The following is a 144,179-nucleotide window of genomic DNA, read 5'->3' as shown; positions in this document are numbered from 1 at the left end:
TTCAGGATTGAGGAAGAAATCCCTGCTACTTCTTAAGGAGAGCTCTGAAATGCCCCGGTCACTGGTGCATTTTTAGTAATAAAATGTAAATAAAAATGGGAATAAGAAATGGGTATTTTGAACATAGGCTTTAATCTATTAGATGTTGTCTAGAGCAGTGGTTCTCAATGAGGGGTACATGTACCGGGGTACGCAGAGGCCTTCCAAGGGATACATCAACTCATCTAGATATTTGCCTAGTTTTAGAACAGGCTACCTAAAAAGCACTAGGGAAGTCAGTACAAACTAAAATTCCATACAGACAATGACTTGTTTATACTGCTCTGTATACTATACACTGAAATGTAAGCACAATATTTATATTCCAATTGATTTATTTTATAATTATCTGGTAAAATCAAGAAAGTCAGAAATTTCTCAGTAATAATGTGCTGTGACACTTTTTTGTATTTTTATATCTGATTTTGTAAGTAAGTCTTTTTTAAGTGAGGTGAAACTTGGGGGTAAACAAGACAAATCATACGCTTGAAAGGGGTACAGTAGTCTGGGAAGGTTGAGAGCCACTGGTCTAGAGTAGGAAAAACGAATTTAGCTTTGGATTAACTAGCTAAGCCTGATCTAAACTCTACTACTTCTCCTAATGTAAATGTTCAGGGTTTTCAGAATTCAAGCTCTATTTTAGCAGGTTGTTATAACCTAGGCAGGTGCCTAGCCTAGGCTAAAAGAGCTAACGACGTTTCATCTTCATAATTTCCTAACTTTGAGTGCTTCACTTTGCAGTTTTATCGTTATTTTACGGAAGTATTTTTTAACGAATTAGTAGTTAGATGAACCAGAAGCGAGTATATTTAACCTTTCAAGTGGCACTTTATGCATTGCTTGGCAGGGCCTGTCTACACTACAAAATTAAGTCGACTTAAGTTATGTCGACGTACAGCCACCGGAGTAGTTAAATCGGTTTTGTATGTCCACGCTAGCTCCTTCTGTCAGCCGTGCACATTCTCAGCAGGGGCGCTTGCACCAGCTGTCAGTGTTGGGCATTGGGGGCCACTGACAGCTGGAGGCCCGCCCAGGGCATGTTAGCCACCCTGTGTGGTGGGGCTCCAGCTGTCTGCTGCCCGGGGTGGTTGGACTCTGGCTGTCAGCCGGAACAGTCAACACGCTGTCTACACTGACACTGTGTCAACCTAACTACACTGACCTAAGCGCTACACCTCTCGTGGAGGGGTAGTTATTAAGTTGGTGTAGTGGGTGACTTACATTGGCAGGAGCAACATCGTAGTGTAGATGCTTACAGAGTTAAGTCAATGTAAGCTGCCTTATGTCAACCTAACTCAGTAGGTTAGACCAGGGCACAGAGCTGAGCAACTGAGGCCATCATCCTGCAAGGTGACCATAAAGGGGGACCCTTATGCCCAAATGGGGCTCTGTTGAAGTCAGTGGGCACCATGTGGGAACAGTGCTGCATCTGCATGAGCCAGCTTGCAGGATTGGACCTAGGTTTCCCAAACCCCAAAGAATCAAATGCTTATAGGCAGAAGGGAGGTGAAAATTGTGGGGTGGGGAGCTGGTGCTAGTGTCAGTTTAAATGTGCTATTTAGTGATGATATACACCACTTCGTTCCAGATCATAAGAATGGCCACACTGGGTCAGACCAAAGGTCCTCTGACAGTGGCCAGCACCAGGTGCCCCAAAGGGAATGAACAGAGAGGTTATCATCAAGTGATCCATGCCCTGTCACCCAATCCCAGCTTCTGGTAAACAGAGGCAAGGGACACCATTCTGCCCATCTACATCGCATTTCAGAAATGCAGCGGCTTTCAAAAAATGTCAATGTGTCAACCAAAAGGACAGTCTGGATACTCATTCCATCAGCTTTTTGTGAATGTTGCCTCATTTAATACCTGTCATTTCAGATTATGTGGATTGGTCTCAGTCTAATGCACTCTGTAAACTAGGGACTGTTTCTGCTGGGCGTATAGCAATGCCAGGGCCGCCCAGAGGATTCAGGGGGCCTGGGGTAAAGCAATTTCAGGGGCCTCTTCCATAAAAAAAAAGTTGCAATACTATATTCTCGTGGGGGCCCCTGCGGGGCCCGGGGCAAATTGCCCCACTTGCCTCCCCCTCCCCCGCTGGGCGGCCCTGAGCAATGCTGGGAAAGAGCTGCCATGCCTTAGGAGCTCCCTCTTGTTTTGTTTAGCAAGCTAGAGCTAGATACTGCACTGAAGACTCATGTGAGCAGGGGCTGCAGGATTTTATCTGAAATATCAGGGATATTTAACACGCTGGAATAACTGCAACATGAGCTTCCTCTTCAGTACATAATCAATATCTTTGACTGTAGTTTTGTGTGTGCGATTTTACTTGGCAGGAAATTCCCTGAATAGTTTATGCATGGAACATCTCTAGACCCTTTTGGTGGATGAAGCTATTGCCTGTTCAGAGATTGGTGAGATTTCTTCTGTGACTATAAACAAAAAGTTTTTTATTTTATAAAAAGGATGAAAAGCTCAAGGGCCTGATCTAGCCTCCATTCATCTTAATGAGACTTTTCCCATTACCTTTAGTGAGTACACTACAAAGAACACTCCTAGCCAGAGTAACCACTGCCTCTTTCTAGTCAGGGTGGGATTCTACACAAAGCAAGTCATGCCTAAAAAAAGAAATTAGCCCTTCCTGAGACCCACCTTAGTCTCATAAGACCTTGGAAATGAGGAAAGAACTAAAAGTGGGTGAAGAGACCCTTATTAAACTGCGTGTTAACCAAGGGGATCTCTTGTACCTCTTGGTGTCATTGACATAGCTAAACAAATTACGGATTTGTTTTCAGTGGAGATAGTATTAATAGCATTGTACCAAATTCAAGTATAGAGCTATGCAGTCAAGGGATTGTATTTCACATGCGTGCCTTACATGAGGCAACATGCTGTGAGCCAATAGGTGTTGAAGGTACTCAGTACCTTGTAGGATGAGGTCATTAGTGCGTGCAAGTGTCTAGATTTGCCACACAAGGCAAATTGAGTCATTATAAAAAAAAAGCACATAAATCTGCATGTGATGCACAGCCCAACTTGTTCAGCAACTGCCCAAAATACAGTCTGTCTTTTGAAGAAAAAATTGAAGAAAACATCCATTCTGGTTGGGGATGGGTAGTGGACTGGAACCTGCAATTATTAAATCAGAATTCAGAAGGTTATATAAGTGAGTTGAGAATACCTCTAGGCAGCCCTATTGGCAAAATGTCTGATAAATTGTCTGTAGGGTGTCCAAAGAGAACCCATATTAGGCTCAGAGGTTGGAGAAGACAAAAGAACTGGAAATATTGGACTTAATTCTGCTGCCACTTATACCAGTTTGACATTGTTGTAATGCTGGGTTACCCCTGATTTAAATGAGTGTAAGTGAAGAGAATTAAGCCCATTTGGTTCTAACAGGTGAAATATTGTTTGCTCAGGTCTGTACAAGTGAAAATAAAATATAGTATGGTAGCTCTTTTGCCAGATAGATTAACCTGGCCTATTCTCAACACGTGGAATTGGCCTTGTAAATTTCTTGGCCAGCAGTTTCTCACAGCATGACACTTGCATACTATGCTATGCTATTGCTATCTGACTGCCAGCAGTTGGTGTTAATTTTTTTTCTGTTCAGTGCTGCATATAGGGTGACCAGATGTCCCGATTTTATAGGGACAGTCCTGATTTTGGGGGCTTTTTCTTATATAGGCACCTTTACCCCTCACCCCCTTTCCTGATTTTTCCACTTGCTTTCTGGTCACCCTAGCTGCATACGATGGAGTGAAAAGAGACATTGTAGGGATACATGGAATAAGGAGAACAAATTTATCCACACAGTAAATTCTGTAATGCTATGCCTATAAATTTACATCCTAGAAACTACATAACACTGAGTGTGTGAACTGATCTCTGTAACTAGATCAGTGCTGTTTACTGCTATTTGTGCAGTAGTTCACAGAATGAATTCTCCAACTACCAGACTTCAGGTTTTGGCTCTGATGCAGTCTGGGATATAGTGCACATCCAGCACTTTTCAGCGCCTCCCATTAATGTTAATGGGAGCTCTGCAATTAAATTCTACAGGCAACACCACTGAACTTACTTCTATATATCCCGTGAATAGCTTAACCTGAATATATTTTCTATTTCTCTGGTACCTATCCTGAGCCTCAGGCATCTCCCAAAAGTGCAAGACACAGTTAGAAAATCTAAAACATGTTCAGTACAATACTTTGGGTCATAAATATTTTAGTCATGTTTTTCCCCAATCAGTAGGCTCTCTCACTAAAATCTAAAATGCTCTGCCTAAACCATATCATAGTATAACATGAGACTTCTTCCAAATCATCCTTCAGTCCCTCCAACGACTAATCCCCAACCTCTTTATAGGAACGTGAGAGGATTGGGTTGACAGCATCCCTGGAAGACTAACAAACCCAGGCTCCAGAGGATCACAAATGGAAATGTCTAGAAGACCTGTAATGGACAATGCCCTGACATCACTTTCTTTGCCCACTTGATGGTGTCTGTGCCTCCATCAGACCTGCAGAAATCTCTTTGAAGCTAAAGATGGAGCTTTGAGAGAGAACCACACAGAATCACCTCTGCTACCTCAAGTAGGGCTGGAATAGCCACCCCGTAAAAATTCACCCTTATATCCCAAGTACCATAGCAGAAACCACTACCTGTTTTCTATATACATGCTGATGTCATTACTGAATACATATATTAGCTTTCCAGGGCCAAATCCTGAGCTGGTGTTAGCTGGCATACTCTATTAGCTTCAGTGGAGCTTTGCCATTTTACATTAGCTTAGGATCTGATGCATAAAACATAGTTTCTCAATAAATGGGCACCCTATAATAGGATGACCACCATTGAGAAGAGTCATGTTTTTGTTTTGTGGTGGTCCATTTTAGCATATAACTATTGCAAAGCTTAACTATTCTAGCAATCACCAGAGGTGCCTCCGCATATGTAAAGTGAAGGAGGAAGGAAATTCAACTGTTAACATATTGATATCAAAATGTAAAAGCCTTTGTAAATAATGATTTCCCTTCCTCATTAACTACATCAATCATAGTTGTAATCTAGTCAAGAAATGTTATCATTCAGGTTCAGGTGTCTGCTCTATTAAAGATCCCATGTACCCTACATGATTTAGAACCGTACAAGTGTTTCTAGCCTTATGTTTCACAACATACCTGAAAGACTGAATGAGAAAGACATGTAAGAAGGTGGGATATGTGGGTTGGAGAAGTCCTTCTAAAAGGGGTTTACTGCCCAGATAAGTAGTTGTTTGCCAGGCCAGAGGTACCACATTTTATGTTGGGGGAAGGGGAAGTGAATAACTGGCTCCTCTCTCTCATACGGTTAAAAATGCCCTCCAGCTTACCATGAGCTAATATAAAGAGATTCAAAATATTGCAAAGTAAACACAAGTGGTTAAAAACTCTCTTTGTTTGTCCATAACCATGTGTGCTGCTACACTGCCCCACAGTGAAAATGTTTGCTTTTAAATGGCTTTCTGCAGGGAAAGATTCTGACTATTGTATCTGTTAAAGGAAGACCTCACACTTAGATACTTTGTTTCTATTGATCCTCAACAGCTCTAGCCTTGAGCTGCAGGATTTCCAGAACATGCTGCATCTCATCTATGATTTACCTTATTACATGACCAACTTAAAACTAAATAATTTAAATAGCATGTACAGAAATATAAAATTTCCTTTAAATGGACTTAGGTAAGCAGCTCTTATTTGTGGCTTTGAACATCTTTCGCTAAACTGGAAAAAAAAGCTTGGTTAATTGGTAGTATTACTCCAAATTAATATCTGATGGGTTCAGTTTTCCAGACAGTGACAATGAACATATAGGACAAACATTTCAAAATGTTCAAAATTTAAGTTCATAAAACCCATTTTCAAAAGTAATTTAGGAGTTGAAGCCCCTAAATCCCATAAACTCCCAATGAGACTTAGGGGCCATTAAAAATGTTATCTGCAATTCTGAAGTGAGTGATTATGTTATGTCTAGAATGTTAATTTGCATGTTTGTTTAAAAGCTATTAAGGCCAAATGGGACCCTTATGATTACCTAGTCTGATCTGGATAACTTAGGTCATACAATTTCTTCCAATGGTTCATGCATCTGGCCAGCAACTTGTGGTTGAACTAGAGCCTGTCTTTAAGAAAGACATTTAATCTTGATTTAAAGACTCCTAGTAATTTACTGCGTCTCTTGGTAATCTTTTTCATTTGTTAATTACCCTCACTTATCTTACAGGATGAGATACATTTGTGTGTATTTTACTATAATTATCTCAGGAATTCACTCCTACATGTAAACAATCCTTGGAAGTTGTCTGCAAAGCTCCTGTTAATTCCTGCTACCCTGGCACCCATTCTTCACAATCCCTTCTTAAAACTCAGTTCTTTTGGGAAGCCATTTCTGCTTTGAGGAGGTCAGTTTTCTGGAACCTGAACTCCTTAAACAGAAATTGTCGTTACATTAGAGAACTTGGATATAAGAGCTTGAATTTGGAGATAAGAAGAACCTTTTATCTCTAAAGGGATGCTCAATTCAATGCATGGTGACAGGTATTTTCCATTCCATGCATCTGATGAAGTGGGTTAGATCCCACGAAAGCTTATGCCCAAATAAATTTGTTAGTTTCTAAGGTGCCACAAGGATTCCTCGTTGTTTTGCCAATTCAAGTTGAGCTCAAAATGCAGGGTTTTTTATAAAGCCTTTAAAAATAGAACTTAAAATTCTGATGGAAATAGAGCTTCTTAAGCTAATAAATGTCCCCCTTTCAGTATTTGGAACTCAAATGTGTTGGCAACAAGAACCTCAAGGCGAAGTTAATAAACAGAAACCTTCTGTTTACCCTCCTCAAACCCTCTTGTGTTCTGAGATGCCAACAAGTAGCTGTACTAAAACACAGATTTCCTTTTTAAATTAACTTTCTTCATTTCTAATTTTTTAGTCCAAAAACTAAATGAACCATTAAAGGAAACCACATTAATGAGATGAGCTACAAAGCAAAGCATGCCTCGGGCAACAAACAGGCTTTTTAATTTGTTAAACTTCTTCCATATCTATAACATCTGGCTGTGATGGATGATGTGACTAAATAAATAAATTAAGAATATCAAATGTTTTTCGGCAAGTATTGCCTCTGCTGTTTGCCTTTGCCCAGTTGCTCACATTTTTTGGCACAACAGAGCACTAGAATGGACTTTAAAGAGGTGTAAAAGGAGAGAGAGTCCATGGGATGGAATAAACACTAATTTGGGCTATGAAGCCGATGGACCTGATCCTTAACCCCTTGTAAGACTAGTTTGTATAAATAGTGGCACAGAGTGACCTTAAATCTGTCCAAAAGGCAATGTTGTGGGCTTTGTTACCTGCTTCCACCTCCCCTTGTGCACAGGAGGCACCTCAGCGTCACCAGAAAGAGAGAGGAGGAGGGGAGGAGCCGGAATACAATGTGCTCTGCTGATTTGTGGGCAGTAGTCTCTGCCGGTCTGTTTAAGTTAGAGCATCCTGTGGATACTCTAAATTGCTCCAGGGGCTGCTTTGGTCCCTGTCTGGCCCAGGATTGAGAGAAGTGAAGTGTTTTACAATCACCTCTGCCTTTCTCTGTGCTGAGTGTTTGCTTGGTGTACTCAGGGTCTGAGCCCTATAAATGTCAAGTGGGAGGAACCCTTGAAGCCCATTTCATCTGCAGTGTCAATGGGTAAACTAGGTCAATGAAAATAGGAACTGGCCCAAACTGATGCCCTAGAACTAGAGACAAAAGTTTTTTAGTTCAAAAGTGTAACATCTTTCACTGGTATGTTCCTCTGCACTGTCTCCTACCAGCTGAAAGCAGAAGCATCAAAATGTAGCAAAAACGCTGTTCTCATTGCATGACCAGCTCAGCCAGAAGCAAGAAATATCACACAGGGAATTCTCAGGAGATTTACAGCCCCATTGCCAATACATGGGCTTGGATGGTTGGATGAGCATCCAGCTTTTGGGCGATTTATCTGAACCAGATCTTGAGGTTTGCCCTTCACTAATGAGGTATTTGAGGTATCCCCAGTATTCGCACATACAGTACTTGAGGAGGCTGTTTTCTGTTTAACCCACAGGGAAAGATCTGGGAAGTGTGGCCCTGCATGAGGTAAACGGTGCACTCTAAGCTTCTATGTCACTTCATGAGAGTGTCATTGAACGTGGCAGTGAGTGAGCGGCTGGATTGCTTTTGAGTGAATGAGCTGTGTGCAAGAGAGTGCTTGGAATAGTTTGAGACTAGTGCCTGCACTTGGCTGGAGTTCCTGGAAAGGAGGGAGGGCAGAATGCTGGTTCACCTACCCTCTAACCCATCGGTAAGGTTAGTCTCATTTGGACAGGAGCCATATGCTGCATTCTTATAACAGGGATAACAGCAGCTGAACTCATGCTCTGAGGCATAGCGCCTGCCATTTAGGGTTTTATGGGCCTGAGCAGAGGCCTACTGAAATCAATGGAAAGTCTAACATTGACTTAAGAGGGCATTGGACCTCTCTCTCTCTAGAGCCAGTCGCTAATGGGAAGAAGTGATAGACTGATAGCCAGTTGGTATAGATATGTATAGGGTTCACTGACTTCAGTTTCCAGGTTTTCTTGAAAAGGGGCAGTAAGCCTAATTATAAAAGGATAATTGTCCTCTAGGCACAAAAATGTGTATTGCATTTTCTTTTCTTTGAGACTGGGATTGTTAAAAGGAACCTAAAGGATTTAGGTGCCTAGCTGGATTTCATTGGGATTTAGGTGTCTGTCCTATTGAAGATCCCAGCCTTAATTTTCCAGTCCCATGGCATCCACTTGTGTAAGCTGTAAAGGACAGTAGGACATACATCCAGTCTAAGCAAAGCCAAACCTGGTATATTGTATGCAATTTTATACAGAACTGTAGGGTAGTATTGACACTGTGAAGCTGGGTGGGAGAAGGAAATGATCCAGCAAATCTCTGTGGGACAAGGATAATGCTATCTGTTGTCAGGGCTCCAGAGGGCCCATTCCTCCTCTACACTCTGGCATACTGTATGGGGACAGAAAGTAGAGTGCACACTCTGTTCACTGAACTCCACTGAAAAGCAGTGACGACTTCTGCCTCTATTCTAGCACTCAGCAGCTTTGAGACTTGCCAGACAAATAGCTGTTTTAACTTTTGTTTTGCAAGTTTTTCAATATTATTCCATCATGCTTTGAAGTCTTTCCATGCATGTGATCTACCTGGCCGTGCCTGTGTGTGCTCTGCATGTACGTCAGATGGTATCCAGAGGACCCCAGCATTTTTTCTTTTTTGCCAGTTTTAGCAAATAAACATCATTCTGGTTTGATAATGGATTGTTGCCCTTTTAATCAATAGAGATTCTTATAGAAAACTGCCCTGTTCATCCGTAGAACAAATTTTACCAGGCTGAAACCAGAGGACCACTATTGTTATCCAAGTGGTAAAATATATCTACCAATTAACCAGCTGGATTCAAGGCCCTGCACTGTTCATGATGACTGACTGAGTGAACTGCTGTCCTGTAATTTCAAGGAACTCTGCGTATGTGTAGCATTCCACCTGCATGTATCACTATGCAGGGTCAGGGGCAGAGCCACACTTGCCCCTTCTCTTTTGTTCCTATCCCCCTGCATTGACTTAATTTAGCCCTAGCCTTAGGCCCAGCTCCTCAAAGATACTTGGGTATCTAACGCCCATTGAAATCAATTGGAGTTATGTACCTAAATACCCTGAGGCTCTGGACCTTTGTGCCTAAACCTGTGTTTAGATATTCAGTTTTTCATCTATTCTCATTACAAGCAACAAGCTGCCCTCTCTGAGGAAGCTGTGAGTTGTAAAATGAACCAAAAGTTGAAAAAGACCATAGAAAAAAATTAAAATTGAAGTGGGGAAAAAAAAGCAGCCAAATAACCCCCCTGCCACAGGCAGGTACACTTCCTCATCCCCCCACAAAAAAGGGTAAGGAAAAGGTTCACCTATGGCAAGCAGAAACATAGGCAGAAATTAGCATATTCATCTGGGGAGGGGGTGTGGGAATGCAAATTAATCTGAAACATACATTCAGTAGCAAGGGGAAAGGATGCTTGGAAAGCAGTTGTGTTAAAAGAGAGCTAGAGACGATAGTGGATAGAAAATTAGACATACGTTTGCCATGCAGTTAAGCAGCCCGATGCAGTTTTGATTTGCATATAGAGAGGCATCGTCTCTTAGAACAGGGAGGCATAGTCCTCTCTACAGCTCTGGTGTAACATTCAGAAAAGCAACCAATCTTACAAGGAAGCTGAAGGAATTGCATTGTTTTGAGGAAAGATGTAAGCCACTGTGCAAAGATGCAAACCTTGTCTAGATGATGAGTAATGGGGGGATATGGTAACAGGCTACAAATATATCAAACCCAGAAACTTGTTGAATTGACATATGGTAGGTGCAGGTGATGAAAACTATATTCTGAGACCCAGGAAATGAATATCTGAATCTGAAAAACAGATGTGCCTTCGTGTATCTAAGACTGCTGGGTCAGGATTTGTTTGCTGGCCCCCAGGGACTTCTGCAAAAGTTTAACAACCTGCTTATAGTGAAAGTATTTTTTTTCATTAGCTTATTGCCAAAGGGAAGAAAAAGCTCACTCCTGTCCACATGTGAAGTGCTGAATCCACAGGCCACGTACATTCAGTGCCCAAGTCACTTTTTTCGATAGATGTAATCATACCTAAAAGCCATCAGAGGCCCACATGCTGCAAATCTCATATTCTGATGCTCCCCAGGCTTCTCTGGGATCACTCCACAACAACACAATAGAAAACAAATTTGCCCTGATGCAGAAATGCTAAAAATAGAACACCCCCTCCACAGCCACACACCCAAGCTCAGTAAATAGATGGCCAAGCTCCATATACATATAATGGAAATCAAGCCAGAGCCCCATCATTTCAAGCCTTTGGTTTGTGGGATACCAAAGAAAGCTTAGGAAGAATGTATTTGTAAAGAACTTTTTACTATAGCCAGGATGTCAAGAATGTTTGCTTTCCAAATCTGCCTCTTCTGGCAGACATATATGCTTTGAGCCTCCATAAAGATGTTTTCAGAGCCATCCAGATTTATCCAGCCTCATTACTGAGCCATCAGGCAGCAATAGATTTTAAGGAAACCTGCTAACAAGTGTGTTTTAGATAACTTTGCTTTGTTGAGAACCTGACAAGGGAACATGATAGTCAAGCTTATGTTCAGGATCATATGGTTTGATCTAATGCTCACTGAAGTCAGTGGGAATCTTGCTGTTGACTTCAATGGGCTTTGGATCAGGCCCATTATGAGAAAGTTCAAATACCAAGTTTCTATCAAGCAGCATTTTGCTGAGGAAGCTGAACAGGGGCTCTGCTGACCAGGGCTGGCTCCAGGGGTTTTGCCGCCCCAAGCAGCCAAAAAAAAAAAAGCTGCAATCGCGATCTGCGGCAATTCAGAGGGAGGTCTTTCGCTCCAAGCGGGAGTGAAGGACCCTCCACCAAATTGCCACCGAATACTTGAAAGTGCCACCCCGCCCTCTGGAGTTGCCACCCCAAGCACCTGCTTGATAAGCTGGTGCCTGGAGCCGGCCCTGCTGCTGACAGACTGAAAAATATGAAACCGAAGTTCCTTTAAGTGACGAGCTTCAAAGGAATGTAGCAATGTTGTTAAACGCTTCGGACAGAGCACAATTGATTCCCCCCCATGTCCCTTTGCATGGTCAGTGCCACGCAAGACCAGCCACTTGCTGAAAGTAAGACCCCAAAGAAATGTATTCGAGCTTCCTATATTGCTTTTGTATATTGTGTATCCAACTGTCAGTTCAGCTGTTTACTGAGCTCCATGAGATTGATGCTTCCTAGCTGCTCTGGGTGAAGGAGCCCAACTTGCCCTCTTTGCCTAGTGTAGAAATGAATGAGGGTCACAGAGACCTTTGAATGATGCAGCAACAAAAACAAGCTGAATGTTAAAGGTTTCTTCCAGGAAAATCAGAGACAACTGGGATATGTGCCCTCTTGGGTTTACACTGACTTTTTTTTTTGGTCTTTCTGTTGAAACAAACAAAATGAAGTGTAATTAGTGATGTTATGCAAGCTTATGTTAGCTAATGTTTATGGGTAATTAATGATGGACTGGAGTAAGAAATACCCCAGATATATGGGAAACAACTTTCCAGGTCGTCCTCCCCCCGCAAAAAAAGACCTTGAAGTGTATAGGGCCATTCATTTAGTATTTTATAGTGCACACTCGCCTGACCTTGATGTTCTACAGTGTTTAAATAGTATTAAATCAGGGACAGCTAGATCTAGATATATCCGCAATGGTGAACGAGGTAAGGATATTTTAAGAAAATTAGATCTCTGGTTAAGCAAAGCCAAACCGATATATCGTATGCAATTTTGTACAGAACTGCAGGGTAGTATTAACACTGAGGTTGGGTGGGAAAAGAAAGTGATCCAACAAATCTCTCTATGGAATTAGAAGAATGAGGCTATCCACTGTGGTTGGTACAAGTTTAATCATGTATTTTGACACTTTAGTTTTGCAAAAACAAACTACACAGCAAAATGCTGGAGGGTACACCAGGGTATAGGGAATCATTTCCCCATCTCCTGGGACTGAACGGCTTCTGGTATGATGCAAGAAAATCAATGCAAAAGTTGTTTCAAGGCTAGCTTCCCAAATCCCACTAGTTGGGTGGTAGGAAAGTGTCCCAACAAGAGAGATGCCAAGTTAGAATTTTTGTGACTGCAGCCAATATTTCATCACTTTGGTTGTAAAAAAACAAGTATCATATAGAAGTGAGGCTGACCAACATACAAGAATTGAAATGTGAAATCATTTTTTGCCTGTATTAGATTACTAGCCAAATTGGGAAAAAATTGGCTAAATGAGAGGAAGTGATTAAAAGTCAATAGGACTTTAATTTAAAGGCATTGTCATAGGGCAAGCCTGCCTGTAGCACCCCTTGCTGGCCAAACAGGGCACTGCTGACACTCTCTTCCTCAGATTTTCTCCCCCTGAGGTAGGTTTCCTCAGCTCTCCATACACAGGTCAGTGCTGGAGATGTGGCTTGGCCCTCCAGGCAAGTCAAAAACAAACTTAACCCTTTCTGGGATAGCAAGAGTCCAACTAAAAGCCCCAACAAACCAAAAGGTGGTTCTACCTTTTGTGGACTTCTCTTCATCCCACCTCTGGTCCCTGATCTCAGACTCAAAGATAGCCCAGAAAGGGGCTTTCTCCTTCTCCAGTAGAAAACATTTGCCTCCCCCAGACTGATTCCTCTGGATTATTTGCTAGTCTCACCCCCTGCTTGGCTCTGTCCCTTGCATCCTTCTCTGCTCTGCCATACAGCCCTGGCCCCAGGGATTTGGAGCAATCAAATTTTTGAATTGCTCCACTTCGGCTCCGTTCCAGCTCTGGGCAAAAACCTACTGGTCCATGCTCCAGCTCCGGGCTCTGCTCCAAAGCCCTGCCTGGCCCCCTGGCTGTTTCCCCTGGAGCTCTCAGCCTCCTGCAGACTCTGGCTTAGGGCCTTCCACAGGAATCTGCTCTGCTCCCTCTGGTTTCACACTCTAGACTGATCTTTCTGCCCTTTTAGGAGGCCCAGGTGCCCATTGAACTATCACTTGGCCACCTTAGTCCCACCCCCCTCAGACTGGGAAGCAGCTATTACTTATGCCACAGGTGGGTCAGGCCCCATCTTCCCTTAAAGGAGCCAGTCACCCTGTCATGTGTATATTGTTTGCTTCTATATGTTATTACGCTTGCCAAAATTTGATATTTTTATAACTTCAACGGATATCAACATTTAAACATTTTTTAATTTTTATTCATTTAAACATTCAAAGTTGAGCAAAATTGTGGGTTTTAAGCATTTAAAAATGTATTGAAGTTCTCACATTGTAGGAAATTGGGGGATCTCAGACAATTACTTAATGACAGAAGATGTTAAGATTAAAAAAAATGGCTTTATAACTGTTAAAACACAAATTGTCAACATCAATGTCAAAATATACAAAGTAACTATCCTTAAATCAAACTCTAAATTCTTAAGCAACATTTGTCTGACTTTGCCTATCTGTAAATTTTGATTAGCCTCAATGAAAAATTATTTTTTGTCAGTTTGTGTTTGTATGGTGCAATTGATGGTTACTGACATTTGCCGATAAAAATCTAATCCTTCCAAGCCCAATTATTTCTTATTTGGATTATGGTAATCCCTAGAGGTTTAAGGGCTCCATTATGCTATACATCTTACAAACACAGTGAAGAATAACAGACAGTACATAACTTAAACAGTTTACAAAGTAAATGGACAGGACAAAGGGAATTCATTCTACCGATGGGTAGTGGAATCACAGGAAGAAAAAGCCTAGATTTGAACCCAGGTTTTCTAAATCATAGGCCAGTGTTCTAACTACCAGACCATGCTTCCTATCAAGAAACCTAATGTTTCTTGCTCACATGACAGATAGGGATACTTACTATTATCCTACAAACTAGCTTATTACTTCTGAAAGACACAAATAGCTGCAATATAGGGATAACACAGAATACTCAAAGCAGCCCTTCTCCTGGAGTTTTTTGCTCTGTGTAGCTACCCTACCCCTACTAACTCACCATTGGGCGAGCTATGACAGCTACAGAAGCAGCAGTGGCAGGGAGCCAAAGAATGGAAGAGACAATGAAGATGATTGGATGGGGAAGCTGCGGGTTGTATATTATTCTGGAGAGGGCACCTGAAAGGTGCTTCATTTTTAAGAAGTGCCACCTGATGGAAGAGAAGATCTGAGGTTTGCAGATGCAGGTAGATGAGTTTCAAAGGGGATTTGAACAGATGGTGGAGGGAAGAGAGAGGAGGCTGAAGAGAGAACTCAAGACATACAGGTGCAAGCTAGAGCAGAGAACTGTGAAGGTAGACTGCTGGGTGAAGAAAGATTCCAGTGGAAGCCTGTGACTACAAGAACCAGGCAGAGGAAGAGACTGGCAAGCAAATAAGAAATAGAGCTGAGGAACAGAATTGCTGAGTTGGAAAATGAAGGGGCGTGGCAAGGAAGAAGACAAGACAGTCCTACAAGAAAAGAGGAGGAGTCAGTGGTGGTAGCCAGAGTTTGTAGTCCCAGGAGAATAGAAGATAACTTGCAGAAGATTGCAAGTGAGAACAGAAGACAAGACAACTTGCAGCCAGAAAGAACAGAATGGGGAATGGGGAATGCCTGTGAAGTGTACCAACCCTAGGAAGATACGGGTCTACATGACTGGTGACTCCCTACTAAGAATGGACAGGCCTGTCACCAGAGAACAGAAGGCTGTGCTGTTTGCTGAGAACCAATATACAGGATGTCGACCAGAGGCTCAAGAGGATCCTAATGGGAGTAGGAAAGAATCCATTGCTAATGGTAGGGCCCAGATATCTGGGGTGTGATATCTGACAAATTTCTTCACCAAACAGTTACCCAATCAACACCACGTAATGCAACGGAGGCGCTCTATAACAGCACGTTAGTTTAGTTTGATTCCTTGTTTTTAAAACTTGCTTCCATTGCTCCTCAGAATGGTACTATGTACTATCTTAGTACATACTCAGAGCTTGCATGCATGTTTCTAGAATACAGCTGTGCTCAATGCATTTTACAGTATATACACGTAAAGTCTGTAGCTGTTTAATTGTACACATTTATATATATATTTTAATCTATTAAATATCTTTGAAATGTAATAGAAATGATAGCTTGATCTGAAATAAGTCAATTGTTTGCACTCCAAGCTACTCTCAATCAAATATTGGTCGAATGTTGGTTCTGATACACACAACTCGATGTAATACTCAATATGTGGAAATGGACTTTCATTAGTTTATCCAAACATGATGATGATGTTTGTGTATCAAATGATAGGATCATGGCTTACAGTTGTTCATAAACTGGCCACGAGAGCATGCATTATTCTCTACAAAAATACTATTTGCGTCACTTTTCCTCTATGTAAAAATAACAAGTGAGAGCTATGCATGAGCACTTAGTTTTTTACTAGTTCCTGCGGTGATTTTTGTATTATTTTCTGAACTAAACTCTCATTACAAAGACTATAATGATGGAAAACGCAGGTTAAAAAATCAGCTGGTTTTCTGGAGGTTCTGATTGGGCTTGTACTACAGGATATTTATTCCTCCAAGATTTTCAAAAAGGATCCAGTTCACTCTGTAAAGGACTAGGTTACCTGATGCTGCACTTCCTGAAGTAACTGTCAAAACTGCAGTGGGAGTGAGTTCCAAATAGTTTTACTGTGCTCTGTGTCCTGCAAACAATTAGGCTAGTCATGTGTGTAAGTGTTTGCAGGATCAGGGCTGCTATGCTTGAGCACTTGGAAAGCTTTGGACACGTACCACAGAAGCTTACATTTCTTATACTGATATTGTTTTTGAATTAAGAAGAGTGGTCAGAGCAGAGAGTTTTTCCAAGAAGAGTGTCAGGATAGAATATTAAACCAACACATAACAGATGTGTAGTCGTGTTGCTTAATACACTACTGGAAGGCACTCAGATACTATGGTGATGAACACAGTATAAAAACCTATATAGAATAGCATAGAAACCAAATAGTGCCCACTCCTTTAATCATAAGGGAAACCTTATTATACTTCCCAAAACAAGACATTGTAATTATGGTTTAAAATGCCTACTCAGTTTACATTTTTGTCCCATATTCTATATAGTTTTGGTATGGCATTTATTATTTTAAAAAATCCTAAAATGAAGACAAACTAGCAAAAAGTAGGGGGGAGTTCCATTTACAAAAAATGAAAGTTGTCATTTTGTGAGCAAGAATTTGATAAATTTTTATTTAAGATTTTTTGCTACTGGTTTATTTCAGAAAACCTTTGTGCTTCATGCAGCAACCTGACTCCCCACTCACCATCTGTTAAAACTCAAGGCCGTTTAAATTAGAAAAGTAAATAAATATGCAGCTTTATGGGTGTCACCTTTTAGATGTTTGTGGGTGCTCTAGTAGTGGTGTGATAGGAGTAGGAGATTGGGGAGGAATAGGACAAAAATGCAGTCCCAAATTTGCCTGTGGCTACTGTCAAAGTGTTCATTATGAAAGTCATTCTGAATCTGTTCCAGAAAGGGAAAACACTCCCTCGGTCCCCTTGTTCATTTGGACTCCGAATGAAAATATTTCACTTGTGAGTCCCAGGCTGCGATACTCAGGGTATGTCTACACTACAAGAGTAGTTCGATTCAACTTAAGTCGAATTTGTGGAATCGACCTTACAAAGTCGAATTTGTGTATCCACACTAAGGACACTAATTCGACTTTGTGAGTCCACACTAATGGGGCAAGCATCGACTTTGGAAGCGGTGCACTGTGGGCAGCTATCCCACAGTTCTTCTTCGAGTGATTGCTCGCGTGCATGTTCGTCGGAAGATTTTTACCCTAGCAACCCCAGTGGGTCGGCTGAGCGCCCCCTGGAGTGGCGCCATAACGGCACCGCATATATACCTCAGCCGACCCACCCACTCCTCAGTTCCTTCTTACCGCCCGTGTTGGTCGTTGGAACAGTGGAGTGCAGCTTGTCTGATCTCTGCTTCCCTAGCTTCCTCATACATTTTTCTGTTAAAAATTGTATATAGTTGTTTATCTTAGTTGTAGGTTTTCTTGTTTTAATAGTTAATCAGTTACTGTTAGATAGTTAGCGGGTTCGGGGATTAACCCCCTCCCGCACCCGGGACCGGAGCGTATGCCCGGCTCCCTGGGTTTCAAGCCATGTTCGGCCTGCCGCAGGCCTATGCCTACAGGAGATCCTCATAGCTCCTGCTTAAAGTGCCTGGGAGAGTCGCACTTATCTTCTAAGTGCTCAATTTGCAAGGCTTTCAAGCCTCGCACAAAGAGGGAAAGAGACATTCGGCTAAGACAAGTCCTCATGGAGGCAGCCTTAACCCCTCTGGCCGCAGCACCGCCTGCTGTCCCTCTGGACTCTCGCAGTGCCGGCACGGCGCCGGGCTGCTCGGCCGTGCAGCCAAAAGTAACATCGGCACCGAAACCCGCCCAGAGGCGCTCTCTCTCGCCGAAGGCAAAGAAAGGGAAGGCCACTGCTTCTTCGGCACCGACACCTGCGCCGAAGCAAAAGAGCGCGCCCTGCCCGGACCACCCGGCACCGAAACCTGCCGCGGCACCAGTCCCTCCGCCGCAGATGCTTCTGCCGGCACCGGCGACTCCGGCCCCTCAGAGGCCGTCGAGCCCGGCACCTGTGGCCTCCCCGGCTCCGGCTGCGGTAGAGATGCCACTGCCGTCCATTCAGGAGACCTTCGAGGCGGTGCGGGACCTCATTGCTCTCACAGACCCGGCTGTGCCACCGCCTCCGGCACCGCCGGTGCGGGCGCCCCGTTCCATGGGCAAGCCATCTATGCTCAAGTCTCCTGTCGGCACCGAGCCTGACCGGCACCGATCCCATTCCCGCTCTCACCATCGCTCTCGCTCTCCATCTAGGCGCCGATCGCAATGCCGCTCGCAGTCCCGGCACCGCTCCACTACGTGGCACCGGTCAGACTCGCGGCACCAGTCATACTCCCGCTCTCTGACTCGTCATTCCCGGCACCGCTCAACATCTCGGCACCGATACGGCCGCTGCTATTCGCGAAGCTGCTCCCGGCACCGAACATGGAGATCCTGGTCGACCTCCCGGCACCGGGCCGGTCGCAGGTCCCGGTCTTGCTCCCGTTCTCGCTATCGAGATGCTTCACGGCACCGGTCACCGCAAAGGCGGGAACTACGATCCGTCGGCACTTCGGCGCAAGGGTTATCCGCTACACCCTGGCCCTCCCGACATGCCTCGGCCTCTTCACACGCCAAGAGTTATTACGTCGACGAGTATGACCCTCAGGTCCTGGCGGGCGTTTTTCACCAGTCCCATCAAGCGGACCAGGACCCTCATCACTGGGGTTACTGGAACCCCTTGGGCCTACCACCAAGCCCAAGGCGCTCCTCTGCCTACCGTGCGCACCGTGACAAATGAGGCACGCGCGCCGGAGGCTACAATAACCCGTCCACCGGATGACACGGAGATGCCATTGTGTGCGGAGGAAGGCAATCAGCCAGCCCAAGAACCCCTGGAGCAGGAGCCTTCCCAGGCCCCAGACGCAGACCGGGACACCATCCTGCCCGGGATTTCTTCTTCCTCCTCCTCTTCTCCGGACGAGGCGGTGGCGGGGTCGTCGTCCGCAGGTCCCCCACCTATTGATTTATGGGCACACCAAGAGCTCCTTCGCAGGGTAGCTCTGCGAATGGACTTACAGGCGGAGGAGGTATCGGAAGTGGACGATCCGATAGTAATCATCTTATCAGCGGACGCCCCTACCCGCATAGCCTTGCCCTTCATTAAGACTATCCAAGCCACTGCAGATACCCTATGGCAGACGCCATCCTCTATTGCGCCCACAGCGAGGGGCGTGGAGCGCAAGTACATGGTCCCTTCCAAGGGATATGAATATTTGTATGTACATCCGACCCCATCGTCATTGGTGGTGCAGTCGGTGAACGATAAGGAGCGTCACGGCCAGCAAGGCCCCGCTCCTAAATCAAAGGACGCTAGGCGAATGGACTTGCTTGGCCGCAAGGTCTACTCCGCTGGTGCCCTGCAGATCCAAGTGGCTAACCAACAGGCCTTGCTAAGCCGCTACGCACATGACACTTGGGCTGAGGTGGAAAAGTACAAAGAGCTCCTACCTCAAGATTCCCGTCAGGAGTTCGCGGCCTTCGTAGAGGAGGGTAAAAAGGTTGCGCGCACCTCATTGCAAGCCTCCTTGGACGCAGCTGACTCGGGGGCGCGTACTATAGCCTCGGGCCTTACCATGCGCCGGATATCTTGGCTGCAGAGTTCAATGCTCCCACCTGAAGTACAGTACACCATTCAGGACCTTCCCTTTGATTCCAAGGCCCTCTTCTCCGAAAAGACGGACTCCCGACTTCAAAACCTCAAAGACAACAGGGTCATCATCCGTACTCTGGGGATGCATACCCCTGCTATGCAGAGGCGTCCATTCCGCCCCCAGTTTAACCGGCCCTACTATATGCCTCGCTACAGGCAGGACTCTGGTCAGCGACGAGGTCGCGGTGGACGTAGGCGGCAGCCTGGCAACCAATCGTCCCAGGGCAGAACCCCATCTAAACCGCCAGGGCCTAAGCCATCCTTTTGAAGATGCGCCCGGGGACGGCATACCAGAGCTCTCTTCAGCTCCCTCCCTGCCCTTTTCCAACCGCCTTTCCTATTTCCTCCTGGCGTGGGCCCGGCTGTCCACCGATGCCTGGGTCCTACACAACGTGGAACACGGTTACCAACTGCAGTTCGTTTCACCCCCTCCTTCCCACCCTCCTTCCCAGTCCCTCTTCAGGGACCCCTCTCACGAGCAACTCCTCTTACAAGAGGTGCATTCGCTCCTAGCCATCGGAGCGGTTGAGAACGTTCCGGAGAGGGAGAGGGGCAAGGGGTTTTATTCCCGTTATTTTTTGATCCCCAAGTCCAAAGGGGGCCTCCGTCCCATCCTCGACCTGCGAGACCTCAACTCATTCATGCTGAAGTTGAAGTTCTGCATGGTGTCCCTCGGGACCATTATCCCCACTCTGGAACAGGGAGACTGGTATGCCGCCCTCGATATGAAGGACGCTTATTTTCATATCGCCATCTTTCCACCGCACAGACGCTTCCTCCGATTTACAATCGCACACCTTCACTTCCAGATTGCGGTCCTCCCCTTCGGCCTCTCTATGGCCCCAAGGGTGTTCACGAAGTGCATGGCCGTTGTCGCAGCCTACCTCCGTCGGCGCGGCATCTGCGTTTTTCCATACCTGGACGACTGGCTCATCAGAGGGGACTCGCAGGTCACAGTAATCAAAGACTTATTCACGTGCCTGGGCCTAGTTCTCAACATAGAGAAATCCACCCTAGTACCAGCTCAGAGGTTGGACTTTATTGGCGCGACCCTGGACTCATCTCTAGCCAGAGCCTACCTTCCTCAGCTACGGTTCCAGGCCCTTACACAACTAGTCCGCACCTTTCAGGCCTCTCGTATGGCCTCGGCCCGCGCTTGTCTCTGCCTCCTCGGTCACATGGCAGCTTGCACGCATGTAACTCCATTCGCCAGGCTCCGCCTCCACCTACTCCAGCTGTGGCTCCACTCCAGGTACCATCCGCACAGGGACCCTCTGGATACCCTACTCACCATTCCATCGGGTGTCCTTCTATCCCTGGATTGGTGGCTGACCCCTTCCCACGTATGCGCGGGGGTCCCATTCCATGCTCTTCAACCGTCCCTTTCCCTGACGATGGATGCTTCGTCCCTCGGATGGGGAGCCCATCTCGGCGATCTTCGTACTCAAGGCCTTTGGTCGGTACAGGAATTGAATATGCACATAAACGTCAGGGAGCTACGTGCAGTCTGCCTGGCATGCCAGATGTTCCAACCTCGCCTCCGCGGCCGTTGTGTCTCAGTCTTAACGGACAACACAACGGCCATGTACTATATCAACAAGCAAAGCGGGACCCGCTCTCCCCCCCTCTGCCACGAGGCAATGCTACTGTGGGAATTCTGCATAGCCCACTCGATACATCTAGTGGCGTCATTCCTTCCCGGCGTGAAGAACACCATCGCGGATCGCCTGAGCAGGTCTTTTCTCTGCCACAAGTGGTTGCTGAGAGCAGACATCGCTCATGCCATTTTCCAACAGTGGGGGTTTCCCCATGTAGACCTCTTTGCGTCCCACTCGAACCGCAAATGCCAGGAGTTTTGCTCCTTCCAAGGCCTGTCACCGGGCTCTCTGTCGGATGTGTTTCTCCTTCCATGGACGTGTCATCTGTACTACGCCTTTCCCTCGTTTCCCCTCATACACAGAGTACTGCTGAAGCTCTGTCAGGACAAGGCATGGCTCATCTTAATTGCGCCAGCGTGGCCCAGGCAACACTGGTTCACCACGCTGCTCCATCTGTCGGTAGTCAACCCAATTCCTCTGCCGCTTCACCCGGATCTCATCACTCAAGATCACGGCACTCTCCGTCACCCAGACCTGACGTCCCTCCACCTCACGGCGTGGCTCCTGAGTGGCTAGACCAGTCGGAAGTGCGCTGTTCTGCTCCCGTGCAACATGTTTTATTGAGCAGCAGAAAGCCTTCCACTCGATCTACCTACTTGGCCAAGTGGAAGCGTTTCGCTTGCTGGGCCGAAGCGCGAGGCGCTATTCTGGCAGAGCTTCCACTTCCAATGGTCCTTGACTACCTCTGGTCGCTGAAACAGCAAGGCCTGGCACTGTCCTCTATAAAAGTGCACTTAGCGGCTATCTCCGCTTTCCACCCGGGTGAGGGCAGGTATACACTGTTCTCTCACCCAATGTCTACTCGTTTCAGGAAGGGCCTTGATCGTCTTTTCCCCCAGGTGCGCCACCCAATTCCCACCTGGGACCTTAACCTCGTCCTCAACAGGCTCATGTCCCCACCCTTTGAGCCACTGGCCACCTGCTCCTTACTGTACCTGTCATGGAAAATGGTTTTTCTAGTGGCTATCACATCAGCCAGACGGGTCTCTGAGCTCAAGGCGCTCATGGTAGACCCACCTTACACCGTTTTTCATAAGGACAAGGTGCAACTACGTCCTCATCCGGCATTTCTCCCGAAGGTGGTGTCCACATTCCACAATAACCAGGACATCTTCCTTCCAGTTTTCTTTCCGAAACCTCACGCTTCCTCGAGAGAGCAACGACTTCATTCCCTTGACATCCGCAGGGCGTTGGCTTTCTATGTTGATCGGACAAGGCCGTTCCGCAAATCCCCGCAACTGTTTGTGGCAATTGCTGACCGGATGCGAGGTCTTCCTGTCTTATCGCAGCGAATCTCCTCGTGGCTCACAGAGTGCATTCGCACCTGTTATAACTTGGCTAATGTCCCTTTGGGCCATCTCACCACCCACTCTACCAGAGCCCAGGTGTCCTCCGCTGCCTTTCTGGCACAAGTACCAATCCAAGAGATATGCCGAGCGTCGACCTGGTTGTCAATTCATGCTTTCGCCTCTCACTATGCTCTGGTCCAACAGTTGAGAGATGACGCAGCCTTTGGCTCGGCGGTCCTGCATTCCGCCACGTCTCACTCCGACCCCACCGCCTAGGTAAGGCTTGGGAATCACCTAACTGGAATGGATATGAGCAATCACTCGAAGAAGAAAAAACGGTTACTTACCTTTGTAACTGTTGTTCTTCGAAATGTGTTGCTCATATCCATTCCATACCCACCCTCCTTCCCCACTGTCGGAGTAGCCGGCAAGAAGGAACTGAGGAGTGGGTGGGTCGGTTGAGGTATATATGCGGTGCCGTTATGGCGCCACTCCAGGGGGTGCTCAGCCGACCCACTGGGGTTGCTAGGGTAAAAATCTTCCGACGAACGTGCACGCGGCGCGCACACACCTAACTGGAATGGATATGAGCAACACATCTCGAAGAACAACAGTTACAAAGGTAAGTAACTGTTTTTTCCCGCAGTCCCCGCTGCCCATTGGAATGCTGGGTAGAGCCCCCAATGCCTGCTGGGGGGAAAAATGTGTCAAGGGCGGTTTTGGGTAACTGTCATCATTGAACCGTCACTCCCGCCCTCCCTCCCTGAAAGCGCCTGCGGGCAATCTGTTCGTGCACTTTTCTGGTCAGTGACAGCGCGGACGCCACAGCACTGCGAGCATAGAGCCCGCTGCAGTTATGGCCATTGTCAACTCCTCGCACCTTATCGTCCACCTCTTCCACAGTCAGCTGCTGAGAAATCAGGCTACTTTTCAATGGTGCTGCAAGCACTGGTGGACCATAGGGGACGTTTTACCAACATCAACGTTGGGTGGCCGGGCAAGGTTCATGACACGCGTGTTTTCAGGAACTCTGGTCTGTTTAGACGCCTGCTGGAAGGTAGTTTCTTCCCAGACCACAAAATAACTGTTGGGGATGTGCAGATGCCTATAGTGATCCTTGGGGACCCAGCCTACCCGCTAATGCCCTGGCTCATGAAGCCCTATACAGGCGCCTTGGACAGTGACAAGGAACTCTTCAACTACCGGCTGAGGAAGTGCAGAATGGTGGTGGAGTGTGCTTTCGGATGTCTCAAGGGGAGATGGCGAAGCTTACTGACTCGCTTGGAACTCAGCCAAACCAATATCCCCATTGTTATTGCAGCTTGCTGTGTGCTCCACAATCTCTGTGAGAGCAAGGGGGAGACCTTTATGGCGGGATGGGAGGTTGAGGCAAATCGCCTGGCTGCTGATTACGCTCAGCCTGACACCCGTGCGATTAGAAGAGCCCAGCGGGAAGCGCTGTGCATCCAGGAGGCTTTGAAACCTAGGTTCCTCAGCGAGCAGCGTGACCTGTGACTGTTCAGTTTCTTTACAGAGAAGCTGAACCTGCCCCTGTTTCTTTACCCAGTTACTATTGACTATCCTCTGCAGTTACATACCCCGTTCACCCCGTTTCCCCCTTTCAACACATGTGTAAAAATAAAATACATGTTCCATTGTTACTTAACAAAGGTTTCTTTATTAATGACTTTGCGTTAAAGGGTTGAAACTGGGATGCAGACTGTGCTGGGTAGGGTATGCAGTGATGTAAAGACCGCCTCTAAACTCGAGGAATGACAGGCTCCTGCTCCTAGAGCGGTCTGCAGTGCCGGACTGGTTGTTTCAATGGAGCCTGCCATCCCTCCTTCTTGGGACTCTGTGTGCGGGGGCTATGTGACCTTGTTGCGGAGGAGGACAGATACAGATTCCCCTGCTGCGTGGCTCTGTGGTCCAGGACAAGGACCGCTGCATAAGATCTGTAACCGCCCTCCCCCGCTACAAAGTCACGTCCCTCCCCCACCCACACAGAACCTGGAAACCACCTCCCATACTGACCAGGGTGCCTACTGACTGCAGTGTGTGTGTGACCTGCTGCTGATCCTGCCCCCGTGTCTGTACCCTGGTAAAGGTGACTGTCCTATGCAATTACCAACCTCCTTCCCCCCCCCTTCAAACACAGTCTTCTGTAAAAAAACATGATGGAAACAGTAATTAACAGCAAAGTATTTTTAATAATTAACTACACAGTTAGGGGATGAAACTGGGATTGGGGCTTGGGTGAGTCAGGAAGGGAAGGAATCCTCAAAAATTAGGGAATGAGAGCTTTTGGGTACTTGAGCACTCTGCTGGGGTGCAGTGACAGTTTTCACGGCCCCTGGCACCCCTCCTTCTGGTTATTTTGGGTGAGGGGGGTATGGGACTTTGTGGTGGGGGAGGGTGGTTGCAGATACACTGCAGGGGGGTTCTGTCCTCCTGCCTGTGGTCCTGCAGAACATCCACAAGGCGCCGGAGCGTGTCCGTTTGCTCCCTCATTAGTCCAAGCAGCGTTTGAGTCGCCTGCTTGTCTTCCTCACGCCACCTCTCCTCCCGTTCGCTGTGTGAGCGCTGGTACAGAGAGAGGGTCTCCCTCCACTGGCTCTGCTGGTCCGCCTCGGCTCGGGAGCAGCCCATAAGTTCAGCGAACATCTCGTCCCGTGTCTTTTTCTTTCGCCGCCTAATCTTTGCCAGCCTCTGTGAGGGGGATGCTGGGGCAGGTCTGGAGACAGTCGAAGCTGTGTGTTGGGAAAAAGGGAGTGAATTCCTTGCAAAGATACATTTCTGCGAACAATGAACACAGTCTAGTCTGTGTCTGTGAACAAGACCATGCACAGAACCTATCTCGTGCGCACTCCTGCTGCAGGCAATCTGGAAAGCATAAGCTCTGCCCCTGTTCCACCCCATCACAGTCTCCCCCGACCCTTGGAAATCTGGGTTGAGATCCCAGTGCCTGATGGGGCAAAAATCATTTTCGCGGGTGGTTCTGGGTAAATGTCATCAGTCATTCCTTCCTCCGGGAAAGCAACGGCAGACAATCATTTCAAGCCCTTTTTCCCTGGATTACCCTGGCAGACGCCATAGCGTGGCAACCATGGAGCCTGTTTTGCCTTTTGTCACTGTCACCGTATGTGTACTAGATGCCGCGGACAGAGGCGATTCAGCAGCGCTACACAGCAGCATTCATTTGCTTTTGCATGACAGCAGAGATGGTTAGCAGCCGTTCTGTACCATCTACCATGCCATTGTAAATTGGCAATGTGATGATGGTTACCAGTCCTACTGCACTATACCTTCTGCTGCTGTCATAGATGCCCCTGGCCGAGATCAGCCAGGGGCGCAAAAGACAAAACTGGGAATGACTCCCCGAGTCAATCCTTCCTTTATGGTATCTAAAAATAGAATCAGTCCTGCCTAGAATATGGGGCAAGTGTATTAGGGTTCCAGTGTATCAGAGAACTAGAGAGCACAGCCGCTCCGTGTCAGATCATGCAGGAATGATGAGCCGCATGCCATTCACAGGGGGTGCCCCTGCAACAACCCCACCTGTTGCTTCCCTCCTCCCCCAGCCTTCCTGGGCTACTGTTGCAGTGTCCCCACATTTGTGTGCTGAAGTAATAAAGAATGCAGGAATAAGAAACAGTGACTTGTTAGTGAAATGAAATGAGGGGAAGGCAGCCTCCAGCTGCTATGATAGTCCAGACAGGACATTAAGCAGTGTTGGGGAGAGGAGACCAGCATCCTGCTGCTATGATAGTCCAGGCAGTACAGAATCTTTTCTTTACACATGAAGGGCAGGGGCTGATGGAGCTCAGCCCCCTGTTGCTATGATGAAGACGGTTAGCAGGCCGTCTACTTATGGGCTGATGACGAGGACAGATAGCAGTCCTACTGCACTACAGCATCTGCCACAAGGCTGATGATGACGACAGATACCAGTCGTATTGTACCATCAGCCACCCATGAGGCGGGGGGTGGGGGGAGGATGCTACAGTACAGTGCCGCAGCATCACGTCTACCAGCAGCATTCAGTACACATAGGGTGACATTTAAAAGAGTCAAGAGACGATTTTTTTCCCTTTTCCTTCTGGGGGTGGGAGATGGGGGTACATTGATGAGCTATGCCCTGAACCACCGCGGACAATGTGTTTGACCATACAGGTATTGGGAGCTCAGGCAAGAATGCAAATGCTTTTCGGAGACTGCAGGAACTGTGGGATAGCTTGTGTCCTCAGTCCCCCATCCCTCCCTCCATGAGCGTCCATTTGATTCTTTGGCTTTCCATTACACTTGTCACACAGCAGCGTGCTGAGTCTCTGCTACGCCGTCTGTCTGGAGATTTTTTAAAAATACTTTGGACCAGGCGTAACATTACAGTAATTCCCCTAATTAGATGCAGGAGTTGCCGAGCGAGATCACCCTGAGGAGGGTCACTGAAGGAGACAGAGAGCGCATGCTGCGTGAAAGCCAGCACAAACCAGGGGCCTATGCTGCCATGCTCGGGGAGGCAATGCTCCCAGAATACGTCATGAAAGCCTGGCACGGAAAAGTGTGCTACCACGGAGCACCCAATAAGGCAGCTCTCCCCAGGAACCTTCTGTGGAGGCTTTTTGATTACCTCCAGGAGAGATTTGTGGAGATCTCCCAGGAGGATTTCTGTTCTATCCCCATATATATAGACCTCCTTTTCACATAGTTCAGATTCCTGTTACATTAATAATAAAAATTTACATGTTTAAAGCATGTACCGACTGATCCTTCCCCTGATTCAGGGTCCGGGTTAACGGCCGGGGAGGGTTGGTAGGGGATCTCCGTGAGGGTGATGAAGAGATCCTGGCTGTTGGGGAAACCAGCGTTGTAAGCGCTGTCGACTGCCTCCTCCTCCTCATCTCCTTCCTCATCTTCCCCGTCTGCGAACATCGCCGAGGAACTGGTCGTCAACACTATCCCATCGTTGGAGTCCACGGTCACTGGTGGGGCAGTTGTGGCAGACCCACCGAGAATGGCATGCAGTGCCTCGTAGAAGCGGCATGTCTGGGGCTGGGCTCCGGAGCGTCCGTTTGCCACTTTGGTCTTCTGGTAGACTTGTCTCAGGTCCTTGATTTTCACGCGGCACTGCATTGCATCCCGGCTGTATCCTCTGTCTCTCATGGCTTTGGAGACCTTCTCGTAGGTCTTTGCATTCCGTTTTTTTGAACGCAGCTGCGAAAGCACAGAGTCGTCGCCCCACACACTGATCAGATCCAAGACTTCCCGGTCAGTCCATGCTGGGGCCCTCTTTCTATTCAGAGATTGCATGGACTCCTCTGCTGGAGAGCTCTGCATCGTTGCTGGTGCTGCTGAGCTCGCTCCGATGTCCAACCAGGAAATGAGATTCAAACTGGCCAGACAGGAAAAGGAATTCAAATTTTCCCGGGGCTTTTCCTGTGTGGCTGGTCAGAACATCCAAGCTCAGACTGCTGTCCAGAACGTCAACAGAGTGGTGCAGTGTGGGATAGTTCCCGGAGCTACTAAGGTCGATTTCCGTCCACACCTAGCCTAATTCGACATAGCGGTGTCGAATTTGGCGCTACTCCCCTCTTCGGGGAGGAGTACAGAATTCGAACTAAAGAGCCCTCTAGGTCGAACTAATTAGCTTCCTGGTGTGGACGGATGCATGGTTAAGTCGAATTAAGGCTGCTAAATTCGACATAAACTCCTAGTGTAGACCAGGCCTCAGATATATCCCAGACTGGAGTTTCCTACCTATGCTAAATGGATTCTAATCATTAATCACATGGTAAGATTAAACTCACTTGTCACCATATGCACTCTTGGTCCCTGTAGCTCTGCAGATGCTACATTAAGGTCTAGTAACTCTTCAATGCAAGGCTGTTTTCTTTATTATTATTTGTACTTCACTGGATCAAGGCCCATTTGTGCTAAGCACTCGACAGAAGTACAGTAAAACGTAACTGCGCCAAAGAGTTTATAGTCTCCCATGGCCCAGCCTTGTGTTCTGTGATTGCAGATAAAATTGTATGTACCAGAGGTAAGAGAGAGCATTTGAGGGAGTTAAAAAAATAAAAGCAAACCTATTTGGGGAAAAATTGGGGGGATCATGGGGGGAGAGATACAAATTCCATGGGAAATAATGGGTGATGCAGGGCTAAAACTCATCACATTTTGCATAGAAAATGTATCACTAAAATTCTCTGCAGCCTTTCCCAGTTTCTCCACTGTAGTGTCTAACATACCCAAGGCTTAAAAATGTATTCCTCTTTTTGTCTCCTTGTTTATGGTGTTAAAATATCTTGTGCTCCAAAATAATCCATTCACATTATCTTAACATGATGAGATGGTACTAGTAGTAATGTGAAAAGATGGAATTCAGTTGGGCAGCCCCACTCCCACTCCAACCCTGGGTAACATAGAGGTGTGCTAGGATTGTGCTCTCTGATGTTGTTGTAGATTCTGGGGAGGACCTTGCATAGAGATGTCTGAAGTTTCAGCAAGAAAGTGTCGAGTGTGGTGCTGGGGGGAATGTGCTAAGTACTGTAACTCCTGCTCTTGAGTTATTAAAGTCTGGGTGTGCTTGAATTTGGTGGTCAGGGTTAATCTCTGTTATAAGGTGTTACAAATATTTCAGTAACACTTAAGATTAGTATTTGGCCAAATGCTAAAGTGCATTATGTTTTGCTGGAAGGACAGAACACAGCAGGAATCCTTTTCAGGGGTACTTCCCCACCTGTTAGCTCTGTGCAGGTGCAGGGGTCTGCCTGCATGGAGGTTCTTCTGTTCTGTTTTATCCTCATTCTTCCATATATTTCATGTTATAGGAGTCTCAGAAGATGACTCCGCAAATGGTTGTTTTAAGAAAATTTTAACAGCAGATTTGACAAAACCCAAAGAAGGTACCAATGTGAGATTTCTAAAAATAGCTACAGCACTCAACCAAGGTTTAAGAATCTGAAGTGCTGTCCAAAATCTGAGAGGAATGAGGTGTGGAGCATGCTTTCAGAAGTGTTGAAAGAGCAATATCTGATGCAGAAACTACAGAACCCAAACCACCAAAAAAGAAAACCAACCTTCTGCTGATGGCATCGACTCAGATGATGAAAATGAACATGCATCAGTCCGCACTGCTTTGGATTGTTATCAAGTAGAACCCATCATCAGCGTGGACACATCTAGAATGGTGATTGAAGCTTGAAGGGACATATGAATCTTTAGTGCATCTGGCACAAAAATATCTTGCGATACCACCTACAACAGTGCCATGCGAACACCTGTTCTTACTTTCAGGTGACACTGTAAACAAGAAGCAGGCAGCATCATCTCCTGAAAATTGTACCAAACTTGTTTGTCTGAGCCATTGGCTGAAGTAGGAGTGAGTGGACTTGAGAGCCTACAAGTTTTACACTGTTTTATTTTTGAATGCAGTTATTTTTTTTGGACATGAACTTATAAATGTAGAATTAACATTCATGATAAAGAGATTGCACTAAGTACTTGTATTAGGAGAATTGAAAAATACTATTTCTTTTGTTTTTTGCAGTGCGAATATTTGTAATAAAAATAAAGTGAGCACTGTACACTTTGTATTCTGTGTTGTAATTGAAACCAATATATTTTTAAATATAGATAACATCCAAAAATATTTAAATACATGGTATTCTATTATTAACAGCACAATTAATCACGATTAATTTTTTTAATCACTTGACAGCCCTAATTCTGTTCCTAGGATCACCAGTGTAAAACTGGAGTAATTCCATTCAAGTCACTGGAGTTAAAGAAGTGGAGATCGGGAGTGAGAGAAGTGTCTGGCCAAATGTCTACAAAAGTCAGAGTAACAATATTTTAATATTACAGCACACCTGCCATGGTCTCTAATGTATCTGTGTTTGTTGTTTAGGTTCTTGTTCATTAACCTGTTCTAGGTGATTGTGTAAAAGTGAAGGCAGAAAAAGTAGTCAAATGCAATCAGCTCTCCATTGTTAAATTGACACTAATGTAGCCAAGTAAGGAGGAAAAACTTAAAAAGTTTAAAATTTATGGAGATTACACAATAAGACGCTGTCATTTCTTTCTTTCTTCCTAGTGTACTTCACCTAATTTACTCAGCTCTGATCTTTAGTTGTGGGGTTGGAAAATTATAGACTTAATGTTTTATTACATTAGATTATTGTGGGTAATCATTGATGACAGGTATAAAGCGCAATAGGATTACTGGATAATCACTAGGATTTAGTGTCCTCTTGTTTTGTTTTGTGATTATAAAAGAGAATGTCAAATTATTTCATGAGACAATGCATAGCTGTAAATCTTGGAGATTAACACAGAGATGTACTGAACGACCTAAAAATACTACAATGGTTAAAGAACAGAGACATATCCTATGGGAAAAAGAGAGACAATCCTGAGCTTGTTATAATACAATGTAAATGTAAAGTATCAAGAATACAGATTCCATCACTGGAGAGGAAAAATGGGCTGTCCAGTAATTAAAGCATAGGATGGAGAGATGGCCAAGTGGTATCCATTTTTGAGATCTGACATAGATTTTTCTATGGGATCACAGCCAAATCACTTATAATCAAGTTTTTAGACAGGTCCATTGATATTGGATCTCTTAGTCTTTTGAGATGCCCAACTTTTGAGATGCTTTGTCTGATTTTTCAGAGCATCTAAGTGCTTACATTTCCTTCCCATTGACTTCAGCTGGAGTTGCGCACAGTCAGCACTTCTGAAAATCTGGCTTGGGCTGTCACAAAATGGACACACACATTAAGGCACTGAAAGTCACTGGCCACTTTCGTGAAAACTTGCTGAAATTCTTGATGTCTCAGCTTCGCTCTCTGTAAGAGGAATGTAAGGCTTAATCTAATTAAGATCCTCAGCTGGAAGGTGCTGCAGAAGTACAGAGTGTTGTTGGATGATAACTTGAGGCTTGATTCTGCAATATTGCAGTCAGTGGCTAAGCTCCCATTGATTTTGATCATGCAAGCCTTGGAGGTGTATATAGTCAGAGTATTGTCAGAGTTCTGTTTGTGCAGGAAGAGCAGAATATCAGTCAGGGGCCATCTTGTGAGTCTGAATAGAATTTTCCATTGGACACAGTTGTAATAAATTTGGCCACAAATCTACTGCTTTTTTGACTGGTTATTAGAATGGAAGGGTGCATCGAAACACAATTGCTTTGGCAGTAGCAGGGTAAATTTTGATTTATAGGCTACAGAAATAGCCTCAAGTCTGTGTTTAAAAATAAGCAGGGTAATGTAGAGAGATTGGCCCAATTTATTTCCTTTACAATAAAACACGGACAACCAATTCTGATGATCATTGTTGGAAGTTGTATTTTATTGGGCACTGCTACCATCTGTTCTGGTAAGTAATATCAAATTTTAGTTTTGGGTTTCTTGTCTCTGATATATTTTGGTATCACAAATTAAAATTAACTCAATAAGATGAGCAGGGCTGGCTGAATACTAAAAATATATTTGTCAATTTCATAAATATTACCATTATTCACTGAATTCATGATTTGGTGGATATTTGACCAGCCTTCAAGCTTGCTGAATTATTTATCTAATAAAAAACTACAAAATTCACTGAGTAATATTTTTATTACTACAATTCAATGTTCTATAATGATCTCAGTTCTTTAAAGCAGAGTCCAAAATGTACTGTCAGTGGCTCCATGATATACAATGAAAAGGTCAAATTATTGATGGCTGTGTATATTGTTATAGCAAATGTCACCATGTGGTCCTGCTACACATAGTCTTGCTAGTCCTTTGTCGTATTGTTTGAGCATTGTTTCATTTTTGGAGAAATGCTCATGATCTGAGATGAACTTTCTGTCTGGAGGAGCTGTGGCAAGCAGCAAGGGTGTTTGCTGTCTCTTGAGACCGTTGCTCTTGGGAGTTACACATTGGGGTGTGGGCTGAGAGTTCTGACAGGGGATTGACTGCAGGGTGTTTGTGGCCACCTTGTCTCTATGGCTATATCCAGACTCCATGTCATATATTTCTCCTCCAATAGGAAGCTGACCTACTAGGGGATGTCTGCACTGCAGCTGGGAGGGACAGACTTGTGCTAGTGGGGCTCAAGCTAGCGCACTAAAAATAGCAGGGTGTGTGTTGCGGCTGGGGTGGCAGCTAGAGCCCTCAGCCCACCCGCCCCCCTGACAATGAACTTGACTTGAGTGGCTAACCTGAGTCTCTGCCAGAGCCACAATGTCACACTGCTATTTTTAGCACACTAGCTCAAGCCCTGCTAATGTAAGTCTGTTCACCTGGGCTGGGACACTCACTCCCAGCTGCAGTGTACACATACCACTAGATCACAGCCTTCTGGTGGCAGAGGAGCAGCAACAATATGTAACCCATGCTAGGAGATTGGGACTTTGTTCCCCTCTAGTTGCTCGTCCACGTAAAAGATTAATAGGTCTATGTGAAGGGGAGTCCATCCCACACAAGGCAGGCCAGGTTGTTAGGATAATTAACCTGATAGGCTGCAGCTGGGGGAGAACCAGGCCCTGAAAAGCTAACTGATGATGAATCCCAGCTGGGCAGGGGCAGGCTGAGCTTGTAGAAAGCCAGCAAGCTGAGCAGAGAAAAGGGCTGCAAGCTCTGCAAATTGCATGTGGTGCGAGTATGATGACTCTGTTGTGTGTGCTGCAGGTGGCAACCGGAGAAATGCCTATAAATTGGAGGATGAAATTGTTAGATTTAACTTTCTGAGCTAAGGTTAATGGACATAGGGAAGATAAGAGCACTATATGAATATACGAGGACCGCTGGGAATTAAGTAACTGAGTGCCACAAACTCCCACATACTCATGGGGACAAAAGATGGGTAAAAGACGTGGGTGGAAAGGAAGGTTTAGAAGAAATTAAAATCTTTAGTTGTGAGAAATCAAACTATAGCTGGATGGTTGTCTCTCCAGTTGTGGATTTAGAATTATATAATAAAACAAAAGAAGAACAGGACCATCATCAGTCATTGTGGATAGTTCTCTGAAAACATACACTCAATGTACAGCAGCAGTCAAAAAAGTGAACAGAATGTTGGGAATCATCCAGAAGGGGATAGTTAATAAGACGGAGAATATCATATTGCCTCTATATAACTCCATGGAATACCCCCATCTTGAACACTGCGTGCAGATGTGGTCACCCCATCTCAAAAAAGATGTATTGGAACTGGAAAAGGTTCAGAAAAGGGCAACAAAAATGATTAGGAGTATGGAACAATTGCCGTATGAGGAGAGATTAATAAGACTGGGACTTTTCAGGTTGGAAAAAAGAGATGTCTGAGGGGGGATAGATTGAGGTCTATAAAATCATGATTGGTTTGGAGAAAGTAAATAAGGAAGTGTTATTTACGCCTTCTCATAACACAAGAACTAGGGATCACCAAATGAAATTAATATGTAGCAGGTTTAAGACAAATGAAGTATTTTTTACACAATGCACAGTCAGCCTGTGGTACTCCATGACAGAGGATCTTCTGAAGGCCAAGACTATATCAGGGTTAAAAAAAATGACTAAAAAAATCCAACTAGATAAATGACTAAAAAAAATGACTAAAAAAAGAACTAGATAAATTCATGGAGGATAAGTCCATCAATGGCGATTAGGCAGGACAGGCAGGGATTTTGTCCCTAGCCTTGCCAGGTCTACGCTACTGTGATAAATCGATCTGAGCTACGCTACTCCAGTTACGTGAATATTGTAACTGAAGTTGATGTAACTAGATCCACTTACCATGGTGTCTACGCCATGCTGTGTCAATGGACATTGTTCTCCTGCTGATTTACGTTACACTTCTTAGGGAGGTGGAGTACGGAAATTGACAGGAGAGCGCTCTCCCATTGATTTAGCATGTCTTCACCAGACCTGTTAAATTGATGCCACTACATTGATTGCAGCAGCACCGATTTAGCTCCGTAGCTGGGAATGGGCAACGGGATGGATCACTTGATGATTACCTGTTCTGTTCATTCCCTCTGGAGCACCAGGCATTGGCCACTGTCAGAAGACAGGATACTGAACTAGAAGAGTATAATGTAAGGGCCGGATCAGATGATAAACAGTCACATAAAAAAGAATCTGGCACATCAGAAAAGGGCAGACAAATAAACAGGGACAAGTTTTTAAAGTGCTTGTATACAAATGCTAGAAGTCTAAATAATAAGATGGGTGAACTAGAGTGCCTTGTGATAAAGGAGGATATTGATATAATAGGCATCACAGAAACCTGGTGGACTGAGAGTAATCAATGGGACACAATCATTTTGGGGTACAAAATATATCGGAAGGACAGAACAGGTCGTGCAGGGGGAGGAGTGGCACTATATGTGAAAGAAAATGTAGATTCAAATGAAGTAAAAATCTTAAGCGAATCCACATGTTCCATAGAATCTCTATGGATAGAAATTTCGTGCTCTAATAAAAATATAACATTAAGGATCTATTATCGACCACCTGACCAGGACAGTAATAATGATGATGAAATGCTAAGAGAAATTAAAGAGGCTGTCAAAATTAAGAACCCAATAATAGTGGGGGATTTCAATTATCCTCATATTGACTGGGAACATTTCACTTCAGGACGAAATGCAGAGATAAAATGTCTCGATACTTTAAATGACTGCTTCATGGAGCAGCTGGTATGGGAACCCACAAGGGGAGAGGCAACTCTAGATTTAATCCTGAGTGGAGCGCAGGAGCTGGTCCAAGAGGTAACTATAGCAGGACCGCTTGGAAATAGTGACCATAATACAATAGCATTCAACATCCCTGTGGTGGGAAGAACACCTCAACAGCCCAACACTGTGGCATTTAATTTCAAAAGGGGGAACTATACAAAAATGAGGGGGTTAGTTAAACAAAAGTTAAAAGGTACAGTGACTAAAGTGAAATCCCTGCAAGTTGTGTGGGCCCTTTTTAAAGACACCATAATAGAGGCCCAACTTCAATGTATACCCCAAATTAAGAAACACAGTAAAAGAACTAAAAAAGAGCCACCGTGGCTTAACAACCATGTAAAAGAAGCAGTGAGAGATAAAGACTTCCTTTAAAAAGTGGAAGTCAAATCCTAGTGAGGCAAATAAAAAGGAGCACAAACACTGCCAGCTTAAGTGCAAGAGTGTAATAAGAAAAGCCAAAGAGGAGTTTGAAGAACGGCTAGCCAAAAACTCCAAAGGTAATAACAAAATGTTTTTTTAAGTATATCAGAAGCAGGAAGCCTGCTAAACAACCAGTGGGGCCCCTTGACGATCAAAATACAAAAGGAGCGCTTAAAGACGATAAAGTCATTGCAGAGAAACTAAATGGATTCTTTGCTTCAGTCTTCACGGCTGAGGATGTTAGGGAGATTCCCAAATCTGAGCTGGCTTTTGTAGGTGACAAATCTGAGGAACTGTCACAGATTGAAGTGTCACTAGAGGAGGTTTTGGAATTAATTGATAAACTCAACATTAACAAGTCACCGGGACCAGATGGCATTCACCCAAGAGTTCTGAAAGAACTCAAATGTGAAGTTGCGAAACTATTAACTAAGGTTTGTAACCTGTCCTTTAAATCGGCTTCGGTACCCAATGACTGGAAGTTAGCTAATGTAATGCCAATATTTAAAAAGGGCTCTAGAGGTGATTCCGGCAATTACAGACCAGTAAGTCTAACGTTGGTACTGGGCAAATTAGTTGAAACAATAGTTAAGAATAAAATTGTCAGACACGTAGAAAAACATAAACTGTTGAGCAGTAGTCAACGTGGTTTCTGTAAAGGGAAATCGTGTCTTACTAATCTATTACAGTTCTTTGAAGGGGTCAACAAACATGTGGACAAGGGGGATCCGATGGACATAGTGTACTTAGATTTTCAGAAAGCCTTTGACAAGGTCCCTCACCAAAGGCTCTTACGTAAATTAAAGCTGTCATGGGATAAAAGGGAAGGTCCTTTCATGGATTGAGAACTGGTTAAAAGACAGGGAACAAAGGGTAGGAATTAATGGTAAATTCTCAGAATGGAGAGGGGTAACTAGTGGTGTTCCCCAAGGGTCAGTCCTCGGACCAATCCTATTCAATTTATTCATAAATGATCTGGAGAAAGAGGTAAACAGTGAGGTGGCAAAGTTTGCAGATGATACTAAACTGCTCAAGATAGTTAAGACCAAAGCAGATTGTGAAGAACTTCAAAAAGATCTCACAAAACTAAGTGATTGGGCAACAAAATGGCAAATGAAATTTAATGTGGATAAATGTAAAGTAATGCACATTGAAAAAAATAACCCCAACTATACATACAATATGATGGGGGCTAATTTAGCTACAATGAGTCAGGAAAAAGATCTTGGAGTCATCGTGGATAGTTCTCTGAAGATGTCCACACAGTGTGCAGAGGAGGTCAAAAAAGCAAACAGAATGTTAGGCATAATTAAAAAGGGATAGAGAATAAGACTGAGAATATAGTATTGCCCTTATATAAATCCATGGTACGCCCACATCTCTAATACTGTGTACAGATGTGGTCTCCTCACCTCAAAAAAGATATTCTAGCACTAGAAAAGGTTCAGAAAAGGGCAACAAAAATGATTAGGGGTTTTGAGAGGGTCCCATACGAGGAAAAGAGAAGACTAAGGGTGGATATGATAGAGGTATATAAAATCATGAGTGATGTTGAGAAAGTGGATAAGGAAAAGTTATTTACTTATTCCCATAATATAAGAACTAGGGGTCACCAAATGAAATTAATAGGCAGCAGGTTTAAAACAAATAAAAGGAAGTTCTTCTTCACGCAGCGCACAGTCAACTTGTGGAACTCCTTACCTGAGGAGGTTGTGAAGGCTAGGACTATAACAATGTTTAAAAGGGAACTGGATAAATTCATGGTGGCTAAGTCCATAAATGGCTATTAGCCAGGATGGGTAAGAATGGTGTCCCTAGCCTCTGTTCATCAGAGGATGGAGATGGATGGCAGGAGAGAGATCACTTGATCATTGCCTGTTAGGTTCACTCCCTCTGGGGCACCTGGCATTGGCCACTGTCGGTAGACAGATACTGGGCTAGATGGACCTTTGGTCTGACCCGGTATGGCCGTTCTTATGTTCTTATGTTATGTTCTTCCAAGGGGAGTAGTGGGGGCAAAAGACATATCTGACTTTAAGACTAAGCTTGATAAGTTTATGGAAGGGATGGTATGATGGGATAGCCTAATTTTGGCAATTAATTTTGGTAATTGATCTTTGATTATGTGAAAGTAGAATAAATTATATTGTAAAAATAAGAATAAGAAATTAAAAATGAGATGTATAAAAGAAATAAGAAAAAATAAAGAAAGAAAAACATTAGCCAGGAAAAAAGAACATTAAACAAAAAAAAATATTAACAGATGAACATTAGAAGATGGGTAGTAAGTAGTAGGAAATAAAAAATGCATGCAAAAACCCAGTAAAACTTCTTATCTCTGCTCCCTTTGTTATCTTGTTAAGTCCTCATCCTTTTATAATAAATAATAGATATTGTGTCTTTTGTGGGGGCTCATGGTATCTGGGGCTTGGCTACTGCCAAAAATCATGCTGCGCAGCAGTGTGCAACACAACAAAACCTGCTGGCAGCAAAATGCGCGCCACAAGCCCCCCCCCAGTGTAATCCCCAGCCCAGCGCCAGCGGCCGCCCAGCGCTCTGTATTATTCCCCCAGCAGGAGGAGTGGGGGACAGAGGGGAGAGTTTTTTTTGGCCGCTGCGCTTTGACTACACTTATAGCAAGAGCGCTGCTGCTATAAAACAGAGTGGTCTGACAAACTGTGAGTCTTGAGTCTAACTTTGACAATTATCAGCAGGTAAGTATGCCCAGTGGTCTGTGATGGGATGTTAGATGGGACGGGATCTGAGTTACTGCAGAGAATTCTTTTCTGGGTGCTGGCAGGTGAGTCTTGCCCACATGCTCAGGGTTTAACTGATCGCCATATTTGGGGTCGGGAAGGAATTTTCCTCCGGGGCAGATTGGCAGAGGCCCTGGAGGTTTTTCGCCTTCCTCTGCAGCATGGGGCATGGGTCACTTGCTGGAGGATTCTCTGCAGCTTGAGGTCTTCAAACCACAATTTGAAGACTTCAGTAACTCAGACATAGGTTAGGGGTTTGTTATAGAAGTGGATGGGTAAGATTCTGTGGCCTGCTTTGTGCAGGAGGTCAGACTAGATGATCATAATGGTCCCTTCTGACCTTAAAGTCTATGAGTCTATGAGATGGACCTTTGTTCTGACCCGATATGGCCATTCTTATGTTAATCAAATATGACTAAGATTTATGAGTCCATACATGGCAAATGGGGTCAGCATTGTCAAGTCAATTCTGACAGCTCAAGAGATGACAACTCAGGTACAGTGGGAAGAGCCTTTTGTATCCCTGATACTATCCAAATTTGTGGTCACTATGATGGCCCAATTGATGGGCATAGTGTTAGCCCTGACTTGGGTAAGGGATGTCTGCCCATCTGTGACTGCGACCCTCTCTGACTCTTTATTGGGTATAACTGCGATTAGAAAGGGGGCTTCAGAAAGCAGGAATGACTTAACCAATGGAATCCTGTTCTGAATTATAGAGCTAATACAATTGGGTTTACATATAGTTATAATGTGGATTCCAGTGCACGTGGGGATACCGGGCAATGAAATGGCCCATAAAGCAGCGAAAAGTGACTTAAAAATGAGTCTGTTGACATAAAGATTCTTTTGAGTGAAGAGGATTTCAAAAGTTTGGTCAAGTGAGAAGTTAAGAAGGAATCTCAAGAACCATGGACCAAAGAGAAAAAAGGACGAAGGTTCTATGAAATATGTCCTAAACTGCAGGATAATGATATACTCAATAGCTATGAAAGAAGAAGTGAAGTAACTAGATTACGAATGCTAACAGGTCACTGTCACCTGAATGGTAATTTATATGTACTAAACAAACACAAAGATTGTGTGACACATGCAAAGTGCAAGAAACAGTTGAGCATCTGCTGTGGCAATTCAGGGAGAATTACACAGAAATAAAGATTCTTTATAAAGAACTGAGATGCCCTAAGGTGAAAGAATATAGTCTGAAAGGATTGGAGAGAGTACCAGGAAAGTGGAGTTGCATTAAAAAAGCATTACTTTGCTTTTTAAGGAGAGAGGACTGGGTGAGAGGATATAGATTGTTGCTTATGTGAAAACTGTGGTAGGTGGTGGTGAGAGCCTCACATGCTGAGGCTGCTGCACCATTAAATGACAGAAAAAGAAAAAAAAACAAAAAGAAAAAGGAAGTAATCTGCAGTCACTCCCAAAGAGGAGGGAGGTGTGTTTGGTGCTGCAAGAAGCCAAAGAATGGAGTAGTATACAGTCACTTCCTGGGAGCAGGGAGTTTGGTGTGGTAAACCCAGAGGACAGGGGGGCCAGAAGCAGAGAAGGGAAGCGGGAAGGAGTCCAGAGAAATAGCAACAGAGTCTGGGAGCAAGAAGATTGGAGTTGCTAGACATAAGGTCCCTGAACTGGAATAGTGGTGGGCCCGGGTTCCCCTACCAGCCACTAGGGAAGTGGCACAGAGCTTGGCCTTGGATCAGAAGACTGTGTGGAATGGGAGCTGGACTGAGGATCTAATGGGACTTTGATACCTTGGAATGGGAGGATTACATAGTGACCTGGCCGAAGGGGTGAGTCACAAAGAAGGAGCACCCCTGAGTTCCAGAGAGAAAGAAGAGCCATGGTGTGAGGAAGGGGGCATCAGATCAAAGTGAAGCTAATCCCCAGATGTGGCCACAAGGAGACATCCAATGATGAGTGAACCCTGTGGCCTTCTCCTACTACGTCCAGCTAGGAGACTTAGTCATTTAGCTCAAGCAGTAAATACTCATGGCCCAAGTGGGGTAAGTTATTCAAATATTCACACCCCAGCTAAACAGGATGTGTACCCATGCTGTTGCTGCTCGGCATGAAGGAAAGTGTCTGCTACAACCCTAGCTCCTGTGAGGGTACGTCCATACTTACGGCCGGGTCGACGGGTAGCGTTCAACTTCTCGGAGTTCGAACTATCGTGTCTAATCTAGACACGATAGTTCGAACTCCGAACGCACTCCCGTCGACTCCGGAACTCCACCACCGCGAACGGTGGTGGCGGAGTCGACGGGGGAGCCGCGGACTTTAATCCTGCGGCGTCTGGACAGGTAAGAAGTTTGAACTAAGGTAGTTCGACTTCAGCTACGCTATTCGCGTAGCTGAAGTCACGTACCTTAGTTCGACCCCCCACCCTAGTGTAGACCAGGCCTGAGAGTCCTCAAGTCCCCAAGCTCGCCTCCATATGCATGAATGTAGGGAGCCTACAGCCATGGGTCCTATGTCTGCTGAGGATTTCTCCACATCCAGGGGTCTCAGGGCTCATTTCCTGCCTGAGCATTGTACAGAGGCGAGCATTGGTCAGGACTGAGCTCTAGTCCTGATGTTCAGAGTAAATTCTCCCCCTTTTCTTTTCTTCCTATACTCCTAGTAATACTTTATAGCTCCACCTTAAATAGTTCATTTCTCTGGAGTTTTCACACCCTTCAGATATTTGAAGACTGTTACAATGTTCCCAGTTTAGTCCTCTCTTAGCCAAAGTATAGATCTTTAGCTCCGTCTTTCCTCATATATCAATGTGTCTAACTTGTCCAAAAGATGCAGGCTCCTAGCATCCTTCTAGCTGAAGAATTTAGACTGGAAACAATCTGTAACCATTTTGTTAAGCTGGAAGTTAGGTATCCAGGCACATAGAGTAATGCAAAAATGTTTAATTAGTACAATATCCCAAGAAGAGTAGACTGAAGATTTCCCTCCAATGCTCTGGCCACAAAGTATCAACTTTAATAGGAATTGCATGGCACTATGCACTGAGGTAGCATTTTTTTAAAATCACAAAATTATGGAATAACTTTGGTTATTTGATGAAATATGTAGCACCTATGGTGTGAATATACAACTATAGTTCATTTAATTGAAACTAGTAAATCTGCCAAACCGTAGCAACAATGTGACGTTACTGCAATAGAATGTGAAACGTTGCAGTAGGGCTTGATGTTCATGTCTATAAACTTAGCAGCTACCTCTCAATACAATCTCTGAATGAAAAAGCCTTAATGGGCATAAATATAATTTATCGACCCAGGAAAAATCAGCTCATACACAGCATCAGGTTTATACTGAAGTGTCTGCTGGTCATGAATCTTTCAAGCTGGGTTGATTCAGGCACAAGGAAGTCAAATGACTTGCCCAATTTCTGCAGGATGTAAAGTGGGATTAGGGTCTAATGTACCTCTGGCTCCCGGCAGTCCTTTGCTCTAACCTCTAGACCAGCAAAACCTCTCATCAAAGTTTCTAGGACTACTTTTGTGTACTCCTATTTCATAATTTAAGGGTTGCTGTGGAAAATATTTAGGGATTAATTTATATCCCTCAACCCTGCATAAAATCCATTCCTTTCAAGATGCTGAAGAGAAATTTCATGCTCTTAAAAACAATCTGCATAAAATGCTAATTAAATAATAGATATTTGTAGAAAAACTGTTAATTGCTTAGTTGCATTTTTTATTACCTAATGAAAATTTTTAATTATAAAGCACAGTTGTTATATGAAGCCTGTAATGACAGGAGGGAAATGAGTATGAATTTACTGTTGCTCAGCTGTATCGCTTTTATTGCCTTTCCAATAAAGTAGCCCATCTCCTCATGTTATGACATGCTGCTTACTCCCTCTTGAAGTGAAGGCTAGGGCCAGGCAGGCTCTTATGTGGATGATGATAGCATAGATGAATTAAAGAACAATTAGGTGTAATTCTCTGGACGTCAACTGAGTTGCTCCTGATTTACTCAGGTGTTGGATCAGAATCAAACATTTCTGCAATGGAATTCATCTTACTGACTTTCAGGGGGAGTTGGGTGTTGAACTACGCTTTGTGCGCCTGGATGGCTAGCATTCGGGAGCTGACAGAACCACTTTTCTCTCTAACTTCTGCTTTCAATGCACGACTGCGACAAGAAAGGTTCCATTTACTCTCCCTCTTAAAGACCCATAATGGTCCTTTTGAAAATTGGACCTTTAGGCTCCTAAGTGTCTAAATAACTTTTGAGGCTGGAACTTGGATTCCCAAGTCGCTTAGGTGCTTTTGGAAATTGTACCCCTGCTCTGATTCAATTAAAGGGCAAAAGTTCAGGCCATTTACTGTCTCTGAAACAACTATGCATTCCCTATTTGTCCTCACCTTTAAGTAAATTACACAAAGTTGGACTGTGACCCCTTTACTCGTACTGAATAGAGTTGGTGGAGATTTTTGCACACCAAAATTTTTCTGGTGAATAATGGTCTTTTTTGGAACACAGATCTTATTGTATAACATTTAAAAATTCAAAGAAAGTTGACATTTTTTTGCAAAAGTTTCTGGACACATCAGTATCTCAGTAATTTTTGTAATCAAATTCTAATTTGAAATTACTTATTGAACATTTTTACTGGGAGCAAGTTTGGTAAACCATGTTTATTAATGTCAGACATGATCTCAATGAAAATCACTGAAACGTTAGTGAAAAATAGAAAATGGGTCAATTTTCAGCCCTATGAAATGGAAACAGCTTCAAAATGTTGACATTCCCAGTGAAACTGTTTTTGTGGTGTACCAGCTCTAAAACAGAATCCTTTACTCCAGGAATGGTCCCTTTTGAAATAAATGGGACTGCATGTGTTATACAGTGCAAACTAACCTAAGGAAGGATAGCTCAACCTGGACCATGATGGCTACCAACAAGACATAGTTATCCTTGAATTAATGTCACAATGACCTTCTCAAACTTGTTGCTAAGATCTTGTCTACACTACAAATGCATTGCTAGTATATCTCTATCAGTATAGCCACAGCTGTAATGGCAGAGCCCTCTACTATAGAGACAGTGTGTGCTAACAGAAGGAGTTTTTCTGCTGGCATAGTAACATGCCTAACTAAACTGTTAGCTGTGCCAGCAGAAGCACTTTTCTCTTGGTGTAGTTGTGTCCACAGTGGGGGTTTTGCCAGCATCGCTACGCTGGCTTGAGGGTGTGTTTGTTTTTTGTTTTTTTTCCCCACATCCCAGACCGGCATAGCTACAATGACAAAATTTTATTGTGTAGTCCAGGCCTAAGACTCTTGTAACATGTAATGTGATGTACAATGATAAGTGGCATCTGAAACAGCAGAAATCTCATTGTATGGATTCTCCTCTTACCAGTGTCACAGAAAAGGGTGAAAATGGATGTGTCTCATTTCAGTGTTTCATATTGTCTCAATGAATACTGATACACTTTTAATACCAGAGCAAATCTCCAGGGTGCTTATTCATTATAAAAATAATTGTATATCGAATCTCATTATTTGACTTAATTATTAAAAAGTTTTTTTCTCTCTGAGGCACAGTATTGACATATTGAAACTGACTGTGACGGGTTCGGTCACAGAGACCCCCTTGGGACTGTCACTTGACGTGTTGAGATTACCTCTGAGCCAGTTTTGCCTGCCAGTTTGGGATTCCAGAACCCTGCCGTGTCGAGCCAGACATGCTAGCCTGCTGCAACACAGACCCAGGTCTGGTCCACGCCCCTACAGTTGCAGACTTTAATCAAAAACTGCTCAGCAGATCACCTATCTCCAGCACCCAGAAACCCAGCTCCCAGTGGATCCAAACCCCAAATAAATCTGTTTTAATCTGTATAAAGCTTATATAGGGTAAACTCATAAATTGTCCACCCTCTATAACACTGATAGAGAGATATGCATAGCTATTTGCTCCCCCAGATATTAATCACTTACTCTGGGTTGAATAATAAAAAAAGTGATTTTATTAAGAATAAAAAGTAGGATTTAAGTGGTTTCAAGTAATAAAACAGACAAAACAAAGTAAGTCACAAAGCAAAATAAAGCAAAAACATACAAGTCTAAGCCTAATACATTAAGAATCTGATTACAGGTCAAATCTCACCCTCAGAGATGTTCCAATAAGCTTCTTTCACAGACTAGACTCCTTCCTACTCTGGGACCAATCCTTTCCCCTGGCACAGTCCTTGTTAGTTCCAGCAGACATCTTAGGTGGAAAGTAGGAGTGTTCTCATGACTGGCAGCCCCCTTTGTTCTGTTCCACCCCCTTTAACAGCTTTGACACAAGGTGGGAATCTTTTGTCTCTCTGGGTCCCCACCCCTCCTTCTAAATGGAAAAGCACCAGGTTTAAGATTGATTCCAGTATCAGGTGACATATTCACATGTCCTGTGAGACCCAGCCTCCATTCTTCCAGGGCTGGCCCACCCGTACACAGGAAGGTTTGCAAGTAAACAGAGCCATTTACAGGTCATTGATTCTGAAGCACACTTAATGGGTTTACATCAGTAATACAAGTTAATATCTTCTTTTCCTAACTTCAGACATAGAAATAATACATGCAAACAAATAGGATGAACACACTCAGTAGATCATAAGCTTTGTAATGATACTTTACAAGAGACCTTTTGCATGAAGCATTTTCCAGTTACATTATATTCACACTCATAAGCATATTTCCATAGAACATTATGGAGTGCAACATCACAGTGTGCTCAGGGCATGCAAGCATCTGTTGAGTAGCAAAGTGATATCTTTCATGCAGTCACTTCTTTACATCAGGTATTGGCAAGGAAAAAACTCCCTCCACAATATGAACATTTCTCTTACCCTGCCAGGTTCATCTAATTATATCTCACTTAATCGATTCCTCGACATTGCAAGATCCTCTGGCACTGGTGCACCTTGGTCCCTCCTATTCTCTGTCTGTGGCACATAATACTTTAGTCACCTGTGGGCTTTAATACTTGTGGTTGTTGAGTTTAGTGTGTTGGTGCCGGGTAGTGCTTGTGGCCTGTGATACAGGAGGTCAGACTAGATGATCTCTTCTGGCCTTAAACTCTATGTTTCTGACTTTTGGGAAGCCAAATCATACACTCTAATTACATCCAAAAAACTACTTTAAAAGAACACTAGGGTTGCAAAGTCAAGCACTCAGAAGTTAAGAAATGCCAGACTGAAGGTTGTGTTGCAAAGGCAATCTGAATTTGGGCTCCAGGTGAAAATGTGTTATGATACAGTCTTTAATGACATGTTCACATGCTATTTTTCCCACAGGACCCCTGTCTCCTTCAGCGAATGGGTGTTCAGTGTTTTTATACTCATCATTCAATGTGTGGCCCATGACCTATTTAACATGTATCATCCAAACCCTGCTCTGAACACAAAATTATTAATTTTCTCATGGGAATTTCTGTGGTGCTGTCACCATAGTATTGGAGTGCTTCACCAACATACATTCATTAATGTTCACAACACCCCTGTTATATTAGGTGGTGTCATAGGTGGTGCATAATGGAGGCTGGGGGCTAATCCATCCCAAACCGTGTGCCAGTGGGAAGGGGCAGTGGTGGATTTGGGGCCCCTGGAAAAATTTCTCCCCACCTCAGCCCTGTGGCCGCAGTGGGAAGACGCAGCTTTTCCAGTCTCAAGGCTGCAGCGGGGGTGGTGGTGGTGGTGGTGGATGGAGATGGGGGTGTAGGTGGAACAGGGGCAGGGCTGCAGGGGAAGGGGTGGAATGGGGTAGGGTCATGGGTGGGGCCACAGGCAGGACCGAATGGGGGAGGTGCTCAAGGCTCGGAGCTCAAGTGAAGTTTCCCCTGGGGGAGGCTAGCTCCCTGCCCTGCCTCTTCCAGCCAAGGTCCCACACCCACTGCTGCTCCCAGCACCCCCCTTCCATGGCCCTGACCTAGCTCTCAGCCCCCCTCTCCACCTTGGCTGGGGCCATGTGGGGGGCTGAGAGCAGCAAGTGGGTGTGGGACCTGGGCTGGAAGAGGCAGGGCAGGGGGCTAGCCTCCCCCAGGGGAAACTTCACTCGCTGCCCAGGTGGTGTTACCCTTTCCATTTTACAGCTGGGCAGCTGAAGCACAGAGATTAAGCCCAGAATTTTCACATGTCCATGAATTTTGGGTGCTCATCATGAAACACCTAGGCCCTGATTTTTCAGAGTAATTTGCATTTATGTCACACTTTAGATATTCAAAGCCTGGCTCCAATTGCCTTCAGTTGTTGTAAGCATTTAGCATGTCTGCAAATCTGGCCCCAGCTGCTTCAAGCTAGGTACTAAGTAGGACTGATATGAGAGCTGATCAAGGACTTTGTTTATTCGGTCAGATATCCCATAAGATGTCTGAGCAATACCCAAAACATTTACAGTATTCTTCCTGAATGTCTGTTTACAGTGTAAGAGCTGTCACTCTCCATAGCTGGGTTTCAGATTGGGTACACTTTCATGGACGGCTGTATGGTAGCAGTTCAGTCTGCCATAGGGAAAGGAATTGGTATGTGTGCAAGAAACCATTCCTAGAGTAAAGGAACAAGAACAGGTAAGAGCACAGGTCAATGAACCTCTTAATCAGGTAATCTGTAAGGCTCAAGCAGTGGCAAGTCAGAGAGGAGGAAAACAACATGTGACAGATGCTAGTGACATTGCTTGATATCTGAGGTATTTGAACTCGTCTCACCCGAAACCACTTGTGACAATCTCCAGTGAAAGATTTTATGGGAAAGGAGTAGAAGATGCTTGAGCCAACTTCATCTTATCTCTAGGGTCTCTTTCTGTGTATAGCTTTTTGCTGTTATCCCAATTTGCAGAGTTACATTGTGCAGAAGCATGTGCATGAACAGTAGTTGAGCAGGGGAAGTTGGATGCAACGTTGCCAATATTCAGATTTCTAGAGAAGACCTATTTTTTTTTTTTAGAAAGGCAGCAGGATCTGTTTGTTGTGGTGCTCTGAAGATTCTATCCCAGTTTTCTTCTCTTCAAACACCACCTCCATATTTTCAAGTCCACATATAATGGTCTTTGACTTACTAGGTAAGGAAACCTGCTTAAGATAAGATTCCTTTCAGAGACGGTCAGTGACATTTCTTAATCAGCCAAAGGGATCATTGTTATTTAATTTGAGACACTGTATTCCCAAGACCTCAGGCATAGAAAAATGTATAAATATGGCAGATGTCATCTTGTATCACATGTTACTTCAGATGGAGACTTCTAACATGTTTTAAGTATCAGAGGGGTAGCCGTGTTAGTCTGGATCTGTAAAAGCAGCAAAGAGTCCTGCATCCGACGAAGTGGGTATTCACCCACGCAAGCTGATGCTCCAATAAGTCTGTTAGTCTATAAGGTGCCACAGGACTCTTTGCTGATTTAACATGTTTTAATAAGTTATGAAGACAGCAAAGTGAAGATTCTCAGACCTCACTAATCTGGAATGAAAAATGTAATAGTTTTACCCCATCAGCAGCCAGTTCTTTAAGATTTTTTATAAAGGTCCTAGCGGTGTTGTATTCTTTAAGTGCCAGAGACTAACACTCTAAGTAAGTACTTGTTGGGTACGTCTCCACTACGGGATTATTCCGAATTTACATAAACCGGTTTAACAAAACAGATTGTATAAAATCGAGTGTGCGCGGCCACACTAAACACATTAAATCGGTGGTGTGCGTCCACGGTCCGAGGCTAGCGTCGATTTCTGGAGCATTGCACTGTGGGTAGCTATTCCGTAGCTATCCCATAGTTCCCGCAGCCTCCCCCCCCCTTTGAATTTCCGGGTTGAGATCCCAGTGCCTGATGCGGCAAAAATCATTGTCGTGGGTGGTTCTGGGTAAATGTCGTCAGTCACTCCTTCCGCTGGGAAAGCAACGGCAGACAAGCATTTCATGCCTTTTTTTCCCTGGATTGCCCTGGAAGATGCCATAGCATGGCAATCATGGAGCCTGTTTCGCCTTTTGTGACTGTCACCGTATGTGTACTAGATGCCGCTCACAGAGGCGATTCAGCAGTGCTACACAGCTGCATGCTTTTGCTTTTGCATGATAGCAGAGATGGTTATCAGCCATATTGTACCATCTACCATACCATAAATTGGTAATAAGATGATCGTGGCTACCAGTCCTTTTGCACTGTTCCATTTGCTGCTGTCATAAGTGCCCTGGCTGCTCTTAGTCAGGGCACAAAGCTAAAATTGGGAATGACTCCCTGAGTCAATCCCTCCTTTTTGGTATCTAAAAATAGAATCAGTCCTGCCTAGAATATGGGCAAGTGTACTAGAGAACCACTGTATCAGAGAACCAGAGAGCCCAGCTGCTCTGTGTCAGATCCTGCATAGATTATGAGCTGTATGCTATTCACAGGGGGTGCTCCTGCAACAACCCCACCTGTTCATTCCATTCTTCCCCAGCCTTCCTGGGCTACCATACCATTGTCCCCCCACTTGTGTGATGAAGTAATAAAGAATGCAGGAATACTTGTTAGTGAGAAATGAGTGGAAGGCAGCCTCCAGTTGCTATGATAGTCCACATAGGACATTAAGGAGTGTGGAGGAGAGGAGCCCAGCATCCTGCTGCTAGTCCAGGGGCAATTGAATCTTTTCTTTACACATGAAGGGTGGGGGCTGATGAAGCCCAGCCCCCTGTTGCTATGATGATGGTTATCAGCCATATTGTACCATCTACCAGGAAAAATTAGGGCCAGGTGCCCTTGATCGACCTGACGGATGCTAGTATGCATGGTTACCAGTCCTTTTGCACTGCCCCATGTGCCAATAGGCTGATGATGATGATGGGTATCAGTCTTCCATCAGCCACCCATGGCGGGGGGGGGAGCAAGGATGTTGGTGTTGAGTGCTGCACCATCACGTCTATCTGCAGCATTCAGTAAAGATAGGGTGACATGTAAAAGAGTCAAGACAGGATTGTTTTCCCTTTCACTTCTGGGGGTGGGTGCGGGGGTGCGTAAATTGCCTAGCTATGCCCCGACCCACCGTGGACACTGTTTTTGACCCTAGAAGCATTTGGAGCTCAGCCAAGAATGCAAATGCTTTTCAGAGACTGCAGGAACTGTGGGATAGCTTGAGTCCTCCAGTCCATGAGCGTCCATTTGATTCTTTGGCTTTCCGTTACGCTTGTCACGCAGCAGTGCGCTGAGTCCCTGCTATGGCATCTGTCTGGAGATATTTAAAAAATGATTTTGAATTTCGTCTTCTGTAACGGAGCGCTGATAGAACAGATTTGCCTGCCCTTACAGCGATCATGTCCGCATCGTCCATGCTGGAGCTCTTTCTTTATTTTGATTTTTAACTGCATCACCACCCGTGCTGATCGGAGCTCCACGCTGGGCAAACAGGAAATATTCAAAAGTTCGCGGGGCTTTTCCTGTCTACCTGGCCACAGCATCCGAGTTCAGATTGCTGTCCAGAGCGGTCAGTGGTGCACTGTGGGATACCGCCCGGAGGCCAATACTGTCGATCTGCGGCCACACTAACCCCAATCTGATATGTTAATACCGATATTAGCGCTACTCCTCTCGTTAGGGAGGAGTACAGAAACCGGTTTAAAGAGCCCTTTATACCGATATAAAGGGCCTCTTAGTGTGGACGGGTGTGGTGTTAAATCGGTTTTACGCTCCTAAAACCGGTTTAAACGCCTAGTGTAGACCAGGCCTTAGAGATGCAGAACTCTAATTTCCCTGAGTATTCTCCTTTGTTCTGTGAAACAAATTTGAGGTCTCTCTTTTTATCTGAGGAAATAAAAAAGTAAATTATCCATTTCCTCCTCATCTATCTTTAGAGCTGCCTGTGCTGCATGCATTAAATAAACATGCTGTGACAATACAATGTTAAAATTACAAACACTATGCTGTTGCTTCTTTGAGATAGCCTACTGTATGTTAAGGCAAAATTCTGCTCTCTGATGCACAGACAGGTTGGCATCAAATGGGCAAAAATTGGTCATTTCTGTTTAGTTCTAATACTAGCAACATCAAATTGTTGACCTTGAGCTAGCTGAGTGCTTTGAGTACAATAAAGTTCTTATTGGACGTGCTGTGATGATATTTTGTGATTTAGCGTAACACAACCCTGAAACTTACAAACTCTGATTCCCACCAGCAGACTATAAAGCTCAACTCTTTACCAAACAAGCACCGAACCTTTCCATTTTTGCATGATATCAACAACAACTATTGCATTTATTCATACTTAATCTGTAGCATTAATGGGCTGTTCAATATTTGGTAAGCATCAGAGTAAACAAATATGTTTTCTAATTAATTTAGCTCACATTTCTCAATCATTTACTAAGCAATTCTGTTTTCACAAATATATTTGTAATTTGGAAAGATTTACCTGATACAAATATTTTAGAAAGTCTTTGTTTTGAAAGACAGGAAATATTCAGGATTTATGAGCATTTTCACAAATAAACTGGTGGTTGTCAGAAGATTCACAAATAATATGACACCCCCTCCCCAGTGACCGTGGATGTTTTGCAGAACATGCATCTCTACTTGTCTGTTTGATCAAATCTAGTGAATATTATAATTCATCCTTATTGCAAGATAACCATGTGAAATGCTATAGTAGCCGATGTGCTTGCTGAATATAGCACACTACTTATTTTAGGTCAAGATTTTTAAAAATGGGACACCGTGATTTTTAAAAAGTGCTGATAACACAGCAGCCCCCATTGAGTTTTGGTCTTAGCCTACTTAGAAGAATGGTGCATTTTTATGGCTATGTTTATATATTTTTATAACTTCGTAGCTTATTTTAACCTCTTCATTGCCTTACTTTGAGTTAATATATTAATCCTTGATATACTCAGTAGCAGTGGAGAGAATTTCATAAGAAGCATTTTATACTGTTTATTCTTTAGTTTTAAATGTAAATTGCTCTTTGTAATTATTTTAAAAGTGTTGGTTCAGAATAGATCATTCACTAAGGGCTAGTGTAACTGCACATGAATATTGTGCACAATTATGGACACTGTTAAACAAAGAATATAGAAGAAATGAAGCTACAGCACAAGGCAATTACAAAGATCAAGAGCCTCAGAGATTACACTGTAGGTATAAAGGTGAGGCTAGGAAAATTCATTGGTTTTTTTTGTTTTGTTTTATGGAAAAGACAGTTAGAAAGGGGCCTGACTGAGATGCATATCATTCTGATCTATAAATAAGGCACATTCACTTATTCAAGCAACCGGCTCAAAACCAAGAGCAAAGACTGGAACTAAGAAAGGGCTGGGAACTAAGGCAGTTCAAAAAAAATCTTTATGCAGAGGGTAATTCATATGTGGAATGGAAAAGCAATTACAGATATTAGTGCTTAAATACCACAATGGTAGGTGCCATTCCTTAGCTAGCAAAGTGATACAAAGTTTGCATGTTTGTCATTTATATACCATGGTAAGTGCTTTAGACATGTCCTTTTATAGATGGTTAATGATCCAGCATTATGGGTGCTTCATTTGGCTACCTCACAAAATCCTCTCGCTCAGAAAGTGTAGGGAAAAATACTTAACTTATTCTAAGACTTCACTTGACATGTTTATGGAGGGGATATTATGATGAGATTACCTACAATGGTATATGGCCCATCCACGATTGCTATAAGCCAATATCTCCAATGGCCGGAGATGGGACACTAGATGGGGAGGGCTCTGAGTTGTGAGAGAGAATTCTTTTGTGTATGTCTAGCTGGTGGGTCTTGCCCAAGTGCTCAGGACTGATCATCATAATTGAGGTTGGGTAGGAATTTCCCCCCAGGTCAGACTGGCAGAGACTGGGGGCGTGGGGGGGAGATTTTTGCCTTCTGCATTGTGGGGTGTAGGTCACTAGCTGTTTTGAACTAGAGTAGATGGGAAAATAAGGAATACATTTTAGAAATGTCTAAACATTACATAAAATAGCTTTTCTATACAGAACAATGCCCTAACATTAAGGCCCAATATCTCGGGACTTGCAGAAGCAAGTGTTGTGTTGCTGGAAATCAGAAACTTCTCTTTCCCATGGGATAGGGCACACGTATTCTCAATTTGTTAGGTGAGTCTTTAGCATTGCAGTAGAAGCAGTTTAGCATTGGGGATAAAATTTGGGAAACTGAGTCACAAGCTCACCCAATTTAGGCTTAATCAATTTTCACCTTTATTTATACAATTTCAGACAGAATTATTGTCACTTATAGTGTCTGGACATGCATTTATGCCAGGCAAATAATAGACAGATGGAATTGGTAAATGGGGCCCATTTAACCATATTCTGGGACACCATGAAGTCCTTCCATGATAGCCATTGTCTTCTCAGATCTCCTGGTTGCTGCTCCAGTGTTTCACCAGTTTCGGTCCATATTCATGTATGTTTGTTTTTTTAAATAAATTTATACATTACAGATGACCTGATCTTTATCCAATTGGCTTTTAACACATCAACCCTTTGGGTTTTAGGTAATGCATACATTACGCATTCACAAGCTTTAGTTACCCAACTGCTGCATTTTTTTTTTCTGCTGGGTTTGCATTTTTCTGGGTCACACTGTTTCTGAGCCTTCCCGGAAAAGGGCTTCTTGTTATAGGTTTGTCCTCTTTTCACCCCAAAACTTCTAGCACATGTTACCTTGTTCCATCAGCAAGGATCCCATTTTAAGCAAATTAGCATTTCTATGTAAAAGGTGAATTGTCAACATCACACTTGGCCTTAGCCTAAGTGTCACCTCTTCTGTACTGATTCAGTATACATAATTACAAATATTAAAAAAAAAAGCTATCAAAGCTTTTAATCTTACCATTAACAATTCTTCTTTGTATATATCAATGTTATAAGTCACTATGTGTTATCCGGTGGTACGCTTTTAATCTATAAGAAAGGGGTTGGGGTTATGGAAATCATGATGATTCTTTAATGTCAACAGTTCTTATCTTCTTCAAACACGGGTTTTTCATTCTAAGTCCAGTTTTGGTAGTGAATCATTACAAAGAAATTTTATTAGAAATTTTCCTGTGAATGCATTTTGAGGAGTGTCTCGGTTTTAGGATCTAGATACTTAATTGCATTTAATGGTACCCCCATGTATAGCCTCCCTATAAACTCACTTTCCCCACCTTCTGTTTTTCATCCACATAAACTGGGGAAAGGAGTCACCCTAAAGGACAGGATCTAGAGGACTCAGCTGTGCCATTTTCCTCTCTTTAAAATAAATAAATAAATAAATAAAATCAAGCTAACCATCATTCTCTGTGTCTTTTACATCATTAACACTGAAGCAGCTCAAACTAAAGGCAAAACAATATTTGGGACTACTGAATCAACAGGGACCTTCTTAATTATTCCATGAATCTACCAGAGGGTTGCTGTTTCTCTCAAACTCTCCTGCCACATCCCCACCCCTTTTCTATCTTTGATGAGCATGGCATTTAGGTCCCATTCTTTGAAACAATCGCTTGTTGTAGCTGGTTGGGGTGAAATGGAGCTATCTATCAATTTGAAAAGGTCACCGGCTGTGTCAGAATGACAGTGGTTCCAAATTATCCATTAATCTCCCAATTTAAAATTGCTATCCCTCTTATTACAACTGGCCGGCCACGCAAACTAAAATAGACCTCTCCTCTTACACCCATGACCAAGCAGCTTTTTATTAGCTGGCAGATAAAATTGGCAATGCACTCGAACATTAAATATTCATTGACTGCTCTCTCAAAAGAAATGGGTTGCTAACAGGTTGAGAATATATGAGAAAAAAGCCAAAAGAATTACAATTGATTTTCTTGTCTTATCTGCCAAGGCTTGTACTGTATTATTAGTGTAACATACTTGGCATGCTCCTATATCAGTTTGAGAGTCACAAGTAAATGCAAAATTTTTCCCTGCCCCCTTTACATCTTCATGTTATCCCGATTTTATCGACTCACAATATGTTAAACGAAAGATAAATTAACATTTAGAAAGTGCACTTCTCCAAGGAAAACAAATGTTAATAATTACTTTTCCATCCTCTGTAACTAGGACAGTATGTAGAAGGTCACAGCCAAGGAGCATGATCATAAGAAATTCAGGCCTGGAGGATGTCTAATTTCCCTATGAAGAGTAATGAGGGGACACCTACAGGGATTAAAGTAGAAAGAGTAGGGGAAAGCTGTGCACCTTCCCTTTGTTAGGGCCATTCTTTCACTTGCTTGGGAGAGCAATAGTCCCACACAGCTACTCCTCCTCTTTGGCTGTATGATGAGAGCTCCCACTCCTGTTTGACTATAACAGCTGTATAACTACAGTCCCATAACAACATTTCTTTCTGTGGCAAGCTGTGCATACTTGCCCCTGTTGAATGTCACAGGCATTTGGAGCAGGGATATGTGCCAGAGGGTAGCATGTGAGGCAGTGCCTAGTTTAGTTGGCCATCCCAAATGAGGTAGGATGGTGTAGTGGTTAAAGCACAGGACCTGTAATCAGGAGATATGTGTTTTACCTGCAACTCTGTCACAGATTTGGACATGGAAAAGTGCACCACCTTTCCCCAGCAGGTGAGGAAGTGACATGAGTAGTGCCTCACCCCTAGGATATAAATTCTTCACAATGTCAACTGCTATCCCAGATTCTAAATTCCAGACAATGTCCCTGATTTAGAGGTTCCTGGGCCTACTTATACATAATTTGTAGTGAAAATTGTGACATTTTAGGAATACAGAAATTGCCAAACTGGATCAGACCCATGGTCTGTCTTGTCCAGTGTGCTGTCTCTGACTATGGACGGCACCAGATCCCCTTTCAGAGGAAGATACAAGAAACCCACAGTAGGCAGTTAAGGGGTAACCTGATCTGCATTCTTCCCACCCTTCAGTAGTTGCAGTTGGCTTGTGCCCCAGAGCTTGGGAGTTTATCATTTCCAAAGCTCTTGTTTTATTTTTTTTATTACTACCACTCTGCAGAGTCTTGTTATCCATCTATATCAGCAAACCAGCTATCAAGATCAATTGTGACACACAAGATCCTCTTAACTCTAAAAATGCCTATAACTCAAACCCTTTTTATTCACTTCAATGGCTGTTACAGTTTTCTTGAGTTATTTTATCAAGACTGTCAAGATACTTTAATTTATGAAGCGTGAAAAATATGCAAAAGAAGCAATTAAAGATCTTCCTTCCTTTTCTTGATGTGCATTTGACTGAATCACCATCATGACTACATGCAAGATCAATTGTTTGAAAAATGTTTTTGCTGTTCATGCATTCAGCTGTGCTTTCATAGCTGATTGTCTAGATGCACTGCTGCATCAGGAGATACCAAATAGCCTACTAGATTGTAAGGTTTTGATTCCCTTATTATTTTAGTGGTGGTGTCCTCTAAGGTACAGTATCTGAGCAGGGATTGTTCATCAACACACATCCACATATCCTCCAATTCCCCAGTACTTGTTCATCCTAAAGTCTCCATCTGCTCTTACATAGCTGGACAAAGACCATTGCAATGATAGCTGAGTAGGAGAAATGGGTATCCTTCCCAAGGTCATGTCCATGCCACCCAGTGGATCAGTTGCAAAAGGCGCTGAGAAAGCAATATGCCTGGTTCCTTACACTGGGTGCCCATGTGCATCAATCTGACAAAGCATTTGAGTTCAAAATGAAGGCATTTCAAGCCCAGTGGCCTTGCATACCTTAGCTTACCATACCACATTTCGTGGCCTTGCATACCATAGCTAACTGCATTCTTGCAGCATCTAGATTGTGTGTGTGTGTGTGGGAGGGGGGAAGAGTTAAGCTAAAGACTTGCAAACTACATTAAGGTAGATATACAAATCCACTAACTCAGCTATAAAAGGGAATTGACAGACATACGAATAGTTCTTATTTCCTATATTCCAGCCATTTCAGGGCTGAATAATCAAATAATTCACACAAGTCACTGGAGTACTATTATGGATGATAGAAAATAGTACTGACACGTTGAAGCTTTGCAAGTGTTGATATCAGAATGTCAGTCTTACCTACGGAGCAGCAGAGGGATATCTGGAATCCCAGACAAACCTTCACTGATGTATCTGGAATATCTGACTGTGCAGCCTCATTGGTAATTGCACTGAGGGAGTATTGTTTTTGTCTGCCTCTGACCAACAAATAAATTGGAGAGAATTATTCTACATTATCCTACAGTGATACTAACGTTTGAATAGTCACCGTTGTGTCAGACTGGACTTGATTAGTGTGACGCTGTCTAGAGCCATAGAAGGGTGAGGCTATATTTTCAGTGTTGGTGGTGTATGTAGAGTATAACGATAATATCCTGGAACAGTGATTCCCAGACTTGTGCTGCTGCTTGTACAGGGAAATCCCCTGGCAGGCTGGACCGATTTCTTTATCTGCCGCGTCCACAGGTTCAGCCGATCGTGGCTCCCAGTGGCTGCGGTTCGTGGCTCCAGGCCAATGAGAGATGCTGGAAGCGGCGGCCAGTAAGTCCCTGAGCCCGTGCCGCTTCCAGCAGCTCCCATTGGCCTGGAGCAGTGAATCGCGGCCACTGGGAGCTGCAATCGGCCAAACCTGCGGATGCGGCAGAACAAGGGGCTTTCCCTGCACAAGCGGCAGAACAAGTTTGGAAACCACTGCCCTAGAAACATGTTAAACAGTGCTAAATGAGTGCTTTGTTCAAAGGGAAAGCTCAAATGTGAGGTATGGTTCCAAACTTGATCATTTGGGGAGCCATCATGGCACTTGTCTGCGGGAGTAGGCACCTGGGAAATATGAGGTCTTTTAGTCACTGCGAAAAGAAAGTGCATATTTTACCTCATGGTAACTAACATATATGAGCTACCCCGTGTAAAAAAAAAAAAATACATAACAGACACCAGGCACTTTAGTTTTACTGTGAGGTAAACAGCCCTATATTCCCTCCAAGCATTGAACTCACTGAGTTTACCTCATGGTAAAACTGAAGTGTCTGGTATTCACTGTGTTTTACCTCAGGCTAGCACGTGCACATTAGTTATCTTGAGCTAAGTATGTATATAAGCAATGAGGACAAGGCCTAAATATGTTGGGGAAATCTAAGCAGGGTAGAAGGAAAAACAGGGAGACCAAGGGACAAATGATGTGAGGAGACAACAGCTCTTTTACATTGTTAGGTAAAGTGTTGGACTGTCAAAGGAATTCAAGGCGAATTACGGCTTGGAAGAGCTGTACAGGAAAGAATGCTGTGCCCAGGGAAGTTAAGGAGCAAACTTGGAGGCTGTATCAGTTCTCTCAAGTGCTGGATTTGAGGCTTCACAGAATTGGTTGGGATAATCAGAAGGACTCAGTTTTATCACTGACTTCAATAAGATCATAGTTAGGCCAATGCTGAGAATATTTGACAATCCCACCTGTTCCTCCTCAGAGATGCACTGACAAAGTCTCCAGAGAGCTCACACCTACAACTGGGGCCAGGTTTCCGAAACCATTGATCTCCCATTAAGACATTAAAATGCAAGTGGCTAGATTGTGCTCAGTATTTCTGTTTAGTATCAAGGGATGCTAAATCATTCTGAAAATCTGGCCCTTATTTTGGTACCTAAGAAGACCTCTGAGAATTGCATCTATTAAGACATGTTGTTCTTCTGCTGTTTGGATGTATTCATAGCAGCAGGGCACACAACATTTGTAAAATCATATATATATATATATATATTTATATATATATATATATATATATATATATATATATATACATACATATACATACACATACACACACACACAATCCTGTTTGTTTGTATGAGACTAAAAGTGAACGAAGGTGGGTTTTTTAAGGATCCCATTGGACTCCAATGCAGATTAGTAACACTAGCATTTGTCAAGACAGCCGATACTAGAACTGTGATAAAAGCAATGATGATGCAGATTGCGGGATTTAAAATGGGCCGATTTAATTACTTCTGCATTCAGAGTGTCATGTGACTAAATATGTTTTTTCAAAACAAAGGGTATGATACCATTTGTATTAGGGGAGATAAACTTGGTAGTACGTGCATGGTAGGTAGGTTGCAAAACAGTATATAACTAATGTGAGTTTGATTAAAAAGTAGAGAGTTTGAAAAAAGGATTTTTTTTTTTTTTTTTTACACAAACATTTCCAAATTTCCCCCTTTTTAAATTCAAAACTTTGAAATTTTGACTTGCTGTCTTAAAATGAATATTCCAAAAGCAGTGAAGAATGAAGAATCTCAAATTTTACTTTGTGCAACTGTTTAAATGATCTCTAACCAAATTAGGTTAACTTTACAATTGTTTGAGAGCTAGGATGATTTCTGTGCAGATTTTCGAGATATGGTTCTGCACGTAATACTGCTCTTCTTGTGTAAGATCAGACCCAACAATATAGTTGCGTATGAGCCTGTCACTGAAATGGTTCAGTTCTTGTTGAATTGTAATAAGTTTCCATGCTTATGAGATCTCTTAATTTTTTTTTAGCCTAGATACCCAAGACAAAACTCTAGGTTAAATTACAGGTTAACATGAATTTATTAGCCTTATCTCAGTCCTTATTTATGTATATTCCAACTTGATCTGGTGGTAATCTCTTCACTGAATATGATATTTTTTTAAAAATTGCTCTTTATTTTACAACTCCTCTTTTGTATCCAGTCAATGCTATTACTGGATGAATATCCAAATATTATATTTGATGAATAATGAACTATTTATATAGTATGTTTCCCAGTATTCAACATCTCTAATCACAACACTGTTAAGAAAAATTCAGCACCAAAGAGACTAAAATAATTGCAACGATGCAGCTTGGTCAGGTCAGAGGTTCATTGGCAGAATGGTGTGGGGAGGGAGAGAGCTCACCTGGGGGCACGCTAGTAATATGCCTTTAAAGCTTGTGCAATTAATCTCTCACTTTCAGGAGAATTGCATTCATGACTGTTTTTATTTTTTTTCCCTCAAAAGTTGCTGTGATGGGGTGTTCATGCCACACCAGTCCCGAAGGGGTTACGGTGGCTCATAAGGGGTCAATTAACCATATAGGCCACACCTGGGGGAGAGCCAGGGACTGATAAAAGCTAATTAGTGATGAAGCCCAAATAGACAGGGGAAGGCTGAGCTTGTATAAAGCCGGGAAGTTTGCAGCAGAAGACGGCTGCAGAGAGAGGGTCTGCAGTTGCTGTCTGGGAGTGGAGAGGTGGGTAGGTAGAAACTCCGGGGGAGCACAAGCCTTGGAATCCTGTCTCTGATGGAAAGGGTTACCCAGAGGAGTTGTGGGGAAGAAAGCCTGTGGAAGGCAGAGTAAGAAGAAGCCCAGGGAAAGAGCAGCAAAGGTTGAGATGGTGTAGACCAGGGGTTGGCAACCTTTCAGAAGTGGTGTGCCGAGTCTTCATTTAATCACTCTAATTTAAGGTTTTGTGTGCCAGTAATACATTTTAACATTTTTAGAAGGTCTCTTTCTATAAGTCTATATTATATAATTAAACTATTGTATGTAAAGTAAACAAAGATTTCAAAATGTTTAAGAAGCTTCATTTAAAATTAAATTAAAATGCTGATCTTATGCTGCCAGCCTGCTCAGCTCACTGCCAGCCTTGGGTTCTGTTCACCTAGACCGGCAGCGGGCTGAGTGGGGCCTGTGGCCAGGATGCCAGCTGGCAAGGGGCCGGCAGCCGGGACCCCAGACCTGAGGGGGCGTTCAGGGCAGAGGGCTGGGTGTGTGGGGGGGTTCAGGGGTCAGGGCAGAGGGCTGTGGGGGTGCAGGGCAGAAGGCTGTGTGTGTGTGTGGGGGGGTCAGGGCAGGGGGCTGGGGTGCTCGGCTCATGGGGGTGCTTCCAGCCCCCTGCCCTGAGCGGTTCACAGCAGGGGGTTGGGGAAGGGGGTGGAACAGGGCATAACCCTTCCAAGGTCCCTACCTCTTCTCTGCCTCCTCTACGGAGCAGCGAGCATGCTGCCACTCTTCCCCCTCCCCCTCGCAAGGGCCATCAGCTGATAGGCACAGAGAAGGAGAGGAGGGGGGCCAGGAAAGCTGCATGCTGGGGGAAGAAGCTAGGGAGTGGGGAAGCTTGGCTGCCACAGGACCAAGCTTGTGCCTCCTGCCCCCGCAAGGGAGAGCGGGGGGCTGAGTGGGGCTGGAGGCTGGGACCGTGGCAGGCAGCAGCATGCCACTCAAAATCAGCTTGTGTGCCGTATTTGGCACGTGTGCCGTAGGTTGTCGACCCCTGGTGTAGACCTTGGCTGCCGCTAATAGGGTCCCAGGGCTGGAACACAGAGTAGTGGGTGGGCGGGCCTGGGTTCCCCTACCAGCCACTCGGAAGTGGCCCAGGACTGGTGAAAGCTGTATCCAGGGAGTTGGTCTGGTGAGCTGATACCCCAGCTGGGGAGAACTAGTGACCTAGCTGCAGTGTAAGAGGAGTGCTGTGAAGTGTAAGAGGAGAGACCATCATGGTGACAGAGTGACCAAGGAAGTGGGCGCTAGACCGGATAGAGCTGATATCAGACCCAGCTACAAGGGGGCGCACCAGCTCCAGGTAAACCCGTGACAGTAGCATTTTGTGGCAGTTAGTGAAAACTGACATTCTGAGCTCTTAAGAATTAGACCTGAGGAATGTGATTAGTGATTGTATATTTCATATGATCAAAATCACATAATTACTACAGCATGGGGGCCTGAATGAGACAGTCAACAGCAAACTACTGGCCAGCCCAGGACTTGGAAAATTGTTTGCAGTTCCCTGCAATTGCAAATGACTCCTGTTCGTCATTATTATACCATGTAGGGAGATATGAGGAACTACTTGCTGCTGTAGCATACAAATGGAAGCATCAGACTTCAGAAGATGTGGCTGTGCCTACAGGTATGCCATGTCAGGGGTTAATGAACCTTTTAGTATGGTCAGCAAGAGAAGCCATGGGCAGAAGATTCATTGAAGCTTCACCGCTTTCTTTTAAGTGAACAACACAGAGAATATTTATTTTTCTTTGCCAGTGAACATCTAACCTCCATCAAGATTTCTCAGCTGCCTTTTCTCTTCCCCTGATTGCGCTCTTATGAAGTTCATTGTGATAATGGAAAGTGGAGCGGGGGAAAATGGGGACGGGGGGAAAGAGGGCAAAGAAAACTCTTTGGCAAATTATGGATTTTCAATCTCATTCCAGTTCATCTGAGAAATGAACACCACTTTTTTTGGTCTGGGTATTTCTGACTGTAGCTTTTTTTTTCTTTCTGTATCCTGCACATTTAATTGTTCATTAGGAGGAACAGAGAGCCACAATGCCTGCATAATGTTCTGATGAAATGCCTAATGACTTTCAGCATTTGATTTATGGACACAGCTTAAGTTACATATGGGCTCCTGTCAGAACAGGCCAAAGAGATAAGCTTACATTTATCTACAGAAGTTAAGGGATAATTATGTAAAAGCGTTACACTTTAAAGGAAACAAAGCCAGACCTGTGGGAAGTGCATTTTCACAGCGTGTATTAGCAAAGCCCAATCAACCTCCTTGTGGGAGGACAATTAACAGAATTAAAAGTTGGAATTTTAATTATCATACAAATTAGAAGGAAATTAATCAGCTCATATTTTATGACTTGACTCGGCTCTGAGCATTGCTGGTCGAGCTTTATGGCAAATCTTTGATTAATTGAGATGCAGCATGAAAGTGTAAAATCTGGACTAAGGTAGCATGTTAAATACCTAGCTTCTTGGCTCTTTGAGCTCAGATCAAGTGTAGTAAATACTAGCATCCCCCAATACTCTGTATGTCAACCCCGATGACCAATACCTGACGTTTCAAACTCTCTGTATCGTTTATTTTCAAATATTCTCTTCATCTGCTACCCCAAGGTTAGAAATGGTAAGAAGTGAGATGAAGCAGAAGCAAAACTTTTGTATACCTCCCCTGTCACCTCCCATCCCAAACTGAGTCATCTTTGCATGCTTGGGAGTTGTACCAGTTTTTTGTTGTACCCCACACAAAAGGCACTACATGACTGTTCTTTTAGCTATGGGCAGGATTCCCTCAAGAGTTGGTCAATGACATTGCTGTCTTAAAAGGTCTTTGAGGAATGATCACTCAAAACTACCCTTCTATAAGGCCCTTTATAGTGTTCATTCCAGGGTGCTGCATGCAAATAAAAATGAGCCGCTGAATTAATAGACACACAACGTCACCTCCCTAGATCTGGAGTTTGAATATAAACAACAAAACTTGGTCTAGGTTATGGATCACCAAAAGCCAGGAGTTTCAGACAAGAAATATAAAAAGCATCTGCAAGCCTGTGTTGAAGGGATCTGATAGATAGAGCTCATCAGTATGTTGTTCTGGCAACTGTTTGAGGCTTTTGACATGGCAAAGAAGGGGCCAAATTAGAACAGCTGGAAACCCAATGCCGCAGTCTGGCTAGATCTGACAGTAAAGTTCAGAACAAGAAATGGGCTAACACATTTTACCCAGTCCCTGCTGGACTCTATTCATTCAGATGAAATGGAATCAAGATTTTAACCTTCTCTTCTCCCAACTGAGTTTGGGTTGCAAAACCAAAACCCAGCTAACACAATTTTGTAAAGCCAAAGCCTAGCCTCCTTGGTTGGTCTCTACTCAGAACATATGGCACAAGCAGATTGTTTAAATAAATTAGACCTCAATTTTATAGGGTCTTAAGTTAAGAGAGGGATCTTAATTATGATGCTGGATTTAATTCGGAGCGAGGGTAATGATCTAGGAACTGGAGAAATGTACTGGAAATTAGTATGTGCTAATGAGGACCGCAGTGGCAACTTTCTGCGCGAGTTAATTTGCAATCTATGCAGAGATCTGTTGGCAAGTCTATAAAGTGAGGTGTTGCAGAAGTAATCACCACTTCAAAGTCTAGAAATGTCTTTAAAATGTTGCCTTGGGGGCAGAATGATGCTGAATGTTAAATTTCCATTTTGAACATTGTTAGTAAAACTGCTAGAGCTGCCATGTCTCCTTAGAGCCCAGGAAAGTGTATTGCCCTTAGAACCCGGTGGCCCCCCCAAGCCCGATTGAAATTATAATCTCTTTAAAATTGAGTTTTTGAACCAAAATAAAGGGCATCTGATTCTGAAACTCCACCAAGCAGACTTTCTAACTTGACTAGTGCTGATAATAACACAACATCCAGCTGGGTGTAGTCTTTTGTCAGAAGTGTGGGGTCAAAGAAACCAGGAAAGCATGGGATAACACACAATGCAGTGCAAAAAATGGGGGCATGGGGCTTTCAGATTCCATAGTATATCTTAACCTGGTCAGAGCTCTGTAAAGTATTACGGTATGTGCTTATGTGCCTGCATAGGCGGCCACAGAACTTCCAAAAGTAGCTTAAGTTGTATGTCCGCTGAATTAGGAGGCAAAAGCAGGTGCTGCTTCCTTCTCTACGTAGATATTTTTGCAGTGGATCTTAGTCATTTACTATGGACAAGAAAAGGAAGCAGCTATGATGGCCACTGCTCTGTCCAGTGAATTTGACTTACTTCCACTACTCCCCACTACATCCCACATGAATGGGTGCACAGGAAGGCTGACCAGTTGGCATTGAGCATTCCATCCATCGAGCCTGCCATGTTTTGATACTGTGAAATCTGATGGCTTGTGTACAGCTAAAACGCTATAGCAGCACAGCTGTGCCGCTGTAGCACTTCAGTGTAGACACTGCCTATGCTAATGGGAGGGATTTTCCTGTCAGATACTCAAACTACTGCAAAGCAAATTCTTTTATCTAATCTTTTATAGCTAACTTTAAACAAAGCACATAACTCATAGCTACTCCTAATAGGCTAACAGTTTCCCTAGCAACAGCCAATAACAATTCATTATTCTCCTTATCAGCAAAGGATTTCTAGTCATTACAACAATAAAATTTACATGTCAGAGGGGACAGAGGCATTTAAAAACATTCAAACATTTCTTCTATTTTTACAGCATATTTACTTCTTATCTGATCCTTCCATGTTGATAGCAAAACTGCAAACATACACACGGCCTTGCCTCTCAGGGTCCTAAAAATTATTTCTAGCTATATGATATTTGGATTTCAGCTAGCAGTGGTTGAACATACAAAATGGCTGACTGCAGTACTGTCAAGTTCTGGGGAACATACAGGAATATCAAATTCTATGTTACAGTATCACCCCTGCCCTATAGCCTGCGGTGCCCTTTACAATGCCTTGCAGGTCACAAACAGCCTTCAGCATGTAAGTCACTCCCAGCCATGTGTGTGTCTGTACTGCAGCCAGCCAGCTGCACCTTCGCTCTTACCAGCCTTAAAAATTACCACAGGGTGACCCTAACACATCTCCATTCCCAGATTTGCCCTCTGAAACATATGTCCTGTACAGCCCAGCCCTCTTCTGGTCAGTATAAATATATGTCATCTGTTATTCCCTTAAAGGAATAATGTGCACACAACTTGTTATTCTGAAATGGAGTTACCCAGACACTTCAATTTGAACACACTGGATTAGACAAAACAGGTTTATTAACTACAAAAAGAGATTTTAAATACAAGTGATGAGGCATAAAAGTCAGAAATGGTGACAAGAAAAAGAAAAGATAAAATACTTACTGATGTCTATCTTAACAAACTATATGAGATTAAAAAAAATATCTCACCACATGCTCTCAGTAGTCTCACTGATCAAACTCTGTAGGTCAGGACCTCTACCCCACAGGCCAATGACTACTTCCTTTGTCTCTTCAGTTGCAGTGAATGCAATGGGCAAGAGTAAAGGGATGGGTGTCTTGGGGCATTTGTCCCTCCTTTTTGTAGTTTCAGTCCCACTCTTGAAAAACATTTTCAGCTGAGAACTACAAGCCAAAGAGTCTATGTAGGAGGATATTGCCTGATGGGTTTTTTTTCACCTGTTGGAACCTCCTTTGTCTTCCCTTCCTGCCTGATGACTGTGTTTACTGCTTAAATGCAAATTAAGCAGAGCACACATTCCTTCGGTGTCCCTAGCCTCTGATTGCCAGAAGATTGGAATGAGCAACAGGAGATGGATCACTTGATGATACCTGTTCTGTTTATTCCCTCTGGGGCACCTGACATGGGCCACTGTTGGAAGACAGGATACTGTGCTAGATGGACCTTTGGTCAGACCCAGTATGTCCTTTCTTATGTTCTTTTGTTTAGGACAGACCAGTTTGCCAACTTCTGTTTTGGCAGCACTGTGGGGTTTGGAACATGCAATAATAACACCATACAGAAGAATCTTACTACTTCACATACAATGTTGCCACACATTCTTTACCAGGATATTACTGACCAGCAAATTACAAGTTTTCAAATGGTGCCTTACAAGGGATACTTTGTACAAAGTCTTTACAATAGAGTGTAGGATGTAAATGCAGGGGTGTATTCTGTCATATGGGCATATTGTTAGGAAAACTTGATTTTAAAAGCTCTCCATAAGGAGGGTGCAGTGAAGAGAGGTTAACTTGAAGATTCTCATAAATACTGGGGATCTCACAACTTCATATAAATGCTCAGGGGGAGGCATAGCTCAGTGGTTTCAGCATTGGCTTGCTAAACCCAGTGTAGTGAGCTCAATCCTTGAGGGGGGGCACTTAGGGATCTGGGGCAAAATCAGTACATGGTCCTGCTACTGAAGACAGGGAGCTGAACTCAATGACCCTTCAGGGTCCCTTTCAGCTCTATGAGCTAGGTATACACCATTATGGGGATTGTGTGAACTTGGTGCCTTTTGTTGGATACAGACTCTTAGAGAAGCTGGCTCTATTGGACACTGATTATACTCAAATCTGCCTGAGGAATTCCTTCATGTGGCAGAGCAGTTGGACAAAAGGTGCTCAAGGGTTCCATAGGTGGGAAGTCAATGGGCAGGCTGCCCAGTTCAGGTAATGCTCTGAAATCTGGGAGAGGCAACTAGGGTCAGTGAGGGAAGTGTCTGCCTATGAGATGGGATCATAATGGTGTCTTAGCTGATGCTTGTGCAAGTGGATTTTCATGTGGACAATCCTGCTGATGTTTTTGCCATCTCTGCCCAAGGCAAATAGACATCATGTGCATACTGTAAATAAATAAATTAGATTAGGAGAAAAAACCCTGAGTTATCTCAATTTGCTCTTAGATTGCCCAAAATCTACCCCTTGGTAAAGGGTCAAAAACACGTTTCACTCGTGTAGCACTTCTAGGTATCTCCAACCACTTCACAAATATTTAATGAGACAAACCTCACAACACCCCTGTGACATAAGAATAATTAATGCTATTATCCACATGGGGAAACTGAAGCACCGAAGGGTTGGCTTGCCCAAGACCACACACAGTTAGTGGCACAGCAGGAAACAAACCCAGGAGTCCTGACTCTCAGTGCTATGCATAATGTAGTGCCAACTTCCCTACAGAAGGAGGGGAGAGCTTGGCCCATTTCAGCCCTAGCTGGAAGTAACTGGGCACAGGACAGAGCACATCTTGACTCCTTTTTCAAGGATGGCAGAGCTGCCACTACAACATAGGGTCCCCTGGAGCCCTGGGAAGAATTCTGACTCAGTCATCTAAAATTCCTTCTGGGGCTCTCAGTGCAATGCGTCCGCTCCACGTTGTGGCCTAAAGGCACAGTCTGGTTCTAAATCTGGGGAATTATATGCTTATAATTCTTAGAAATATGAAACTGAAACTGTTCTGTGAATACTTGACCCTCTTTACATTTTGGCCCTTTGTGTCCCATGTTCTACATTGAAGGTCGTTTCATACCCACTTTGCAAGGCAATGGAGAATCAGGCCCATTGTGACTTAAGTAATCCAGATGGGAAACTAGGTAAAAAGTTGGGACTTCACTTGAAAACCAGATACTGTATTTGAATTGAATTTTCCTGAGTTAGTACAATAGCTTTTTAAAAATACTGTTCTGCTTTGGAGGGATCTGGAGTTTGCTTGAAGCAAGATATAACATTCACATTGAGTGGATTTCTGATTTATTTCAAATGTACTCAAAGGACTGGAATAAATATTAACATAAAAGAAAATATTTTTACAGTTTACCATTATGAGAGTTTGATTCTGGGGTTGCAGGCTAACTGTACCACTCAAGTTACTCCAAAGCAAAGTAATTCATGAGGCAATTTCTGATCTAAACCTACATTTCATGCCAAAATAAGCATTCCCACTCTGCACTCTGGTTAATAAACAGCATTTTTCAAGTGATAATATAAATAATAATTCTATAATCTAGTACTGTGGTTGTTCAGAAATATTTTCTCAGATCTGATAACTAATTAGTATTGGAAATTCATTAAGTGAAAACATTTTTCCAATCAAGAACGTCATTTTGTAATGTTGATAACACTTCTTTGGCAGATACAACACATTTTAGGATTATCAATGATTTTTAATTCTGATCAGTTGAAGCATCTTTTATTGGTCTTTCTTAGAGACAGGGTACTGGATCAGATGGACAGTGGGTGTGATCCAGTCTGGTAATTCCTACTTTGCTATGGTTACTCCTGACAAATGATTTTTACCTAAAAGTGAGCGTTAAGACACTTTTTTGCACACATATACACACACACACACACACACACACATACACATACACCCTCGACTAGCATTCTGATACTTAGCCATACCCCAAGATCTGGCCCCTATTTCAAATCCAAGTCGCATGTGAAATGGATTTGGTGATGTCAATGACAGCCAGGCATCTAGTGGAGAAATTTTTCACCTCAACAGCAAAAAATACAATGGAATATCTGCTAGTCTCTCCTTGTAGAAGGCTAATTAGAACCCCTATGGAAGTTCTAGACTGGCATAGTAGGGATAACTGAAAGCAACAGTGTCAGCCAGAGCTGTAATATTTTTGCACCTGAGGCAAGAATATAAAATTGCGCCCTCCCCCTTTGGCAGCAATTCAGCAGAAGGTTCCTCAGTCCCTCTCAGAGGAAAGGGCCTGCTGCCGAATTGCCGCCGAAGAATGGATGAAGCGGCGGCGGTAGAGCCTGTGATTTTGGGGAGTCAACTCATGATTTTTGACTACTTGGGCTGGAAATGTTGCTTCCAAGATGGTCTTTGGTTCCAGTCTAGTTCCAATCCAGAAAGGGACTCACAGGTTAAGAGAGGACAGAGGTGCTGGATATCAGCAGTGGCCATTAGGGATCAGCATGTGTCCTGAGAATGCTGGGAGTTCAGGCTTGCAGGACAGGATCAGGGGTGGCAGGTTTGTAGAAATTTTGGTGGTGCCCAGAACCTGCCCCCACCCAAACTCCGCTCCCCCACCAACCCAAGGCTCTGGGAGGGAGTTTCGGTGAGGGAGGAGGTCTGGGGTGCAGGCCTTAGGCTGGGGCAGTGGATTGGGGTTCAGGCTCTGGGAGGGAGTTTGGGAATGGGAGGGGGTGCGAAGGGAAGGGGTGCAGGTTCTGGGAGGGAGTTTGGGGATGGGAGGGGTGCAGAGGGATACGGTGCAGGGGTGAGGGCTGTGGGTTGTGGCTGCAGATGAGGGGTTTGGAGTGTGGGAGGGGCTCAGGGTGAGAGTAGGGGTGAGGGCTCTGTATGGGGCTGGGAATGGGAGCTTTGGGGTATGGGAGGGGCTCAGGGCTGGGGGCGAGAGTAGGAGTGTATGGGGTGAGGGCTTTGGCTGGGACTGGGGATAAGGTGTTTGGGGTGCTGGAGGGCTCAGGGCTACGGCAGAGGGTTGAGGGTGCAGTGGGGGGTGAAAGCTCAGACTGGGGGTGTGGGCTCAGGGGTGGGGCAGGGCTGGGGATGAATTTGGGGTGCAGGCAGGCTGCTCCAGGACAGGGGCCAGAAAGGAGGATTCCCTCCAGCCCTTTCCCTGCCAGCAGCAGCAAGCTCTGGGGGAGCAGCCCCGCCTTTTCTGTCCCCCCCCAGCAGCACACTCACCCCCACCACTGTCACTGCATGTGCTCCTAGGGCCCCTCTCATAGGTCCAGGAATCTCCCTCACCTCCCCCGTGGTGGGTGCCGGGGGGTGCTGCTTGCGCCTCCTCCCCTGCTGTTGCCCCTGACTGTAGCCTCACTGATGGTGAGGGATGGGGCTGCCTCCTTGCCCAGCATGGGGCAGGAGCGGTGACTGCTGACAGGGGGACCCTCTGTGCTGCTGGAGGATCCCATTGGAAAATGAAAGGGTCTGAGGGGGAAGGGCAGGCTCAGAGTCAGTCTGCCCTGGCTGTGAGATTGGGGCACTAGGACCCTGTGACAGCAGTTGCTGCAGGGAGGAAGCATGGAGCTGCTCTGCTCTGGGCTGGGAAGGTGTGGAGGGGAGAAGCAAGTCAGGGCCGGGGGACACTCGGGGGAGGCACAGGGGGGTCGGCAGGTGTGGAGGGGGAGATCACCTGGGTTATAAATATCTCTGTGCCAGGCCAGCCACTTTCTGCGCCCCTCAGCTTTGTGTGCCTGAGGCAAGTGCCTCACTTGCCTCGCCCTTGTTACTGCCCTGGTTCAGCCCTGCAAGAGGGGGAAAGCTTGCATAGTGCCTCTCTGATCTGTGATAAGTTTTCACTTTAATGGTCATCAAGTTCACTCCTCTTAGCTGAAATACTGTAGAGCCCAAGATGCTTACAAGAATATCCACCATCTCCAGGCTAATCTAACAAGAAGACCACTGAATGCTCACTGTGATGAATTCATAAAGTTTGTAAAATGGACATTGGTAAGATTAAAAATACTTAACTTCCGAAGGGTTAAGTCCAGATGCATCATTGTTCTCCATTTTCTTCTGTTATCTCCAATGGATAATACTCCAGGTGAAGTGGTCAATTCACATTATGAATTCACTAAAAATCTGTCTTAGATGACTTAGAAATGCCCATCTATTGCTGTGGTATCTACGCATTATATACAGTGCTTGCCTTTAAAAAGTCAATGTTTTCCCCAGGCTTTTATTGGTGACCACTGTGCACTCTAGGCTGGGGGAGGTCTCAGAGGTCATGAGCATGGAGGAGTTGGGCTCAGTGGTGGATGAGAGCTGGTAGATGATCTTTTGGCTTGGTGAAGATACCTTAATGGTTTATGATCCATGAGGAGCTCTCTGCTGTCGGAATAGGCAGCAATGTTCACAGCGATAGACAATAACAAAATTTCATGTTCAGTTTGAGCAGTGTGATTCAGTCAGGTTAAATGATCTGCTGGCAGATGCTATGATCTGAATATTTTGGGGAGAGCATGCTATGATATTATCAGCTCCAAATGGGCTTGCATCCATATTAAATTCTATGCACTTGGCTGGATGAAAGTACGTAGTAGCAGTGCTCCACTAGATTGGCTGGAAAGAGCCAACATTCTGGATCCTGGATGAAGCAGTGGCTCTTTCTAAATTATCAGACTATTTTCACAATTGTAGCTATATATGAATCTCTGGCAATAATTGGCCATTCCATATGTTTTTTACTTCACTGGGATAGGGAAAGGTTGCTAGGTACTGATGGATGCAGTTTTCTTTGTGTCAGGAGCCACCCTTTCTTTGAAAATGCGTGTATAAAATTCGACACTGGCCTTGCCAGATTCAGGTTTTGCTTTTTCTGGAGCAATTCTCTTATCATGCAGTCACTTGAAAAGCACTCCAAGGGCCTGATTCTCAGTTCAGTTACATGGGTTTGATGCTGATTTAAGACGGACTTCAATGGAGTTACACTGCCATAAAACTGGTATAATGGAGTGGGGAACTCAGGCCCTAAGGATGTGGCCCTGTCTGAACGGTTCTCCTAGATAAAGATGTTGTCACTATAATTTATGATCTATGATGTACCTTGCAACACCTTTGTTTTTCATCTAGAAAGACTCCTGTTAAAAGAAATGATAGTTAAATCATTGGGTCATCCAAGGCAAAATATGGATAACAGATCACTGATAGAACAAGTTGCAAGAGTAAGTTGTATAAATACAGCTTTTATTTGTGAATAAAGCAGCATGCACCATTCTGGTGTGTAACAAGGCTACCTCCTCCACCCTTTGGACCACAAGAAGCAGGATGGATGCTTTCCAGGTTTATATGCACCAGGGAGTTCTTTATGAGGTTCCCTCCAACAGTTCATCAACACAGTCATGTGCAGCGACATACAAGTGGATAGAAGCATCCCCCTGAGCCCACTCTCTGGGGAAGGAGAAGGAAAGATCTCCTCATTCTGAGATCCTGCAGTTCTTGCCAACCTCCTCCCCTTACACTTCCTTCCTCTCCTTTAACTATTCCCAGCCAATGGGCTGATTTGTTCTCATTAGCTCATCACCCTCCTGCTTAATTAAGTCATTAAGCACCCATCTCCCAATTAAGTCCACTCCCAGGGGGGGGGAACAGATAGTACCTTAGTGACCAGAGTGTTGAGTCAGCTCTAGGCTACTAGTACTCTGTCACAAAGTGGTATGCAGTTAATAAATCTTCTGAGCACAGAGAAGAGCCTTCTGTCACTTGGGTGAGATGGTAAGCTATGCATAGGCACACTTTTTGAATATGGAAACTGTTGAGGGAAATGGAGGTAGTGGGTACAAACATTTTTTCCCCAGGGACATGGGTTATGCTGAAAGGTCTGGTTCTTAGTTTGTGTTTTTCATATGTTCTGTGTCTTTGCCATCTAGAATTGGTCATGTCCATTTAAATGTGACTTGTTTATACCTTCCAATAAGTCTGGGTATACTGCAGCCAGATGGTGTGGAATGGGAGAGGAATATTTTGCAGGGCTGACTATTGACATAGAAGGGATTATTTTAATTAGCTCAAGACCAGATGCTGAATGATAAATGAACTCTAATTCACTGTCCCCTTTTGCTACAATGAACATTGATCACTGAGAAGATGGAAATCCCATCCTGCTGTGAACGGAGTATATACAGCCCATTTATAGTCCAACCCCACCCCCATCTTTGGGTTTGACCTTGTTGGGAGTTGAAATAACAATGCCCAACAGAAACCTCAGTCTAAGCATTCTCCCTAAGCTTAAATGTTCATAGGGTTTTCCCTGCAGAGACCTTTCTGTTGCTGACCCTGCTTCCTTCTGCCCAGAGAATAGTTTCCACCTGCCTTAGATCCTGGAGGAAGTAACAAACTGCAGCTGCTACAATGAGACAGCAGAGTTTAGGCAGCAGCTTTGTGCAGGATTCTAACACCTGCTTACTGGGGTGGGGGGGGGCGGTGTCAAAAGACACCTCTGAGCCAAGTGCAAGGTGTGCTCTTGTTTCCTTACTCTCAAAGAGCCCTGTTGTTGCCTGAGAAATCAGTGTTCTTGCTCTGTGTGGGGTTTCCCTTTCCATGGCAAAAGCCAGGAGGAGCTGGAAGTATCCTCCCCATGACAACTAGTCAGTGTGAGGACAGAAAGAAACCTACCATGAGTTGGCTGACCAGCCTCCTTACTCATAGGTGAATTCCAGCAGAAGGACCCCCAACCAGTCGGAGATAGCAGCCTTTGTAATCCAACAGTCTGCATATGCACCCACAGGGCGTGATATGCAGCATGCACCGCGCTGATCAGAAGAGAGGCCAAATGAGTAGTCCTGGGTATCTCATCCCCTGAGCTACACCAGCTACCCACATGAAAATGACCGGTGTAAGCCTCTGGGACCCTCTTCCAGTCCCATTTTGGCTAGGGAACATCAGAATATTAGGTAGTCTGAGTGGTGCACCCTATTTAATGGTGTCGGAAGCAGCTGCTCTTAGAACTATTGGTGCTGCAAGCCAGGCTTGCAGATTTCCTGTTGAGGTAGTTGCTCCTTGCTCAGTCGCAGCAAGGCATGCTACAGTTAGGGCTGCTGTCTTATTTCTGCTCGCTCATCATCCTTCTCAGGATGGCTTTCATTTCCTCATTCTGATCACATTCCTCCCCTCATGTATAATCAGTTGGAGTTCTTGCCCCTGTTCTTAACAGAATGTATAGAGTCCAGACTTAGCTCCCTGTCACAGGTATGTTAGCAGCTGGCTGTCAGCAGGCTTTCAAACTTTCCCCAAGTGACAGCACCTTCTCTGACCCTTATGGAGATTCTTTGGTTGTTTTCTGCAATCATATTTGATGCTGTAGCTCTCTGTATGCTCTGTCAATTAGCAAATCCGTGCTGGCACCCAAGCCTACTGTGATTTTAACGGGTTAGGATTGCATTAACTGGAAGCCAGATTCATCCCTTGTATATGCCCATTAACATGATCCTTGACTTCGGTATAGTTATATCAGGGATGATTTTGGCCCTGGTGATTTTAAACGGTTGATAAGGTGGACAGTACACAATAGCGCTCTCTGAATATACATGATCGACTGTCTCTCTTAGTCTATGAATGGATTTTATTCTCGTCAAATGTTTTCTTTGAGAGCCTGGTTCATGTTCTGTTCATCTCTCAACTACTTTGGTTTGCAACACTTTGGAAAACAATGGAATTTTGCACAGGATGTACATGGTATCCCTTGACCTTGAAAGGCGCCCTTTCCTCTGTGGGTGATACTGATAGGTACCATCACGATTTCAGTGTAAATTGGTGTGGCACTTAGATTTATTTTCAGATATAGGCTCCTATCTTTAGAGGGTTAAGCCAATGCATTCTGTTCACTGGCACAGAACAACTCCTTTCAAAACCCTTTGCTTGTTTTATCCTCGCATCTAGGAATTCTGAGCTTTCTGAAATTCTCCCAAAGTTAAACAACTTCCTTAACATGAGCACAGTTGCTTTAAGTTGTCTCCCTCAGTTCCTGGGGCTGTAAACGTGAGGAGCAACTCAATATGATTTTCTATTTCTATTCCTTTCTCTATATCATTACATTCACATGTGGCTGCTGTGATATGAGTCCAGTGATTCCCCACACTGTTGTCTGCATTGCCCAAAGATATTTATTTCATATTCAACATTTTTCATAGGCATTAAGTTTCCAGTCAGTTTTCTAACTGCTGTAGTGAAGTCATCTGCATTTCCTGTATATCAGTGCAGTATCAAAAAAAGATATATGCATGGTCCCGGCAAGGTGAAATATCATGTATCTTTTGTAACATTGCCTGTAGTGCTGAACAAAATGAGGAGATGCAAATCTCTGAAACTATTTATTACAAATAGTTCCTACAAAGTCTAGTCTGGTTCTCTACCCAACTGAAGAGAAAATAAAAGGCATGCATCCCTGCTCTGTTATGCTGGGGCGTTGCGTGCTAGTGTCACTCCCTGGCAGAACTCATTTCAAACCAGTGTAAGACGTTCTGCTGTGGAGCAACACCAGCCCAGAACCAGTGTAACAGAGCAGATAGTCATGCCCCAGAATGGTCAGGGCAGACATTCTGGTGCAGTAGGACAGAGCTTATCGGTTGGACTTAATGACATTTTTTTTTATTAAAAGTAACGCCTAGAGATCCCAGCTGAGACTGGGACTCCATTGTGCCTGTGGCAGACAAAAGTCTACAATGTAAAAGAAAAAGGCTGGGAGGAGAAACAGGCACAGAGGGGCAGTAACTTACTCAAGGTAAGACAGCAGGTTGGTGTCAGACTCAGGAATAGAGTTTAGGTCTCCCCAGCCCCAGTCCTGGGCACTATCCACAGGACCATGGTGCCTGGTGTAACTCAGCTGAAGTCAATACAATTACCCCAGGAATGAATTTAACCTATTATTTTACAACTGCAGAAGTTAGAGATGAGAAGATGAGTTAGATTATCTAAGCCATTCCCTTGCCAGTGTAGAGGTATAGTCATTACTGTACATCATAACAATAGAAATAGGAAAAATCCTTTGATATAGTTCTGTTAACATTTTGATAAACTGTTAGCATATTGAAACAGAAAAGAGATCCATTCTTTCCATATATAGAAGGGAGGTAGCTGTTCTTTCCATATCACTTTTTACATAATTTTGAACAAAGTTAGGTGTTATTTCCCTTCCATCACAATCCTTCTGCTTGTTGCTTTTTAAAAGGCATTAACAAGACACAGATGGCAAGGTGTAGAAAACTCTTTCCAGCTGTAACATCTGGCTTCTTGATGAGCTCCACACGTTGGGGGCTTCTTTAGGTCTTGCCATGCGGTATGGCTGATAATTGACTGCCTGCCTGTGATACCTACCTGGTTTTATATCCTCTTATCCACATATTTCAAAGGAGAATGAGGGGCTCTTTTAAGACTTCCAGTTTCATTCCCACTGACGTCAATGAGGATTTTGCCATTCACTTTAATTGAAGTAGGACCGAGTTTTGGATCCTTCCTACCATACATATGCAGTTTGTCGTATAGCCCCAACTGTGTTTTAGTAAGGATTTGCATCGATTTCTCAAGACAGATCTCTTGGCAAAGCCCTCTTGTTAAGTACATATATTGTGCACTATGGCACTTTTAGTCTGTTATTGTCTAAAACTGCCTGTGCCTGACTGCAACCTCTGCTTTGTTGCAGGGATTTGTTTTTGGCTCTCATACCTCAACATACCAAGAAAATTAACAGCTTCCTGTAGAAGCAAAAACTGTACATATCATGTTTCTAGAAATAAGAATTATGCGCTAAATTTAAACCATACATAGGTTTTTTTTTAAAAATGCCAGTTTGCTTTCCAATGAGGCCACTTAATTAAATCTGATAGTGAATCATACATCACAGTATGAAAAGGAAACCAACAAAATATCCCAGAACAATGGTTAAAAGTAGCATGCTTAGCATAATGTGTAGTTTCACTTTTTATGCATCTCATGTTTCCTAGTCTCAATTAGGTAACTGTCTGTTTCTTTCTTTTCCCAGAGTTAATGTTCCATTAATAAAGCATCATGCTGAATAGGATGGCAAGGGAATGTTTATACTCACAAACTTGCATTAGCTATCCTCATCCAATCTGAATTAAAAAATAAATAACACAGCTGAAAACCTTTCTCCAAGAGCTGGAGGATTTTTACTGAATTATTTAGGGCATATGCATTTTAAAAGTATTTTTAGCTAAAGATTAATAGGGCTAATATCTGTTAATAGCCATAAATTTCCCAATGATATGCTATCCGTCTCTGCTGTGAGGGGAAGAAACATATTCCCTTCTCAACTGTAGATCATAGGGGCTCTGTTTGTATGATAAACAGAACATTAGTGTAATTGTGGCTGTGCTATAACTCCATTGAAAATCACTATATTTTCAGAGTGGTTGGGAACTGAAATATTTAACTAAGGAAGCCAAGCATAGCCTTTTCATGATTGTTATCTTAGCCAAACAGAGACGATTAGCAGCAGTTAGGATGATGTTTAAATTAGAAGTGTGTGGGGCTGAAAATACATGATTGCTACCCACTTCTAGCAGCTGGTTTGGAAGCAAGAAATATCCAGTTTCAATATGAACTTCCTCTGCTGGCCAGCCATTAAAAAAAAAGGTCTGGGCATTTCAGAGCTGTTATTAATTACTTAGCAGAGATGTTTATGTTGGGCTTATCAACAGGAAATTAGAAGAAAGTTGGGAAAATCCTAGGAAAATATGAGAGCAAATACCTAAGCGTCTTCAAAGTGGTTTTGTTCCATATTGTATCACCACATCCCACTGGGAATCAGCCCACTTTTGGATCACCTATTATTGGGTAAAATGTTCTATGGAGTACTGACATTTGATGCTATTCACAGACTCTTGCAGTAAGGAAAGGCAAATGCAGTGCAGAGTATCTGACAAACTTGCGGGACGCCTAAGAAGTTTGGAGAAGTAAGAGTGAAGAAAATCGATGGCTCCACCCATTATAGGGGACCCAAAACAGTTATATAGGCTGATGCCATTAAAGGGGCCATGCTGCGGCAAATGAGGCCTCTTAAAAGCCGGCTGGTCATTATTGTGCCCTGGTCTTGTGGGGAGGGGGACATAGAATGCAACTTTCTCCATTGGTAGCTGGCAGGATCTTCTCTGCTCTTGGGAGGATGAGACTCCAGAACACAGACACTTGTGAGCAGCTTCGGTGTGATCAGAGATGAGGATGCAAAGGCCAAAAGTCTGCACTGGATAAGCCAAGAGAAAGGACCCCTGCAGAATCCTCTTAGCTTCACTAGGGGTCCCACTTGGGGCTCTGCCAAACCTCAGTCAAAATAAAATGCACCTTAGGGTGGCACTTCCAGGCTTCATTTAAGCAGGAGCATTGGTTAACCAGGGTTCATTAAAACAGTGTTGTACTGTAACTTACAGAGCTAATCACCTGAAACATGCCAGAAAAAATATCCATACTGGCTGTGGACCTTAAATATTTTTTAAAAAACCTCTCATGAACTCTCTATCAGGTTTCCCAACTGAATCTCTTAGTCCCAGGCCTAGTGTGCCTGGCATAACTTCCATTTCAGTTAGCAGTCAGGCAGCTATGAAACAACTAAGTTCTTACCTTTGGGCTGGCTTATGGAAGACTCTAGATGTTTAAGCTTTTGGGAAGAACATGGGCTCTGCGGTGGCAGGCTGTGTGCTATGGTAAAAGCTAAAGGTATAACAAATTACATTTTTGGAGAATTTTAATGTCTGTTTTTCTCAGTCTGATGCTGGAAGAAATGATTTTTAACTGTTTTTTTAAATAATGAAGTCAGAGATTTTTACAGTCAATTGTAGAGGTGGTTGAAAAAATTAAATTAAATTTTATTAACTTTAGTTTTCGTTGAATTCAAAATATTTTGATGAGCTCAATAGCAGCTCAAAAATAATGTTTTTGTAGAAAAAACTTGTTTAATTTTTGTGTGCATTGCAATTAAAAAATTTTTTTAAATGTCATCACTTTGATTATTTTCAATCAGCTCAAGTCAACTATTTCAAACAGATGTAACCTTGAGCTTTGGAATTTCTCATTATGATCGTCTCTCCTGGAATCAAATTAAAGGAAAATGGCTAGTCCAAAATTACCGTCCTTAATATCTGTCCATTAATCTTATTCTGTTAATCTAATTTAATCCCTTGGTTTAAGTCACTGTGGTCTTCAGACATCAGTGTTTCATGTATGCAGAGCTACTAATTCAGCTGTTGTGCTGGACATGCGGATTCATTCTGCTTTTATAATAGGACTAGTCCAATTTCTCCAGCTGATGGTTAAAGGAGATGGGGAAGGGAAGGAGCAAAGGATCTCACATGCATGTCTGGTGCGATTTCCCCCAGGTGCAGGGTTTCTGAAAACAGATTATCGAGTATTTTTGCTGTAAGATCCCCACCGTTTGATTTCAAGGATTTGCTGCTAGGTTATTGCCCTGAGGAAATTTCTTCCAAACAGAACGGCCCAATTGACTCACCATCTTATTTTTCTGGCAAACAGCGTCAGACGTTGATCAGTTGATGTGGCAACAAAAGGATGTAGCAGTTTAAGAGGGAACCCCCCCACACAAAAACTACATGTAAGTAGGGAGGACTCTACCCAGTTATGGCTTTCCATCCATATGCTGTGGTTTATCTGAAAGCTCAGGAGACTGGACCCTTTGTTTGTGGTTAGGGGCAGCTAGCTCCAGCAGAAAGGGCACATGAATAGGGGCTGAATCCTGGTTCTCTTTCCACCTCCACAAATCACTTGCCCTCAGACCTTGGGTAAATCAGTTGGGTGTAATCTGCAAAAGTGCCCACTACATTTGGATACCAAACCTAATATACTGACGTTTCAAATTGGGGACCCAAAAAACTCAAACCACCTGACATTTGCCAACACTTGAAAATTTAGGGCATTAATCTGTTTCCCCTTTCTATTGTGCATTTGGGGCTTAGAATGATTTCCAGTGCCCACGAAAGTATAACTGCAATAAACACAATGAAAATGAATGTTAAGCAGCAGCTTTCATATGTCCTATACGGGGGTGGGGGGTGGGAGAGGTGTCTTAAGGGGATCAACTTTAATTCTTTATGCTTCCACTAATTGTGTCTTGTCAACTTTTTAACGTGCATCATCTTTTTGCAAGGGTTCTCTTGGTTTAAGACCCAGGCATCTCTTATTTTTGCAGCATATAATCTGTGACCAGTGTGTAGAATGGGGGAGAAGTTCATGTGATGATGGAATGGTCTGATTCTTTTTCCACATGAGTGCTCAGTGTCTGAATTCTGTTAAACAATGGTTTCAATTTTTCCTCTAAACATACCACAGATCAAGCAATCTTCTCAACTCCTATTTGTCTGTCAGGCACTTCACTTATCTTGGAGTTAGTAGACGGCTTAAAAGCCATGTTTTTGCTATAACATTATTTCAACCGTGTCACCTCTGTTTTCAATTTGGATTATTTTTTCCCCCCATCAGTGTCCCAGGTTTTGTGGTCAAACTTTGCTAAGACATGCCTCATCAGCACTGGTCCGCCCTCCTCCCCAAGTGACTACACCAGATGTGCAGAAAAGGATGGATAATTGGTTATAGGATTCCAGTTAGCAGAGGTCAAGGTGGTATCTGCCTGGCCTATCCTCTACTTCCCATACAACTTGCTGTTATTACAGGGGTTATTCAAGCCTATAATCAGCTGAATTCCACTGAGATGGAACCTTCTGCTTCAGTGAGTTGTTTTTCTGCTGCATTGAAGCCAGGATTTTTCTACCCTTGACAGCGGGGATGAAATGTCTGTAGATTTTATAAGCTAGACCCATCTTACTTTTAGTTCTTCTACTTCTCATGTAGGAAATCAGTAATAAACAAGATCAAGCGCAGTGCATGAAGCATAGTATCTCTCAACAACTACAATGTTTCCTAGCAAATACTTCTGTAGAATAGTATGCCTTTTGACACAAACTGTGGGGCCATATTTCAAAAGGGTCTTAAGATGGTTCCCATAGTTTCACATTCATTTTTTGCAGATATAATGTTTTGCATTCAAGTACTTGTGTTCTCAAATGTTGACATCTGCAAATGAAAATTAGGTAGTTTGACATATAGCTACCTGATTGGTTCGCACAAATGGCATCTTACTGTGCAGTTGGCTTGCCACCAGTACAATTTGTGTGCATGAATTCAAGGTTTTGTATATACAAAAATATGGCTGCAAAAATATTGTTCAAAGGAGACTTGTATAAGTGGGTGATCAAGGCTGATATCCAGTGTTGGATATCAGTGGAGTTGCACTGGTGCAAAACTGGAGTAATCCTAACACAGTTGAGAACAGGGACTATTTTGTCCCCCCCCTTCTCTTCCTGGCGGTCCTCCTCTTTCTGTTATGGTGTCTTTCATCTTTCTACTTTACTACTTCTCCCACCCCCTCTCACCCCCGGTCTTCATTGGTCTCTGACTTGCTAATTAAATCCTGGCATACATATGATGTGGGGTTCTGCTTGGGTTGACTTGCCAGTTGGTGAAGGAAGTGGATAAGATAGATGCTAGCAGAGAAAAGCAAAACATGAACCCAAGATGTGTGGAGATTTTAGGCAGATTTGCAAGTCCCATACAACAAAGGGCCACATCCCAGGAGGTACGCAATTTTCTAGTTTCTGACTTTCCTTGGAAATGGCTTTCTTGTCCTGATATTTTTATATAGCTAGAGAAAAAGCTTTGTAAAATTTCTCTTATTCTTGACTAAAACAAACTTTTTTTTTACTGTGTGTAATGGAAAGAAGAAAATGCTGAAAAAAAAATGAGGAATGGGTTTGTTTTACGAGAATAAACCTGCTTGTGTTAAGAAAATAAACCTGCTTGAAAGAGCCTGGGTGTGGCCGCACGTACTTGACTGATAGCTGGGGTTAGGGAAAGGAGGAGAGAAGCCCTGCATGGTTACAGTACCCTTGTTCTTGTATTAGGAAGTGTTAGGCAGCACCTGGTTTCCCGTCTCTGTACTATACATTGCATTTTCCTCTCTCGTCTCCACTTCTGTTTGTCTCCTCTCTGACCGCTACCAACTCTTCCACACACAGAAGTCTTTCTATAACTCCAATTACTTCCATAACCCCGCTTTTGACCAGCTGTAGCTATCCCAAGGACAGATAATCCTATTCTATTTTTAATCCAGCCAACAGCAGAGAGTAATTGCACGAGCACTCAGTTTCCATCCTAATTTCATGACTGAACAACTTTGGATAATGTTCCAAATACCGGGTATGTCTACACTGCACCTGTAGAGAGCCCCCCAGACTATGTCCCCAGATTTGTGCTGGTGGGGCTCATGCTGGCACACTAAAAAGAGCCATGTAGGTGTTGTCACTGAAGGGGAGGGGTGGCCTTGAGTGCCCAAGCTGCAACGTGAAAGCAATGTCTGCATAGCTACTCTCAGCACACTGTTGCAAACCCTGCTAACACCATGCTGTGAACCTGGGCTGGGAGGCTTGCCTCTTGAGGCTCACTCAGTTTGCTAAGGAGAGGCTGAAATGAACATGAAAAATATTTATAGAGTGACGTACGATGCTTTGTTGGCAATACCTCATCATCGCTGTGGTTCTCCCATTCTGTACACAATGCAACAAGGTCAGGTTTTGAATATTTATACTGACATGGCCAGCGGCTGAGCTGATAGAGGGACTGGGAGGCAACCAGCCCACAGTGGTTAACCACAGCGCTGCTGCGGGTGGGGGAAGGAGCAATTTGCCGTGGGCCCCCACACCTGAGTGCTGGTGTGACCCCATGTGCTGGGTTGCAATGCTACTCACTGAAATTTGGCCTGGCAGCCCCACATTCACAAGGGAGGGGTGGCCAGGCCAACCCTGAGTGGCACAGTGACTCTGTGTGCCAGGTTGCAATACCTGCAGAGAGGAGCCGGGCCCAGCCTTTTGGGACAGGAGCTGCTGCGGGCTGAGTGCAGGGTGGGCTTGCTCTCCAGCCCCCTGCCTTCCTCAGGGCCTCCCCTTCACACTGAACTGGCATTAGGGTTGCTTGCGGAGGGTGCTGCTGCGGGTGGTCAGTACCTCCTTGATGGAGTGAGGAGGAAGTGGCACCACAAATAACCCATCATACCCCCTCTCCCACTAGCTACAAAACCTGGCTCCGCCCCACTAGTCATGGCTACAAGTCAGTTTTAGAAATGAGATTTAAGACTCTGCTATAATGAGAGGAAGGCTGGCCTTGTGCTTAAGGCACTTGGGACTGAGGAGATCTGGATCTGATTCCTAACTCTGTGACACACTTGCTGTGTGACTTTGGGTCCGGCCCTTCACCTCTTTGCCTCAGTTCCTCACCTATAGAATAAAGATAGCTCCTAGAGCCCAAAGCCAGGAGGGACCAATGGGATCACCTAGGCTGATTTCTTGTATAACACAAACCAGAGAACTTCCCCAAAATAATTCCTAGAGCAAATCCTTGGTAAATTCTTCCAGTGGCTAATTACCTCCATTGTCAAAAATGTACACCTTATTTCCAGGCTGAATTTGTCTAGTATCAGCTTCCAGCCATTGGATCATGGATTATACCTTTCTCAGCTAGGCTAAAGAGTCCATTATTAAATATTTTTTCCCCTGTGTGGCTATTTAGACTAATCAAGTCACCCACTAACCTTCTCTCACCCTTTCTGTTGCCTATTTAGACTGTAAGATCTCTGGGCCAGGGACTGTTTCTACTGTGTGTGTGAGGGCTAACTAAAAATGTCCTGTTTTGGATGGAAAGCTGGGTTATCAACTAAATAACATTTTTGGTGAAAAAATGTCTGCTTTCTCTTGGAAATTTGGACTGTTTGTCAAAAAAAAGAGAGCTTTTCTGTTTGCAATTCTTCCATGAAAAATCAAACTTTTTTATAGAAAACTTTACAAAAATGTTTTTTTTTCCATTTTCCTCCAAATATTCCATAGGGTGGGAAACTCATTTCCCCCCCTAGCTCTAGTGTTTGTCGAGTGCATGGTTCAATGGTGCTTCCAGGTGCTAGCGTAATACCATTTAAAATGAAGTTCTAAGTATAGCTCAGCCTACATTTTCTACATTAGAAAACTAGCACTGTTTTAACTAAATCAGCACAAATCCTTAAAGTAGAGGTACCAACACTGGTGACTTCAGTTTGGAGTACGATGCCTAATTTCTTTAAATGCCTTTGAAAATGCTGGTTTAAGTGACTTGCCCAAGATCCCATGGGAAGTTTGTGGCAGGGCTGGGAATTGTCTTTATGTTCAGTGCCTCCACAATACAGACAGAATCTGCTCATCTTCCTCTCTGTATCCCCACCAAAATTACTTGCCAGAGAAGACTTTCATCTCTCTATGCCACATTTTATGAAGAATGATGAAAATGGGTCAGGTGAGTTTATGAAACTTTACCAAAAGTGTATTTTGGGTGTGGGATTTTCAAAAGTGCCAAAGGGTATGATCCAAAGCCCACTGAAGTCAATGATGTCTTTCCATCCACTCAGAGGTTAAGATGAGTCCCTTGGTGACTTTCAATGGGGCTTCTGCTCCTAAGTTACTTTTCAAAATACCACTCTATAAGTTAGATAAAATATTATTTTCACTTTATAATAAACAATTTTCTTTAGCTCCTTGTATTCTGGAGACGTTTCTCATGGAACATGGCACTGAACAGAGCTCAGAATAGAATTATAAATCATAGAATCATAGGGCTGGAAGGAACCTCAAGAGGTCATGTATCTAGCCCTGCATGCTGAGGCAAGACCAAGTACACCTAGACCAAGTTAAACACTGGAATAAATTGCCTAGGGAGGTTGTGGAATCTCCATCTCTGGAGATATTTAAGAGTAGGTTAGATAAATGTCTATCAGGGATGGTCTAGACAGTATTTGGTCCTGCCATGAGGGCAGGGGACTGGACTCGATGACCTCTCGAGGTCCCTTCCAGTCCTAGAGTCTATGAATCTATGAATTCCTGACAGGTGTCTGTCCAAGACTTTCTTAAAAACCTCCAATGTTGGGGATTCCATGGCCTCCCTTGGAAGCCTATTCCAGTGCTTTTAACTATCCTTCTAGTTAGAAAGTTTTTCCTAATGTCTAACCTAAATCTCCCTTGCTGCAGATTAAGCCCATTACTTCTCATCCTACCTTCAGTGGACAGGGAGAACAACTGAGCCCAGTCCTCTGGATAACAGCCCTTAACATATTGGAAGGCTGTTATCAGGTCCATCTCAGTTTTCTTTTCTCAGGACAAAACATGCCCAGTTTTTTATCCTTTCCTGAAAGATCAGGTTTTCTGACCCTTTTATCACTTTTGTAGCTTTCCTCTGGTCTCTTTCCAATTTATCCACGTCTTTCCTAAAGTGTGGTGCCCAGAATTGGACATGATACTCCAGCTGAGGCCTCACCAGTGCTGAGCAGAGTGGGACAAATATCTCCTGTGTCTTACATACGATACTCCTGTTAATGCACTCCAGAATATTAGCCTTTTTTTGCAACTGTATCACATGGTTGACTCTCATTCAATCTGTGGTCCACTATAACTCCCAGATTCTTTTCAGCAGTACTCAAGCCTAGCCAGTTAACCCCCATTTTGTAGTTGTGTATTTAATTTTGCCTTCCTAAATGTACTACTTTGCACTTGTCTTTCTTGAATTTCATCTTGTTGATTTCATACTAATTCTCCAATTTAAGTGCCATCAAATGTAATAAATAGTCAGCATGGGGAGCTACCATTGCTTCCCTGTTCTCTATTAATTACACTAATTAACATAACAAGGGCAATTTTTCTCAGGATAAAATTCAGTTTGAGGTAGAAATACTATTAACCCGATTGTCACTTCTGACCATGGATTTCCTAAAAGTAACTGTAATTTCCCAAACTATTAGCAAGTTTCTTAGCCTCCAGATAACTCCTGTCTTTCACAAGTCACAGACCTGAAGAAGAGCTCTGTGTGGCTTGAAAGCTTGTCTCTTTCACCCACAGAAGTTGGCCCAATAATAGATATTACCTCACCCACAATGTCACAGTAAAGGCATTCTCTGTCTAATCTCTGGCCTGCTGGTATACCTTTCTTTGAACTTTCAAGGACAGTGACTTAAGACACAAATACCGACTATTCAGTTTGTTGCTTCACTCTCAGAATTGTCCTTTGGAAACTATAAAGACACACCCTATTGAGGAGACAAGGAAGTGAGGAGAGCCATGTTTTATACCCATTTATACTATACATATGGAAATTTCTTAGTGTCTTAAGTGCCACTAAATATTTCTAGGCAAGATACATGCACTGAGAGGCTGTGTTGCTGGAATAGCAAGTGTTTATTTAACCAAAAAATCTAAGCGCAAATCTCTTCTTAATTTAATACAATCATTGGCATTTGCCAAAGTGGAAATACACAGATTCTTTAATCAGCTATGAAACCACTTCAAAGGTCAGATGCTCTTATATCCTGACTGGAATAGTTTTAGTTTACTTTTGCTTCATGTGAGAGAATGGATTTTTTTTTCACATCTGTTCAGGGCTTTTTCACGTAAAAACAAAAGAAAACATTTCACTGTGTTGCGGCAGATGGCACCAGGTGGCACCTTTACACATACTCTTCTGAGCAAACTTTTCTCTCTTTGGAAGATATGTGCTGAGTTTGTTTTTTAATTTTTTTAATGTAAAGTTTTGTGTAGAGGCAGTGGTCTTTGGAGAGGGAGCTGTGGCAGGAGAGCTTCTTCGGTTTGGTCTTTGATTCAAGTCAAGTTTTGAGGGTGAATTGCTCCTTGGGAACTGAGTATTGATGTTGGGCTGTGATTCCTGAAAGAAGGGTTTGCATATATGCTGTTTCACCACCTCTGTTCCAGGACTGGTGTGTGTAAATAAAGCAAGCTACACTTAGAATATACCCAGATTCTGCATCACTGAATTCTCCTCCACTGGAAAGCTGCCCTGAGCATCTACTGCTGCTCAGCAGAAGGCTGGTTTTGTTGTTAGAATTAAATGGTGGTGGGGTGGGAGGGTGTGACATTGCAGTCTATATGATTTTATAAAAATATGTTAATGAGTGAATATCATGCAAAAGGTCTCTTGTAAGGTATCATTACAAAGCTTATTGTCTACTGAGTGTGGTCATCCTATTTGTATAAAGGTATCACTCTTGTATCTGAAACTAGAAATATGAAATATAACTCTGAGGGCCTATTGTAATTACGCAAGTGTGGTCTTTAACCTGGTGCTTTTCCAGTGAGGGGGGGTGGAAACCCAGAGAGAGACAAAGGATTCCCGCCTTATGCAAAAGATATATAAAGGGGTGGAACAGAACAAAGGGGAGACAGCCATCATGAAGAATCCCCTAGTTACCACCTGAGCTGGAACAAGAGCTGGACCAGGGGAAAGAATTGTGCCCAGGCCTGGAAGGTGTCCAGTCTGAGGAAAAAACTTACTGTAGCATCTCTGAGGGTGAGATTATCTGTATTCAGTTTGATTAGACATAGATTTGTGCATTTTATTTTATTTTGCTTGGTGACTTACTTTGTTCTGTCTGTTACTACTTGGAACCACTTAAATCCTATTTTCTGTATTTAATAAAATCACTTTTTACTTCTTAATTAACTCAGAGTCTGTATTAATACCTGGGGGAGCAAACAACTGTGCATATCTCTCTATCAGTGTTATAGAGGGTGAACAATTTATGAGTTTACCCTGTATTAGCTTTATACAGGGTAAAACGGATTTATTTGCATTTATACCCCGCTGGGAGTTGGGCATCTGAGTGTTAAAGACAGGAACAGTTCTGTGAGTTGCTTTCAGGTCAACCTGCAGCTTTGGGGCAAGTAATTCAGACCCTGGGTCTGTGTTGGAGCAGACGGGAGTGTCTGGCTCAGCAAGACAGGGTGCTGGAGTCTGGAGCTGGCAGGGAAAGCAGGGGTAGAAGTAATCTGGGCACATCCGGTGGCAGCTCCCAAGGGGGGTTCTGTGATCCAACCCGTCACAGAGGGGCAACAACAACATAAATGTAAAAGCTCATAATGGCAGGTATTTCCCAGAGTTAGACTGTCTTATTCAACTGAACAGGGGAGCCAGGCCCCCTGCCTCTGCCTTTCTTGGCTGAGTAAGAACTACTTGAGTCTTGAATTGGGGTCTGGTTTGGACTGCTGGCCCTGCTCACAAGAAGTCCCTCAGGTCCTGCACACTAAGCAAGTGGGCATAGGGGAGAAGGTGAGGTTTTGGCCCTCCCCCCACCCCCGCTTGCTGGACTGGCACAAAGTGGGAAGTAAGTTGCACTCTTTCTAGGCCTACAGTTAGTTACTTGCAGCTCCCTGGAGCAAGAGGGAAGCAGGATAATATGGGCATAGGCGCCAACTTTCCCTGGCGCCGGTGGGAGCTCGTGCCCCCACCCCGGCCCTGGCCCTGCCCTTACTCCACCCTTTCCCTGCCCTGCCCCCTTTCCAACCCCTTCCCCAAAGTCCCCCATCGCAACTCCGCCCCCTCCCTGCCCCTATTGGACCCTTCCCCAAATCCCCGCCCTGGCCCCGCCTCTTCCCCGAGCATGCCGCATTCCCCCTCCTCCCACCCAGCTGTGCGAAACAGCTGTTTCACGGCGCAAGCACTGGGAGCTAGGGGGGAAAGCGGGCACGCGGTGCACTCAGGGGAGGAGGCGGAGGCAAGCCTGGTGGGGAGGTGGGGAGCTGCCGGTGGGTGCTGAACACCCACCAATTTTTCCCCATGGGTGCTCCAGCCCCGGAGCAACCATGGAGTTGGCGCCTATGAATATGGGTATGAAGCACATCAACTCTTGGGCTCAGGCCGGCTTTAGGCTGATTCCCCCAATTCCCTGCAATCAGGCCCCATGCCTGCGCCTAAGAGGGCCCCACGCCTTAGGCACTTTTAAAAATTTTTTTTACTCACCCAGCGGCGGTCCGGGTCTGCGGTGGCACTTTGGTGGCAGGGCGGGGGGGTCTGCGGAAGACCTGGAGTGAGGGAAGGACCCCCGCCGCTGAAGTGCCGCTGAAGACCCGGACTGCCGCCGAGTATTCGAATCGGGCCCTGCAGTTCCTAAAGCTGGCCCTGCTTGGGCTCGTAAAGCTTGAGCATAACCCCTTGCACAAGACAGTGCATAAAGGCACACTCTGGCCCATAATTAATATATTAAAGCCCTGAGGTTTCAAATTTATCCATGCTGTCTTTGTGTCCAGCATCCTTCAGTAAGAGTCCAGGCCAGCTATTGAAAGCTGCATGAATTGTGAATACAGCCTAGTAACACACTGCTTAGTAGTATACCAACTTTCTAATTGCAGAAAACCAAACACCCTTGCCCTGCCCTTCCCTTTCCCCGAGGCCCTGATCCTGCACTGCCCCTTCTCGAGGTCCCACCCCTGCTTACTCCATCACCCCTCCCTCTGTTGCTTGCTCCTTCCCTCTCTCCCACCCTCACTCACTCATTTTCACTGGGCTGGGTCAGGGTGTTGGGGTGTGGGAGGGGGTATGGGCTCTGGGCTTGGGCCAGAAATGAGGGCTTCAGGGTGTTGGAGGGGCCTCTGGTCTGGAGCAGGGGGTTAGGGTGTAGGAGGGGGTGAGGGCTGTGGCTGGAGATAAGGGGTTTGGGGTGCAGGAGTGGGTTCTGGGCTGGGGCCGAGGGTTTTGGGAGGGGGTACAGGCTCCGGGAGGGAGTTTGTGTGTGGGAAGGGGTTCTGAGCTGGGTCAGGGGGGGTGGGGCATGGTAGGGGATTTGAGGTGTGGGCTTCGGGCGGCACTGGCTGACTTCAGGTGGCTCCCGGGAAGAGGTGACATATCCTTCTGGCTCGTAGGCAGAGGGGCGGCCAGCGGGCTCTGCGCGCTGCCTCTGCCCGCAGGGACCACCCCCAAAAGTCCCATTGGCCAGGAACCGCAGCCAATGGGAGCTGTAGAGCTGGTGCTTGGGGCTGGGGCAGCGCACTGAGTCCCTGTGGCCACCCCTTGGCCTAGGAGCTGGAGGGACATGCTGGACGGTTCCTGAGAGTCATGCAGTTCCGGGCAGTGAGCCTGCCAGCCCCGCTGCGCTGCCAACCAGACTTTTAATGGCCTGCTCAGTGGTGCTGACTGGAGCAGCCAGGGTCCCTTTTCAACTGGGTGTTCCGGTTGAAAACCAGACACCTGGCAACCTTAGTTAGAAGGGTACAAGAAAGAGCGTCTGGATATCTGATGTTGGAACTTGACAGTTATGGAATCAAGTTAAGAGAAGCAGTGATGATGGTAGTGATCAGTATGTTGAAATACGAAGTTTTATCTGCACAACAGGTATGGCTTGTCATCAGTAAAGCTCCCTGCTAGAAAAGCTCTGTACTGCAAATGGATTCCCTTATTCATGCTTAGGGAGGGAGTCAATTAGTTTTAGGGCCTGATCCAATGCACATTAAAATCAATGGAAAGAATCCCATTAATTTCAGTGGACATTGGATTGGGGCCTTAAACTCTCTTGTACGGGGTTTCTAAAGAAGAAATAAACAGCCATTTGGCTTTTTCCACTTAAACAAAAGTCCTTGAAGACTGCCCTGGAGTGAAGTGCAGTTTCCCCTGAAGCTGTTTGTGTGGTGGATTTATTACCATTACATTATATCAGCTAGTTCCCTGGATTTGATGCATTAAAAGGCTGCCTGTTGAATAAGATTGCCTGTTTGGGTAGAAAAATAAAACTAGGGATGTGCTGCAGACAGTGCTTGGATAGGAACAAGAATGGCAGCTCATTAGGATTAGCAATGCAAAAAAGTCCCAGTTAATGAACAATGAAAACATTTTGGCAGTTGCAGGTTTGATTATTGCAGGTTTGTTTCAGCTGTTGTAATTTAGGCATCTAATGTGGCTGTCCATTAGCAACTCAGAATTTGATAGTTTTATTATTCCATACGCACATTAATTCCAAGCTGAGACTTGGCACATAAGTTCTTACCATGTGTGTGTATGTATGTGTAGAAGATACTGAAATTGGAGTTGGGAGCCAAACTCATTTAGGCTCCTTTGAAAATTCTTAGCAAAGGTCTTGCGAGATAATGGGAGTAGAGCGAAGGCTTCGTTTGACCCCCAGGCTTATAATTTCAAAAGTGACTAGAGATTTTGGGTGCCCAACCTGTGAAATCATAAAGGTCTGGTTTTCAGAAATTGCTCAGCATCTGCCTTCTGGAAAATCAGGTATCTCCAGTTGGGTACCCAAAATCACTAAACAATACAGCTGGTTTCAATATATATTAACTTAAAAAATGTAGTGACTTTTTGTTTTAATTTCAAGCTTTGATGAGAACAGGAAAAAAGTCTAACAAAAATTTCTCCCATTTTTGGACTAGCTTTATTACTCATGGAGCCAAATCTGAATATTTTGAGTTCATTGAGGCAGATGGGCTTTGTCCTTTGTGTGATGTTCGCATCATGTTGTGCTTCACAAGGAGTAGAGGGCAAGTTTTTTCCTATTACCTGCCCAGAAAACCTCTATGCTCCTGGAGTATGAATGAAAGAAGATAGTTGGACACAGCCAACAACCGGGACTGTTTGTTCCAGGAACCCACTCCAGAGCACAGGGAGGATGGGGCTGTCAGACTTTACTTGGGGGTCAGCCGCAGAGTCTGATGCTAAACTTCCCTCACACTCGTCTGCTCAAAGGGCCAAATTCACCAGTAGTTTAAATTTATCGCAACTCCATTGAGGTCAATGAAATTGTGGTTATATATGCCAGTGAATGAATTTGTCCCCTAGTTTTAGTTAATGATGAATGTGCAGCATTACCAGGAGTCACCAGAGGATGCTTTAGAAATGGTTTCTGTTTACCTGAAAGTAAAGGAGTTAAATGTTGGAAAAATGCTAACTGTCAGTTGTGGTGCAATTCTTTATAGAGGATGGGCATATTGTGAGTAATATCTGGTCTGCCTGAATATCTGTCTTGACTGAAACCACTTTCGTAGTTGGAGAGCTGTTCTCAATGAGCTATACCCAGGCAAGAAAACAGAATATTATTGGTGGGATTTTCAAAAGTGCTCAGCTTTGACCGACTACTACTCCTGCCAAAAACAAGGAGATCCTTACCACTGACTTCAGTGGAAGCAGAGTTAGGCCAACACTGAGCTTTTGAAAAGCTCACCTTGCCTAAACATTACGGGATGACAAAATTTTCACTGAGGTTCCACTGAGTGTTCAGAAAACGAGATGCTTAATTGGAATTATTTCAATGTGGCCTAGGAATTGAGTTGCCAGTGTTGTGAGTGTTGTCTTCTAGTGTGTTCAGTTTATAGCTCGGTAAAAAGAGTAAGAATAGTGCATCAGGATGGCTTGCCCATAGCTGGAGAGCCAGGGACTAAGCCAGGCCTGATTATAGGCTGAGACACTTGGGTTGAATCAAGGAGGTTGCATTTAAGGAGGGGAGGCCCAGAAAACTGCAGCTAGGTCTGTAGCTGCTGCAGGGAGCAAGAAGGCTTGTGTAGGGCCCTGAGACAGGAAAAAAATAAAAAAAAAGCTGAAGAAGCAGGAGAGAGTGGGAGAAAGCTCTCCAGGCAGGAAGGCCTTGGAGAGACTGCAAAGGCCAGCTGGGATGAAGTGTGTGAGTTTGTATTTTAGGTTAGTTAAGACTGCTTGGGGCCCAGGAGCCAGTATGTATCAGAGAAGTAAATAAATAGGATGCTTTGTGGGATTGTTTGAACAGAGAGTTCTAAAAGGGCCCTGAAAAGGGGGGACAGACCGGGTACTGCAGTGAGCTCTGGCCATGAGGGGGCTCTTCGGCGGCGGTGGCTGCACAATATTACAATAGATTTCCTCGTCCTTTTTTGGGTTTTGTTCCTTTCTGGTTTTGGCAGAAACAGAAGAGTGCAGAAGTGAGCAAAACACAAAGTAAAGTTACTTGTAAGCATTGTTGGGACTGGATTCATCTTGAATTAGGAGAGAAGATTCATCCCTGCTTTTTCTTCCAAAACTGAGTCAACTAATTTACAATGTCTTGGCAACATCACAACTCACTTCCTAGAATTCAGTGCAGGTAGGTTGAAGATGTTACTTATCCTGGCACCAAGATGCTAGTAGTTGGAAGTGAAGGGTGAAAGTTGACCAACATTAGCATATGGTGGATAAGGCTTTTAATGTCCTAGAACAGGGGTAGGCAACCTATGGCATGGGTGCCGAAGACGGCACATAAGCTGATTTTCAGTGGCACTCACACTGCCTAGGTCCTGGCCACTGGTCCAGGGGGCTCTGCATTTTAATTTAATTTTAAATGAAGCTTGTTAAATATTTTATAAACCTTATTTACTTTACATACAACAATAGTTTAATTATATAGTATAGACTTATAGAAAGAGACCTTCTAAAAACGTTAAAATGTATTACTGGCACGCGAAACCTTAAATCAGAGTGAATAAATGAAGACTCGACACACCACTTCTGAAAGGTTGCCAACCACTGTCCTAGAAATACCATCAAGGGCAGTTCCATGAGCTGTTCAGTGGTCATTACTGTTGTTCTAATTACATTAGAACCTAGAAGCCTCAATCTCATTAAGATTTTCATTGCACAAGGCACTGTGCAAACACATAGAGTGAGACTAAGTTCTTAAGAACGGAGACTATGGCACAGAGAGGGGAAATGACTTGTGCAAGTTCATGCAGCTGGTTGGTGGCAGAGCCAGGATAGGAACCCAGGTCTCTTGGCCTGACTCCCAGTCCAGTGCCCCACCCACTTGACCACACTGCCTCCCTATTGTTCTACTCTAACGTCTCAGCCATCCAGTTGGGTGCCGAAACGCTGCCATATGCCTTAAATTACTAGCCATGCAAAGAGAATGAATATTAAATAGTCCTATCTTTTCTCCTGACCCAGTCATGTTCCCATTTACCTTATCCCTTCATATGAAGACCCTGCCTATGATCCTCCCTGAAGCCCAAATATAACAGATAATTTTCTGCAAGTTATGGCCATAATGGATGAGGTTTCTCACTATTAGACAAGTGGCACATACTCTTTGCACTCTTACCTTCACACTGGTGTTTTAGGACTTAGTTTACAACCATAGATATGATATGTCTGTCAGCTTCATGAACTCACTTTGGATGTCACTTAAACACTTTGCTCACTGAATAGTGTAAAATTGAAAGCTCGTGCTATATTTCTACTTATGGATGAAGGCCTGGAACATTTTCACTTTATGCATAGTGTGGTCAAATGTGGAAGTGAACAGTTTGATGTATTCCCATGTATTGTTAGCTGGTTCATTTTCTCTATTGGTATGGGATTTTCATACAGCAGCAGTGATGTTAATGTGGTTGAAGATGTGTAACTGAAGGAAGTATTTGGCCCATTAAATTAGTGAGATCATGATGTGACGGGTTTCCCTCGGAGCGCCACTTGGAATTGGGGTACCACTGAGCCCACCTGACCCACCAGCCTGGGCTCCCTTCACACTATATTGCTGAGGCAAGCCAGCCAAGCCCTCCATCAGGCTTCAGACTGCACTTTACCAGCACACATACAAGTAGGGACACACCCGGCTGCAGCTTTACACATAGATGCTGAGATCAGCTCTGCATGGGAAGACTCAGCCAAGGAATTGTCCAGTACTCAAGTGCATGCCTCCCTCTAGAGGGTAGACCCAAAATTGTACCGTCTGGCGCTGCACAGAGAATTGTACAGCGTAAGCTCATGAAATTCGCCCCCTCCTTCAATGTGGAGAGAGATATGCAACAGCTTTTTGCCCCCCAGTTATGAATTCCACACACTGGGTTTTAGACAAAACAATAACAAGTTTATAAACTACAAAGGATAGATTTTAAGTGATTATAAGGGATAGCAAACAGATCAAAGCAGATTACCTAGCAAATGAAACAAACGCTCAAGATAAGCTTAATATACTAAAGAAACTGGTTATAACAAGAAAATTCTCACCCTAAATATTGTTTTAGGCAGATTGCAGAGGTTCTTGAAGGCCAGCCGAACTTGCTTGCAGCTTAAAACCCCAGGTATTTCTTTCACAGACGAGACACCCTCTAGCCTGGGTTCAATCCTTTCTTCTCCAGTTCAGTCTTAGGTGTTTAGAGCAGTCATCTTGGGCAGGGATTCAGTGAAGAATAAACCACAATTATGTCACTCACCTGCCTTAAATAGGTTTTACATATGGTGGGAATCCTTTGCCTTCCAGTATGATTTCCACCCCCCATCAGTGGAAAAATACTAATTTTTATCATGGAGTCCAGTATCAGGTGACATGATTACATGATCCTGCACCCACAACTCAGTCTGTTTGCAGCTCCACAGGAAGGCTTTCCAGGAAGGTGGGAGATTAGCATCTTCAAAGAGCTATTGTTTTCCTAATTGCCCTTTCCAGCCAGCAATCTATACTGATTGCATTTGTCTAGTGAGGGTTCCCTAGGTTTAAACACATTTTAATAGTTGCATAGACAATATTCCTAACTTCAGATTAAAAAATGATACGTGCATACAAATATGATAATCATATTCAGTAAATCATAACCTTTCCAATGATATCTCACATGACCCATCTTGCATAAAATACATCTTAGATATGCTATAATCATATTATAACAATATTTCTCTGAAGAATATGGGGCACAGTGGGGTTGGATTCTGATAAGTGATCAGCATTGGCCTAACTCTGTTCCCACTGAAGTCAGTGCCAACCTTAGGGTCTGATTTTCCAAAGAATTCAGGACCCATCATTGGGACCAGATCTTTCTAAAGAGCTGAGCTTTTGTTTGCTCAATCTGCTGAGCTCTTCTGAAGCTTTGGCCATAAATGTCACAGTGGGAGCTGTTAAGTGCTCTTTTGCCAACCTGGGCCTTATAGCTGAGCTCTGAAAATCTGTCCCCAGTTGTGGGTGCTGAGCACTTACTAGTCTGGTCCTTATTGCCTGATCATTGCACAACTTTGTATACCAGTGGGGGTTGTCAGCATTATGTTTTGTTACCATTATTGCATGCATCTCCATTTTGGAAAGAGCAACATACAATCAACATCTTATTTGAAAAGCTTTTATTTCAACGCTGGATGTTGGTTGTAAATTCCTAGCTGTGGTTGCTACATCGGCATATGTGTCCATGCCCTGGTAATGATTTAAATAGTTCTATCAGATTTATTTTGTTGCCCAAAGTAAGTGCATTTAGATAAAGGATGACTGTTGAAACAAATAATCGTATTTAGTAGATATGCTAATTAATATCTAACAGCTATTTTTTTCATGCAATTAACTGCAGAAACACTTTGCTATTTTAATGTGTTTAATCAAATCACACCTTCATTTCTTTGGCAAATTATTCCAAACATAATAGTTAAATTACTGAGTAAATGTTCTGCTACGGAATATGCTGAAGTTCAATGAAAATGTAACAACTGTTCTATTGAATCTAATTTAGGTGCTTATTTCAGGCTCTTCATTTAATGTGTTAGCAAAATAAATTGTATGTAATTGTAAACAGTAATATCACAGTGTGGGCTACTGAATTAGCATGGGGATGCACGCAATGACTGTGAAGATGTAGCAGGTTGGTATTAAAGAGACAGCACCATCTTGAAATCTTGTCTTTTTAAAAAAAATAGTCAAATAATTTCCTCATCCCTATCATAGTAAATCCCAAATTGATGTAGTCTCCTTGCAGATTGAGTGCCACTCAGACTTATCTCTAGCTAGCTCCTTAAAATGGTTTGGCTGCCACCTGAAGGTTTTGGCAACCACATGATCAGTGGCCAAGTAGCCGCATTCCTTGGTGTAAACACTCTTCATAATGTGTTGGTCTTACGTACCAAGAAAGCCACCAAATGTTGGCCAGTGCTGATGGAGGTGGTCGGTGGGTTCAGCTATGAATATCCTCGTAACTGATCATATCCTGCCACTTGCTATGGAGCAGCTGACGAAGGCAACAAGAATAAAAAATATGAATCCAGTGCTCTTCAGCTTTCCTCAGCACCCATCTTTCCCTGCTGTATAATAGGGTTGGTACAACTGTAGTTCCATTGAGTGCAACTTCATAGTAAGCTTGATGTCCCAACAACTCCAGAGAGGCCACTGAAGGGCCCAAAACATGGTGGCAGCTACTGTTATATGTGTGTCCACATCTTTCAAACATCCTCCAGCATGGGCTATGATGCTTCCCCAGTGTTTCATAGTTGCCATCTGCTCAATATCCTCTCGGTGCAGGCTAATATTCAGCTGGTTATAACCTAAAGTCGGAGGCTTGAGTATGCCGATGACTTTGACTTGTAGGCTCAGTTTCATGAATTGCTGCAGCTGATGACCAATTGGGTCAGACCAATGCATGCTGCTTCTTTCCAGGGTATTAGTCTGGGCAAAACAAAATCCCTGGCCATACTATCAAGTAGTCTCCACTTTAAGGGCTAGTCTACACTTACCAGCCGGGTCGACGCGGTGAGTTCGACTTCTCGGAGTTCGAACTATCGCGTCTAATCTGGACGTGATAGTTCGAACTCCGGAAGTGCCACGGTCGACTCCGGTACTCCACCACTGCAAAAGGCGGTGGCGGAGTCGACCTTGGAGCCGCGGACTTCGATTCCGCGGCGTCTGGACGGGTGAGTAGTTTGAACTAGGGTACTTCGAATTCAGCTACGCTATTCACGTAGCTGAATTTGCGTACCCTAGTTCAACCCCGCTTCTTAGTGTGGACCAGCCCTTAGATTACAACCACCATTGTCAAATAATTTAAAGTACTATATCTGCCCTTGAATGTCCCCAGTAAATTTTTGTGGGTTTAATTACCTTTTTTTTTTTAAAGGGACTTTTTTTTCTCCTTATTGTGTGTATATGAACCTCTTTTCAAACAATTGCAAGTGGCCAACAAATGCCATCATCCATGTGGTATATTGTACATTAAAACAAGCATATACAATATTTCAGACTGGCTGTGTGAAGTATAAATTTATAGGCCAAAATTTTCAAAAGTGACTAGTGATTTTAGGATCCATTAATTGTTGGGGGCCCAACTTGAGAAACCTCAAAGGGGTCAGATTTTCAGAGGTAGTGAGTTCCTACCCTCTGGAAAATGAGGCCCTGCTAAGGTTTAACAAACTGGGCATCCAAAATCACTACTTACCAATGAAAATAGCTGTAATTTTTATATCTCTGCTCTGTTCCCTAAGGATTATTAAGAGCAACATTTGTGATAGTTGATCCGTCTAAACACAACTGACCAATAGCAATTCTGAAGGTTTAGAATGTCAGGTCTCTCTCATTAAGTATGCTTATGTTCCAATGCACATACAAAATTTAACCAAGTACCTTCTTGATGCGAGAATCTTATGAGAATAGGTTTCCTTGTGGGATTTCCTTGGTTTGGCCAGTTCTTAAAAAAACAAAAAACAAACTCACTCCCCACAAAGCAACATCTGTTAATGGTATTTCTGTGTCTTGGGTTTTGGACAGCAATGGGAAGTTCAGAGCTGCATAAAAACTGAAAAGACAATTAATCCAAAGAGATTAGGATATGGTTTGAATGGGCTGAATGAGTTAATCCATGTCTATGATAGTTTTATTAAGTATGCGTTACTCCATCCCATCTCCTCTGTTTTTCGTATAGCCAGTCAGATTTACAACAGTAGTTTCCAGGTACATGAAGATTAAAGGCCAACGTGTCCCCATGCAAGGGAATTTACAGTAAGGAGTGGTGGAATGCATGCAATAGCAGGCAAAAGGGTGCATGTCCCCTATACAACCCTCAGATTGAATATAGCATGCAAATTCCCATGTGTGCTTGCATAGAGAGAGAGGCAGAATCAACCTTTGGAAAAAAATAGCAAAACCAGTGGCGCTAGCCTGGAGAGTACATGGTCTGCCTTTGTTATCAGCTTCTGCACGGACCCCCTTCCCTTACTCATCTTTGCAAGGTTAAGTCACCTTCTTGCCATAAAAGTAGAATCTCTAGAATCCATGAAATTCACATTAAATTTTAATTTTTTGGGTAACATAGTAGTTATACATTGTTTGAAACACTTCTTGTGTAGAAAAATTAGAATTAAAACACAGCTTGCTTTGATGGATTTATGCTCCTAACACGGTTACTAGCGAAGTTTGGTTCCAGTTCTCTCGCTGCACCCCTCCTGCACAAAACAAACAAACAAGCAAAATCTCTTGCTTTTCATCAGTCACAATAGGTCCCAGCCCTTCCTCCTGGGAGTAGTCCTCAGTTCAGGCAAACAGTCACACTGAAGTTATGAGTGTGGGATTGGAACTGAGTGGGTATGATGGAACTGAATCAATGTTGCAAGTTGACTAGAAGATCCCCCAACCAACTGCACAGTTCCAGGAAGTGAAAACTGCACAGTTCCAGGAAGTGAAGGGAGACTGGTGGTGATTAAGAGTGAGTCAACAGTGCAAATATTGTGAAATGTTTTAAATTTCACTGCAAATAATTCTAAAGGATGAAAGGTCCCTCCGCTGCCGCCCCCATTTGTATATAGTCACTGGTGGTAAATTACATTTCTTTATTTAAAACTCAGTTTTCTGATCAAAGACAACCCTTGCTTTGAAAGCTCCCTTTATGATCAGTAGATGGAATGGACATGGATCTTCCTTGGGAAGCAGCATATTTTTACTTAAATAGCAGACCTGGCTTCTAGTCTCAGCCTTGCCTCTGAGGTCTAGGGTAAGCTAGTGTAAGCGGGGGAATGGTCCCGCTATTGTGGGAAACTTTCCTGACTTCTGCACTACCTGGGTAAAGTGGGCTAGCGAAAGGATCTGAGTCCTCACTCCCACTTCCTTTACCCAGAGGCCTCCCTGCCCTTGAGGATTCCCCTTCCACTCTCCTGTCTGGCAGAGTCTTCATAACCACAACAAGGCTGGGCCCAGGATTCCTGGGGGGCTCAACCCCCAACCCTGTTGCGGTTGCTAGGACAGGGGCTAGGGTGTCCCCACTCCGGGGTACTCTCTCTGTACTCGGCACCTTCCTGACCCACTGATCATTTCATACAGTTTAAAGCAAATACAAGTTGTTTACTTAACAATTAATTTAAAGACAAGAATAAGGAAAAACGGGAACGGTTGCAGGAAAACACATCATCCTGCTCTGTGGCAGGGAACATCACAAACAGTGTCTCTGGACATCAAGGCACTTTGCAGTCTGTTCCTTGTAGGTCCCAGGTCTCCTTCTCAGGCCCTGGCTGTGCTGCAGGGATGCTGCAGGTTGGTGGTGGCCACACACCTCCGGGCTTTGGGTGGTGGGACCCTTCTTCCCAGTGTCAGCCCCCTGTCAGGTTAAGAACCCCGTCCCAGCCTGGCCTGCAAGGACCCTTGGCTGGGAGTGTCTTTTTGCACTGGGCCCTTTGCCCAGGGTCCTCCCTTGGCTGGCCCCAGTTGCTCACCACACCTGGCTCTGTGGCTGCAGCTCTGCTCCCAGCACAGGATCTGCTCTCCTTGGGCTGTGTCTCTGGCTCTGTGGCTGCAGCTCTGGCCCCTCTGGATCTGGCACGGCTCTGCTCTCCAGCTCAGCTTGGGCCCCTACTTTCTCCTTAGCTCGGCCCCACTCTCTCTGACCCAGGCAATTCCAACTCACACGGAGGATGGGAACCACCCTGGCCTCCTGCCTCCCTGATTAGCCTGCCCGCCCTGTCAATCTGGCTGGCCTGGAGCACTGGCCTCTCCCCATTGTTCCTGGGGACAGTCAGTTTCAGGGTCCTGATTTCCCATCGACCCTTCCCCTTTTAGTGCTGGGAGCTAGCCAAGCAAAACACCCCCACTGAATGTTAGAAAGGGGGCAACAGTCCCCTCAGGGCCAGTGCAAGGATGTTTTGCGCCCTAGGCAAAACTTCCACCTTGCACCCCCCCACCGCCCTGATGGGCCCCCCCCACGGCAGCTCCCCTGCTCCGTCCTGAGGCGTCCCCCTTGCAGCAGCTCCCTACCCCCCACCCTCTGTGCTGAGGCACCCCCCCGCCCCAGCTCACCCCTGCTCCACGCACGAGCACCCCGAGCACACCATTGCTGCTTCACTTCTCCCGCCTCCCAGGCTTGCGGCGCCTAAGCTGATTGGTGCCGCAAGCCTGGAAGGCGGGAGAAGTGAAGCGGCCACGGCGTGCTCAGGGAGGAGGCGGGGCAGGGGTGAGCTGCATCACTTCTCCCGCCTCCCAGGCTTGCGGCACCAATCAGCTTAGGCGCCACAAGCCTGGGAGGTGGGAGAAGTGAAGCAGCCACGGCGTGCTCGGGGAGGAGGCAGGGCAGGGGTGAGCTGGGGCGGGGAGTTCCCCTGCGTGCCGCCCCACCCCCTTACTTGCTGCAGGCGGCCCTCCCCACGCTCCTCTGCCCCAGCGCCCTCCGCCTAAATGCTGGCGGCGACCGGGGTGGCTGAAGATCCAGCAGCGACCGGGGTGGCCAAAGATCCGGCTGCCGCGGTTGCTGCCGAAGAAAATGGCGCCCCCAAATCCTAGTGCCCTAGGCGACCGCCTAGGTCGCCTAAATGGTTGCACCAGCCCTAAGTCCCCTTACACTAGTCAGCACCCCCACGGTACAAATTGTTTCAGCACCCCTGAGGTGTGGCCTCTTGGGTAACAGGGAGCAAAATAAGTTAAAGGGATGTAATAGCGTTAGCCCAGCCAGTGAATGTCAGACTTGCAGGTTAGGGAGTGTGCTGACTGGTAAAGGAGCAGATTTAAGGAACCATGAATGTGGGAGTTGTCAGAGTATAGACCAATTGGGCCTGTTCCTCAGCTGCTTTATGCCACTTTGATGGCACAGAGTGGTCCTAAAACTAGTATAGTTGATCCTGAAGGATCATTTCAATATCCCAGGGATTCTCAGGTGATGGAGAGCCAGAATAGCATCTCCTGCATCCCCATCTCCCTGGGGGAGGCCACCAGAAGTGGCATATCCAGGGTTCCCTTGTGCTTAGTGGTCCCCCAAATGCCATGACAGTTCCTTGAGGGGCCAAAGGTGACTGGTGTAAGTTTTGTCATAGGCATGCTGCACTTTTGGAAGAGTTACTCAGGATACAACAACATACCCCCTCCCCCAAGCCAGGCAGGAGGGATTATAGCTCCATCAGCTGATGAAGCTATAATTCCTCCTGCATGGCTTCGGGGAGGGGGTATGTTGTTGTATCCTGAGTAACTCTTCCAAAAGTGCAGCATGCCTATGACAAAACTGCAAATGAGGGAAGTGTTTGGCAGCAAAAGCCATCTGACCTTTTCCCAAAGTTTTTAGTGCAGTGCTGACAGAAGTAAAAAATAGCTCCCATTTATTTTGGTCTGTAAAGTGAGAAGATTGAGCTCTGAATACATTGCAGATGTGTTGAGTAAGGAGGCACCGCTTTTAGAATCATGTTTCTGAATATAATTATACTTTGAGTCTCAGGCTTCCTGAACTAGCTTCTGTAATTGCATAATGCTGTTCTAGAAAATCCCATCTCAGCACAATGCATTGCTGACTGCTCGTGAGTAAAGGTTGCACTTATCTCTTAAATTAATTCTGCTTTGATTGTGGACCTCTCCTGTATTTCTAGCAAATGAATGTTCAACAGAAAAGCTCATTTTAAGTGAGTCTTGGGCTAAATATATATCAACAGAAAGCAAACTTCAGGTTAGTAATTATGAATTTTCACTGGAAATATGATTTTAAGTGTCACGCTCTACCAAGAAAGAGAAACAGGTCGGGTAATCTGTATGTCCAGACAAAGATCACGTGATCTGTATGTCCAATCAAGACACAGTAAGATCACTCCTGGCCAGAGTAGTTTATACACTAAATAGATCAGACTAAGGGCATGTCTACATTGCCTTTTCAAATAGGACTACGTTAATGTGAATTAAGAACCTTTACATTTGTGCTAGCAGCATCCACACAGGGGAGATACAGCGCAGCACTTCAGTGCGCAATGCTTTTCACATCTGGTAGTCCAAACTGTGGGGCAGTGTAGACATGCCCAGCGAATGGGAGAAAAGATGTTACCCCTTTTAAAGATTCAAAACTGGGCACAGAGTGTAAGTGATTTGCCCAAGTTAACTCAGTAAACTGAACCCAGATCGCTTGAGTCCCAGTCTTATGCCTTACCCACAAAACCATCCTTTAATACCACACTACATTCTATACCCTGGTATATATGACTTCAAGCATTGCCAATAACTTATTGATGCAATATCAGACTTACATACATTTGTTACGTTCCTACTAGACATGAGCAGTAACAAGAGCAGCCAGCAGTATTTTACACATGACAAAAAAAATGGGAGTTAGGAAATTTCAAACATGGCATACACTTTAAAAAGGAAACCATAAAACCTGGTTGTCAGCCATTGACCTTCTTATCACACCATATGGGTAGTAGATCTTGCACTGCTCAATTCCATTATAAATGTTATGAATTCAAACTGAATTGAGATGTACTGATCTTGGCCCAGCAAGAAAATTGCTCATTCATTCTCTGTAACTCTTTGTCATAGTGTGTGAAAAGTACTAGATAAATTGCCAACAATAAAGTACAATGCAATCCAAAAAAAAAAAAAAAAAGTGGGCTGATGGAAAGCAAATCAGATTACAAATGGAAACTGAACTATGTTAGAAAAAGGCATCCAATCACATTGCAGTAGTTCAGTGCTGCCCAATCTGGTACACCTGACTGCAGAGTCAGTTATTTAGCAAAGCAGCTAGTATGGAGTCTTCTGTATACTGTAGTGAAACCAGCAAAGCTCCTGGAAGCTGAACAGTGAATCATTATTTTCCATGGCATCTGTTTTAGGGTCCTACTGAGTCCTTCCTTAGTCACACAGGGCTGTTTTATTTTTTTCAGGGGGGTCCTTTACAGTTCATTAGATGTTTTTAAGATCAACACATATAATGTCTTAAACATGTAAAGCATACAAGATGTGCCATTAAGAAACAGAGCTGAAGGTAGAAATGTGCCGTTATGTAAGTACACAAGAACAAAGGGACACTCGATGAGAAATTAAAAGGCCATGGGTGACCATGAAGATGTTGTAGAGACTACCAGTTTCTCTTTCTTGGTATGAGTGGATGTATGTAAGGTGGCCATTAGAGCGGCTCAGAAAAGAGAAATTCTCCAGCTCTCTTTCTGAAATTTCAAACACTTTGACCAATTACAGAACTGGTGTGGGTTTTTTTTTAAGGCAAAAATTGTTAAATTTTCCCCATTATTTTTTCTAATTTTGAAATCTCACAGAGTTTTCAAAATTAGAATAATTTTGACCAGCTGACCCCAGCGCTGTTCCATCAGGAATGGTCAATATTGCTTCCAGGAGCAAAATAAAAACCTATTACTAAAGTGATATTTGTTTGCCCAGTGGGGCTGCCTCCTTCTTGGTTATTGTTGGTTAGGAAACAGCATTTCTATTGAAATGGAAACAAATGATCCCCTGATCCTTCGTCTCTCCTGTCTTGTTTACATACGCACCCTGGGAACAGAGGATTCAATGCAGGCTAATTGGGAAAACATTTGTAGCCACTTGATAAAGTGCAGACTGCAGATCACTGAAATGGGTTAACCAGAGCTTAAGCTTATCTGCCATAAGTCTGTATGAAGTAGGATTTTCCAGGTACCTATAGTAACAGTTTAGAAGGTTACCATATGGCAACAAGAAATGTCATGCAGGTGCATTGTGAACATGGCAGAGATTAGCAGTTACTGCATATATTTCCTCTTGCATTATGGATCTGATCCATAGCCCCCTCAAGTCAATTGGAGTCTGTTATTGAACTTAATGGGGTTTGGATCAGGTCCCAGGGGCAAGAGTTTTAAAAGAGCTCACTTCCCATTTACTCACCAAAATAAATGGTTCATGATGGCCTAGTCAGCCTGGATGGGTGACCTTATGACCCCAGAATCTACTATCGGAATGGATGGGAGCCAGCAGGTGTCCGATAAGGCTGCCAAAGTGACTCTGGTGCTGAAACCAGTCCCCAAGGAAGCTTTTGATAGAGCTGTTTGATACCTCCCACTGAGGAGCAGCCCACCCCAGATTCAGCAGCAAAACAAAAGGGGCAGATGTAGCTCTGGAGCCAGGAAAGTGTTTGGCTCCATGTTTGTTTTTATTAATCTAGGAATAAGAGGGATTTCCAGTTTATGACCCAATGCAGAAGTTATTACACAGGCAGCAGCATGTGGAATTCAAAATGGAGACAAACAAGTGCACACAACAGTGAGACAAGCATTTACAATTGAAGTTTTGCAAGAAACTCATTCTTGCAAAGATGTGCCAGGGTGTTAAAAATAAGAACCTTATATTGCCTTCTTTGTTACTATGTTGCTCTGTACCACTCGCCAAGCCAACGGAATAACAAGTCGCCTGTAAACAGTGAACTGTGGTGTGGGGGAAGGTTAAATGTAGTCCCTGGATGAGAAAATCTTTTGTCCAAAATACGTCTGGGGGTTGGTATGCAGTCCAGAAATGTGCCAGGGCGGGGGCTGCCTTGTTCTTTGTGAGTCCATATTCGCGTATGTGTTTACATCCCATGTGGATGCTAGCACAGCATCCTGTTGACTGTCCCAGGAATTTTGACCCAATCCTGGGTGCTGATAGATGCAAACTTCTCCTGTAGTAGGAACTCCAGATAGGTGGTTGCATTTCGGGAAGGGTGTGTTTTTTCCAGACCCACCTCTGTGGGTCACCAGCACACTCCACTCTATGCCACTTCTGTGGCATACATGGCTGGCTTGCCACACACAGCTTGGAATAAAACATATTGTAGTCATTCAGGAATCACAAGAATGTTTATGTCCTCTGAAATGTAGAATGCCTGAAATGATTTTCACTCTGATTAACACAGTTGTCTCCACGGAGCTTGTGCAAACAGAAGTGTTCCTCTGACTATGTATTGAGGCTCAGTTTTGCAAAGTATCATTTTTTGGCCTTCAGATTTCATAAAGCACTTTTGCTGATGAAGTGAAACCTTTTTAGGAATTACTGAGGCAATAAAGGACTATTTGATATCTTCTCTTGGGTCCTTCAACCTCTACAGCCCCTTGTATCTCAGCAGCTTGCCCATGCTCCAGCTGAAGCCTGGGTCTCCAGCCTGTCATGGACCAGTTCAAGAGGAAGCATTTCTGTGATGAACAGTCTGGATAAGACTAACAGGCAGGTGTGATAGCAAAGGGAGACGGACTCATGACAAGCAGAAGGGCACAGGCAGGCTGCAGAGCATGAGGACAGAATTGCAGTGTGGGAGTAGAGACTTGCAGCGCAGTTTCTGGAACAGGAACATCTGCTGAGGGAGGAAGACAGAAAGGCCTGTTTGAGAGGTTGCTTGTGCTAATGACTGCATGGGTACCGGTGCCTGTGGTGCCCACATCGTAGCCTGAGTCCCCTCTATGTACTGCAGTCCAGGAAAAGTTTGAACAATTCCATGGTTGAGTGGCCCTTGCAACCAGGACTTAACAGCAACTGGATCTTGCAGGCTCCATCCCCCTTGCAAGCCCCCATGCAGCAGGCTAAGCGCAAAAAAGGGAAAGGAGAATGGGGGAGGTAGGGGATATGCAAAACTAGGGGTTTTGCATGGAACCATTTTGTTGTGTTACTGGCTCTGGCGTTGGCTTATCACTATTTTGGTGTTCTAATGGCAGCTGACCTATCTAGCAATGCTTTAATATTAGGTATTTTTTAATACAGCTGTGATGGGTTGGGTGACAGAAACCCCCTTGGGACTGCCACCTGATGTGCTGGGACTACCTCTGAGCCCATTTTCCCTGGCAGCTTGGGACCTCAGTACCTTGCCTGGTTGTGCCAGACATGCTAGCCTGCTACAAACACAGACCCGGGTCTGAACCACGTCCCCCAAAAGCTGCAGGCTTAAATGAAAACAGCTTAAGAAGTGCTCCTGTCTCCAGCACCCAGTTACCCAGTTCCCAATGAGATCCAAAATGCAAATAAATCTGTTTCACTCTTTATAAAGCTTATACAGGGTAAACTCATAAATTATTCGCCCTCTATAACACTGATAGAGAGAGATGCACAGGTGTTTGCTCCCCCAGGTATTAATACTTGCTCTGGGCTAATTAATAAGTAAAAAGTGATTTTATTAAATATAAACAGTAGTATTTAAGTGGTTGCAAGTAATAACAGACAGAACAAAGTAAATTATGAAGCAAAATAAAACAAAACCACACAAGTCTAAGCCTAATACAGTAAGAAACTAAATGCAGGTAAATCTCACCCTCAGAGGTGTTCCAATAAGCTTCTTTTACAGACTAGACTTCTTCTAGTCTGGGTCCAGTAATCACGCACCCCTGTAGTTACTGTCCTTTGTTTCAGTTTCTTTCAGATGTGGATTGGCGTCTCTCAAAGTCCATTGTCAGCTTAAATGTTTCTTGATTGGGCACTTACTGAAAATAGTCTTCTCAAGAAGCTGACCAAATGCTTCACTGAGGCTACTTAAAATCAAACAAGTACATAGCCAATATTTGTAACTTTGAATAAAAAAATGATACATGCATACAAATAGGATGAATATATTCAGTAGATCTTTGCAGAGATATGTTACGTGGCATATGTAGCATAAAACATATTCCAGTGTTGTCATATTTACACTCATAAGCATATTTCTATAAAGCATTATGGGGTGCAATGTCACAACAGCCATGTTCACAAATAAGGGCTTTTTTTAATTAAGAAAGTTTATTGCCATCACTACATCACATCTTATAAGGTGTATTTTGAATAATAAAGAAAAGCATGGTAAAGCGCAACTGGTAATATAGCTCACATTTTCTCAATATAGCTGTGTACATCTATCCCTAATGTATATGTACAGTTCCCCACCCCCCATTTCATAAGCAGTCAGCTCATCCATAATACAAATTTATGAAAATCAACACCCTTCCCTTCACTGCATACAGTACCAGTAACATTTCATTGCAGGATTTACTGTAAACATTGCTGTACAAATACATTCACAAATTTACTATTCTCCTCTTCCTTTGGCCCATGCAAGTCCATAATAAAGAAGTACAGATCTTCCCTGATTTGTTTCCTGGGTGCATCCTGTTCCAGCTGTGTTTTGATGCACTTTTTGGCAGATCAGAAATCCATTAGTCATAGGTCCATTTGGGGCAAATGGCTCACCTTTGGCTTCACAGAGATTATGAAGAGAAGAGCACAACAAGCCACAATAAGACAGCATGGATGACACTGGAATCCAACTCTGCCAAATGCATGTTCAAGCAAGATTCTACACCTACTGAGCATAATTTTTTGCCAGGCCCTCTGAGATCAGGATATGGTTTCATAAACCAAGGCAGGATCCCACAGAATAACAATGGGGACAGCAGCGCCCTTTATGACAATGTCATTTGGTGGGAATAATATACCAGCCTGTCCGTGAAAGCAGACTCCATATCGGCAGAAAAACCTCAGTGAACTTTTCCAGTGCAGCTGATGTTAGCATCCATAAATTGGCCTTTGTGGCTCACAAGGGTCTGCATAAAAATGGAGCAGTACCTTTTGCGGTTTATTTACTCATTTCAACTTGAGGAGGGCAAACTCTGAGCACGAGTTCCTTCAATGGCTCCTGGCACACCTTGGAAACCGCATTTGCACAAAGCCAGCAATTACTTCAGGAATATTGGGGAACTCACACACCTGATTGCCTCAGAAACCACTGCCATTACTTTACCCACAGTTGACTTTCCAACACCAAACTGGTTAGCAACAGACATGTAGCAGTCTGTAATAACCAGCTTCCAGGTGGCTATGGCAACCCATTTCTGGAACAGGATGGCTGCCCTCACGCATGTCCCATTATGCTTGAGGGTCTGGGCAAGCTGCTCACAAACCTCCAGAAATGTAGCTTTCTTCATGATAAAGTTCTGGACCCATTGCTGGTCTTCCTAGGTCTGCATGATGATGTAATCCCACCAGTTTGTGCTTGTGGCCCTTCTCCAGAAGCACTGACATAGGGGGCATATGTGGCTATAGTGAGAATAGTCAGCAGCATCAGGCAGTGCAAGTCTTCTGTGTCTGTATTGTCATTATCCTTCTCCATCAGGCACATTTGGTAGGTCAGAAAATGCTGCTAAAATCTCCACTGGCATCTTATGGATGCTCTGCTTGTTTCCTGACCTAGAAGTGAAAGTCCAAGGAAGAGAAGTTCTTCAAACGCTGACTCCTCCATGTTTCTGGTTTCGGTTGCCGGGAGCATGTAGACAGCTTGGCAGGACGTGTTGCCAGGTGCAACAACCTCCTGTAACATTTGAAGTGGACAGTCAGGTTTTCCCACACTGTACCATGAACAAAGGACTAGACTGGCCACATTTTGGGAGGGCTCTAGGGGGTCGGGGTTATGATAGTTTTGAGCCAAGGCTGTGTACTGCAGTGTGGATGCTGAAGCCTGGGTGTGGGGCCCAGGCTCAAATTTTTAACCTAAGATCATGAGTGAGTGTGGATGCTCAAGCCCTTGGCTTTCAACCTCAGGCTCCAGTCCCACTAAAACTGGGCTTACATTGCAGTATAGACATACCATTTATCTCTGAATAATTTGTTTAAAAAATGGAGAGAAATTTGAGTCAACTGTACTAAGACCTTTGTATTTCATTACATACCTTCACATTAAAGAGACCAGAAGTCAACTTTTTCAGGTGTATGCAGAACTAAATACATACTGTAGGGCTGTGCTGGAGCATTCCCAAACGCAACAGTGCTACCCAATCAATAGGCTTGTTCTATACATTTTTCTATACGAACATAACAGATTTTAGGACATCACGTTCAATATTTGTGTATAATTGTTTGATGGTACAGTACACTTTGCTCTAGGGCAAAACGCAGTCTCGCTCTCTAGCCAAACAGCTTGGGTTCCCCAAATTCTTTGTGCTGGGCAATGGAAAATTTTAGCAGAAGGCCTGTCTGCAATGCCAGCCCTGAAATCTGTTCCCCTGCGCCCCTGGAGCCTGGGGACACAGTGAGCAGCATATTTGGAAGAGATACTCTTTGGGAAATAGCTTGCCCAGTTTGTATTGTTAAAAGCTTAATGAGTTCATGCAATTGACTCTGCTGCAATTACTTCCTAGCGATGTATGACAAGTAGCTGTTCTTACAGGCTTATAAAATGTTACAGAGCTCCATTAATTTTCCCTTCATTAACTATGTAATTTTGCTAATTATGTGGTATATTTAGAGGCATTATGTCATATGAGAATTGAGCTTCACTATAAGGCCTTATAGAAGAGTTGTACACACTGCTCTAACAATATTACTATGAGAAATTTATTCTGCTCTGCTGCATCTAATTGTATTTTTACTTGTTTTGAAGTAGAGCCATCTCCTATTGATAAATAATTTCACATATGAAATTACACATAGAATGGAAGTTTGAAGTGCTGAGCATTAAATGATTAAATCTATAAATTGTGTCAGATTGCCAGGCATAATGCTGCATTAACTGCATTGTTTTAAAAATCAGATGTAGTGTATTATTCTAATAGGTTTTGCTGCCTTTTATCAAATGTTGTTGATGATAGTGGACAATAAAGGTTAGGGACTGGGATTAAAATACCCAAACTCTGTAGGTAACAGGAATAAAAAGCAGCAAAAAGTCCTGTGGCATCTTATAGACTAACAGATGTATTGGAACATGAGCTTTCGTGGGTGAATACCCACTTCGTCGGATGCATATAGTGGAAATATATATACCTGCCCCTGGAAATTTCCACTACATGCATCCGACGAAGTGGGTATTCACCCACGAAAGCTCATGCTCCAAAACGTCTGTTAGTCTATAAGGTGCCACAGGATTCTTTGCTGCTTTTACAGATCCAGACTAACACGGCTACCCCTCTGATACAGGAATAAAAAGGTCATTAGAGAACTCAGTAATTATTTGGCATGACCAGTATATGCGGAGGACTTGGTATCTAAAGTACCTGAAAAATGACTGGGCAGGAATGCTCTGCACAGGGCCTCCTCAGTGTTCAGCATCTTTGCTATAGTATGAAGTAGTACAAACCACAGAGGAATGTGCAGTGGAGTAATGTGAGAGGCAACATATTCATTCTTTTCTTTCAGACCGTCTCTTCATTTTGCCTGAGTAACCCACTGTATCCACCAGAGCAGTAGTTCTCAACCAGGGATACGTGTACCCGTGGGGGTATGCAGAGGTTTTCTCAGCTAGATATTTACCTAGTTTTACATCAGGCTACATAAAAAGCACCAGGGAAGTCAGTACAAACTAAAATTTCATACAGACAATGACTTGTTTATACTGCTCTGTGTACTATACACTGAAATGTAAGCACAATATTTATAATCCAATTGATCTATTTTATAATTATATGGTTAAAATGAGAAAGTCAGCACATTTTTCAGTACTAGTGTGGCTGTGACTCTTTTGTATTTTTATGTCTGATTTTTGCAAGATGCTAGTTTTGAAGTGAGGTGAAACTTGGAGACATGTAAGACAAATCAGACGCCTCAAAGGGGTAAAGTGGTCTGGAAAGGTTGAGAGTCCTCGCACCAGAGTATAGGAAGTTAATTGGCAATGTGACATTACTGCCTATTTGTACAACAGTAGCAGCTAGAGGGCCTAGCTGAGATTGTGGCCCCTTGTGCCAGACACTGTACAACTACATAATCCCTGGCAGTCCCTGCCCTGAGAGCCTCCGGTCAAAATAGATGAGACAAAGGTGGAGAGTGAGAACTCTTGTTATCCTCATTTTACAGATGAGGAAGTGAGGTGGAGGGACTAAGGCCCAGATCCTCAAAGGTGTGTAGGTGCCTAATTCCCATGGAAATCAAGGGGAATTAGGGGCCTAAATATCTTTGAGGATCTGGGCCCAAGTGATTGTCCATGGTCACGTAGGAAGTGAGTTGCAGAGTTTGGAATTGAACCAGATCTCCTGAGTCCCAATCCAGTATCATGCAAAACCATCCGTTTCCTCTGGCCGATTGCCTGTTCCCTTAGAAAGTGAGTGATCCTTGTTTTTAGGGAGGCATGTGAAAAGGTTCAGTATTAGCATTACAATAAAACATCTTTAGCAGATCAGGCAGAGCAGGCAAGATCCTATCATTGTTAGACCACAGTTAAAACAATCCCTCAAAATGCTTGATAAATCCCAGAAACTGCCTTAAATGTTACCTTGGACAGGAGAATGATTTTGCTTTGAGATTTATCATCACAATTTAGATGCTGTACATTGTATTAGGATAAAGAGAGAATTTGGCAGATGAGCATTTTCCTTTGGAGCCTCCAGATGACTGGAGCAGGCTTCCCTTTCAGCTTAAATCAGCAAACAGCATAATCTTCTTTAAGCCTGGGGTTTAAATGGCTGTTTGAAGAAGGATTGTAGAGAATCTATTTCCAGTAATACGGTTACTGGAGCTAAAGAGTACATATTGTTTTCATGAAATTTTGTATGGTTCTATTGTGTGCAGGGTAATCTTAAGATTATTGTATGAATTTGTTCTATGTGTTAAGTATTGTTTTTATTTATTGTTTAAGAGATTTTAATTGATATTCTATATATCAACAGGCCCATTGGCTTCTGTGTAAAAATGAAGGCAGATATTGTACTTGGAAAGTAAAAAATGCAGTAAATCAAGTTCTGGTCAACACTCTTAGAGTGCTTAGACTGGTTTTATGGGGGGTAGCTGCACTTGACTGGAACTCCTGATGGACATGACAAAGTCTAATATTGATGGGGGCCATTGACCTCATCAACTCACCAGCAGCAAATCAAGGACAAAACACCAAAGATAAAAGGAAGAGAGATTAAAGTGATGTGTTTAGGTTACATGGTACTGATCGGAGGGAGGTGGCTGTACCACTAAAAAAATGGAAATTGAATGAAGCACTCTCTCCACACCTTAAAACTCTCCCACAACACCCACCACTGTAACAAACCTCCCAAACACCTGTTGTCCCTGCTCCATATAACATGAGAAGCTATAGATGGTTTTAAATCCAAGTGAAAACAGGAAATGTCTTACAAAGATGAGTCTGTATAAAAAGAATGCAGGGGGAACAATTCAAACAGCAGTAGCGTGCTGTGGCCTTTTTAGCAAGGCCACACCACCCTTTTTTTTATGGATTCATTTTGTGTTACACTGTTTGTGTGGCTAGCTCTGTTCTGTCATGGATGATTCTATTCTACTCTTTGAATGTGTTAGGTGGTCCAACCTTTTTAGTGACATTCCACAAAAAGGCATCCTCCATGAAGCTTGACCTTGCATATACGGTGCATGTCATGTCACACTGTGCAGAGAACACCATTTTGTTCTACAATGCGTGTTCAGGGGCTGGATGGAATCATCCCAGGGGCCAGATCTGGCCCTCGGGCTGCCAGTTGAATCATGTTTTTTGTAAATTCAGGAGCATGCAATGCAGGCGGTGCACACCACTGTCAAACAGGTTTCCTCAGATGTGGTGTGAAAAGTGCTACATCAGTGGAAACTATAGAACATAATGGGACAGCCAAGAAGATCTGTTTTCTTGATCTCCCAACTTGTTTTAAGGGCTATGACCCAGTTAGATTTGCAATCAACTTTTGAACATTAATATCAAACTTGGATGACTAATGTGTGCCGTATGGGGTAGCTCTGGAGGCCAGTCTGTCACTTAGATTAATGGAGAATAACTACCTGGACGTTTAGTGGTGCTTCTCTTGGGAAGTCCATTACACCTCTACTTCCTGATCTGTAGTGCCTTCTGTTCTGTTTCTGGTGCAATTCAATACGTTGGTTTGGGTCCTGCCCACTTTAGAGGCCACACCACCCTTTTTTCTATGGATTCATTTTGTGTTACACTGTGTATGGTCCAGGAGCCTAGGATGGCAAGTGTATTTAACAAACCTAAAATGCATAGAGGAGGGACTCTTCACTGATAGATGATTCAGGATGCCAGTGAGGTTTTTATTTTGGCTTTGGCAGATATCAGGGCAGGAGAGATGATTCTAAAAGCTGCCTGAAGGGGGAAGAGAATGAATTTCCTAAGACCTGTTCCCACGGCCACAAACTTGTAGAAAGGAGTTGATACACTTAAAGCTGTAAAATCAAACTTGGATTTTATGCTAAGATTAAAGCAGAATACAAATGATTAGAGCCTTCTCTGTGTGTAATGGGGTGGAGTATGTATTATGGAGGCAAGATATAAAGGATACATTAATAATTATCAAAACTAAATGCAATACAGTCATACAGTTCTGATTTAATTACACTCTCCAGATATGCTATCTGATCCCTTGCTGCCTACTGGGCTGAGTTTCTTGTACTTTTCTAGTCCATATATCATTCTTCCAGATCCACACTTGTTGACCCTTCCCCTCCGGTATCAGTCTTAATTTTCTCTAACATTTTTTTGTGTTGATGATGTGTCCCCAAATGCCATTTGTTTGGGTGAATACATGAAATGCGGATATCAAAGCAAACCATGACTGTGGACTGCTGTGTGAGAGAAAGAGAGATGGGAGTGGGGGAAGCAGGGATCTGCTGCTGTCTGAACTTACAAGACAGCATGCTGACATGCTCTCAGCCCCCCAAAAAACCCACTCTCTCTCCCCCCACATACACACAACACTCTCCCTGTCACACTCCAGCCCACCCCCCCATTTGAAAAGCACATTGCAGCCACTTGCATGCTGGGATAGCTAACACAATGCACTGCTCTCTGTGGCTGCTGCAAGTGCCGCAAATGTGGCCACACCAGTGTGCTTGCAGCTGTCAGTGTGGACATATTGCAGCGCTTTCCCTACTGTGCTCTCTGAAGGCTGCTTTAACTCAAAGCGCTCTACATCTGCAAGTGTAGCCATGCCCTGAGTGTCCGCAGGCACGGTCGCTCGCAGCTCCCGGTGGCCGGGAACTGTGAACCACGGCCACTGGGAGCTGTGAGCGCCTGTACCTGTGGATGCTCAGGTAAACAAAGCATCTTGTGGCTCACCAGGGGCTTACCCTGAACAAGCTGCAAACCAACTTTGGGAACCCCTGAGATAGGGTTACAAACAAACCAAAGTACAAATACTCTAATGGCTAATTGCTAACTTAATAAGCTGCTGGCTTTGTCCAAGGTAGTTTCCTCACCAATCTTTTCCAGCAGTGGCCAAATAGCTCTTAGTCAGGATCCCCAGAGAGTGCAAGGCGCTGGTTTTTCTTGTCTCCTCAGGTGAAGGGTAACTTAGGGCTTCTCAGCCTTCTCTTTATAGTCCAGCAAACCTTTGGAAAGTCTCTCTCTCCAAGTTCATTGACCCTGCTTCAAGGGGCAGGAAGGCCTCCTGGTGAATTCAGTCGCCATCCCCCACTGAGATTAAGTGATCACTTTCCCCCATACTTGTTCTCCTGAAGGTTTTCTTTGCCTGCCATGCAAATATGTTTTTCTTTGTCTTTGGTCACTCCTCGCTAAATTTACATGAGACACACACTCAGGCAGGCAAAACTGCTTCCTTTATCTGGGGGGAAAAAAAACCTGTTTATCAGCTTCCCCTGACATGCCTGGTTTAAACACCTTTTAGTCACATATTTCCAGTATATATTTCTATAAAGTCCTTTGTGGGATTACCGTACATACATCATACAAGAATATTAATGATCAGCCAGTTATTAGTTTTCCAATGAAGTATTACATGCCACCTTTGGGGTATATATCCTTACAACAGCAGATTAGGTGTAGTGAGCATGTCAGGCCTGATGAGTTGCTGACACAAATAGTGAACAAGCAATGGGCCTCTGTGTCACAATTTATGTGGATAAATACGGTAGAGGACTTCACTCCCTTGTGGTGTCAATATGCCAATGTGAATGAGCATTTAATTCACTCAGTTTTTCACATTTTAGATATTTAAGTGAGATATCTCGTCCTGCATAGATACAATCAGTCGATCTTAATAACTGATCATGTATGGTTATGGTAATCTGGGGAGATTGCAAATGGAATATGAAAACTGCTTCTCCTATAAATAAGATTATTAGGATCAAAGCAGTATTGCCATGGAAATTCTTCATTGATAATGCATGTGAGCAGGGTTTTTTGAAATTAGATTCATAAACTTTTTTTTATTTTACTTACATTAAAAGGGTGCCAGAGGGAAAAGGATAAAAACTCAATATTATATATTAAAAGATGGCATTTTATTTTTTCCTCTTAATTGCTATTCTTTTCATCTACCATACAAGCACTTTGACGAGAATTTAAAATAAATGAGAAACAAGGAAGGGGGGACATTTCAGAGAGCAGGGCTAGCTATGGGTCTGATCCAATACTCACTGAAAACATTAGACTTCCTTTGCAAGTTGCATTGAGCACTGTTTGTAAGTGACCTCTTTTTCAATTGCATTTTTTGTCATTATCAAACACATTCAGTAAAGCCTTCATCTCATTTCTCTTTAGCAGTGCTTGGATTATACTGGCTATTAGGTTTCTGTAAGGAATATTGAGTGCCTCTGGGGAGGCAGTGAGGACCCTTAACTCTCTAATTCCTGCTCTCAATTCTAGTGCCAGGAGAAGCAATTTTAAGGAAAAATCTGCACAGCCCCTTTAGCCCTGGGGTGGAGCATGCTTATTAGTTGCTCTGTGGGTTGCAAATGCACAGTCCAGTCAACATGATGGAGCATGCTCAGAACACAGGGAATTTTTAGAGAATTTTAGCTGGCAAACTCTAACAAGCTTTTACTGAGCAGATGTGAACTGAGAATTTTCAAAGCTTTATAGGCCAAATGTGGATAGCAAAAGACACATCCCTAACACAAAGCCAACCCTCCTGCCAAATTTCTAGCCCATGCTTCAAAACATGGAGGTGCTAGAGCTTTTTGATTAATACAGTTGTAAGATTTTTCCACCCCCATGTTTGTTTGTTTTTAAAGTACTTCCCCCTAATCTCATTCTGAGAAATGACTGAATCATTTTTACTGAAAGTTTTTTGGGAGAAAATAATTCAGCCTGACACAGACACCTAGTTGAAAATTTCACCTGGAATGGTTACAATTTGGCAAAGTTACAAGCAACTGAAAACAGGGTCTTATAATGGAAAGTGTCAGGCAAGCTTAACTATACTGCATGCTATACCTGCAGTACCGAATGTAGTACTGTCTGTAATATATTGTATATTATACAACACATATGACAGGTGATATTCATGTGATTTGCATTTTTCATGTGATTTTGAATTTTACCTGCACCCTGTCACTTCTTGCTTCTGACATTTTAAATTTCTGAGCAACGTCAAATGCATGTACCAGTTCATGTACAATAGGGCCGCTAGATGAGACTGAAATCCAAATAGTCCATTCATCACTTTGCTGCTTGTAATTAATGTAGCGTCCCATGTTCATGTGATTAAAACTTATACCAGCCTATCACCTGTTCTCTGTGTTAATGGGATATGTGGTTCCACAATATTTAAACAGATACTTGCACCATTCTGGTGATTTGAGTGTATCCCATCTAACAGTCTTACAGAGTTTTAAGGTGTGGAGAGAGTGCTTCATTCAATTTCCATTTTTTTATCATACATAAAAACAAAACAAATCAGCAGTTTTACTAGAAAGCTGCAAAAGCAGCATCTTTATGAATAACTGATCAATGATTAAGTTAAAAGCCTCACTTTCTTGATCACAGGCTGCTGCATTCAATTAAAATAATATGAAATAATTTTGTGAAGTGAAACTCAGAGCTTGCTGATGGTAAGCAAGTATGCCAGCACGCTGATACCATGACCCAAAGGGAAGACTGCAATCAATTAGTAATATGTATACACAGCACCATTTCCCCCCGTGCACGACAGGATCAAGCCGATTGCTGTCTGCCATATATGTGTTTATGCCCATCTGCTTCCAATATTTGTTGCCTAGGATCAGTGGGCTGAGAAGGGGAATATTTAATTTTGCCTGGATGGATATAACTTTATAGTCAGTGGCATGGAAGCTTTGTGTTATCCACTCTGGCTGAATTAAGTGCAGCACTGACCCACCATGAAGTTGCACTAGAAATCCACTCTGTGAACAGCAAGTGCCCTAGTTGCTTCTCATTGAACTAGAAAGGGAGAAAGTAGCAGAGATCCCCCTGGCTCCTTGGTGGGATGGAAGAGCCAATTTGTAGTCAAAACTGCAAGTTCCCTTGAGAAGTCATCATCTGAAGGATGAGAGGAAAAAGCCAATCTTAAAAGTAACAGTACTGTCAGAAGGGACTAGTCAACCTGAAAAAAAAACACAAAAGCAGGGAGTAAATGGACTTTCAGTTCCCTTTTTGGTCTCTGTAGTTCTGGTTCCTTTCAGCATGTTCCTTTTGGCTGACTTTGACTCTTTTCAGCAGAACGTGCTACACGCTCCTTCTGCATGCATCAGCCAAAATAATCACAACCCACTGGGTTATTTGACTCTAAAAATGCCTGATGCATTTATTCTTATTTGCAGAAATCAAAGCATTCCCATAAATATCATTTGGCAATTATGCCCCTTGACCCCGGTTCTCTTTGAAAATGGAAGTGTCCAGATTTGATGTTTTAAATCAATGAACTCTGGACCCCTTCTTACAGGTGCATGCAGCTGTGGTTTTCTGGCAGACTTCAACAGATTGCGGGCCAGTTAGGGAATCCTCTTGCTGAAAAATGCTGATGCTACCCTGAGCAGAGCTCAGGGGCAGTCATGAATTGGGCCTGTAATCTCTTGAGGAAAACAGTGACCCTACTTAATACATGCTTAATCATTATTAATTTGTGTGGCTAGAAGCCTCCGCCAAGGACAGGGCTCCGTTGTGCTGAACGCTTGATACACACATGGGAAGAAACAATCCCTGCCAGTGATTTCCCTACACCCACTCTGAATTTCCCCAATGCGTGTATCTGAAAAAGTATAATAGATTTGAAAAGTATGAACATAGACTAGCTTCCTTATACAGCTGTTGTTTTTTATGACAATGTCAGTGCATTCATTTCAGTGATGTTGGCCAACCTAATAATTTCAAATGATGATTTGTAAGCAAAGTCTAAATGAGCTCTCCCTGACAGCTAGAGATGAGCTGGGGCTAGGGGGAAAGGCTTCAGGACCAGATTGTATTTACATTCACATCTAATTTACCTAGGTAGCCAGCAAACAGAGCTGTGTTGCCCAAGTGATAGATTTTGTCTGTGTTAGGTTACAAATTACTTGAATATGGGTACATGTGTGTGTGTGTGGGGGGGGATGAAATGTTGTTGTTCTTATTGTGTGAGCAAAGGGCAGTAGAACTGTACTTAGCCTGTGCTGATTGAGGGCATCAAGAGAGAGGGTGGGGACCCATCCCTCTCCACTGTTTACAGACAGAGCTGATTAGGCTCCATAGCTAGTCTTTTGTTCTGTTAAATGACCACTGCAGCTGAAATCACTGATAATCAGGTCTAAGTGCTTAGTCCTGCTGTGGGGACAGTGTTTCTGTGGAAGAGACAGCCCAGACTGCACTAGCAGTGAGGTTCCCACGCTGAGAGCTCAGCTGAAATCACTGAGAGCTGGGTGGAACCTTAAGAGACCAACTCACAGAGGTCACAGTGGCAGGTGGCAGCAGAAGGTGACTGTGCAGGGCCACTGGCAATAGAGTGGTGGAGTGAACAGTGGCACAACAAACAGCAGTGGCCAGAGCGAACAGTGAGCAGCTGGAGGAACGAGCAAGGTGCCTTCTTGCCTCCCACCTGGGAGGTATACTCACGTGAAAGCACGTCTGAACTCTGAGTCTCTACTGACCAAGGACAACACCGGTGAGTGGGGTGCGGTGGAGGGAAAAGTGAGGGGTATGTTAAATAAACATTTGTTTGTTGGACTATATTTTAGTGACCTTGCTCCAGAATGCTAGATTTGTGACTGGGAATGGAAACTTATATAAATATGTTTCCTAGTAAGCCAAGATTTTTAAAATGCATTATTTGCCAAGGTTGTTATCTCACATCATTGCTATCTTGAGAGGTCATTATGTTGGAGAGTTTCTGTACTAAACATTTTTATTATTATAATTCATTTTTACATAAGAATGGTCATACTGGGTCAGACCAACGGTCCATATAGCCCAGTATCCTGTCTTCCGACAGTGGTCAAGGCCAGGTGCTTCAGAGGGAATGAACAGAACAGATAATCATCAAGTGATCCATCCCCTGTTGCCCATTCCCAGCTTCTGGCAAACAGGCTAGGGACACTCAGAGCATGGTGTTGCATCCCTCCCCTTCCTGGCTAATAGCCACTGATGCACCTATTCTCCAGGAATTTATCTAGTTCTTTTTTTAATCCTGTTATAGTTTTGATCTTCACAGCATCCCCTGGCAAAGAGTTCCACGGGTTGACTTTATGTTGTGTGAAGAAGTACCTCTTTTTGTGTTTTTTTTAAACCTGCTGCCTATTAATTTCATTGGGTGACTGCTTGTTCTTGTGTTATGTGAAGGATTAAATAACATTTCCTTATTCACTTTCTTCACACCAGTCAAGATTTTATAGACCTCTATCATATCCTCCCTTAGTTGTCTCTTTTCTAAGCTGAAAATTCCCAGTCATTTTAATCTCGCCTCCTGTTTCATACCCCTAATCATTTTAGTTGCCCATCTCTGTACCTTTTCCAATTCCAATATATCTTTTTGGGATGGGGTGTCCAGAACTGCACACAGTATTCAAGGTGTGCACGTACCATGGATTTATATAGAGGCAATATGATATTTTCTGTCTTATATCTATCCCTTTCTTAATGATTCCCAATATTCTGTTTGCTTTTTTGACTGCTGCTGCACCTTGAGTGGATGCTTTCAGAGAACTATCCACAATGACTCCAAGATCTTTCTTGAGTGTTAACAGCTAATTCAGACTCCATCATTCTGTATGTATAGTTGAGATTGTTTTCCAATGTGCATTACTTTGCATTTATCAACATTGAATTTCATCTGCCATTTTGTTGCCCAGTCACCCAGTTTTGTGAGATCCCTTTGTAACTCTTCACGGTCAGCCTGGGACTTAACTATCTTGAATAGTTTTGTATCATCTGCAAATTTTGCCACCTCACTGTTTGCCCATTTTTCCAGATCATTTATAAATATGTTGAACAGTAATGGTCCCAGTACCGATCCCTCAGGGATACCACTATTTATCTCTCTCCATTCTGAAAACTGATAATTTATTCCTACCCTTTGTTTCCCATCTTTTAACCAGTTACTGATCCATGAGAGGACTTCCCTCTTATCCCATGATAGCATACTTTTCAAAAGTCAATTTAAATTAAATACATTTTTTTTTTAAAATTGTATTTTTTTAAAAATCTAGACCTGTTATGTGTTTTGGTGTAACTTGCATTACCCTTATATTAAATTTGCATTATCCTAACAAAACATTTACTTTATTCTTATCTCTTTTATATGTTGGAGGTCAAAGGGAAAATGAAAAGACAAAAAACAATACAGACAAGTCTTATCTTATGCGGGGGTTCCATTCCGTGGTTAGCGTGTAAAGCGAAAACCGCGTATACTCAAAATTACATCCCCAAGCCCTTTAAATCCCGCCTGCAGCTCCGGATTCAGTGGCAGGTAGCTTGGTGGAGCCCTTTAAATGCCGGCCCCAGCCCGGCTGCCAAAGCTGCAGGTGGGATTTAAAGGGCTCCACCGGGCTTCCCGCCATGGTGGGGAGCCCGGAGGAACCCTTTAAATCCCGCCCGCAGCTTTGGTAGTCAGGCTGGGGCTGGCATTTAAAGGGCCCGGAGCTCCATCGTGACTGGAGCCTTGGGCCCTTTAGTTCACCCCAGGGGCTACCAGCCACCTCTGCAGCTGGGAGCCCTCTGGATGATTTAAAGGCCCTGAGACTCCCAGCCACAGCAGGTGCCCCAGGACCTTTAAATCTTGAGGCCACGCCTCTTCCGCTTGAGTCCACGCCCCCGGACTCCGGCCCTACAGTGTAAAGCTGAAATCGCGCATGTTAAATGCGCGTAAGTTGTGACAGACCTGTACAACAATTTTTCCACTCAAAGGCCTCAAAAACTAACCAAGGTGAAGAACACATCAAGAACCAAGAATATATCAACATGTCATCTGAAGGTTCAAGGGATATATCTACATCTGACCAGCCCGAAGCACAAATACAGCTACCTACTGAAAAAACAGTGTCTCCAAAACCTAAAAGCAGTTTCCGATGTTTGTCGATCAAAGTCTTCCCATTTATTGAAGTTACAAAAGGCTACTGGTGCACCTCTTGCAAAAAAAGCTTACGAAGAAGAAAAGCTTCCCAATGCTATAATTAGTAAAAGTGGAGGAGCTCGGTTTGTCAAACCAATCAGCAAAGCCAATGCTGACAAACTACGTGAAAAGGCTGCAAAACACCAGGCCTCTGGAGTGTATCAACATGCAGAAAGCCTTATAAGCCCACTTTCAAAGCCAATTTTAGAAGTTCTTAATGAGGCTGTTAAGAATGCTGGAGACACAACACAGTTCATGTGAACAAACATGGCTGTGGCATCCTACTTTTTATTTAAGCAAGAGATACTACACACTACAAACTGGAGGCCAATGTTAAGTGCATTGTCACTTGTTCACCCTGAAGTTGAACACTGGTTCCGAACAAGACCAGCAAATGCTCACTATCTTTCTTCAAGAAACTCAAGTGACTGGCTAGAAGCATGTGGTACAACAGTGAAAGACTCAACAGTTGAAAAAGTGAAGAACTCTCTCACCACATTCAAAAAATTTGCATACATGGCTGATGAATGCATCGATGCAAATGAGAATCAATTATTAAGTCATTGTGTATGTTATCTTGATGTCAGGGGTAGGCCAGTAGATGCATTTCTAGATGTTCAAGTTATGGAAGACACATCAGCTGCATCTGTGACAATCCACATCTTAGAAGATTTAAATGCTTGTCAATTGGACCCCAAACAGATGGCTGCTTGGGCATTTGATGGAGCTGTAAACTTCTCTGGAAGACATGGTGGAGTACAAGCTTTGCTCAGAGAAAAATGTAACCCTAATCTCTCCTATACACACTGCAGAGGCCATCTACTCCAACTAGCACTAGTACGAGCTGCAGAATCTTCAAAAGACATTTAAAAAGCTATAAATTTAATGTCTTCATTATATTCTTTTTTTCAGCAAGAGTCCAAAAAGACTGAATATCTTGGAAAATATAGAAGATACACTGAGACTAAAGTTTAAATTAGTCCAACCTGGGAATACGAGCTGGCTTTCTCATGAGCGATCCTTGGCTGTTGTCTTAAAATTACTCCAGACGTTATTACTGGCTTTGGAAAGTATCTACCACGATGGGATGGATCTAAGTAGTGAGGCTGGTGGATTACTTTTGCTACTACATTCAGAGTAGACTATTGCCATTCTCTCTCTCGTAAGTCTACTGTTGAAACCACTTGGGTCATTAAACAATGCCATCCAGGCATCTGCTGCAACAGTAGTAAATTTTGTCCAGCAATAAAAGCTACATTTGGATCAATCAGAGACCTATCCATTGAAAAAGTACTGGAAGAAGCAAAGACTTCAGTCCAGAAGTTGACTAATGAAGGCATTAATATTGAATCCTTAAGTGAAGAAGACAAGACGTGTTTGTTAAGACAACTGAAAAAGTACACAGACTTGATTCTTAAAAATCTACAACAGCGACTTCTAGATTCTACTCAACCTCTATGTAGCTTTTACAGATGCCCGTCCTATAAAACACCAACAGTTGAGTGGAGTGAGGTACTACCAGCAATGGGGCTGCCATGTGGTCAGGACAGAATAGAGAATTTGAACACAGAGTGGAATACCATACAATGAATGAATGAAGATTTGACTTCAACTTCTTTTTTCATCATCACTAGTGGCTCGACCTGATCTTTGTGTTCTGTATCTGGGGATGAAAGAAGTAGGAATTCATCTCTTGCTACTCCCATTCACAACAGCTACAGTTGAGCTGAGTTCTTTTTCATCATTGAATAGAATTTTGTGTTCTGAAAGAAGTCACCTTCTGCCTGATCATGTGAATGAACTAATGAGCATATCAATTGAAGAAATGGAAGTACTGGGCACATGAGGTAATAATTGGAGCTATACCAATCTTCTAGAACTGGAAGGGACCTTGAAAGGTCATCTAGTCCAGCCCCTGCCTTCACTAGCAGGACCATTTTTTTCCCCAGATCCCTAAGTAGCCTCCTCAAGGATTGAACTCACAATCCTGGGTTTAGCAGGCCAATGCTCAAACCACTGAGCTATCCCTCCCCTTGCCCCAAAGAAGGTGGGGGGAGGGATAGCCACCAAAGATGAATGCATTGCATTCAAGAAGTTTCATTAAAAGAGTTGTGCAAAATTATAACAAGAAACCAAGAAGGATGTACATGTAGTGCTTCATAGGAGGCTTCAGTAGCCAACTTTAATTTGTGTGATGATTTTAAAACATGAGTTAAATCTAATAAAATGGCCATGAAACATTTTTCAGTTTTTACTATGATGCCATACAGCCCACCTTCACCCTCACAGTCTCACCCCTCATTGGCCCTGACACACACACCCTGTAAATTCGAACACCCCCTCCCCTAATTTCAATTCCTGGGGAAACCACTGATCCCTGCCCTGAGGTGCTTAGTTAAATCGTAAAGACAAAGGATTGAAAGGGAGAGGTGTGTGACTTGCTAAAGCTCACAGGGCAAATAGGTGCAGAACTAGGCTCTCTAAAGTCCCAGTCTAGTGCCTTAGCCTCTGGACCATGCTGCTTCTCAGTGATAATGGTCTGGCTACAATTGCTCTCTCTACCTGATTGCATCCTATCGTATGTAAGTAAGAATGGTAGCACCGCCTGTGGCCCCTTCTTTCTGGTACTACACCATGCCTGTGACTTGGGCCACAAACTCTAAATGAAAACATTGAACTCATTAAGACATGCCTAAGCTGCAAACTCTTGAGGTCAAGAGAAAGCTGCACAAAAGTCCCAAGTCCTTATTTTATTTTGGACTTTAACAAAGTTGTGTGAATGGTTTTTAAAAAAGAAAATCAGGGTATACTGTGAACCTATCCTTCTCCCATTCGAGTCAATGGCAAAACTCCCATGGACTTTGAGCTATAAACCAGAAAGAAAAATCTTTTGTTCTATACATTTTTTTTTTGTTTTGGTTTACTTTATTGTAGCTTTTTTTCACACAAATGAGCAATGATTTCTACAGGCAACACCCTCCCCCCACTCCCCACTGTCATCTCACCAAGCAAATGCATGTTTTATGTTTACAGAAAATCTCCAGTTTCACATGTAAAAATCTACAAAGTAAAGAGTGATCATTTTGCACTTCTCTAATTTTAACCCCATGCTTTCCCTGGATTGGTTTAATCTCTCAGATTCACAGTCTGAGTACGTATATCCTCCATGTTAATTTAGAAGGCAGAAGCTTTATTGCCTGACAGGGTTACACAAATATGGATCTTAACTTCTAAGGCACTCAGAGTTTTAAGTTGCAGTTAAGATGACTTATACATATTTCCCTGTCAATGGCTAAAGGGCACTAAATAATTTCTAGTGAAAGCTAGGTCCTAGACTGAACTATTTCATGGGGAAAAAAACAACATAAACTGGACAAAGCTTTCCCTATGTACATAAAAGAGGTACTGCTTTGTCTGCTGAAAGTTCTACTAAACATTGACTTATATAATGTAGGAACTATTCTGACAGCTAAAGCTGTCCATAAAACTTTTATGTCACCATTATTACTGAATCATCTCTAGAAGTGTACATTTTACATAGTGGATTTTTATCTATTAAATTTGTGTTCAGTGAATTTTCCAGCAACTAGATATTCCAAGTGTGTTTCGCTTTTCTCCGCCACCTGCATTTTAGAAGTGCTTCCTTCCTGTTAAATGCTTGGGTCGATGACAGTGACGCTGCCTGTAAGACATTCCCACCTCCTTTGCTTCTGTTACACTTCTTATTGTTTATGGGATGCATAAACAGGGGAATCTCAAGTAGGAGGGCAGAGGTAATTGTGCCTCTCTGTTTGGCACTGGTGGGACCACTGCTGGAATCCTGTGTCAAGTTCTGGTGCCCACAATTCAAGAAGGTTGTTGACAAATTGGAGAGGGTTCAGACAAGAGACTTGTGAATGATTAAAGGCTTAGAAAATATGCTTTCTAGTGACCGATTCAAGGAGCTCCATCTATTTAGTTTAACAAAGAGAATGTTAAGGGTTGACTCAATCACAGTCTGTAAAGTACCTATGTGGAGAACAAATATTTAATAATTGTCTCTTCAATCTAGCATAGACAGGTATAACTTGATCCAGTGGTTGAAAGTTGATGCTAGATAAATTCAGACTGGAAATAAGGTGTAAATTTTTAACAGTGAATGAATTAACCATTGGAACAATTCACCAAGGGTCGTGATGGATACTCCATCACTCTCAATTTACAAATCAAGATTGGATGTTTTTCTAAAAGATCTGCCCTAGGAATTATTTTGGGGACATTCTGTTTTATGCAGGAGGTCAGACTAGATGATCACAGTGGTCCCTTCTGGCGTGGGAATCTATAAAAGTGTAGTGAAGATTCTGTAAGGTGGTACCCCACGGGACACAGCTGGGACCTGAGCATATCTGAGTGCCACTCGTTTGTGGCTGGGATCAGGTATGACAACTTTGTGAATATTATATTGTTTGGTAACTAAAATGATTAACACCTCCTATTTTACTCCCACTTTTTGGATTCCCCTAAAAAGTGAAAACCAAGCTATTTCCAGGGTTATTTCCCTGACTGTCTGAAGAAACAGGTTTCAGCAGCTGTGAGTCAACCCCTTAGTAGAAGACTGGCACAAGGAAAGCAGGGGAGCTGTTAACCTGAGGTCTGGGTATGGGCCAGAGTCTCAGCTGGGTCACAGACCTGGGAAATAACATTTCTAAGAAGCCAGCCCAGTTGCTAAGGGGATTCATGGTTTTTATTACTGCTTGGGGGAAATCCACTCTGATTGGCTGCTTTTCCCACTTCTCTGCTTCTAGGGGTAGAGCAGACAATCAGAATTGCTTCAGGAAAGCATGCTGGGCTCTTTTCCTCTCCCCGTCCCCACAAGAGGGGAGGTGGGAGCAGCTCATGGCGCTCCACCCTCTGCCTCTCCCCTCCTCTGCTGCTCCTCCCTGCAACACCTGCCTGGGACTGGGGAGAGGGGACCCTGCTGAAGCCCTGCTCCAAGGCTGGGAGAGGCAGGTTGAAGAGCTGCAGGAGGAGGAGAGGTGGGGCTGGGGAGGGGCAGAGTTGATGAGGGTGGGAGAGGGATGGGCAGATGTGGGTGTGTTGACAGAACCCACACTTTTTTCAGCCTACTTTAAACAGTGTCAGCTGCTATAAACTGACATGGCTCTGTTGATTTCATTGGAGTTACACCAGCTTGTACCAGCTGATCTGGCCCTGTGCACCGAGCTGTTAAAATTGGTTGAAATTATTAAATTAAAAGGTAGAGTTGATGAGCTTTCTCAACAAACTGAGCTCAAACTCTTTGGAGATTTCTCTGATCCTGAGTAACCAAGGGCCAGGGCATCCTGTGAATCATCCTCCACCCATCAGAGAGAGAATTAATTTCTTCAGACAAACAAAATGGACTTGTGAGCAAATCAAGGTTTGGAAGACGCACTCTGGACAGAGCTGGAAATAATGCCGTGTAAAACTGGTTGAATAAATTAGAGCTTTGACATTAAAACTAGAGGGGAGGAAGATGGGATACAAATAACCTGAACAGCCTATTTTGATGTTTGAACATGGTATAGAATTTGTCCCGCTTTGTATAAAAATGATACTGTGGAAAAAGCCCTACAAAGTAAAATGCTGTGGGGGGCTGTGAGGATGATCCTGACCCATTTATCAGAAATGCGTGTAGAGTCCTGGGTTTAAAAGTGGAGAGGGAGGTTGTCAGAAGCAGAAAGGGCAGTTTATATACCTACCTTCCATTGAAAGTCAATAGGGAGTTGGGTGCCTAACTGTTGTTGGGAAAGTCTCCCCCAGAAACAGATATTAAATGGCAAACTTGCACCTTAAACGCTAGATACAGTACTAGAAATCACTGAAAAGCTGTGTTTGTCTCTACCTGATGGATTGTATTGATGGCTGCAAAAATGCCACAAACACGTCTTCCCCAACCCCAGAACATGTGTTCCCTGATTTTTGTCACAGTGATGCAGATGTGTTGAAATTGAAGCCAATTCTTTAGACCAGCAGTTGTCAGACTGTGGGTTGGGACCCCAAAGTGGGTTGTGACCCCATTTTAATGGGGTCGCCCAGCCTGACTTAGACTTGCTGGGGCCCAGGGCCAGAGTCTAAACTCGACACCCACCGCCTGGGGCCGAAGCTGAAGCCTGAGCCCCACCACCCAGTGCTGAAGTCTGAAGGCTTCAGCCCCAGTTGGCAGGGCTTAGGTTATAAGCTCCCTGCTGGGGCTGAAACCCTTGGGCTTTGGCCTCCCCACCCAGGGCAGTGGCACTTTGGCTTTGGCCTCCCTGCCCCCGGCAGTGGGGATCAGACTTTGGCTTAGGCGTCAGTCCTCCCTCATAGGGTCGTGTAGTAATTTTTGTTGTCAGAAGGGGGCCAGGGTGTAATGAAGTTGGAGAACCCCTGCTTTAGACTAAACTGAACTTCAAACTGATCCCTGACATGCCAATTCCAGTTGTGTTGCTGGACCTGGACTGATGATAATGACATATCATTTACTAAGTATAAAAGCAATTACCCTCAAACTGTGCTTTCTCCTCCTACGTAACACCAAACTGAAGGACTTGCAGTTTTCTCTCAAAGAAATGTTTTTCTGTTCTAGAAGAAAGAGAACCTGGACAGAAATCAAAAGTAATTCAACATGACTAGTGACATAGGTCCATGAAGTTGGAACATATGTGTGACATTTTGGGATTCTCCCAGGCCAGTGAGGGGTTTAATCAACACCTTGTAACTCTAGGTACCTTAAATTCTATGCTGCTTTGGCTCACACTTCTGACACCAACAGCCACCATGGAAGCATGAAAATCTCACCCGCACTTTCACCCCCCAGGTGCACTCTGCAGGGAGACCTCCACAACACTTCCAGCCATGTGTTCTCTCCAAACACATTTCTCTGCAGTGCTCAGCATAGGTGCCAACTCCACGGGTGCTCTAGGGCTTGAACACACATGGACAAAAATAAGGGGTGCTCATCACCCACTGCTGATCAGCTGTTGGGCAGGTCCCCAGGGCTGCCTGCCGGTCAGCGAGTGGCTGGCAGGAGGTGCTTGGGGATGTGTGTGTGGAAAGAAGCGAGTGGTTGGCAGGCAGCAGGGCTTTGGGGAAGAGGGCGGAGAGGAGTGAGCGGGGGTGGGTGGGTTGGTGGGGGAGCCTCAGGGCAGAGGCAGTCTGGGGGTTGAAAGAGGCAGATCAAGGGTGAGGCCTTGGGACAGAGCAAGGGTGGAGCACCCACCAAGAAAAAGAAAAGTCAGCACCTGTAGTGCTCAGCCTCTCTCACTTTGCATATCTTTAGAGATCGCATCCCTGTAGTCTGCATTCCTGTTCTGGGTAGACAAGCCCATAGTTATTCAGGCAGAGGCTTTGTTGTATTGTACTCTTTCCTTCTCTAGAGCAGTGTGTGATTCTTTGAGGTAAGCTATAGAGACACTGCCCAGAGGTTGGCCGGGAAGGTGGGTAACTCTCTCCCTTTGGCTAGAGGAAGGGATCACAGTTCTCTGTCTTGTGTACAGGGGGCCGGCGCTGGGCTGGTTGTGGGGAAATAATTCATGCGGAGTACAAACAAGGGGCTTGATCCTGTACCCATTAAAGTCACTGGGAGTGTTGCTGTACTTCGAGTGTGAGTTCAGACCTATAGGGGGATGTCCTGTGGGAAATGGGGTTGAGTCTGGCTCTGGCAGTCTGGGAGAAAGGAACAACCATACCTTTTAGTACTGTTAGTTTATTCCTGCTATTCAGTGTCTGACAATATATGGGCTCAGTGCATTAATATTACATCTGGGCAGGCTCACTATAATGTCCACTGCAAAACTTGTGATGCTTTAAAACCACTGACCTAAGCATGTAATGAGCTGGCTGTCCAAAGCATTACACAAGAGCTTCAACTTTCAGGAGCTGTAACATACAAAAGCCTGTTAAAAGCGAACAGGCAAGTGTTTTTCCCTATTCTGGGCCTCTCTTTCTTTCATATTTAATCCGTGATGGATCCTCATAGGTTAATAATTTATAATACACATATAATTTTGACACGCTTGGCCAAACCCAATGTATAGACTTCATTTGAAGTGAGCAGACTGTTGACAAATAAAATGTTCTAAGTTAAATTGCAGTGATTTATATAAAAATGCCATGGTTAGTTCCCCCCAACCCCATACTTGTTTTATAGCACATCAGTAATTCATGCACATATTGGTTGCAGACAGAAAGCACAAGTACACATACATTATAAAGCACAGATTTCTATGCAACAAACATGAATTGGTACTATCTGAATGATTGTAATGCCTGATTAGCTCCTGTACCATTTAATATTTGATGGATAGTTCATGATTATTTATAGGTGTGGGAAAGAAATAAGGGATGCTCAGCTGAGGCAGTGGCTTATAAGAGACACTAGAGACACACCGTACACAACACACTGAAATTTATAGGCAGAGCATATAGTGAGTGTATGAGGCAGTGAAGTTAAGTTGTTTACTCTTCATGGCAAACAGCTACAACCTGTTTTTCTAATTCAAATACAGGAGGAAGAAGTTGAGTTTAAAGGGTAATCTGGGGGAACCTTTGTATGTACTTTCAAATATTGTCAAGCAATGCCATATTTGCTGACTTGTTAGGTCAGGAAAATAACCCTTTAAAAATTGGGTGACCTTTTTTTTTTTTTCTTTGGTTGAGACTCTAAAACCACAATCCTGGCCACTAATGATCCTATGGCAGAGTTTGTCTGCATTAGGGATATCTGCCCTATTGTGCATGCCAAATTCCAGTATGGGGTAATTGCTTTTTGACCAGCTGTGGTGGGGCACACTCATCCTTGGAGCGCACCATTGCATCTGGGCATGATATTGCTGGTAACCTCGTCTCCAGTGCCTTCTGCTGGCTGCCTGGCTCCCTCTGGCTCCAGACCTTCTGTACCTCAGCCTTCCAACCAAGTCATAAAGTACATCCCCTTCCAGGATATCAAGAACAGGTCCAAACAAATCTGAATTCTACTTCTGCCCCTTTGAAGTCTTTCTTCTTGCAAACCCTAACTGCACCTGTAGTGTGCTTCCCACTTTATCCTCTTGTTAAACCCTGGCTGTGGGCTTCTCCCTGCCAGAAAGATGTTTCCTTTGTAGTCTCTGTTGAGCTGAGCTCCTTCAGTCTACTTATTATGGCTTAGCTCTGCCACCTCTGGCCAGGAGACTATTAGCTACTCACGTGCCCAGGTGCAGAGCATGACTAACTGGGTGCATTGCAAGTCATGGGGTTACCCCATCGCACCAACTGAATTCCCTTGTAGCACCAAAGGATAAAGTATTCTTTATTTCCTTTCCACAGACTGTGGCTGATACCATGGTAGTTACAGTGTTCTATCTGTAACATGGATGAATTTCATTGGTGGTGAAGATAAGAGATCCCTATCGTGTTAATTTCTAAATCCACTGACTTCAGCTGGAGTTAGATTAGGCCCCACTCCTGCCAAGTGACCTGAGGATTGTGAAAAGTGTTATATAAAACAATGTATATAGTGCTCCTCACAATGGGGGACTGATAGAAATTTTTTTTGATACGGGTATAATGAAGGTGGCAGCAGTGCAAACTTCTTCCCAACACAGTTTCATTAATGCACCTTGATCTTCATTATTTGACTGCAGATAACACAAGATGTTAAGCAAGACACCACTGACTTATATAAAGCAGATTGCAGGCTATATTCAGGGCCCTAATTTATGCATTAAACATGAAGCTATTTCTTATTCAGAATGGCAAAAGTAGGGTAGCAACCTGTTTGGCTGATTTCACTCCATCTCCCAAGATTAATGATTACATGTGGCAATGAATGGCATTTCTGCTCCAGAGATATGAACTGTGGAGGAAATAGGCATTCTCTCTAATGTTGTTTGCTACAGAGGACAAGGGGTATGCATTGCATAACAGTTTGCCTTTTGTCAGCTGGGTTGTCATGTCTCTTCTCCTTTTGCATTTTATCTGGTTGGCTGAGAATAATATATTTTCCTGAAGCATCCCCTTTTTGGGGATATTCACTTTAACAGTGCTAGTGCCCTGTGTGCTAAAACTCCTTGTGACCTTCCACGTCTCCGAGTACACAGCATGTGGCCATTGACTTGGCCAAACTGAGATGTGGCATATAAGGCAGGAGACTTATGACAGTATCTCCCTTGTTGCATGGTCTACGGTGTGTTTGGTGAATTTTGTCCATCTCCAAACTAACAGAGCAGGCTGTTCTAATTCCTAAAAATATAAACTAAAATGTCATTCATGAAACTATACCTGACAGTACCAATTGGCTAATCTTTGTAATGAGTTATTAGAGTCTCACAACTCTAGCGTCAAATGGAGGTCAAGAGTGCAGGGGTTACAAATATTTACAAAACTAAACCAATGATAAAATGAGAGAATAAATAAGAAAAAACAAACTATACATGAACAGACCTACATTTCCGGAACAAAGCCATAGATCCCTTTCATTTCTGAGTCCACCATATTGTGTGTCATCTCATCGTATTCTGTTTTTACTCTTGAAAGGGTGTCCTTCATGCCCTGCTCTTAAAGGGGTACCCATTTCTTAATAGTTCAGCCAGATTTCCTCTGCCGAATCACGCAAAAAAGTAGAATAAAGATAAACAGAACCAAAGCACATGTGGCACAAGAGGATTGGCATATGAGCCCAATCCTGCAAATACATTTTATGTGAGTAACTTTACATGTAGACAGATAGCCATGTGAGCAAAGTTACTCATGTGCAATGTTATTCATTGGAGAATCAGGTCCTTAATGAATAGTGTGGTGTCAGCAGGGCTGGCCTTACCATGAGGCAAACTGAGGCGGCCTGAGGTGCCAGACTGTGGGGGGGGGGCATCAGTAGGACCCAGAGTGTAGAAAATTGTGTCTGTTGCTGGTGCATAGGTATTCTTTCTGCTCTAGATGCACAGAGATGGTGGAGTGCTGTGCTGTAGGAAGAAGGGCACAAGAGACATAACAGGCAGGCAGGAGAAAAGGTGAGAGGGAATAACAGAAAGCAGCAGGAGCTGCAGGGAGAGAGAGGAGGAGGAGCCTCTTATGTACCTTTCTAGCACCTCCAGGAGTCTGGACTGATTAACACCAGCTTCTCAGGGAGCTTCCTGTTTCCTGCTGCTTCCCTGAACCCACTTGAGGAGAACAGGCAGTCATCTGAAGTAGTAGGAGCCAGTTAGGCCCTTAAGATGCTGATATCTTCCCTCACTCAGGCCCTGCTACCAGCCTGCTTATTTGTCCCCTTCAACTGAGTGTTGAGAGCCACTGTAGCTGGCACAGAACAGCAGTCATGAGTGAAAGAAGAAAATGCCCGTCTGGGGGGCAGCATTCAGAAAAAGAAAGCAAGCAAAGGAAGCTTTTCTATCTAAGCAGGAAGGAGCTCTCCTGAGATATATAGACACAAATGTTCACGGTGAGCCTTCCAGTCCCTGTGAGGATGTGAGTGGTGAGGAGATGCCTGATCTTCCACTTAGTCAGAGTGCAGGTGACCTGGTAGCTACTGCAGCATCCATATCTTCATCTCAAATGGATGTAACCATGCACATTCCTGAAGAAAAGTGTAGATCAGAGAAGAGTGTGGTGGAGGCGCAAGAAACAGCTGCTGCTGAGTTTAGTTCTTTAAGTCTAGATGATCCAGGACTGTGGACCCACTTGAGCAGTAGCCTGAGGGACTTCCTTGTACTGCATGGGCCACAGCAAGTGAAAAACTTCATGGTCCCCAAAGACAATGAAAACAGAAGCTTCCATCCAACACATTACCGGCGTGAAATCCCCAATGGTGACAAAGTGGAGAGGCCATGGCTTATGTACTTAAAATCCCAGAATGCTGCATACTGTTTTTGTTGCAAACTCTTCCAATCTAATGTTCCAGCCATACTGGGTTCTACAGGAACAAAGGACTGGAAAAATCTGGCTAGAAATCTGGCATGCCATGAGAAAGGAGAAAATCACCAGAGAGCATTCCATAGGTGGAAAGAGCTTGAGATGAGACTAAGGTTAAAGGCCACCATAGCTGATCAGTATCAAGAGAAGATTGCACTGACAAAATGTTCTGAAAAGGCTCATTGCCATTGTGAGAATACTTGCTACCCAAAACCTAGCACTGCGTGGCACTTCAGATGAGCTGTATGTGCCAAACAATGGAAACTTCCTTAAAATTGTGGTGCTGATGGCTGAGTTTGATGCTGTACTCCACGAGCATCTAAGAAGAGTCACCACCCAAGAAATGTACACACACCACTACCTTGGAAAAACAATTCAATATGAGATCATACAGTTACTGGCAACAAAAGTCAAACAGAAGATTGTGGCGGATCTGAAGTCAGCAAGATATTACTCTGTTATTCTCGACTGCACACCTGACATCAGCCATACGGAATAAATGACTTTAATGGTGCGTTTTGTAACAACAACAGAATCTAGTGAAAATGTTCCTGCAATGGTGACTGTCAGAGAGCATTTTCTAGAATGTATTGACACTGATGATACTACAAGAGCTAGTATGACAAATGTGCTTCTTAAAAAGCTGGAAGATACAGGAATTGTGATAGCCGACATGAGAGGTCCGGGCTACGATAATGGTGCCAACATGAAAGGAAAGAACAGAGGAGTGCAGATATGGATCTGAGAGTTAAACCCTCGAGCTTTTTTTGTCCCAGGCAGTTCTCATTCATTGAACTTGGTGGTCAGTGATGCAGCATCAGCTTCTAGTGAGGCTGCTGAAATTTTTAATGTAATTCAAAGCATCTATGTATTTTTCTCTGCATCAACTCATCGATGGCAAATTTTGAAGCAATATCTTGGAACATCCTCTCTGACACTGAAACCACTGTGTGCCACACAATGGGAAAGTTGAGGGGAGGTGATAAAGCCTATCAAACACCAAATTGGGAAGATAGATGATGCCATAGTTGCCATTATGGAGGATAATACTATGACAGGAACTGTTCATGGGAGAACAGTGGCAGAGGGAAATGGAATCACCAGAAACATACATAACTTCAAATTTCTGTGTGGCTTAGTGTTGTGGCATGTCATACTGTTTGAAATAAATGTTGTAAGCAAAAGACTCCAAGGTGTTGACCTTGATATATCTGGAGCAATGGAACAACTGGACAAAGCAAAGTCAGACCTACAGTCTTACCGGTCAGATGAGGGATTTCAAAACGTTCTGAAGAGTGCACAGAAGTTGGCAGAGGAACTTCACACTGAAGCTATTTTCCCACCCATTCAAGAATACAAGAGTCACTGAAGAAGAAGACAATTTGATTACGAAGCACGGGATAATCCCATAAGAGACCCCAAACAACAATTCAAAGTTGAATTCTTTAACCAGGTGCTAGATTGTGCAATACAGTCAGTTGAAGAACGTTTCATGCAGCTCAAGGAACACAGCAGTATATTTGGGATGTTGTATGATATTCCAAAACTCCTCACTATACCTGAAGAAGACCTACACCAGCAATGCAGGACACTAGAAACAGTGTTGACACATGATGACATGCGCGATATTGATGCGAGTGATTTAGGTGATGAACTGAAAGCCCTTTCAAGATACATTTCAGCAGGATCAACTCCAAAGGCTGTTCTGGAATATATGTGCACAAATAAGATGACCACCCTCTTTCCAAATGCTTTTGTTGCTCTGTGCATACTTCTAACACTTCCTGTAACAGTTGCCAGTGGAGAATGCAGCTTCTCCAAGCTGAAGTTAATAAAAACACATCTACGCTGCACAATGACACAGGAGAGGCTGGTCAGCCTTGCAGCCATCTCAATAGAGCATTAGCTGGCCCAGACTGTGGACCTTCAGCAGGAAGCAGTTGAAATCTTTGCTACCAAGAAGGCACGGAAAGCACCACTTTGATTATTCAAACAGATAAAAATGCCAGTGTTTGCTATGCAGACAAGAAAAGTCACATTTGCAGTTCAGGCATTTGAAAGTTAAGTGTTACTTAAAATTTTTGAACAAGGCATTTTAAGTTGTTAGTTCTCCTTTATTGGGGTAGGTAGCAGAACAGTACCATGAGAGGAGTAGAACAGGAAGAAGGCAGAATTGAGACCTTTCAAAGTTTTGGCCCAAGCGAGGGGGCATCGGGGTGTCATTTGAGCTCCCCGCTTCAGGTGCCAAAATGTTGTGGGCTAGCCCTGTATGTCAGTTAGGAAAAAATTCAGCCTTCTCCAGATATCACTAAAAATATCGAGTTATATTAAGTTGACTGTGAAGAAATTACAGGAAACTGGAAGAGCAGTGCATGAAATATGGGAATCTCTTTACAAGGTAGGAAGGATAATGTTGACTCTTCCAAAGATCCAGATGAGAACATGCATTGCCACAGATAAAGCATGTGGGATAAATAACACTTTCCAGCTGATTACTCAGAGTAAAATGTATAGTTCTCTCTCTTTTTTTAAAAATCCATCAGTTTGTTTTCATCACCTTCTTATGGCTGTGTTTAACAAGAGATAGCATCTTTACTCAGAGAAAACTCCCATTGATATCAATGGGAGTACTGACACAGTAAGGACTTTGTGGCTGGATCTATGTAATAGTGCTGACAACTGAATACCACTGAATGTCACTAGAAAGTAGAGCTTGCTTGAACATTTACCATTGAAACTTTTAGCTTCTTTTCCCCAAAAAATATTTTGTAGGAAAATTCTCATTTCATTAAAATTTGCCAGTATTTTTTATGCAAAATAAACATTTTTGGTTTTCAAAATTTGAAATATTTGTGTTTTTCAAAACCCCCCAAAATTATCAGAATGGATTTTTTTTTTACCCAACAGAAATGTGTGAATGAATTTTTCTTTTGAAATAGTTCATGGAGAATACTTACCATTTTCTGACCAGCTCTACTAGAGAGCTGAAATGGACATATCAGAGAAAAAATTATAGCAAAGTAAGACCAGGACAGATATGTGAGCAATTCATATATGTTACCCCAATCTGAAATGCTGAAGTTTACCCTTTATGTTTTGACAGTTTTTAATCTAATGCTCATAAATATTATTACATTTTAAATAGCCTTTTTAAAATTAATTTTCAGTACTTGGACAACAATCTGCAAGAAATGTGACGATAACCCCCTTGCTCAGCCCAGAGGCCATGTGGTAAGGAAAATTTAGCTGATAATTTTAAACTATTGAGAAGAATCACTATTCTGTTGCTTCCTATCCCAAACACATGGCAACAGAAAATACCATGACATGAGTGGCCAGAGAGGAGTTCAGCCACCTAAATCAGAAGATATCTATGACCTCCACACAGCACTCAGGGCTACCTCATCTCTTATGGTAGCACAACTCCCTCTTGCCATCCACTGCCCCACAATCTGCAGAACCCTGGCACCATGATGCATTGACTAGGTGGCTTCTATGGCAATAGGGGGGAGGGGATAATTCCATGGAGTTGGCATTCCTTTTGCTCCCCAGTGTGCCTTCCTTCCTGCATGGCTCTGAGGAGGACAACGGGGCTCCTTATGTTCTTGTGAGAGCATTTTGTAATTTACAGTGCATTTTTTTGCAGGCGGTGAAGACACTGGGGTAAAAATAGAGGCTATTTTGTCTGGATCAATAGAGGAGGAAGGCTTGAACATAGAAAGCAATGCACTTTGCAGCGCCGGGAGGCAAAAGAAGCACTTTAGATCAGTGGTCCCCAACGTGGTGCCTGTGTGTGCAATGGCGCCCGCTAGTGCATCTATGCGTGCCTGCGTACTGGCCAGCGGACAAGCATCTGCCGAAACACTGCCGAAAAGCGGCATCATCATGAGGAGCTGCTGCTGAAATGCTGCTGATTTTTGGTGGCATTTTGGCAGCAATGCTTCTTGACGTTGCTGCTTCTTGGCAGCATTTCGGCGGATGCTTGTCCACCGGCCATGGTCCTTGGTGGCTCGTCACCCGGTGCCCACCACTTGGAAAAGTTGGGGACCACTGCTTTAGATGATCATTTCTAGCTCATTCCTTGAACTCCTTCCTCAAGGAAGTCCTGCAGTGTTATGGTACCATTGCCAATGCCCAGATAGTCCAATGAGCTGTATTACTGAGACTACCTTTCTCACTTCAGTCTTTCTCACTCCCTGAACCCCTTTCTACAGGTAGTGGCTCTAAGAAGATAACCAAGAACAGAGGCCTGACATTTCCTTTCCTACTTGTGAATCTGTTAGGATCCTCCTATGTATAGAGACAACTAGACATTTCTGTTTGTTAGTCCCCCCTCACTCCTTCCCCCAAATGAGGGAGTGCCTACCTTTCCTTCAGTTACATACTAGTTTTGTTTCTTACCTGTTTCCCTCAGATGCAGAGGCAGCATTTTTACCATCTGTGCCAGTGCATAGATGTGGCCTTTTCTTTTAAATGGCAGATTTTATTCATCACATCTTGAGATGAAACTGTCGCCATGTGGTTAACATGGGACTTTGTGTGGAAGGCATTCAGAAACCTAGGATAGTTCAAAATGGAACCACCTTTTGGTAACCTACAATAAGAAAGCATGTCGTACTAGCGCTTTGGTATCCGCACAGGATACTGATTAGTTTGAGTTGAATTTATGGTGGTGCATGTGACCAATAAAGTCTCTATGGCCTGTGGATCTGTTTTACCTATGAATCACTGTGAGATTTGGGTCTGGTCTACCTAAATAATCATGGCTGTGTTTAAACCTTGTCAGTTACAATCCTTGAGCTGGTACCCTCTTGGTGTAACAGAGCAGTCTGCTTCCAGGGCGTGCCTCGCAGAGGTCTTTGTCTCTAGATTCATTTATCCGCTTTGTCTTACAAAGCCTGGATTTACTGAACTGCCAGGCAAACTGCATGGCTCATTCCCCCCCATGCCCCACCCCACCTTTTATTTTTTTGCAGGCTTTTCCAGGGTGGGGAGGATTGAGGATTTGAGAATAGTGGATTGAAGGGCATTAGTTTAAAATCTTAGTTGGTGTTCTCAAATATCGTTGGCCATATGTTATGATTATGGAGCAGCTTTAGGCAGAGGTGATTTGTTATGTAGGTTATTTCATGGCTCTAATTTTTAATTTTGTACAGTGCCTTAGGTTAAGCTAGACAGATTCATTTAAAAATTGAAGTAATAATAAGAATAATAAATAATGACAGTTGTTGGGGGAATATATTCTGAATGAAAGGACTGGTATGGTAGCTCAGAAGGGTAAAATAATTCTTTAGATTAAATGTGCTAGACTATTCCTTGGGTATTCTATACACTTTAGTGAAGTATATTTGGGTTTGAATGCCCCTTCAAGGACTATTATACAGTAAAAGAAAGAACTCAAATCACTTAAGGGCTTGATAGAATTTTTCCTGTTGGTTATTTGGATGTGGCAGTAATGACAATGTTTTTTTTTTTTTCTCCTTTGGCAAATCATTGTGCTGCCATGAAATGCCTCTGTACTTAAACTTTATTGCACATGTAAATGAGTTGCGTTATTTTGTTGGACAGTCATTCCCCAAAGCATTATAAACGAAATAATTAATTACTGTTTCCAATGTGCATGATCCATTGGAAAACGTTAAACAACACTCACGGTTCCATTTTATTGTTATTGCTTCTCCTTCAATCCCTGGAGCAGATCAGACAGAAATGCCTGGGCAGTCTCATACTAACACACTCTACTTCTGACATGGAGAGCTATGTGTTGCAGATGTTCACAGGGCCATATGGTGCATGCTTATTATTTTCTGCACATTTTCTGACAAATATTATAAAAATGTTGTTTTGGAGTGGGAGGAAAGCCAATCAGAAGTATTAATCACGGTGACTGTAGTTTGATGAGTGACTGTAAAAATGGCATCCTGGGGTTCCATGTTTATTTTCATTCAATTATTTTGATATCAAATGTACTCAGTTTACAAGTAAAAACAGATTCTTGTTTTCCAAAAAGTCAGTCCTGGAAACTCTACGTGGGATCTGAAAATAAATCTGGGCTCTTCCCTTGTCATGCATCTTCCCCAGTAATGCTGTGTGCTGGACAATCATAATAAATAAATAAATTGCTCAGTAGATCCAAAATACCTCCCCACACAACAAAAACTATTACCCTACTGTTCACCCCCAAATCAGAGCTTCCTCATGCAGACCAGCAAAAGACTGGGAAAACAAATGAACCATTTAGCATGTCCTAAAAGCCATCCAATATGGATTCCTGAGGACAAAGGGAGAAGCAAGCTGGGAAAAACTTTCCATCAAAGAAAAAGATGGAACCTCTCAAGAAACTCCATGATCTGATCCTGTTTCAGGTACATGCTTTTATTGACAACTCCTTTTCAATTGCACTGAAGACAGGCAATAGATTTTTAAAAAAATCGTAACCCTCTGGTCTTCAGTCATTAATAAAGGAGGTCATTAACCAAAACTTGAGCTCTGCCTCTGTATTATGTTAAGATATGGGGTGTTTTTGGAATTGGCTTGGTACAACTTTCTCTGTAGTCTTTCTTGAAAAGGAAAATGTAAGATGAGATTTTTTTTTTGTTAAGGGTTTCAGTGTCAAGAGATGGCTTCAAAGCAAAGATCTACTATCCGCTAGCTTCCTGCAGGGAGGTGTCATCAACCAACTCAGTGATGGCCACAGCACTACATGGGTCTCTTCTTGAAGACAACTTAAAAGTCAAACGTCAACTAATGTAGAATGAACCTGTCTGCTCATTGGAGTTTCTCATGTGGAACATATTGTGTATGTGTTGCAGGCTACATTAGCTTCCAGTTTATTGGGTACAATTAATTATAGATTTTTGTTCTGTAACATTCTAAATGATTATGGAAGAGATTATTTTAGGTTGTCTGGTTATCTAAGAGAGTGCCTTTCTCCTCATGTGCCTCAGATAAGATAAGGAGCTCATTTTGACAGTCCCTAGTATTGTATGTCAAAGGGTTGGATTCAGCATATTCTGTGGAAATTTATTTTCTCTAGAACTCGCCACATTAGTCCTACAGAGTGTGGGTTCCTTGACCTTCAGCTCATGCTGCAAGGTTATTTTTTTCCCTAAGTCTTTTGCCTTTTCCCTAAGGCTTTTAAAGGGTTAATGGAAGAGTTGGATTTCTTTGCTGAGGCAATTAGTTGAATTCTCTTTAGGTTAGTTTGTTTTGATATTTGTTTTAATTTGTGGCTTTGTCAATCATATACCTGTGCCTAGAGAATTTTGGTAGGAACATTCTACACACTGAAAAATAAAATATTATTACAACATGACAGCTGATGTTTATTTACTGTGGAATTGCTGAGGTTTGGATTGCTGTCTTTACTGAAGTGGTGAAAGCTCTTATCTGTGTCTGGCACTGTTTTACAAACATTTCATTAGGAGTTGCTCATAAGCCCATTTGCTGTTTCTTTTGGTATTAAAAAAATCAAGAATCAGGTTATAGAGATTTCATTATTCTGTGTACAGTTTGTGATTGGTGATCAGGAGAGATTTCAATGCTCTGTCCTTGAAGAAGCTCCTGAGCTTTCTCATCAGCCCATTAAAAAAAGTCAATAACTTATTAGAAAAGACAGAAAATTCTCCTGATGTGTGATGATGTTGCATGTTTGAGCTGCACCGAATTGAAAACCAGAGTTAGTCTAAAGTGGAAAGGCTTCCAGCAACTCCTACCACTGCACCAGTGTAAGTATGACACTTTTGGTATGGTGCTTATGTGTTTTACAAGCACTACTTTAACTGACATTTTACTAAAAGAAATGAGATCAAAACTGTATCAGGCCTCATCAATGTAGGACTTTTCTTACGGATGTATGAATAAAAAATATTGGGCCATATTCTGGTCCCTAACACTGATATTAGTCAGGATAATTCCATTGACTTTCACAGATGTTCTCTGGTGTGAATGAGAGCAGAATTTGGCTCTATATCCAAAAAGTATCAATGAAAAGGACTTAGAGCCTGACTCACTACTACATTACACCAATTTTACACTGTTCTTACTATAGTGAAGTTAAATGGACTTACATTGATGGAATGAGTAGAGAATCTGGCCCTTGGAATTTCGCTGCTGTGATGGATATAGAAGGTTCAAGAAAAGCTACAGTGTCCCAAGAGAGGTATCTACCTGAAGCTAATGACATATAAAAAGTGTTACATCAGTTATTAGACTTCTGTATATTTGTAGGGATCAGGATTACAGAGTATGGTATTTGCTGCAGATGTACCAAGCATCTTGAGGATTATAAAACTATGGTTTGGGTTTGCTAAAATACAGATATATTGGCCAGATTCATCCCTAATGAAATTCAGCTGAAGTCAATAGAGTTGCACCAAAGATGAATTTTGCTCTGTGAGCCATATTAACTACTGATATAAGCAGGTGCGGAACCATTCACTTTAACTGAGTGATGCCCACTTACACCAGCATCTTGTTTGTTTCTAAATCTTATTTCTACAATAGAAAAATCAACAATCATTTACACTAGCAGATAATGCACAACTAGAGGACATACCTACCCCTATGTGACCCCAAAAGGTACGTCTACAGTCAAGGTGGAGGTGTAATCTCCAGATCAGGTAGACAAACCTGTGCTAGCTTTGATGGAGAGAGTTTGCTAAAAATAGCAGTGTAGCAGCAGCAGCTCGGGCAGCATGACTGGCTAGCCACCCGAGTCAGTACCTATGGTCGCAAGCCGGATTGTGTTCGAAGTGGTTATCCCATCCTGCCGCTGAGCTGCTGGGGCTACATTTCTATTTTTACTGTTCTAGCTTGATCAAAGCTGGCACCTGTACATCTAACTAAACTGGAAATTTGCTGCAGTGCAAGTGGTGATCAAATAGGTGATGGTAAGTAGAATTTATACTAATACTATCCTGATAAAGCAGCAGTCTTTGCCATTCTTTGGCTATATTGGTTCATTAAGCAATTGCCCAAGGATGTGGTTGTCAGGATTAAGGGCTGAATCCTTCAATCAAAGGGATGATTCTTGTGAGGAAGAATCAGCCCAGCAGGATGCTAAGTATATCCTGGTCAAGCGGAATATACAGTACTTGCTATACTTCTTATTGCTCTTCATAATCTTTCCTCTTTGTGTTTTTATTCTTCCATTTAGTGTCTGTGAACTTGGCAGGGAAATGGCATTGACTCAAGTAAAGTGCACTGTTGGCGGAAGTTGTGTAAGCTTCCCTGACACAAATTTGTCATTACTCTAGGTGCCTTGCTGACTGCCTCCAGCTTGGTTAGTGGAAGGGAGGTTGCAGGAACTCTTCAAGTGGACTTTCCATTTCAAGGACTTTCTACCAGCATCATTGCTGACTTCCACTGGTGCAGAGCCCAGTGAAGTTTTAGCCATAGATCTTTTAAATAGTGAAGATTCCAGTGGACACTTGAATTGTCTGTACCCATCTCTGTTGGTTTCTATTGGAGGATCAAAGGCTCCAGGAACAAACAAACTAATAGCTCTGATCCAAACTCTAACTGGAGCTGGAAGTTTTCAACTGGAATTTCCATATGGGTTGCCTGCCATAATTACAATTAGTTCTTAAGTATTCATCTTATGAGAAAAAAGTAAAATATTTGTTTATTTAATTCTTTAATCTTACTGACTTGCTTTGTAATTGAATTTTCCTTTAAGGCTACTGTTGAAAGGAGTTGCCACGTTTACAAGAAGATCATTGTTGTTATGAGCTAGATGAAACCTTGTTATAGGTTAAGTTAAAGCCCCATTGAGATGAATAGGTGTGAACTCACCCTTCAATTAACATAACTGTAAACATAAGGCCCAGGTAAGATAAAAGGTATGTTAACCACCCTTCCCCCGCCCCCTGCCCCCCCCCCCAGCTTGTGGGTTGAGTATTATGTATATGTGAGAGAACATACTGATATCAAGTTCTCAGACAAAAGCAGAGAGGCAGAGTTAAAAAAAGTAAGAAAAGCCAAGCAAGAACCAGCACAGTGTGACCCTAGAAAAAGCTGGAGAGAGAGCTTTTGGTTCTGGTGTTGGTTAAAGAGGCTCAGGGGCTGTAAGCTAAGAAACTTGTATTCTTGGTTCCTTCTATGTTCAGAGACAAAAGACTTTGCACATTCCTTGTGAATACTTGACTATCACTAATTTCTACTCCCAGTTGGAGCATCTCCTAGGCTCAAACTTTGACTTGCCACTTGGGTCAAAACAGGGCACGTTATAATCTATTAAGAGCTCTGATGGACTATAAGAATAATGTTGATGGGAAAGCAGAGACCAAAAGTTTAATCTATTTCTTTGTAATAAATCCTTTACATTCTCTACTGTGGGATGTCTTGATTAACCTGCCGCAGTTTGGTGATTTGTTGTCGAGCACAGACCGCAGAAAATCAGCTTGGGATACCTTTAGTAATGGAGAAGCAGAAGCTACTAACATGGCAGAGCTGGTTAATAGACTCAGTTTTCTCTGTCAGCCCCTCATGATATCTGAAGATTCAGATAGCATAGCAATTATGTACTGACACCCTTGAAATATATTGCCAGATCTTTTGTTTTATTGGAAATATTGAGCATCAGTTTCTCAAGGAATTTAGTGCTCTTTTAATGTCTTCATTTATTCACTATAAATCAGGATGCTGTATTTCAATTCTGTCGTTTGATTTCTCTAATGGAATAATCCATTCAGGAATTTAAAAAATGTTAGAAAGAGAATCACGTGCAGCAGGAAAGGGCAGGGGGCACAGAGCAAAGAAAGCAATGAATTAGTTCAACGTTGCATGATAACCCATCAAGAAACAGAAGGTTTGACCATAAGGATTGCTGTGT

The 144,179-nt window shown here is 43.5% G+C and overlaps 1 long non-coding RNA gene across 1 annotated transcript; it reads left to right on the top strand.

The window, feature by feature from the left end:
* Positions 1–72,070: 72,070 nt before the first annotated feature.
* Positions 72,071–140,608, top strand: LOC120372710. Its single transcript, XR_005585131.1, has 3 exons — positions 72,071–72,196; positions 136,513–136,576; positions 139,948–140,608. It is a non-coding gene; the product is annotated as an uncharacterized LOC120372710 (long non-coding RNA).
* Positions 140,609–144,179: the final 3,571 nt, after the last annotated feature.

Source organism: Mauremys reevesii, linkage group 9, assembly GCF_016161935.1.
Source record: "Mauremys reevesii isolate NIE-2019 linkage group 9, ASM1616193v1, whole genome shotgun sequence".
In the NCBI taxonomy this organism is placed as follows: domain Eukaryota; kingdom Metazoa; phylum Chordata; order Testudines; family Geoemydidae; genus Mauremys; species Mauremys reevesii.
This window is presented reverse-complemented; position numbering and strand designations above follow the sequence as displayed.